Raw genomic sequence first — 144179 nt, 5'->3', positions numbered from 1 at the left:
CATATATTGTGTTGGTATGAATGAAACTCTGAATTGGACCAATTTCCAATTATGCCCTAGACCTTGGAGATATATGGGCAAAACTATAAAATTACACCTAACCCTTAAACTTGATTATGGTAATAAACTAGATGTTGGAATGGACTATCTTTGGCCAATCAATGAGATCCATATTGGGGGTGAAAACCTGGGTTTGTTGGAGCAGTCTGAGAATTCACATGAGTGGGTGATCATAGTGACAGAATCAACCCCTTTGTTGGACAATGTGAATGATCGGGGAATGCACTTTCTCTGATGGAAACCTAAAATTGTCGGCAGTTGATTTCAAACTTGTTGAGATTTGTTTTGCAAAATATATTTATTTAGAGATACACATATATTATGGTTTCACAAAATGTTTGCAAAATATTTTAATTCACGGGATCCATGTGAGTAGAGAGTGCAACACTGTACCTTGCAGCTGAGGGAGATGTCTTCTCTTTTTGGACAGTATTTGACTACTATGGGCTGAGAGGTTAAGTGTAAGACCACATAGGGTTTTTATTTGATGGCTAATCTCACATAAGTCCATAGTCTTTGGGCCATAATAAGGTGGTTGAACCTAGGGACCATTTAGTGTAAATGTTGGGCCTACTAAGAGCCCATACTGATGGGCTCAAGGGTTTACTGTTTTCAGTAGTGAATTCAGCCAAGCCTTGTGGCAGAGGCTGGGCTAAACCCATATGGCTTTCGTGGAGATCAATGCTAAGGTCCCATGCCATACAAAGAAATCCAAACTAGCCATCATTTAAAGGAAAGTGCGCCATATGACTTAATGGGCCTAAAGCCCATTTCAAACTAGGATTAAGTGAATTAGTTAAATGAGGCGAATTATGTTTATAATCTATTAAGATCGACAAGAGGATAAGATATGTCTTATCCACTTAAGAGTCCAGATCCAAATAACAGATTTAGATCAAGAACTCCTTTCTAATTGGATTAGGAAGCTGATCCCAAAGAATGTTATAAATAAGGGGGTGAATTCCTCAGTTTCATTCATTCAACATTCTGTAGTTTTCTCCCTCAGTTCTTGCTGCCCCTTCTATTTGATCTCCATTATTGAAAGTGATTAAGATTAGATCTTGATATTGTTTTTTGATAGAAGAAAACAATATGAATTCGTGCCCACATCCTTGTGTGATTCATGCTGAAGAACCTCTTTGCTGATCCTGCCTCATTATAAGCTGTGTCATATTCAGTGGAGGTGGGTTTTGGTGACCTCTTTGGGCGTGAACACCTACGTTGGGAGCTATTTGCATAGATTCTATATCAGGTATATCCCTCTCCCTCTTTTGGTTTCAGATTTAGTCTGATTTATTTCAAGAACAAAACTTGAAAAATGCAATTTTTCTAAATTAGGAAATACAATTCCCAAATGGGAGAAAAGAAATTTTTTTGAAATTTTGCCAAACCACTCTGCATGGTTCAGCCATCTATATGATGGATGTCTCATCCTTTCAGTGGCACCATTTTCTCAGAAAATGACATTGATGCAAATACTACCCATATTACTCCTTGTTTCACAATGGCAAACTATGCTTGTATGGAAAAGTGCATGGCAATGGGAAAACCTAGCACCATAGCTTCACTATCAGCAAACTTCATTGATCCTAACCTAATCTACTATGCACCTTCCTAGCTCACATGCATAGCCTAAACTCTTCGTTTGGAGGATGAAGGTGATGTATATCACTTCAAACAATAGTTTCAAATGTCAATGTTAAGTTTTACTTTTAATTTATTTTTCCTCTCAAACACCCTAAGTTGTTCCTACTCTCAAAATGAATAGTTGGCCCCTGACAAAGTGGAACATCAAAGCACGACAGATATAGCCAACCAAAATTATAGATAGGTACCCTGTACTTTAGGGATAGTGATAGATAGATACCTAAACTTTCAATTGTAACACTTGAGTACCCTAGACTCTCAAAAATAGACATTTGGATCCATTCACTAGTATTCCGTTAGTTAAACATTACATAATGCCAAAAAAATACCCTTCTCGTGTGTTTTTGAGATCATTATCAGGTAACTGAACGTCTCCCCACAATGACATTCTTGTTGGACAGCAAATAATAGATTCAAATTTCCGACAATAATATTCTTTGTTGATGATTTTACTCCGTATATTGATCTAAAAAATACATAAGAAGGATATTTTTGACATTATATAATGTTTTACTGATGTGATACTAATGAATGGACCCAAGTGTCTATTTTTTAGAGTTCTGGATACTCAAGTGTTGCAATTAAAATTTTCAGGTATGTATCTGTCACTACCCCCTAAATGCAGGATACCCATCTATCTGTAATTTACCCCAAACGTAATTAGGATGAGACATAGTTGAATTTAATTCTTTGATGAACCTTCTAAGCTCTCAACGTGACCAAGAAGTCTCATACTCTTTATTAGGACCATCATATAAGGTAGAGAGAGTAAAGACATAAACTGACCAAGCAAGAATTACAAGACAAAGCTTAGCATACAATATGCTTTGTACTGTACAGTAATAGATACAAAGCCTATAGTCATAGGCTATATAATAGAGTCTAATATTCAAAAATGAAATTTGAACATATGATGAGCACGTGCATATATGCACCATGTGTAAAGGAGTTTGGCTTTGTGCAAGTTACACCAATTCTATGAGGGCTCAGGTGTATCTGGATATATGAGCTTAACTTGAAGCCTGTGTTTGGCTAGGAAGCTACGTAGCTTTCTCAGGCTCACGAGATAACTCAACTCCTTTACAACACCCGACTGCCTGGTAGGCATCACTAATCACAAATCCATCATCAATAGTATATTTTATATTCAGGTAAATCAGATCATCTTAAGGAAAGATCACATACATAAATATTGAAAGCTAATTCTTTATTCGGTTTCCCCGTATGGCTTGTTTCTGTTATAACCCGTTGGCCTATGTTTTAAAAGCCGACCTGGAACCAAAACCATTTTCGTCACTAGTTTTCAGGTCGATAGTCCAACTATCCAGTTTGAATGGATGGCCCATTCCAATTGAAAAATAGAAAAAATAATTAAGATAAAAATCAGTCAAGAACTGTTGAATAGATTGAACGGGCCGATCATTCAATCACCCGGGTCAATAGATTGCCTATGTTTTAAAAACCGACCTGGAATCAGAACCATTCTGGTTACCAGTTTCCAGGTCAACAGTCCAATTATCCAGTTTGAATGGCCATTCCAACTGAAAAATAGAAAGAAATAATTAAAATAAAAAATCAGCCAAGAACTGTTGAACGGGCCGATGATTCAACCACCCGGGTTAATGGATTGCTGACCAAATCAATGGTTTTGTCTAAAGACGAAGGTGAAATAGTACCAGTTGCTTGGACAGTTCAAATGTATATCAACATGATTCTACCCTATTTTTAATCAATACCTATGCATGTACCTAAATCAATAGAATTTACCACCTATATAATAAAAGTCCAAGATGATATATTCAAGTTTAGCTTGAAAGCCAAATAATTCAGATATAATGATTCTTTATCCATCATATCATGGAAAACCAACTCAATATATGATCTTAAATAACATAAATAAGTTAGTTCTAGTAAGGTCCTTAAAATAAGTCACCCTTAACAAAACTAAATATTAACAAGATAAAATAGCAAAGTAGAGAACTAATTCTTAATTGAATTGACCTGAATCACAAGAATTGTATACAAGATAAGATTTATGATTCAAATTTTAGGATTAAAACAAAAAAAAAATGTAAGATTTTTAGAGAAGGATTTGTACACAAGAATCAAAACAAAACCCTTGGGATTCATGATTCAAATTGTGAATGGTATTGTAAATCGTAAGATTTTTACTATAGTATTGTTGCTTACCTATTTTGGCATTTTCATTCTTGTTCCTTCTAGACAGGACACTTTGTATTCAAAATGATTTCAGCCATTTCTTGGGTGCCAAAAGGAGCTTCAAAGTCTGTTCATCAGCTATGGCAGAACCACCTTGATAGTGAAAAACGGTGCTTTAGAGAGAAGGTAGAACTCTTCCATTGTGAATGGATTGGATTCTATATTAGGAAGGGTCTTTTGGTCATTATCGTTTATTGTTGCTAATTGCTATTAGTTAATTTGAAATCTGTGATCTGTATTACATGATTTTATATGCCATCTTACTTCGATACTTATTTGTGTCGGATGCAATGACGAGGAAACTTAAACCAAATAAATCATATATCTCTCTATGTTGATATATAAATTCACTTCAATTATTCTTTGTGATAATTAAAGCAAATTTCAGTCAAGAAGACCAAATCAAGTAACAAGAAAAGAGGAAAAGCATGAATGCATGATTAACGACCCTCCTCTCCAAGAGTTAAAAATGACAGCACCTACTTGTTACAAAAACAAGCAAAAAGATGGCCCTCAAAGTCTCTAGAATGAACATCCATTCAATTACTCCGATCTTCACTTGAGTCTCACTACACTTCCCTTATTTTTTTTATGAAAAACATTCTCTTTCCTTAAGCATCAGCAAATTGCAAGCGGTGTATTCTGTTGTTCATGTAGTGATCCTTATTTTTACTACTTTCCTTTTATGCCACATTCGCTTTTCGGTAAGTTACTTATCTGGGTAAATGCAATTATTCGGGTAAGTTTTTCCTAGGAAACACTTACCCAGGTAAATGTACCGTGCATTTACCCATGTTCTTTAATTTTTCAGATAAATAATGCAATGACCATTTTAACCATAAAAATCCATTATTAAAAGAGGCATTTTTATTCTATTTAAGTGTTGGAATGATCAATTGGTAATTAAAAAAGAGCTGATATTCACAGCATGTTGGAACTGGTGCCCCTTATTTGGCAGTTGTCCTTGAATATCTTGCAGCTGAGGTAGTATCCTTCTCTTTGGCTCAATTTTTATATCTGTATCTTATTCCTTTTGCTTGCTTTCGTTTGTCACTACTATTTCCTTGCCAAAATTTCAACCTTTTATTTAATGCTGTTTTTTCTTTTAACATTTCTTTTCATTCTATCCTTTGGAAATTTGGCTGGATTTTAAAATGTTCGAGCTTGTATTTTCTTGTTTTTTTTTTTTAATTTTTTTATAAACAAGAAACAAAGTAGAAATTTTTGAAGGGAAATGCCATTTTTGTTCATAGTTTCTTCTAACTTTAGAAATTCTCTACCGCTCTCTTAAAATCAAATATAACATGTTTGATATTGTCAATTATCTCGTCAAAATACTAAATACACAAGATGTCTTTAAGTTCAGTGAGGACCAAACTTGCATTTGACTTCATTGCATCAGGACTCACGCTTTTTTTCTCCCTTCCTTTGGATGTTTTCTTGGGGATTCTGATGTTAATATAATTTGGCTTCAAGTAGAGATGCAACTTTTGTAAATCGGGGTTGGGATTTTGTCAAAATGTTAATGAGCACAACCGGAAGCCTGAATACAAAGCAGTGTAATTATTAACTCGGGCCAACCCAACTTGCACCCGTAGCTTCAGATGCTGAAGTTGGCTGGCTGTGACGATTATTGCCGGTGAAACTCTGACGACTGTGGCCGGTGGTATTTATAGGACATTGACAACTGTGCTGCAGAAAACCAACCTGACAAACATTGCTGGAGAAAACTACTCAGAAGAAATAAGTAGTTCCAAACAGTTCACTCTTTTTTTAAATTGAAAAATTCTTAAAATTCATTCCTTTTAGTATGGATTTTAAAAATAAGAAATGGGAGAATTGATGACAAACAGGGCCTAAGCTTGTAATTTGTGAAACTAAACTCCCGATTGATACGTATGCTTATTCTGCCTCGCGAGTAAACAGCATCCTGCCCGTGAATTTGGCATCAACCCACGGGCAGGATTCAGTTTTAACTCCACCCTGGAGGTGGGCTGAACTATAAAAACCCCTAAATTCAAAACCAGGCATATGGCATGTCAATTCCAGATACCGGACTTGAAGCTAGAACCCACCCAGCTGAACAGAGAAAACAGGCCACCGGTTCTCGTCAAATATTGAATAGAACACTTCACCTGCCTTAGCTAACGAAACTCTTCATTATCATCATCTCACTTGTTTTTGTAGCAAAAAAAAAAAAAATGTTTTTTCTTGGGGGTTGACAAACAGTAACACAGACCTCCCAAAATCATTATGCTAAAATTTCGAACTTGGGATCAAGGAATGCCTGCAGATTTAATACACAATCGAGACAACAATAAAAAGGGAATGCACTGCCCCAACATCCATGGCTAAAACAACAGAGAAACGTGTATTTTCTGATCAGTCCTTCCCAAAGTCAGCATTGTAGTGGGCACTTGACTCGAGCTTCTTTGCTTCGTTCAGTTTACGGACTGCCTGAAAAGCAGTAAAAGGTCGAGCACTTGTTAAAACTGACCATTATTTACATGAGATAAAAAGGTCAATAAACTGTTGCATCAAAATAACCAAAAGAGAACCCCAAGCTTCAACAACAAATGGTACTCGTTTAATGAAATAAATGCCAACCTACGCTTACCAAGTGGAACAAAACAAACAAATTTAAAGAATAAGGAATGCGTCATGTGCAGCCCAATGTTTAAAAATTAAAACCAGAACTGGCAAACATACCAGGCAGTAGGCACCACACAATTCACCAAATCCACGGCCTCAAGGGAACAGACTCTTTACTACTTAAGACAATTTTTATGGTATTCGGTTGTAACCATAAAAAAAAAATTACTTTATATTGATTGGAAAACAATGCAATGCCAATATCACCTGTTCAGATTAACAGGGTTGCTATCACCAAATAACAAAGTTACATTATAATGGTAACTAATGCAAGGCCGTTCAGATTAGAATGGCTGTTATCCAGATACTTGTCTGTAACAACATTTGTTGTGACCGAAAGAAAAAAGTAGAAACTGTCAACAGTAGTTGTAACCACTAGATGTATAGTTCCTAGCTGTACATGATGCATACATGGCCTATACATGTAATGATTGATATATAAATGTATTAGCTTTTCTCAAAAATACTACTCAACTCAGAGACCCTTCCCAATTAAATTGGACCGGCTTGTATAATTGCAATAACTGAAAAAAAAAAAAGGATTGACAAAGCTCCCCATTGTTGTGACTGATAATTTTGCTACTTTAATCTCTATATAAATTTTTCTGATAAGAATCTCTATATAGATTTTCATGCCAAAAAATCCATCCATCAGTTGCAATGGCAGAGACATCAAAGGGCTATAGCAAAGTTAATTGCATGCATGCACCTCTCCCCCCCCCCCCCAAAAAAAAAGAAAGAAAAAGTGTACCTTCATAAAATCCTCATGGATGACATAATCACGTTCAGCACGGATTGCTGACATCCCCGCTTCAGTGCAAACATTCCGAAGATCAGCACCATTGAATCCCTGCAATGGGTGAAAACCATAAAGCCTACTGGTAACAGATGCAACATACAAACAAATGAAGAAAATAAAAGATAAATCGTGATATAGGCTTATTAACAAGATAAAGAGCTTACCTCTGCAAGTTTTACCACTGCCTCATAGTCAATTTCTCCATGTTTTGCAATCCCAGCAGCATGAATTTTTAGAATTTCCATTCTTGATTGCTCATTTGGCAATGGGATCTCAATTTTTCTGTCTAGTCGACCTGGACGAAGAAGTGCAGGATCCAGGACATCAGGTCGATTCGTAGCCATAATCATTTTGACCTATCATCAATTGCAATAATCAGGTCTTGTATTCAATAACCAGATCTTGTATTCACTCAGACACTATTAAAATCAATATATATATATATATAGAACCAGTTACTATCACGTAAAAAAACATCCAACACTTCAAAAGAAATGAACATCCACATCCAAAACTGACAGGAAACCTGTGGGTATCACGAAGGATCTCTCTCTCTCTCTCTCTCTCTCTCTCTCTCTCTTTGCTGGAGGAGATGTAACATCGTAGTCAAGTAGAACATTTCTTTCTAGGATAGATAACATGAATTCATGTAATAAATAAAAATAAATGTACAAAGAAATACATATCGACAAAGAAAAAACAGGCTTTCATTTATCAAAAAAAAAAAAAAGAAAAAACAGGCTTTCTCTTCCCCTTTAAGATATAACTATAATACAATTACAACTCAGCCCATAATAACTAATTTCTATATTCACCCCTTGTTTAGACAGCTCACCAGCCAAAGCATTGGCTAGTCTTTGAACCCATTGCACCTGCATTCCTTGATTTAACCACTTGAACATTTTTTATTCCATTCATAAAACTGCATATAGTTTCTTTCTTATTTCTCAGCCACCTCACAACCACCATTGAGCCCCCCCCCCTTATGCCACTAGCTTTCCAATCTTCATGACTCTTGCCTTCTATACTCCTTGAATCATAGTTGTCTATTCTGCCCTTTGAGAGCCCCCTTCCTCTATTGGACCGGAGAACATAGCCTTTCTAATGCCCCCCCCCCGGTGACAGGTGGATATGCCTGAGGGTCAAATCTAGAGGTTGGGGACACATCACCCCTATATGGGTCTGGAGTCCCCCGTAACTTGGAACCCACATCAGATCACATGGTCCATCTGAAAAGAATAAATGAGCCAAAAATCAGCTTCTACAGTAAGCTATAACCCTCTAATGTGACTGCCATAAAATGGACCGGAGAAAAGTTTCTCGACAAAAAAAACAGTTATATAAATCATGCTCAACTCAGATCATTAAAATTCATCAAATTAAACTGGTTTGCAGCACAGCCATGGTTATAACCGGGGCCCATTCAAATGTCAAAACTGATTCTTAAGGCATGGAACAGGTGGCAAGCTACAGGGGTCCCAGACCACATATAGGTCCCATGTCCCCAGGCAGGGCATGGTACGCTCATGTCATTTTTTGTAAAATGGACATCTCACATTCTCTTGTAAAACTACTGATTAGAGTAAGGCTGGCATCAAATAATACCAGAGCATAAACATAAAGAAAATGACTTTTCAAGTAGAAAGTATTTTTCCCTTTCCCTTTTTTTCATGCAAATACAGACTTGCACTGAAAGAGGGAAAGCCTAAGAAACAAGAGGTTTTAAAATAAGTAGGACTAAAACAAAGTATATGACATGTAAATTTAGTAATAATAGGAGTATAAATCAAGATACACTTACGATTGGAGACCAAGAGATGACTTGATGTGACCATTTCTCGTATTTTGGTTCAATAATTCATAACAAGGGAGAGATTGAGAATGATGTCACCCAAAAAAATAGAGCAGGAGGGACAAAACGGAGATGCATTTGGACTTTTATGTGATAGGTGAATACCACTTATGTGATGGATGCATTTGGGCAGTCAAAAAACATGATGTCCAGAAAATGAATGGGCAGAATTGCAAATGCTAAGATGGATGAGTGGTAAAACTAGAAAGGATATGATTAAGAATGAAGTTATCCGTAGGAACCTAGGAGTAGCTCCAATAGGTGATAAAATGAGAGGGCACATGCATAGAAGATCGAGTGACCAACTGTGCCAAGAAACAGCATGCCCGGCCATATATCCCATTCGGTCATACCCTAGAAATCAGAATAGGTAAAAAAACTGCCCAAAATCGGCTGACTGGTTAGTTTAACCAGAAAATGGTGAACCAGCCCGGCTTCTTAAAACTGCTCAGGTCTCAAATGTGTGGAATATTCAAAATGCAAATGGCAAGATTCAAACCCGTGACCTTTTTTCCATGCATATTGTCTTGTAACCATTAATCCACTTCATTATTTGTGTCAAGGCAACTCCCTCACAAAATGAAAGCCCAAACCATAGTGTCAAGGCAACACCTAGATTTTCTGATTTTTTTTCTTCTTTTTCTTCTCATGAATACGCTGATTTTCTATGTCTTAATACAAAGTTAATACTTTTTATGAAGGTTACAAAGAATTACAAGTGAAAGATGGTTGCTGGTTGCAATGGAACCTAGGGAATTACCTTAGGTTTCATGATCATTTTGTGAAACCCAGATAACACCAAATAATTTAATCGCTGATGTCACCAAGCCAATACTAGACCATGCCAAGAAAAAAGTCAAGACACCAATTGCTAGAAACCAGACACCATCAGGCTCAACTATTTCCATGTAAATTGACCAAGTTTTCTTTTCTTAGTGACCAGAAATAATAAAACATAATTTACTGGTAAAGAAAAATGAGATCCCCAACTCTAATGTGTTATAATGAGGGGGCTGGTACAAAGCCAGCCAAGTTACGTGATTTTAAATGTAAATCAGATTTACGAACTCAACCCCAGACCTCGATTCCCCATACGAAATCATTTCTATTTACCCTTGTTCTTGCTGGAGAGTCAGCAAGGCTATTGGCCAATTGTCCATTTGAATTAAATTTGGTTTCCTTAACAAGAACCTAAGGGTCCAAAAACCTTCCATTCTAAACAATAATATGCTTATATCATGCTTTTGTATTTGGTTAAGTTTCATTTTTTGATATTAATGTCTTGCCAAAATTAAATTTCAAACATATACAGATTTTTATGATATGACTTGTTAATGGCATCATTTCAGGCATTTTAAAAGTGTTAATCCCATAGAGTATATTTAGAAGTGTCCATGCAGTATTTGATTTCATATCCAGTACATACTGTGTCCAATACCAGTACACCAGGCATGTATAAGCATCCAAGTATTATAGTTTGAGAGATGTCAGCTGGAAGGAAAATAAGTATTGCCTATAGAAAAATAAATAAATAAAACAAAAAACAAAAGGGTCACTAGTAAGTTATATTAGTAAATATTTTACAGGGAGAAGAGAATATTTTAAAGGGTCAGTAACAAATACTCCCTAATAATTTATATTAGTGAATACTTTTGGGCCTATAGGAGAAGAGAATATTTTACAGGCTGACAGGCAGAACTCTACACAAAGTGGACACGTCAAAGTAATAAATACTCGCTGATAAGTTATGCAATCTTTTATTTTTTATATTACTTTAGTATTTCAAATAAGTTTCATTATAGACCTTGGGTCAACAGGTCAATGGACAACCAGAGTTTCAATACATTTATATCGTCTCCTCATCAACACTGACTATTGATAAGCTGTCTCTTCTCCCTTCCCCCTCACTAGGTTCCTCAAGGAAACATGTTGAACTAGGTTAGGAGGAACTTACCTTCCCAAGCTGATCAAAACCATCAAGCTGATTGAGAAGTTCCATCAATGTTCTCTGTATCTCCCGGTCTGCACTTGTTCCTTCGCTAAACCGCCGCCCACCAATGGCATCAATTTCATCCATAAATATTATGCAAGGCTTGACAAGGAAAAAAATGTATCAGAATGGAACTTCTCACAGTAATAAGTCCAGCACCATACCCCCAAATAGAGTCTGCAGAGCTCAATTTGGCATCTTACTTGGTGATCCCGTGCATATCCAAACATCTCTCTTATCAATCTGGCACTTTCTCCTATGTATTTATCAATTATGGCACTTGATACAACCTAGATTAATTGCACATGGTTGAACACTTCAGTATATTTGATCTTGATATAAATAATAAAACATAGATGGATAACAAAATTCTTGCTCCAATAATGAACAAAAAAGAAAGCCTACCTTCAAGAAATTGGCATCTATGTTACTTGCAATAGCTCTGGCTAGCAATGTTTTGCCAGTTCCAGGAGGTCCATACAGAAGAACACCCTGAAATCATTAAAAATGTGAGCTTTAACAGTCAAAATCTTCCTAATGTAGATAAGGCAGAAAATATGAGAGTGCAATACATAGATTGCTAATAACACAAGATGCAACGGATGCTAAAAATATTTACAAGCTCCACATAAATATTACCTTCGGAGGTTTGATCCCTACTCTAAGAAAGAGTTCAGGATTCATAAGAGGCAACTCAATAGATTCCCTGAGTTCCCGGATTTGATCAGACAACCCACCAACAGCAGAGTAGCTAACATTACCAGGATCTTCATGAAGCATGTTGTAAACAACTGGATCAACCTACAACCAATAACCACATAAAACCGGATACTGGAACAACCAAAGATTTACTTCCGCCTCTGCCTTTCAAGAAAAAAAAAACAAAGGCAGACCATAATGGAATAACATCATCATCAAAAAATTAGTTTCCAGTCACTATTGTTTTTCAAACAAGTTAAGCCAATCACTTACTTCACGCGGAAGAGCTCTCATAATTGTGAGGGTTGTCATGTCAAGTACCACTCTTGTTCCTGCTGTCAGCTTTTCTTTATCTACTTTATTGCGACAGCCAACAACATACCGTGGGCCACTACTCGCTTTAACTATCACTGATGAGGAAAGAACAAACAGTCAATTACATTCTCACCAACTACTTCTAGGGTCATTAGTAATGCATGCCAAGAAACAGAGAAAAGAAAGAATTCTTGAGGTTTATCCCCACTAGAAAGTAGAAACAATGATTATACTTCTTCAAATGACTTTTTCCCTTCTCTTTTCCAAATTAGTCACAATGAGGGTATCATTGTGCTGATGTATAACAAAATAACCAGAACATCCCAGAATGCATGAGATGGAAGAAGCCATACAACAAGGCAACACTAAGTTGTCCACATTACATCACTAAAAAACATAACAAGTTTTACAAATCAGACCCAGGAAAGGTTTCCAAAAACCAATACGATATTCTTTTATTAGTTTCTTAAAAAATACATCTATGTGGGTCTTAAACATAATTGGTTCATAAACTGAAACAAGGGGGAAAGTTTTCTGGTTCAGTGTTTTGGGGTTCACTATTTAGACAACCTTAGCAGGTACAAGAGAGAGAAAAAAAAACATACACCGCTCATTATCAAGAGGCCTTAGAACTTCCCCAATGATCTGTCCAACACTCTGGAGTGACTTCAGATCATCTTCAGTTTTAGCAAACTCCTTCTTTGCAGCTCGCAAATTCTCCCTCACTGCACATTTTCAGTTTCAGCACAGTTATGTATAGTGGCATAATGAGAAAGCATAGAGATGGTCATCAAAACAATTGCATGGGCAATAGTTTACAAAATAATTCCATGTGCATCTTTGTTGCATCTGGTCAAATTATGACAATAAGGATAGTAAGAAATTTTAAATGGCTTATTGGGCATCCTAGAGCACAAGGCTTACCATGTCATTACTTGATCATTGCTAACCTAAACAAATGCTCAAAGATCAAGGGTAAATAGGAAAAAAAATTGCCATGGCAATTCAATAAATGGATACTATCATCATAGCATAGCGTGTCAATTGATCTCCATTTTTTTTATGAATGAATATAATTTATTAATCCAAAAGTAATAAGACAAAACAGGAAACCCAAAAGAGGCACAGGCTGTTACCTCTTCTAATAAAGTATTACAACAAATTAAAACAGAAATAGCCCAAAGTAAAATTACAGAGCAGCCCAGAATAAATGTTCCCTTGAAGCCTCTTGCTTAGCTAACCCATCCACTAAGGTATTTGCTGATCTTCCCACCCAAAGAGGGGTAACAGTCATGTTTCTTTTGAGCCAGTTGACTTTCCTCAATAAATCTATGTGTCGTCACATAGCTGAAGTTGGGTCTATCAACCATCCACAACATTCTTAGAGTCTCCTTCAACTACTAATCGCTGAACTCCTAGTTGTTCTACAATCTGAATACCTTGTACCGCCGCTAAAATCTCAGCTCTATTAGAGTCTCCTATTCCTGCTGGGCCTGAAAACAAGGCTATGATCTCCGTATCTCTCAGCACCCTTCCTATCCTCGATGGCCTGGGTTTCCTTGGTTGCTGCCATCAAAGTTCAGCTTTACCCATCCTTCAGGCGGAGGGATCCACACTGCAAATTCCCTGCCCTTCCTTGTATGGTTATTAGCCACATCTATCCAGTTTCTCCAAATATCATCAAAGGAAAAAGTATGAAAGAAGTCCATTGTTCTCAACCAGTGAATGGCCCTAATCAAGATACAATCCTCAACAGCCTAAATGCTTCTTTCCTTTTCCTTGAACACCCTTGCATTCCTTTATTCCCAGATTGTCCATAAGGTGGCTGCTCTGATACATCTCCACATAATTTTTCCTTTATTTGTAGGCCACATAGAAAAAGAAGGATCGAACAAGTGACTTAAGTCTGTGAACAGATTCCACCTGCACTCAAACAAAGAAAAAGTCCAACTCCAAATAGAACTAGAAAATGAACAAGATCAAGTAAGTGGGAGCAATCCTCACCATTAGCCCTGCAAAGTACACACCAGTTAGGGGACAAACACATGAAATGACTTTTCTTCTACAAGCAAACCAAGGTATTAATCTCTCTAATACACTTCCCAGCAAAAAATAACAATTTTAGGTGGAACAGGTCTCCTCCTTGGTTGGAAAAAACCCGTCTCAGAGAAGAACAAAGGAACTTTAAAAAAAAATGAAGCACAAGAGAAGTAACCTCTTTGATGAGGGGACCACAATATCACATCCACATTAAGAGGGTCCAGAAAGACAATGCCAAGAAGAGACAACTGATCTGAAAACACTGTTAAGTTCATCATCCATCAAGCCTCTCCGAAAATGAAAGTCCCAACTTAAGGTTCAGGGTGAAGTAAGAGAGGGGAGAAAATGAGAGAGAGTTTTTTCCTTGTATAGGGAAATAGAATAAAGAGACAAGAATTGGTCCTTAAGGGCAACAGTATCCGCCCAAGTGTCTTCCCAAAATAAAACAGAATTCCCAGAATTGACATCATACCTGACGAGGTTGAGAAACTAATGGAGAATGCTCTGGATTGCTTTCCAAGGAGATGCCAATGTTGCTTGACGTGATACACCCGCATCCCATCCATTTTCTAGCCTGCCATGTATACTAGCTATCACTTCATGCCACAACCTCTCCCTTTCTCTAGGCCACCTCCACAACCATTTTCCTAAGAGAGCTCTATTCTTGAGAGTTAACCTTCCTAATCCTAGTCCACCTTCCTCTTTACTCCTATAGACTATTTCCCAATTGATTAAATATCATTTTTCCTCCCCTGGCTCCCAAAGAAATGTTCTCATTAACCTCTCCAACTTCTTAGCCTCCCTATTAGGAATCGTCAATTGATCTCCATTAACCCAAATGATTTCATTTTCTAATTTTTTAAATAGCTAATGCAATATGGCATATAAAAATTAAATTAAATTCCACAAAGATATATCTTATCACTTTTCAAGTGAGTCTATAGAGTAACATTTTTCTACCATGTGTCTATATCTATGGCATAGCATAAACGTGGAGTGTTAAAATTACCATTGGCAAAACATGCCACCCCAAGTTAATGGACACTAGTTGTTCTCTTCCAAAGTGCGGCTTACCTGAACATGTGTCAGATCAAATAGAATAAATATCAATCTGCACCAAGGAAAGGTGCTCGCCTCTACAATTTCAGGTTAAAAGAATGTCTTGTATGGATGTATCTTCCTCAGGTACATTTCCAAGAATACTCTTTTCTTTTCCACCAGTCATATACAAATTAATGGAACATCATGATAATTAATTGCACAAAATACAGAACGTTTTTTATGAATATACAAAATTCAGAACTTAAGTCCCAAAATATGCAGCATTCAATATAAAGAAAAAGGTATATACAAAATAGTTAAACAAATCAAAATATATGAAAAACTCCAGAGGGTTGTGGTACACTATTTATTTAATCTCAATGCAGATCCCGTTAAGTTCTTCACTCGAGCTCATGAGTTTGTATTATCAGTTAAACTTTCCTACTAAGTTTTGAGTATTTAGACGCAGGTTTATTCAAACTACTGATGAAACTAACACCTGTAAAAGATCCCTCAAACGTCAAAGCGAAAACCCTAATCTTCCGAGAGAATCCAGGGAATGAAAATAAACTCTTCTTATTAATACACATTACAAGCCCCAATTTCCGAAAATAGGACTACAGATTTGATAATAGAGAAACTTAAACTTAAATACAAATGAACCTTGGAGCGAAAACAGGGAAAAATGAAAGCTAGGGTTTCTGAATCTAATTTGCACGAACCTGTTCTTACTCTGGAATCAAGCTCCTTGTGCTGTAAGAGCTTTTTCCGATACTCAGCCGTGACGGTCCGGCGACGGGCGGCATCTTCGTCCATCTTTTTCAGGTTGAAACCGTCGGAGTTCGATGAATTAGCGAGCTGGTTGCCTTGCGGAGTAGGAAACCAGCTCCACAGGTCTTATATGCACGAAATGATCATGGACCGGACCGTTCGGATGCGGCCCAGCTCCGAATTTTGGGCGTAAGTACTAAGTACGGTGTAAATCGGGCGGGCCAGGCCGGGTTCAATGTACAATCTTAAGAATTGGCCATAAGGCCCAAAACTGAGGTCAAGCCCAAACTGTCCACACTAATTCGAACCGAAATTTGATAATGGTGTAAGCAAGCCGAGCCTACTCGCGAGCTGCTCGGGCTCGGCTCGCTAAATACTCGAACTCCTCACTGTAATCGACTTCGAGTTGAGCTCGACTCAAGTCAAGTACTTGGTCGAATCAAGCTCAAGCTTCATAATAACCTACTCGAGTGGCTTGCGGTCCTAATTGAGTTCATAATAAAATAATATTTTTTTAATATATCTGTATTTATGATATAAATTAACATTAATTTTTTATATTAACTTATTGATAATATAAATAAATACATTTATAATTGATTTTTAAAATTTATTTTTATTTATAATATTTATAATTTTTAATATACTTAAATTTATTTATTTTTAATTATAAATATTAATTTATTTATAATCAGTTCGAGTAAAGCTTCGAGCTTGAGCTCAAATAGCTTGATACTCTGCTCGATTACACCCCTGTTTGATACACTTGGATTGGGTTTGGATTGGTCAATCAGCCAACATAAAAATTTAATGCAAATGTATGCAGATATACATGCATGTATATACATATATATCAAGTTTTAGTATGGCGGGATTGACTAACCTAGCCCAACCCAAGTATATCAAATATTAGTGAGAGTTGCAAATTGGGCTCATGTTGAATAATTCAGGCTTGACCTTGACCTTGGGCTTTAAGGGCAAATTTTTGGGCTGGGCCTAGGTTAAGCTAAAACCTAATCCAGTCTGCCCCAACTTGTCCTCAAATTTGGGCTTGCCCACATAAGGCACTCAAATTCAAAATTAAAATTTATGTTTAAAAGAGTAAATTTATTAAACTACCCTCATGGTTTAGCTAATTGACTATGTGCACCCTTAATAATTGAAAATTTACTAACATTACCCCCATTGTTTTAGAAAAAGGACCAACTCTACCCTTACCGTTAACATCTGTTAATATTTCACCAAAACCCGTATACACGTGAGACCATATGACATTTAAAATTCTTTTAAAACTTAATATCCCTCCCCCGTCCCCTTTCTATGACCGACAACCAAGGTTCAAAGTATCGAAAACACAACGTATATTGGAAAGACAATTTTAAGAAATGTATCGAGGCATACTTTGGATACATATAGATACGGACGAAAAATTAAGATACATATATATGGTAGAAAATTCAAATAAACCCTAAAAATATATATTACTAACTATATTTACAGATTTTATATAATTGTAAATAAGTCATTTAAATGTAAAAAACTATAATTTAATGGTTTATGATGAGGGCGAATTTGGCCCTCTAGTGAAATTGTGACACCTGGCACCTCATGCCAAACAAGTGCAACCTCTTAACAACTGGGCAGCTCAGGCAGTTCAGCATAGCTCAGGGAGCTCGGCATAGCTCTCCCCCAGGCAGCTCGCCACTTGCAGGGTAGCTCGGTACAGAAGAGCAGTTCGGCATATCACAGGAAGATCTCCTACCTGACAGATCCGAAGACCTGTGCCCACGTCTCTCACCAGGCGGCGGCGTGCCTGCCAGACCTGAGAGTTGTCCCTTGCCTGGCAGAACCATACGTTGCAACATCCGCCTGCACCCCCCACCTCAGCTCTCGCAGTAACGGTTGTGGTAGAGAGACTGAGGCGATTATGTCTGACTTAACAGGGGCAGTTACGCCTGATTTGACAGGACACTGCTATATAAGGACTCTGACCCCCAAAGACAAAGGGGGGAGATATTGGAAAAATGAAGGTGATCCCTGCTCTCTAGCTCTCTCATTTCTCTTCAAACTCTCTATAATCAGAATGCTAACTTAGGCATCGGGGAGTCCCCGCCGAGTAAATATCCATGGGTCCTCTGATTCAGTTTTCGCAAGTTCCTCAGCTCCCGCCGCCTACAAAGGGGAGGAAAAGATGGAGTTCTCACAGGTCTCTCAGCTCCTGCCGCCTACAAAGAGGAGGAAAAGATGGAGTTCTCACAGGTCTCTCAGCTCCCGCCGCCTACAAAGGAGAGGGGATCACCACATGCAGAGGGCAGTCGGGTTACGCTATACCAGGGAGCTCCACCATCCTTTGAGTTACAGGCCACCTAGGAGCAGGTCAAATGATGAGTCCACCAAGGTAGTTCTCCTCAGTTCGGCATACCTTCCCCCTAGGCAGTTCGCTATCAAGGAGTTCGGCATAGCTATCCCCACCTCGGCATAGCTCTCCCCCGAGCAGCTCGTCACCAAGGAGCTCCACCATCCTTTCCTAGGAGCAGGTCAAATGACGAGGTACTTAGCCAAAAAAAAATTGATACATCACAAAAAATTGGTACGTGACCAGAACCGGTTACATCAATTGGCTCCATCTGTGGGAACACGCTACAAAAAGCTAAGTTCTCATCCTACAAAAGCTAAGTCCGCTTCTCCTATAAAAGTTAAGTCATCACTTTTTAGAAATTGAAACTCTCGCTTTATAGTTTACATTTTTTATGAACTCAAAGACTACGTAGGGAGCTAGCCGACTAAGCAACTCTACCAACTTTACTTTCAAATCAGATAAAACCTCATCAGTCATTTTCGCAAGGTCCCCCCTACAAAGATGAGCTCTTCGTAGCTTCCGCGGGAGTTGGCGGCCAACAGACTACATAGGCGTCCTTACTGGTCGAGCCTTCCAAGGCTCCCGTGTGAGCTGACGACCTAAAGTTAGTAGTGCTGCCCCCGAAGGTCGAGCTCCTAGTAGATTCTTGTAGGAATGGGTGACCGGCATTACGAACCTGATGCAGCGTAATCATAGCTCTAAGGCACCCACTTGGTCAGCTCGGCACCTTATAGGTAGTTCGGCACCTCGCAACCAGCTTGGCACCTCACAGGTACCTCGGCACCCGGTCAACTTGACACCTCACAGGTAACTCGACACCTGGTCAGCTCGGTACCTCACAAGCAAAGCCTACAGGCCACGTTACTGCTTAAGACCTAGTCGCCTCTTCGGCACGGGCAAAGTCAAGAAAAGTGGACTACGAGTCGCTCCCAAAGCCTACGGGCCACATTATTGTTATACCAAGTCACTTCCTCAGCATGGGCAAAGTCAACAAAAGTGAACTATAAGTTGCCCCCAGATCCTAAGGGCTACACTACTGAACTGGTGGAGACTTCCTCACCTTACAAGCAGCTCACCACTTGCAGGCAGCTCGCCACATACAGGCAACTACCAAAGCCTAAGGAATTGGATCAGCAATTACTAGCTCATCAACTCACAGGCCACAAGAAGAAATCTACTCCCTTCACTAAATTACTCTCAGCTCGGGAGTGGGGGGCAAATGATGAGGGCGGATTTGACCATGCAGTGAAATTGTGACACCTGACACATCATGCCAAACAAGTGCAGCCTCTTGACAACTGGGCAGCTCGGCATAGCTCGCCACAGGCAACTCGGTAGAGCTTGCAACAACTCGCCACAGGCAGCTCGATAGAGTTCAACACAAGCAGCTCGACATAGCTCTCCCCCGGGCAGCTTGCCACTTGTAGGGTAGCTCGGTACAGAAGAGCAGTTCGGCATATCGCAGGAAGATCTCCTGCTTGATAACCGTACCTGATAGATTCAAAGACCTGCGCCCACGTCTCTTGCCAGGCGGCGCCGTGCCTGCCAGACTTGAGAGCTGTCCCTTGCCTGGAAGAGCCGTACTCTGCAACAGCCGCCTGCACTCGCCACCTCTCTGGCAGTAACAGCTGCGGTAGAGAGACTGAGGCGGTTGTGCCTGACTTAACAGAGGCAGTTACGCCTGATTTGACAGGACACCGCTATATAAGGACTCCGACCCCCAAAGACAAAGGCGGAGAGAGAATGGAAAAATGGAGGTAATCCATGCTCTCTTAGCTCTTTCATTTATCTTCAAGTTCTCTACAATCAGAATGCTAAGTTAGGTATCGAAGAGTCCCCGCCGAGTAAATACCCTCGGGTCCTCTGATTTAGTTCTCACAGGTTCCTCAGCTCCCGCTGCCTACAAAGAGGAGGAAGAGATGGAGTTCTCGCAAGTCTCTCAGCTCCCGCTGCCTACAAAGGAGAGGGGATCACCTCATGTAGAGGGCAGTCGGGTTGTGCTATACTAGGGAGCTCCACTATCCTCTGAGTTACAGGCCGCCTAGGAGCAGGTCAAATGATGAGTCCACCAAGGTAGCTCTCCTCAGCTCGACATAGCTCTCCCCCAGGCAGTTCGCTATCAGGGAGCTCAGCATAGCTCTCCCCCAGGCAGTTCGCCATTAGGGAGCTCGGCATAGCTCTCCCCCAAGTAGTTCGCCACCAGGGAACTCCACCATCCTCTCTTAGATGCAAGTCAAATGGCGAGGTACTTATCCAAAAAAAAAATTAATACATCACAAAAAATTGGTAGGTGACCAAAACCGGTTACATCAAGTGTATAGTTACTAGAGTTGTTGACAAGGAAGGCCCGGAATGAGACATCGTTTAGGGAAGAAGGGATAGATTTGCTTACGTGGGTACAGTCAATGGTGAGACATCGAAGAATGGATGGTTGAGGTGTTCGATGTGGAGCTGACGAAATATCAGAACATAGAGGAAGAGATGGATGATGGTGTGGGTCGACTGTGCTTGATCAACGACCTGTTTTTAGGTAGCGGTGTGGATGATAAAGGATATTAATGGGACGGAGATGGATGATGGTTTACGTCAGTCGTCTGATAACCGTCAAAGAGTCAAAGGGATCAGACGGCCAGACTCCCTCCATGGACCTCCAGCTGTAGCCACACCTTAGTGAATGATTGCTCTTATCATTCAGTGGTTGTTGCTCACAACACGTAATTTAGGGGGGGGGGGAGTGTGAGGATTGAAGAAGAACAGAGCCTCCATGTCATTTTAATTGATTGCATCGGTAAACAATGAAATGTTTTTTATTTGTTTATTTGTTATAAGTACTTAATAAATATTGTTGTCTTTATATTTGATGGCATGTATAATGAGCCTCCGCTTTTTCTAGACATTGAAATTTTCGTATTGGCTGATTGTTAGTTTGTTTTTTATATAAAGGATTTTTTTTCATAAAACCGATTTGGAGATGAACTATTTTTGTGTCCGAGTTACGTTGCATCAGTTTTATCATCTGATGTGAATGATGTGTTTTAATGGATTTTAAGTATGGCTGTTTATGGGTCGGGTTGGGTTGGTTTATTAAGGTTTTTTCAATCGACCCGATCTAGTTAGGTTATCTGAATTTTAAATTGAAATTGACGCAGTGTTATGCAAAACCAATATAGTCGGTTTGAGTCGGGTTAGATCGATTTGGGTTGGTTTTGGCTCTAAGTTCAACCATGTTTGACAGAAACTCAACTGCAATATATATGTGGGGACTGTGGCACCATAGTATGTGAGGTAGTGAACGCAGGAAAAAGCCTTGTTTTTTATAAACAAGATATACCTCTAGTCCACAGCTTGGACTTTGGAGAGGAGAAGAAGAGCAAAACCCATATATAATAATAATGCCTATTATAAAAGTATATATGTTATATATCTTTTCAGTAATTAAGTTTTATCTCCAAAACCACTAACCTATCCCTTTGATTATATATTCATTTTGAAGTTTAATTGTCTTAATTGGGATTTGTGTGAATATTGTAGGGAGACTTCACGACAGTTAATTACAATCATTAATCTAGCCAATGTAATAGATTTGAAGAGGGACAATTAGTTATGGGGGCTTAATTAATTTAAACTTCATAAAGGGATAATTAGTTGGTTCAGTTCGGGTCGATTTCGGTTTTCACACAAGAAAACTGAAACCGACCCGAACAATCGGTTTATGATGTTTTACAACTCGAAACTGACTCGTGCTAAAGATAACCCGGTCGACTCAGGTTGGGTTGATCCGGGTTGGTCAGTTTGGTTGGGTTGGGCCTTCTTATGAACAACCCTAATTTTAAGATGAAACACATCTGATTCAATTAAAATCTTAATGTAACTATATATATATATATATTATAGTATTTATAGATTTTAATGTATAAAATATCTATAATTATATTTAAAATAATAAGCAAATGTTTTTATATATTATATTATATACTAAAATATATACAAAATAAATTTTAATATATTATATTTATATTAATTTATTATATATAAATATTTTATATTTGATGCTTATCTCTTTAAATTCTCATGGGCATTTCTTATTACACCCCTTTCAAATATTTAATTAATTTATTTCAAAAACACATTCCTTCAATTATGTCAAAACAGTCAAAACACCCCTTGTGTTGTTTACATATTGTTATGACACCCTTACATTAATATATTTTTAAGAAATGTTTTTCTATACTTATTAACCCCTGCAACAGCTACTATTTGCTTGTTATGATTATATGTATTTTTTTATTTTAATTATTAATAAACATTAATATTAATTGTTATATTATATTAGTTTTTGAAAATTGACATTAACATTTTGTTTTCTTGTTTGTTTTATATTTTAGTTATTCCATCATTTTCTAAACGATTACTAATTGTGTCCCGATATGTCATACTTTATATAAACTAATGGAGGATGATTTGACCCGACCCCTCAAGATGATGATACGTGGACTTGACTCAGCACGAGCAACAACTCAATAGCACAGCTTGACTGCGACTAAGTAACGAGCCCGCCGAACAGCTCGCTGCGTCATAGCTCACTGTAGGGGGAGCTCGTTACAACGCGAGCTTAGCGAGCTCAAGGTTCCCTGAGTTATTGAAAGGGAATACTCCAAGACTATCCCAACTCGTGAGTTAGGGTAACCAGCTCGCTCCAACACTTAGGCAGAAGAGCTGCCCCAAAGACAATTTTGTTAAGGGCCACCTCGAAGTATCACTAGGAGCTTGCTACAAAGTAGCTCGCAACGCTCTCAGGAAGCTTCTATCTGACAAGACCGTTCCCATCAGACTGTGCCACGTCTCTGGACTGACAGCGCAGTCCCTGCCCTTTCGACAATTTGCACCCATGTCTCTTGACAGATGGTGGTGTGCCTATCCCTTCGAGATGTGTCACTCATCCAAGCGGGTAGTACCCTGCAATGGTCACCTGCACAGCCCTGGCAGGTAACGGCTGCAACAGAAGCCCAGTGGCGGTTACACCCGATTTAACAAGAACGCCCATATTTAAGAGCCCCTGGCCGAAGAGGAAGATGTATCTTGAATCAATCCAAAACTTTCACTAGTCTAGCGCTACCTGCACTCTTAGCCTTCGTTGCATTACTTACTGCTCTTTTAAGCGTTCTAACTTAACCGTTGGAGTATTCCCACCGGGTAAGCCCCTGGGAATCCTTCACCGTCTTCTTCTCAGGTATCGTTCGCCGCCAGTTAGGAGCCAAGTTCTAGCCAGCTAGGAGTGCCCGGATTGTGCTGCATCAAAGAGGTTCCCACCTCTATAACCACCGACTATGACCCATCATGATGCACGACTTCGCGATCATTGAGAGATGGTAGTCATGGGGAAGAAATAGAGAGAGGGAGTTGATAGGAGAAGACTTAGAGAGAGAGAGAGAGAGAGAGAGAGAGAGAGAGAGAGGGAATGCATTAGAGAAGGGAGAAATACAAAGAGAGTTGAGAGAGGGACAAAAAAGTGGAAAGAAATTAAGAGCGTAGGATGATGGATTTCTCGACAAGCTTCTCCTCGGAAGAGGTGAAAGAAAAAAGGATGGGAGGGGATGGTGAAGGTGAAGGTTAAGAAGTGTCGGACAGTAACCTTTGAGGGTGTGGAATGGTTGGGAGCATGCAGGGGGCCATTGGCTGACAAACATCAGGATGCAGTGCTAGTCCGCCTATAGTAGTCATGGGGAAGAGATAAGACAGGGGGAGGTAAAGGGAGGACATGACAAAGAGAGAGAGAAGGGATTCATGGGGAAGAGACAGAGGGAGGGGGAGAACCAGAACGAAGAAAGAGGGGGCATAGAAAGATACAAGAGGGAAAAAGTGAAGGTATTCGCATGTTTGGATTAGTGTAACGATGGATTGCTCTCATGTGAGAATCTAATCACATAGATTCCATTTACTGCACGGAGAGATTATCATAATCGTATTAATATATAGATGTGTGGCTCAATAGCGAATTAGTGTTTATTAAAATCAACTAAGATTCAAATCTTGCTATTATTAAAATTTGAAGTTTTTACACTAACAAAACCAAATAATGAGAAGGGATCATTAATTAAAGGAATTAACGAGAGAATTTGAATTAGATGCTAAAATTCAAATTTAAATTTAAATTTGGCTTTGAGTAATTGATTAATTAATGAAAGAGAAATTAAACTTAAATAAACGACACTAATGAGAGATTCAACATTAAATATTGATTAACAAAATTAATGATATATATCAAATAGTTTTTGGGCCTGTATTGGCCGATATAGATCCAAAACATCCCGATATGGGCCCATATCAATCGATACGTGCAAAAAGAAATGAAACAAAAGATTTATACACATTCTATGTATTGGGTTTTGTCGAAACAATACGTATCGGCCAATACGACCCAATACATTGCGATATTTTGAACCTTGATAGCAACATCTTCATTTGGCAAGAGCTCTGGCCATTGTTGCGCATTGCGAGTATAGGTACATGGAGGTCACTAAGAACATCAAAGTATATAAGGTGTCAAGCCTGTTGGAATGGGAAATCCATCGTATGGATGGGTGAACCACGCATGATGGTTGGGCAAATTTTCATTTTCTCTCTCCCATTTGGGAATCGTATTCCCTTTAATTTACAAAACTGCATTTTCAATGTTTATTCTTAAAACAAAAGCGAACCAAATCTGAAACAAAAAAACAAAGGAATGGATATACCTGATGCGAAGTAACAATAACTCCCAACATAGGTGTTCACGCCCAAAGAGAAAACCAAAACCTACCTCCACTGAAAATGATACAATGTATGGTGATGTAGGATCAATAGAATGGTTTTTCAACAAAAAACCCAATTCTTCAACAAGAACCGAATAAGGGCTAATGAGCACGACTTTAATTGTTTTTTCTAGCAAGAAACGATATCAATAACACTTTAAAAATGAGCATTTTAGTCAAAAGAAAGTTTCACAATATTCATATTTTAATAGTTGTGCAAATATAGAATTATAGATGTGTTCAATTTTTTGTATTTTTTTGTGTTAAAGTAATCTAATATATCACACTTAATTTTTGTTAAATATGATAAATATATGATATTATACATGTGCCCAAATTTTTTGACAAAATTTATGTATTTTTATTTTATTATTTATTTATGAAATTAAAGGTTAGCACATTTGACCAAAAAATTTAACTATTAATCTTCGCTAAATAGTAAAATAATTTTATTTTTTGTTAGTTATAAATTACGTGTATCATTTTTTCCATCATCAATAAAATTAATTATTGTTTATTATACCTTTTAATTTGATTAATAAAAATATAAAATGTGCCTATTTTTTCTATATTTATTACTATTTAAAAATTTTTATTACCTAACTATGACTTCATAGGTTGATCAATTGATTTGAATGGTTGAATCGCTTAGCCACCACTTAGATAAAGAATGGTTTTGTTTTGAATAGGTTTATATTGTTAAAAATATTGACATATATCTAATTAGTAATATTTATTAATAAAAAAAATAACTTAGGATTTAATAAGAGTGATTGAGAGTTAATGCTTTGAGCATAGGAGTTAATGAGATGGAATTAAATGAGGTGAAAAATAATAATTGAATTTACATTTTCAACCATTACCATTCGAGATTTGACTAAATACACAAATTTGAGCATTTGAATAGCTATTAAAGCTGGCAATAAAACTATAATCAAGTAACTTTTATACCCTTTGTTAGACAAAGAAATTGAGGATAATTTTAGTCCAGATAAACTTTCACTTTGCATCCACACTTTTATATATAATATAGATATACCTTATGTGGTAGTTAACTTTAATTTGATTGTGGAAGTTTGCTACCGCAAAACTATTGGGTTTTGTTAGAAAATAAACAATTTTTATTTTCTTGTCACTCCTAATAGTGATGGATGTGGTATTGTCTTACACCTAATGATTTGGCCATCATGTTTATACTAGAATCATGATAAAACTACAACATGATATTTATTGTAGATATCTACCATTAATAATTTCAAAACCTATTGAGAAATGATCACTTGGTGTTCTATTAGGATCTAAATCACCATCTTATTTATTAGGAACTACAACCCAACCTTAAGGCTATTTTTGAACATGCATGACCAACCCATAGGGACCTAGCAAGTTTGACCATCCTCAATCAACACTCTCATCTTGAACTTCTCAAATGAGATGAGCAATTTTGATGAGATGAGCACCTTCCTTGAGTAGTTCATCGACTTCATCATTTGAAGGAAGGAGAGATCCACCATATGGATGGAAAAACCATGTTTGATGGTTGGGCGAAACTTCGAAAATTTCTTTCAGCCTTTTGGGAATTACATTAACTAATTTTAGAAAAAAATGCATTTTTATAGGATCGTTTTTACATCGAAATTAGATAAGATTTGAAACCAAAAGGATGGAGATGTATACCTGATATGGGTTCCATAGATGTAGCTCCCAAAGTGGTAGTTCACATCCGAATTGAATCCCCAAAACCAGTTTCCATTAAAACCTTTTTGCAAACACTTTTTTTTTTAAGCATAATATATCATATAAATATATTTTGCAAAACAAATTTCAAATACGGTTGAAATTGCCGACAGTTTTGGTTTCCATGAGAGAAAGTGCAGTCCCAATCATTCACTTTGTTTGACAAAATGGCTGATGCTATTACTATGATCATCCACTAAAGTGAATTATCATACTGCCCTAACATACCCAAGTTTCGATGCACAAATCGTTAAGGCTATTCTTAGTGGTGTTTGGTAAGATTTATCTCTCTCTCTCTCTCTCTCTCTCTCTCTCTCTCTCTTTCTCTCTCTCTTCTTCTTCTTCTTCTTCTTCTTCCACTGTTGATTCGTTTGATCTTCTGCCATTTTAGGACATTAATCCGTGAAGTAGCAACAGATACAGGTGAGAACTTCAAATTTGTGTCATGCTTTAACAATGGAAAAATCTTCTATTTCTTTGACTTTAGATGATCATATTTTTAAACCAACCCTTCTTATTGTATTAGTTTGTGAATGAAATTAGAGTGAATGAGCTACACCCAGTTTCTTGGTAAGAAGATTTCGAAGTAGCATTGATACTTTGTTTTATTAATCTTATTATCTTTCTTATCTATTCGTTCTTATAGCTTGCCATGATCCTATTTTCCTTTAATTTGAAATCTAGTTGCTTGCTACCTATAGTTCTTGAAAGATTGAAACGGATTTAAATACATTTTAATTGAATTTCTTTTGAAGATTATGATATTTAATTATGTTTTAGGTGCAATCATCATAATTATGAAATTGTAATTTATGTATTTGAATTTCAAAGTATTTTATGCTGGCAATTTTAAATAGAAGAAAAGGCCATTTGAATTTCTTTTTCCCTTAAAATAAAAAAGGAAAAGGTGCTATAGAAGGAGGCTTCCTATCCATTTAGCAAGTGAAGGGTGAAGTGGCACATAATGTGTTTATTAAAAAGCTTCATATAAAAAGAAATATAGTTATGTTGTATACTAAAACAAAAACAAGATAAACTGAAGAAGGTGAGCCAAAAAGGTCAAGTGAAAAGAGGGAAGAAGTGAATGACAATAAATATGAACAGATAGATGCCTTTGGAATCCCCCCCAAGCTTTTGTAATATAAAACTTCTCAAGGGCTTTGCTTATAAGTTAAAGATTTAATGTGGAACTAACTATGAATTTTTTGGTATGAAAGCTTCACTTTCACCGGTGCTCCCTCTGTTTCTTTCTCTATAACAATGATGTGCACATATTATCTGTATTGACTTAATCCCCATTAATTGCATGTGTTTGCTAATTGCTAATAGGAGATAGCAAGATTTATAGGACTTGATCATATCCTAGGAGGAAAGAAGAAATTTGGTAGTCAGTCATACGGGGTTTATATTATTCTGTCGTGATATACTTTGCATTCATTAAGACAAAAAATTGGCTAGTGGGTGAGCTGGACTTGAATCGTTTTCTGTGAGTCCAAATGTTCAGTACCTTCTACTGGGCCTAAATGAAGTTTTAGTCTGGTGACCAGTAGTCTCATGCTGTGTGGTAGTAAGTACTTAAGTTGGGGCATTTTTTAGATGTTCTTGACATTGGGAAATGGTTGTAGCATGTGCTAGTTGAATGGGGTGTGGATTTCCAAGGTAGTCTCTTGTGTTTGTTCCACCTGAGGGAGGAAGTTGGTATTATTTTTTGTATATAAATTTCATGAAAACCAAATTGGGGACCAATAAACATAGAATTCATATGAACAACGATACAAGGTTGGACATGGAAGGTATAATATACAATAGTTGTGTATGAGTCACAACTTAAAGAACAAGTGCTTTGTTTCAGAATTCTATTTTTGTGCTATATCTTCTGCCATTATCTTTGCATTTGCAGAAGCTCCTAACAAGCTTCGCCTGGTGAAACCCACACTATAGAGTCCATTCTTGCCTCTCCATCCGTGGGGAAATGGCCTATTTGGATAACCATCTTGAGTGTTAAAGAATTCCCCTTCTTAGAAAGAAGAAACAAAATGATAATTTAGAACTTCACCTTCTTCGAACTTCATGACATAGTTGCAAATAGACTCCCTCTATTAGAATATTCTAAAAAGAGGCATGAAAATGTTCAAAATCCCATGTAGTTTATTTTCCAAATTTCTCTTCATATTAATTGCTCCTTTAATCCCTTCCATCTTTTTTTCTAAAATTGATATACTTCCCAAATTGCCCTTTCTTTAAATGGCTCAAAGGTAATGGTGCAATTTTTTTTGTTGTTGAAACCAGCTACAGTAGTATATCATTTCAGATATTTCGTGCCTGTAATAACAGAGCGGGTATACTTGCAACTTTCAAAACTTTAGAGACAGTGATTGCAATTACCAAAATTTAGAGGACATTTTAGCAACGGTCCAAAACTTAGAGAGGCTTAAGCAGTTTACCCATTTTTACCCACACGCCCGCCCTTGAATCGACATTCCCAGCATGCACCTACCCCGACCGTACATTGAACCTCGAAATTCTGAGACTGGGGGTATCGGTCATTCTCCCTTTTTTTTAAGCTCCTCCCAATAATACCCGCCTTTGTTCCCCAAATATATTCGACCGCCGTCCACTGGCGGCGTATTCTGGCGAGGTAGTTAACATTTCAGAAGTTTTAAACAGGGTTAATGCAAACGTACACAAAGCGAAGATTGAGCATAGCTGTAGAACGGATTCGGAACTCTACGATGGAAAACCAATCAGAAAGCAAGGTTTATGTACATTACAACCACACTGATCCCTGCAAGCAAGCGAGGTGGACTGCGAGGTACTCTCTTCCTGTTCCTGTCGTCTATAAGGGCCTGTTTTGCTCCGAATAGGCTGTGATCCAAACTGAGGCAAATGACTCGGTTTGTCAAACTCATTTTCTATGCTGATATTAATTTTGTTAGTTGTGGCCAAAACCTTGAAAATCCAGTTCGTATATAGTAACTACTCAAATGGGTTTTATAGTGATTCTTCGGGCTTGTAGAACTTGGTTCCAAGTAACACTTGGAATCTAGTTTTGTTCGATTTCTGAGTCGACCTAGTTGTTTTCCGGGTGACTTTTGTAAGAGTCTGTTCCGGGGAACACTTGGAAGCCAGTGGGCGTTTTCTGGAAGACTGAGCTTAATACTGGACTCTGGGGAATACATGGAAATTTACCCTTGATCGACTTATGAGTTGGTCCAGTTACATTTCCGTGACCCGTACCAGTCGAGTTTGTATCCTGAGATAGGACAGCAACATTTTATACAGCATTGCATAAGTGTTTTTTGCGGTTCTCCTTTCCGGTACTATAATTTCATTTTTGTTCTCCTCATCGACGATTGCATTACTATTAAATTTATCAATTTTACCCAAATAATTGATGTTCATACTATTGGCAGGGAGAGTTATCAATTCATGTACCAAAGGCCATGGCAATACGTTAACGATTTCTATTTGAATTTGGTGAAGGGGCACTCATCATTGCGTGGTTTGTTTGGAACTGAGGTGGGTCTCAGTAGATTCGTATTTCCTTTTCATTCTTCTTGCTGGGCATACGTCTTAGAATACTCTGGGTAATGACTGTCTAGCTTCTTGAGTAAATTGTTTACTTTTGATTTAGTAAACGAACAAAGGGCTATTGCTTGGTGCAATGGTACATTCTCGGTCTGACAAGCGTTCAAAGCTGGTTTGAGCCTGACAATGGCCACTTCGTGGGAAAAAAGAAAGCGAAATGTTAGGTTTGTACACAGTCCACCCCTCCAAGACCCCAGATAGCTGGGACCAGCATTGGATAATGGCCCTTTTTACATAGTGAACAAACAGAATACTGTATTTGGTCAATGATGTCAATGCACGCTTTGGTTATTTAGATTGTTTGTATCTTACTCGGGATATGAATGAAATTTCCTTTATAAGAGAAAAAGTGGTATTTTTTGATGGACTTCTGCTTATTATTTACATTTATTGGTTCTTTGCTTTGGTTGTCAATGTCCACAATTCTGAAAATTTGGTGGTTTTACTATTTTCGATGAGTCTATATGTCTTCTTAGAATTGAATACTTGACGAACCAATTGAAAATTTAGTGTTACTGGCGAAGCTAGAATGCAAATCATTATGCATAACTTAATTGGTGTTTTGGAAAAAAAAATATTTTTTTGATCAATAACAACATCTTCATTAAATTAAAAGAAAAGAAGGATTACGGATACAAGAGGGGAGATAAAATATCTTAGCTCCTCAAAAACATAATACAAATGGAATACAAGAGAAAAAATTAAAGACTAGCCCAAAAGACAGACTCCCTATTCATCCCTTGTTTGGCCAGCCCATCAGCAATTGAGTTGACACTCCTCTTCACCGAACTGTGTTGCATCTCAATGTCCCTGCATTACCATAAGAACTGCTTCTTTTCATTGTTATAGGTCCGCAATTCGCTGTCCTCTTTCTTTAGCCAGCTAACCACCACCTTCGAATCACCTTCCAAGATCAAACGACTGATATTTAATTCCTTTGCTCTTCGAATTCCTTCAAGCGCAGCAAGGATCTCAGCGTAAAGAGAGTCGCCTTCTCCAATAGGGCCGGAGAACAAAGCAATAACAATCTCTTCCTCATTCCTAAAGACTCCTCTAATCCCTAAGGGCCCTGGATTCCCTACACTACTGCCATCAAAATTTAACTTTATAACACCCAATGGGGGGGGACCAAGAGGGACAAAGAGTCCTCTTGCACTTAGCAGTGGAAGCACTCTCTTTCCAACTTCTTTGTAAGTCGTCCATAGGAAAGTCTGAAAACAACTCTAAAGATTTTAGCCAATGGACAACCCTTAGAAGGATTAGGTCTAACAATTATTCTTGGGTTCTTTCCTTGCCTGAAAAAATACGCGAGTTTCTTTCTTCCCACAATGACCAGCACACAACTGCCCTAATACTCCTCTACATAGTCTTCCCTCGCTTCTTAGGCCATTGGAAAAAAAGAGGGAGAGAACAAACTTTGTACACTTTTTGGCAGATTCCAAGAACACCCAAAGCGGGAGAACACCCACTCCCACACAAACTTTACAAAAGACCATGAGGTGGTAGCCGGATTCCCCATCAACTTTACAAAGAGCACATCTATTAAGAAGTAGACAATAATTGGGTCTCTTTTGCTGGAGTAGGTCAAATGTGTTTATTCTTTTCAGGAACATTTCCCAATGAAAAAACCAACCTGAGGAGGAATAGGCTTGCTCCATGTTTCCTTAGTCGGAAATGACAACCCAAAGGGACAAAAGGCTGAATTAAGGTTTTAAAGAATGAAGCACAAGAGAAAGTACCAGAGGTAGAAGGGGTCCATAATCTGGTGTCTTCCTTATTAGGATTTAGGAAGACATTCTCAAGGGTGGCTAACAAAGGTAACAAGCTTTCCAAGTCTGTATCTCTAATTGCCCTTTGGAGGCCAAGATTCCACCGAAAACCAGAAGTGGAGTCTGAAGGAACTAAGAAAGAAGAGATAGGTTAATTTTTCAAGTCTGACAGAGCATACAAGGATGGAAACTGGTCCTTCAGAGTTGAGACCCCTACCCAAGGTTGTTCCTAGAATTTTATTTTGTTACCAGAGTTTAGTCCATACTTGATCCAAGGGGAAAAGACTGGAAGTAGATTGTGAATGGATTTCCAAGGAGAAGCAGCTGTAGCCCTTGCCAAGATTCCATGATCCCAGCCATTGTCTTCCAGACCATGTGTACTTGCCACAATCTCAGTCCACAATTTATCCATTTCCAATGTTAACTTCCACAACCATTTCCCTAGCAGAGCCATATTCCTTTTTTTGATATTACCAATCCCAAGACCTCTTAGGTTTTTGCACCTAGTTACCACCTCCCAACTCACCCTATGATCTCTCTTCTCCCCTCCTGGCTCCCACAGAAAATTCCTAATTAATTTTTCCAAGAGATTGGAGACCTTAGAAGGGATCTTAAACACTGACAGATAGTAGATGTGTAGGTTAGCTAGGGTAATGCGAGTGACTCTCCCTCCTAAAGAAAGATAATTTCTCTTCCAAGTTGCCAGTCTCTTCTCAAACCTCCCCACCACTGGATTCCAGAAACTTACATTCTTAGGGTTATCTCCTAAAGGGAGGCCCAAGTATGTTGGGGGCCAGTTTGAGTTTGCACACCCTAACTCACTTGCAAATTCCCTTGGGTCCCTCTCATCCACATTCACTCCCACCACACAACTCTTATCAAAGTTCACCTTGAGGTTAGAAATCTGCTCAAAGAGTTGTATTGCCAACTTTAGATTTTGGATCCAATTAATGTTCCCCGCTTCACAGAACAAGATTGTGTCATTTGCAAATTGTAAGTGTGTTAGAGGAACCTTCTCCCTTCATACTCTCCACCCTCTTATCAGATTCCTCGAGTTTGCTCTATGGAACAATTTCCCAAGTACATCAGCAATCAGGGTGAAAAGGAAAGGGGAGAGAGGATCTCCTTGTCTTAGACCTCTCAAAGTAGGAATCTTCGACCTCGAGTCTGCTATGTGGACAAAATATTTTGTTGTTACAATTACCATAATGTCCAATATTAGTTGATTCTCATAACATTTGTTATTGAGCTCATTGACTCAGAATTATTTATCTTCATAGTTCTTAGTAGCTTTAGTTTGTAAGTCAGTTTTGGGTGTTTTGTCTTGTTAATGAATTATTTAAATAGCATTATGAATTGAGTTTTAATTTAAAGTCTTGATTTTGTCTTTTATCTATCTGACCCCAACTGCTTTTGAAAGAATTCATTACTGTACACATTTCATAGATTTCATACTTCGTAGAACTCTTATTGTAGGTGGGACTTTCCCATTCATTTATTAACAACATCCTACCTTATCTAATAAAAAAGGTAGAAGTGCAAGTGTTTTTCTTTTTTTATTGTATATATACTCTTGTAAGTTTCTGATTCTATTAGCACATCTAGTAGATGCCTTGTCTCTCTCTTGTAAGTTTTGATTCTTTTAGCATTTCTGATAATTCTCCTGCCTCTTATATCTTTCTTTCTAATAAGAAAAGGAAAGAGTTCTACTACAGTCATTAGGCAATGCTGACAAATTAACCAACTAAAGAAATATATTCCCAACCAGCTATTTCACTTTCCTTTAAATACCTTTAAACTGTTAGTTGTGGATTATGGTGTTTGAGAAAAGGAATTTTTGATATTCTTTCTTGATTGTGGGTTACAGGTTTTTTAAACTGCAAACTTGGGTTTCGATGTGCTTTCTTTTTCCTTTCACTCATATGGGTTTTACCTCATTCCTCATTTTCTTCTATGTTGTGCATGATTTGTTTAAATGACTTGTGAGATTTATCATTTGTTATATTTATTCTAGAGGGCTTTGTAAACAGACAAACCCATGTGAGGATCTTGTTCAAAAATCAAAGTCCCTTGAGGAAGGTAAGTTGGAAAATGTTTCCACTGAAGATGGGGCAGGGAGGTGGGCAAGAGTAACTCTTAAAATAGTTCTGTCATATCATGGGGGCTCCTTTGATGGGTGGCAGAAGCAGCCAGACCTGAAAACTGTGCAAGGGTAAGTTTCTTTTACGTGGATAAGAAAGAGTAAGTAGTTTCTATTGTGTGTATTACCCAAAAATAATTTTTAATCAGTAAATTATTAAAGATCTATTAAGAAAAGATTGAGTGGTAAAGTACAATTCAGCTCAACTAAGCCTTGTCTAACTATAGTTGGGATAAAACAGAATGGAATGGTGAAACATGATTTATGTACCCGACCCCATATAGTTGGGATAAGGCTTAAATGATAATGATGATGATGATGCCTTGCCCCACCATATGAGGTTAGCTACACGAATCCTATTCTGCATTTGATCTGTTCAATGCCATATCCATTGTTAAATAATGAGCCCAAAAATCATTTCTCACCGCCACCCATGTCCCTTTTGGTCTGTGCCCAACTCTTCTAGACCCCTCCACTTGTAACAGATCATGTCTTCTTGCTGGTGCTGTAGATGGTCTTTTTTTCATGTGACCAAACCATCTGAATATACTTACCCTCATTTGATTACTTTTTGGGACCACTCATTTTTTTTTCCGACTAAGTTCATTTCTGGTCCCATCATTTCTAGTTTTCTCACTTGTCCATACAACATTTCTGATCCTATCATTTTTTTTGACCAAGTTCATTTCCCTCATTTGATCACTTTTTGGACATGTTGTTTCTTGATTGTTGAACGCTTTGTTCCATACAATATTGCTGGCCGTACGGCTGTTTTTTATAAAATTTTTCTTTTAGCCTAAATGGGATTTTCCCATCACATAGGACTCTGGATGTGCCCATCCATTTTGCTCATTATGCTCTAAATCTATGGGTGACATCCTCTTAATTCTCTCCCTTGTTGTTGAGAGGTGAAGTACAAGCAAGAAATAGATTTTCACCTATACCAATGGAATAGAAAAGAGAGCCAGCTCCTTGGATGCTCATCCTCACCCCAAAGTTTTTCTTAAACTTTTCATGTATGATAATCAATTAACCCGGTCCTTTCCTTTTGCACTCCCCTAGCGAGTGACTTAGCTGGAGAATTATAGATTATCAAATTTGAGTTTATATTGCTCAAATTTGCAAGCATTTGAAACTTATGTGCTTTTTCTGGACATAGTTGAGAATAATCTATTAAATGCTATCAAAGGTGGTCGCATCACTTTATACATTTTGAGGAAGTGGCAAGTGCTTGGATGTTTTTATAGTTTTATTTTATTTGCATACTATTTTTTTCTTAGATAGTTGCATAAGATTTTTTCCTTTTTCCTAAACTATATTCTTATCAAATTGATAACAAGTAAATAGCCTTCATATAACACCTCTTTCCTTCTCCCATTTTCCTTCTTATCTTATTTATTTTGTTGAATGAATGGGTGTTTGAATTAGTTTTCTTGCTTCCTTCTGTTTGTTTTCAAGCTATTTCCCTAAAAAATGGAAAATTAAAAAGAAAAACCTTAAATTGGGTCCTTATTCACTAGTTTCTATGATTTCTTTTACTTTTCCATGCTGAGCTAACTGTTACTGTACAGATTAGTTGAAAGATGTCTTGGGAGATTTGTTGATGAGAAAAAAGCTAAACAGCTTACAGATAAGTCTTTACCGGTTGAAGGATGTGCTGCTGTGGCTGGGCGTACTGACAAAGGGGTGACAGCTCTTCAGCAAGTTTGTTCATTCTGTATGTTCTTTAACTTTTCTTTTATTTCTTTGTTTACTTAAAAAAGGATTTTTGTCTCTGTTTCTTTGTGACAAACTCATTGAACTTGATGATGATTGGCCTCTTGATTTTTTGCTGATAAAAAAGATTATCCTCTTGATTTTGTCTTTTTCTTCTTTGTTCTTATTTTGATTTCCAGAACATTCATGTTACCATGAGTTCAACATCCATCTACTTTCAAGAAAATAGAGAGAAATAGCAATGAACTTTTATATAAGTACAGACTTGGTTCTCTTTGATCTTTTATTTTTGTTTTTATTTTTAAAACTTCGACATTTTTTTTCTCAAATTCCTTTAAAATACTGGCCAACAATAAGCTGCTTTGAACTTGTTCTTGCTATTTAAATTTTGGATAGCAAGGTTGATGATTGTTCTTTTTTCTGAAAGGTAAGCAAGGTTATTGGTATTGAATACAATTTAATGAGTTAATTATAAAAAAATCCTCTAATAATGGTAGACAGAAGATAAATGTTTTGGGGCCTTTTAGGGAATCTGTGATGTAAAAAGCTATATGAATTAGTGAAATTATGAGGGGAGAGAGTGATGCTGGCTCCTATGTTTGGGGATGTTTAAGCATTTTTGTGTACATTGATTCTTTTTATAATCTAAAAATGCCTTTGTTTTCCATAAAAGGTTTCTTTAATATTGTACTTGGATGAATAGTCATCTGTGGAACTGCCCATGCTTACATAATTGGTATGTATTATTCTACTAAGCTCATCTTTATGTGTGTTCCAAACACCAGAAGTAATACGGATTTGAAGTCGCCTTCTCTAAAACCAAAATCCAGATTCCCAACTCTAATATGGAAAGTTCATCTCTTCTCTTGTCATCTTTAGATCTTATCATCCATCCATGATATTCTGATCAATGGCTTCTGTCGTCATCTTCACCACCAATTCTTGTCCTTCATCACATTCTATCATAGTAGACATAGTTTGTTGCAGCTGCAGACTGTTCTCAGCACTGAAAGCACTAAATAAAACAGAAAAGAGAAGTTCCATTTGCTGTACAATTAGCAATAGTTGTGCAGAGCATATGGTAATTTGGCAGATTTGCAGATTCACAACTAATTTTTATGATTTCCCTCCTCTCAAAATCAACCAAACCCAGTCTTAACTTAAAGATTTTAAGCACAAATAAACAGAAAACCTTCCTCTCACCACTTCTAATCTATAAAATGGTCTTGGGTTTTATTGAGTTTGTGAGCTGCTTGTATGGTGGATGTATTTATGGACTGGGCCCAATGGGCTTTCTGTGTTTTAGATATTATATTGTTTCTTTACTTATTCTGTTTAGTTATTGGTCCTCTTTCTTTAGTCATTTTATGTTTATTTTTATCTCTTATTTAGTCTGGGACGGTGGGACAACACCTAATTAGGATGGTAGGGGTAGGGGTGTTTTGGTTAAATTATTGTAATTAGTAATATGTATATAATAAAATATTAGGAGCGGTTGCACAGTTTTTTGCCTCCCAACCAATTTCTCTCTTCTTCCTTTCGTTCTTCTCTTCTCTTTTCTCTTTCTCTTTCTACAAGTTCTAAACCCTATTTCTTACTGTTTTATTGTTTCCTATTGAAGTTTACAGCTAACAACTTTGTATTGTTTTGATCAATAGCTAACAACTTGGTATTAGAGCAATCTTAAACAATTTTCAAGCAGTTTTCATGCAGATTGAAGATCAGCCAGCTGCGTGAGAGGATAGAAGGGTTGATAAAATTATCAGTATTGGTTTTTGGCTTGATACTTGGAGTTTTTTTTAGGGAATATTACTGACCAAGCTATGGTCTTGGAGACTGGCCTAGAAAACAGGAAGAATCAGTGAGAGAAGGTGCTTCCATTGTGTGCATTCTTATCATAGAAGTAATTGACCATATTTGGAGCAGCTAGGAAGTGGTGGTTAGGGATGGATTGGAGATTGATTTCAATATAAAGGGTTTCTGGACTATTCTAAGCAACCGTCCAGCATTGTTTCAGCCTTTTGGTGGTTCTTGGGTTGATAATCTACCTTTCAGAAGAGTCCCAGGGCTGGTTCTTGGGGCTGTTTTCTTTTGGGAAGTGAAGTTAAGGTGCTTAGGGTATTCTTGTGTGTTTGACAAGGCATGGATGTTTTTTGAGATGATCAAAAGGCAGGTAGTTTGTGAAGATTGGATGCTACCCATTCAATCTAATGGAAAGTTTAGTTGATCTCTAGAATAGTGTTTTAAAAGGCGTGGGAGGTGTACGCTTGGAGGCGTACATCCAGGTGAGGCACTTCCAAAATGCCCTGAGGCGTATACTAGAGGCGTTGACACCTTTGAGGCGTACTCCTCTTGTGCTTTTTTCATGAGGCATGCTAGAAGCGTACGCCTCATGCGCCTCATGCACATCTGATAGAAAAAGATGTAAAAAACATAAAAAAAAGGAAAGGAAAGGAAAGGAAAAGAAAGGGAAGGGAAAGGAAAAGAAAGAGAAGAAAAAAAGAGAAAAGGAAAGAAAAGGAAAGGAAAGGGAAAGAAAAGATCAGGGGAAAGAAAGTGGTTTGCCCCCTGCCCCTTCGGTTGGGGGGATTTGCCCCCCAGACCCCCCCTTTCAACTATTGTTATGCATCTTTATTCTTCTTAATATAAAATATTTTTATTAAAAATAAAGAAAAAAATGAGATCCCCCCTTCCTCTTCATTCTCTTTCTAACCCCTCTCCTCTCAATGAGGCTTGTGTTTGAGAGGGTTATGCCTCTTGTGTTTTGAACTACACCAGACACCTCTAGGTAGTGGAACGCCTCGCGTCACGGCTCTGCGTTTTAAAACATTGCTCTAGAATAACAACACCATCACCACTGTAAGGCTGGATGGGTCAAACTATTTACAATGGGCCAAGTTTGTTAAGATTGGAGTTGGAGGTCGTGGTAAATTGGGATATATTACAGGAGATAGTAAAAAACTTGATTCCAAGGATGCTACCCATTGACGATGGGCTTAGGAGAACTATATGGTGATGTTGTGGTTGCTTAATTCAATGCAACAACACATTTGTAAGAGTTACATGTTTTTGAATACAACCAAGGAGATCTGCGATACAATTGGTGCCACTTACTCTCAACCTTTAGATGGATACCTCTAAACCAAGGGTATTAAAAAAAAATGAAATCCTATTATTTTTTTAATATATATACCTTTCATCTTACCTTCTCTCTGAAGTGAATCGTCTTTTTCTTGACCCTTTCTGTTTCTAGAATCAGTGTTCTAAAGTCGTCTTTGCCATATCAGTGATCAATTCGACAATCCGCCTCAATCTATTTTAGAAAGAGAGGGTTATGCCTCTTGTGTTTTGAACTACACCTGACACCTCTAGGTAGTGGAACGCCTCGCGTCACGGCTCCGCGTTTTAAAACATTGCTCTAGAATAACAACACCATCACCACTGTAAGGCTGGATGGGTCAAACTATTTACAATGGGCCAAGTTTGTTAAGATTGGAGTTGGAGGTCGTGGTAAACTGGGATATATTACAGGAGATAGTAAAAAACTTGATTCCAAGGATGCTACCCATTGACGATGGGCTTAGGAGAACTATATGGTGATGTTGTGGTTGCTTAATTCAATGCAACCACACATTTGTAAGAGTTACATGTTTTTGAATACAACCAAGGAGATCTGCGATACAATTGGTGCCACTTACTCTCAACCTTTAGATGGAGCAAGGGCATACCAATTGAAGATTCAAGTGGATAGATAGTTTGAGGCATGGAGATATGCCTCTATTGTTGTATTTTTCCAGTCTTCAGGGATTGTGGTAGGAGATGGATCACTTGGAAATAGTCCTCTACCAAGAAAATCTTATTGGTGGCCCTACACCTTTTAGATTTGAGAACATGTGGCTGGAAGTTTCAATTTTTTTTGCAAAATGTAAAAGATTAGTGGTCAGAAGATGGAATAAGGGCTAGGGAAAAAGTGGTGGGATTCTCCAAAAAGCTAAAAAGATTAAAGGAAAAGGTCAAGGAGTGGAACAAGGAGGAATTTGGAAAACTTGAGGTCATAAAGGAAGAATTAGCAAGGAAAATAGAGGAAGTGGACCAAAAGGAGGCCCGGAAAGAGTGCGGACCGGAGGACAGAGTTGAAAGATGGAATTTAAAAATGCAACTAGAGGAGATCCTGAGGAAGGAAGAAGTTTCTTGGAGGGGGATGGAAATACCGGATTTTTCCACTCCCTAGCAAACGGGAGAAGATGGAAAAACCAAATCTCTAGTATAGAGGTGGAGGGAAGAGTAGAAAGTTCAAAGGAGGAAATTGAAAGGTGCTTTGTGGATAGATCTAAAGCTTTGAGGAAAGCAAATGCAGAATTTGGAGAATTGTAGTGGGACAGAGTGCCAGAATCAGAAGCAACCTTCCTACAAAAGAGCTTTCAGTGTAGAGGAGGTACACGAAGCAATTTTCTTGATGGATAGATCTAAAGCTCTAGGGCTAGATGGATTTTCAATGGCTTTCTATCAGGACTGCTAGGAAATCTTGAAAGATGAATTAATAAAAAAAAATCTTGAAAGATGAATTAATGATTGTATTTGTGGAGTTCTACCAAAAAGGGAAGTTATCACCTGGAGCAAATGCAACTTTTATTGCTTTAGTGCCAAAAAGGGTGGCCAAAACCCCGAAGGATTACATGCCAATAATTCTTGTGGGTAGTGTGTATAAGATCATTGCTAAAGTCCTGGCTGGTAGGTTGAAGACTGTCTTGCCGTATGTTATATCTCAGAACCAAGGAGCTTTTGTAGAAGGGAGACAAATTGTGGATCAAATCTTAGTGGCAAATGAATGTGTGGCAGCTAAGATAAAACAAGGTAGCAAAGGTTTGATCTGTAAATTGGACCTAGAAAAAGCTTATGATATGGTGGATTGGTCCTTCCTGTTGAATCTAATGGAAAAACGGGGTTGGGTGAAAGATGGAGGATGTGGATTAAAGGATGTATTAGCTCGACACATTTTTCTATTCTGATGAATGGGGTGACAAAGGATTTCTTCCAAGATAAAAGAGGACTTGGACATGGTGATCCTTTACCCTTGTTAAAAGACTGGTTAAAGAGTGTTTTTTCTTATGTTTTTATTTCTATTAGTGTCGCAGGGGTGTTATTGTAATTCCCCTTGTCTTTATGTTATGTTCAGTCGCCCTAATATAAATATTAAAAAGCTGGTACTGCCAGCAACTTTTGATGCTCTCAAATTTCTCTCCTCTATTCTCTCTTTCTCTCCTCTATCTTTTCTTCACTTCAGTTCTGGACAAGATGGTATCAGACCAGGACTGTTAGATCTGAAAGAAGAGATCGAGCAAACCTTTTTTCTGTCTTCTCCCTTCACCAGATCTAGATCCAGATTCATATCGGACTGAAGTACTCTCTCTCCCTTTCTCTTTTTCTTTTCTTTTTTTTTTTTTTCTGGTCGTGTGCCAGAACAGAACCTGTAATAGGTTCAGTCTGTCAATGTGAGGTGAACAGTCCCTCCTCTTTCCTTTTTTGTGGAATCGGCTGATCCCTGTAACAAACTGTAGGTTGGTGATGACCTTTATATGCTGCGATAGCAGTCTTCTGGTGAACTTGTAGGTCTGGGGATTACCTATATATGCTGCAACAGCAGCCGCACTTGATTTGTAGGTCAAGAGAGGACCTGTACATACTGCTACAACAGCTGTACAAGATTTAAGGTAGGCTAGTGATGACCTGTGAGTTCGGTAACGGTATGGTAGGCTAGTTATGACCTGTGAGTTCGGTAACAGCAGCTGGTTTTGTTGAAGAACTGAATTCTAAAAGAAGGGAAAGGAGTGCAGTGGTGTCATAACTGACAACAGCTTTGTGAAGTGGTGACTGAAGTACTATAGTTGACCTAGAAGGTAGCTGCCTGGTTCTTTTATTATTCCTGGTGCCCCCCCCCCCCTCCCCCCCAACCTGTCTAGTGTGATTTAAACTAGCTATCATGAATAGTGACATATGTTGGGACTCTCATGGGAAGCCAAAATGGACTCAGGAATTGAGTAAGAAACAAGGTTCAGATCTGCATAAGAGGCTAAGCCAACAAGATCCAAGAAAATTCATTGCAGCAACCATGACCACTCAAGAGACCTAGACTGCTACTACTACAATTCAGACATACACAACTGGTTTTGACTCTAGGGAGGATATCATTAATTCCTTCTGTGATCATTTAGAGCTTTATGGTAGGGCAGTTCGTAGAATGGATGCCCCTCCTCCATCAACTTCATATGAGTCTACATCAGGTAATTCTGCCACAACTCTTCATATATCGTCTCATTCCTCTGACTCTCCTTGGATTATTGATTCTTGAGCGTCAAAACATATGACCGGTAAGTCTACTTACTTTTAGACCTATTATCTTCTCTTTGGAAGAGACAAAGTCAGGCTGGCTGATGGTTCATTCTCTACCATAGCTGGTCAAGGGACTGTTTCTCTTCCCTTTGGTCCTACACTCTCTGATGTTTTACATGTTCCTCAATTCCCTATTAATTTGTTTTCTGTTAGTAGTATAACCAATTCTTTAAATTGTTCAGTAACCTTCTTCCTTTCTCATTGTGTAATCCAGGATTTGGACTCGGGGAAGGTGATTGGTAGAGGGCATATGATGGATGGTGTCTACTTGCTATAGAATATATCTGGTCTTGCAGTCACTGAGTCTAAGAGTCAATCTAGTAAGAGTCAAGCCTATTTATGGCACAATCGTCTTGGCCATTTATCCTTTGATTCTATAAAGATTGTGTTTCCAGAGCTGTTTAAGTCAGTGTCAGAGTTGATATGTCAAACTTGTCAATTGAGTAAACATTGTAGAACACATTTTTCTTCGAAGAATACTAATTCTGAATTTCCTTTCCATATTGTTCACTCTGATGTTTGGGGCTCAGTCACTCTACCATCTGAAAGCAGCAATATGTATTTCATTACCTTTATTGATGATTATTCCCGGTATACATGGGTATACCCCATGAGAACTAGGGGTGAAGTACCAAAAATTATCCAAGACTTCCAAAGAATGATTTTCACCCAATTTCAAACCGAAATCCAGATCTTCCTATTTGATAATGCCAAAGAATACTTCCATAATGACCTTACGGAGTTCTTTGCTTCACATGGATCTCTCCATCATAGCTCTTGTGCTCGAACACCACAACAAAATGGTGTTGCTGAAAGAAAGAATCGCCATTTTCTTGAAGTAGCTCGGGGACTATTGATTCATATGAATGTCCCTAAACGCTTTTGGCTTGAAGCTATCCTTTGTGCTGCCTATCTCATTAACCGTATGCCCTCTCAGTGGTTAGAGTACAAAGCCCTGCATTAGCTTTTGTTTCCCAAGGCTCCTCTTTTGTCTATTCCTCTCTGTGTTTTTGGTTGTTGTTGCTTTGTTCAAAACCTGTCACCCACTCGTGGGAAATTAGATCCTCGTGCTATTCCTTGCATATTCTTGGGATACCCTTCAAATCAGAAGGGGTACCGGTGCTTTGATCCCGTTTCTCGGAAATATCATGTTTCCATGGATGCCACCTTTTCTGAGAGTGAACCTTTCTTTCTGTTTCTCCTCAGGGGGAGTGTAGGCATGAGGACAGACAGGTTCAAAACCCTCCTCTACCTCAGATTCAGCTCCCTCCTCTACTTGATCCTCCTCTCTTTCGTGTTTTCTATCATTGTCATAAAGGCCAACCAAGTTCAAGAGCTATGGAGCATCAAGAAGCTGTACCACCAATGCCATCACATTCTCCAGGGACGGATCCTACACATTCAGGTACCTTAGTTCCCATTGATATTTCTGACTCGATTGCTATTGATACCTCAAGTGTTGATGATCTTAACCTTCCTATTGCTCTCCGGAAGGGTGTTAGATCTTGCACCACCAAGCACCCCATTTCCCACTTTGTTTCCTATGAAAACATTTTTCACCTTCCTTTTGGGCATTCCTCTCTTCCATTGACAGTGTACCTACTCCTAAGAATGTGGTAGAAGCTCTCTCAGTGCCTGAATGGACAGATGCAATGAAGGAAGAAATTAATGCATTACATAAAAATGGTACATGGGAATTGATGGATCTTCCTGAGGGAAAATAACTAGTTGGATGTAAATGGGTATTTACAGTGAAACATGAGGTTGATGGCACAGAGGAAAGGTATAAAGCTCGTCTAGTGGCAAAATGGTTCACTCAAGTGTATGGGGTGGATTATGCAGAAACTTTTGCACCAGTTGGTAAGATGAACTCCATTAGGGTTCTCTTCTCTTTAGCGGTTAATTTCGGTTGGGACCTTCACCAATTGGATATCAAGAATGCATTTCTAAATGGTGATCTAGAAGAAGTGTACATGGTACAACCTCCTGGTTTCCAGGCTCAAGGTAACGAACAAAAGGTTTGCAGGTTAAAAAAGTCTTTATATGGCCTAAAACAGTCACCAAGAGCCTGGTTCAGCAAATTCCAAGTAGCTGTGCAACAAAAGGGCTACAAGCAATGCCAATCTGACCATACATCATTTCTAAGAAGAGAGGAAGGAAAAATTGCAGCCCTAATAGTGTATGTTGATAATATAGTTATCACTAGTGATTGGAAAGATAAAGGGATTTCTTGCTACTCAGTTTGAGGTGAAAGATCTAGGCCCTCTGAAATACTTTCTTGGAATTGAAGTTGCCTGCTCACAAAAGGGTATCTTCATTTCTCAAGGAAAGTATGTCCTAGATCTGTTACAGGATATAGGAAGGTTGGGGGTGAAACCAGTTGATTCCCCTATTGATCATAATCACAAATTAAGTGATTGCCCAGGTGAATCTATCAAAGATGTGAAGCAATTTCAGAGGCTTGTAGGAAGACTATTATATCTCTCCATGAGTCGGCCAAACATTGCTTATGCTGTGGGTGTTCTTAGTCGATTCATGCATGCCCCTAAGACCTCCCACCTTGAAGCAGCCGAAAGAATTCTCAGATACCTTAAGAAATTCCCAGGTGCAGGTTTGTTATTCCAAAAGCATGGACATCTGAAGGTTGAAGTATATACTGTTGCAGATTGGGGAGGATCACTGGATGATAGGAAGTCTACCAGTAGCTATTGTGCCTTTGTGGGAGGAAACCTAGTGACTTGGAGAAGCAAAAAGCAAAATGTGGTGGCTAGATCTAGTGATGAAGTTGAATATAGAGCAATGTCTCATGGAGTGGTTGAAATAATGTGGTTAAAAAATCTATTGAGTGAACTGAGATTTACAGTTGATGGACCTATGACCTTATATTGCGACAACAAGGTAGCCATAAGTATTGCTGCAAACCCAGTACTACACGATAGAATGAAGCACATTGAAGTAGACAAGCATTTTATCAGAGAGAAGGTTGTCAAAGGGGAAGTGTGCACTCCTTATGTCAGGTCCGAAGATCAACTTGCAGACATCTTCACAAAAGGGCTACATCATTTGCGGCACAATGATTTATGTGACAAGTTGGGCATGATTGACATCTATGTCCCAACTTGAGGGGGAGTATTAAAAGACTGGTTAAAGAGTGTTTTTTCTTATGTTTTTATTTCTATTAGTGTTGTAGGGGTATTATTGTAATTCCCCTTGTCTTTATGTTATGTTCAGTCTCCCTAATATAAATATTAAAAAGCTATTGGATGTGGCACAAGGTAAAGAAGATAGGTTGTGGTACAAGGTCATTAAAAGTATTCATGGTGAAGCAATTAATGGCTGGGATGCAAAACTAGCTTCCAATGCAACTCCAAACTCTCCCTGGAAGGCAATCTATGAGGTATTACCAATCTTTCTTCAATTTATCAGATTTGATGTTGGATGTGGCAATAAAGTTTTATTTTGGGAAGACCTTTGGGTCGGGGATGTGTCTCTTATGGTTAAATTCCTAGATCTCTACTCCTTATCAAATCTTAAAAACATGCCAGTTGCGATAGAGAGCATCAGGGTGACAGAGATGGGAAGTTTTACTCAGGCGGGGAAGTGGCGAGTGGAGTTGTCTATTGAGTCAAAGAAATTTCTAGTTGAGCAGGGACAGACAAAGGGCAAATTGTATTTGAAGATCTGGGAAGGTAGTAGGGCAACGATTCTTCTACTAGAGGAAGCTTGCATTTGACTGAAAGGTTTTATTGATGGAGTAGTCAATACAACCAGGGAAGAAGGTTAGAAAAACTCACTGAGATGGGGTGGTAGAAGATATGATGTAGTTCTTAGGAAAAACGAGAGGGACTGGTTCTTAACAGTAACGGAGTACTTTGGCATCAACAAGAAGCAGATGATTTGTGTGTCGGAGGGGCTGAGGGAGCAAGGGTGGAGCTACTTTGCTAGGAACTTTTAGGCTTTCCTAGTGAAGGTTGAGAGGAAGGTTGAAGAACCTAATGGAAGTCCAATGGTTTGTAACTCCACCTCCCCCTGTTTACCAGTGTCGATTAAGAAGCAAACCCCACCCTGTCTAGAGATCATGGTAAACCCGACAACTGTTATTCGGAAGATAGCTCTCGGTGAAGAAGGAGGAAACTGGGAGCACATAATGGTGTTAAAGGCAGAGAAGGTGGTAAGGGACTGGACAAAAGTCCTTAGCGTAGTGGCGGAGAGACTGGGTGTTGATGGTGATGCTGTTCTTTTGCCGTTTTCAGAGAAGAAAGCAATCCTTGACGTGGGTGGTGAGAAGTTGAGTTTCAGCATTGTAAGAACTAAAGATGGGCTGATACAAATTCAAAACTGGGCCCCAATTTGCAATGGAGTTGATCCGGAAGAAGGCAGTTTCTCCATTAAATTGTTAGGGCTTCCCTTCAACCTCTGGAATGAAACGATTCTGGGAAAAATCACAAGTGCTTTAGGTGGTGTTTTGCTGGAACAAAACCAGAGGAACCTGCGAGCTGTGGAGATCAAGATTGCAGGCATACAGCCGGAGAATGTGCATCGCTCGATGGAGATCAAGGAGTAGAGTTCATAAGAAATTTCAAGCAAATGGAGTTTGGAAGACGACAAACCTCAATGAGATCAATACAGGGAGACCCCAAATCTGATGGGTCTCTTTCTTGAAGATTGGAGCGTGCACAAGTGGAGTTTGTGGCAGATCGAAAGGAAAAGTCAGTGTTAGCCAACAACGCAGCTCAAACCGACGGGGGGCAATTCTAATGCCCACAAGGGGATAAGCCTTCTCCAAGTCTTGGGGCTAGGCAAGAAACCGAGATGGTAGTAGATCATGTTAACCCAAAACTGAGCAGGGATACACCTTTGAGAGGTAAACTGTCAGGTAAGAGAAGCAGCCCGTGTGTAAACCAAATGATGGGGAATGTTTCCCTCCAAAATGAGGAGACAGAAAACTCCAATTTCTCTTTATTGGGTTTGGCCTTCACCTGTCCTCCCTTGCATTTCGCTCTAAACTCCCGGTCGGCTTCAGGTAAATCTGTCAACTCTGTAAATTCAGTTTTATCTATTGATGAGGTGCTATATCCTTTGTTCCAGATTCCCTCCTCAGTTCAGAGTCTAAAGCCCATAGTCAGAATACCACAAGGAGTTTTCGGGGGGTGTTGGAAGGGGAGATGAGGGTGGAGGGAACTTGCAGGGATAAAAGAATTTGGGGAATCATTGATAGTATAATGGGAGCATTTGAAATAAATGAATTATGGAGGAAGGCTACAATTGAGACAGAATCGGCTTATAGTGGGGAGGCTGAGGACAGAGTTGAGGAGATGGCTAGGAGTGGAGAGCACAAAGATATTAAAAGGGGGGAGGCTAGTAAGGAGGACTCAATAGCAGAATTTGTTGGCAAGTTAGGGTGTAAATTTAAGAACTCAAATGACCTAAAAGCCTTTTCACAAAAAAAGGAGTGTAAGATTAAAAGAAGAAAACTGAGTGAAGTTGAGAGGTTAAGGTGAGATATTGAGGGGGATAAGAAGTTTGGGGTGAGAGGGGAGAGAAGGAAAGGGATTAAATAAATCTTTGGTGGGTTAGGGCTGAAGCCTTAATCTGAAATGCAAATCCTAAGCTGGAATGTAAGGGGGATGCGAAGTGCGAAGAAGAGAGCATCTATCAAAGAGGTGATTAAGAAGTTTGACCCGGATGTGGTGTTTATTGAAGAATCCAAGAGATCTGATTTTGACAGTAGATAGGTAAGAGGTATGTGGAGGTCAAGGGGGATAAGATGGGCGATTGCTCCGTCATGGGGAGCTTCAGGTGGGATTGTAACTTTGTGGAAAGAAGATGTGGTTGTAGGGGTTGAGGAATTAATAGGAGATCACTCTATATCTGTGAAGTTCAGGCAGGTGGTAGATGGTTTTGAATGGGTCTTAACAAATGTATATTTCCCCAATGACTACAGACAGAGGAAGAAATTGTGGGAAGAGTTGAGTGATATTAGGGACCTCTGGGTTGGACCCTGGTGCGTGGGAGGGGATTTTAATGTGGTGAGGTTCAAAGAGGAAACTAACAGTCCGAGTCAGAGGGTGACTACAAGCATGAGGAATTTCAATCAGTTTGTGGATACCTTTGAGCTTAAAGAAATCCCTCTTCTAAGTCACAATTTCACTTGGTCCAACCTAAAATCTAGGCCGATTTGCTCCAAGATAGATAGATTCTGGTTTTCCACAGATTGGGAAGAGCATTGGGGGAATCTGACTGGTAGGGCACTCCCTAGACTTACCTCAGACCACTAGCCCATAGTGATGTGTAAGGAGGATTTTAGAGGAGATGGACCTACTTCCTTTAGGTTTGAGAACATGTGGCTGGCTCATTCGAGATTCATTGAGAAAATCAGAAACTGGTGGGAGCAATGTAATTTGTCAGTAGAGTGGGAGGGTATGAAATTCCACAAGAAGCTTCAATTTCTAAAATCCAAGATAAAGGAGTGGAACCGGCTAGAGTTTGGAAGATTGGAGGAGAGAAAGAAGACTTTGCTGGAATAGTTAGAGGACGTGGATTTGAAGTAAGTAAGGGGTTCCTTTGGAGAGGAAGATAGAGAGTTGAGATGGAGTGTGAGGGGGCAGATGGAAGACCTTTTGCTCCAGGAGGAAATAAGTTGGAGACAAAAATCTGGGTGCAAATGGTTAAAGGAGGGAGACAAAAACGTGAGATTTTTCCATTCTTTGGCAAATAGTAGAAGAAGGAAGAACTTCATTTCAAAATTGGAAGTTGAAGGTGAGGTCATATCCCACCAAGTAGAAATAGCAAAGGCCTTTGCAAATCATTTTAAATCTATTTTTAAAAGGCCAATAAATGAGAGGGTTTGGTTGGAAGGGCTGGATTGGCCTACTCTAAGTGTAGCGGATATGGAGGGGTTAGAGAAAGTTTTTGATATAGAGGAGATCAAGGAGGTAGTGTTTATGATGGATAGGACAAAAGCTTCAGGCCATGATGGGTTCACAATGGCTTTTTATCAAGATTGTTGGGATATTATTGTTAAGCAGGATATTATGCAGGTCTTTGAGGACTTTCACAGGAGGGGAATAATTAATAGAGGCTTAAACTCCCCTTTTATTGCTTTGATCCCAAAGAAGAAAGAGACTTCACAACCAAAGGATTTTAGACCTATTAGTTTGGTGCATAGTCTGTATAAGATAATTGCAGAAGTGCTGTCTCTAAGTATTAAGAAAATTTTTCCTTCTATTATTGCACCCAGTAGAAATCTTGCTGAATTAAAAAATATGAAATAAAAGGAGTTTCTTGAAGAAAGAAGGAAGAGAGAAGGAGAAGAAGAGAAGAAGAGAAGTTGAAAAGAAAGGAGAGCAATAATCTGGCTGCCCCCTTCACGCATTATTTATATTAAAAATAATAGAGAAGTACAAAGACAACTATGCCCTTATAGGGTGGCAAGACATAAAACAACATATATAAGACAAAAAACATAATAAGATTTGGACTCACATAACTGTTGTGGTCCCCACCTTCTATCTAACAACTAACATAAAACATCTACTCATAAAAAACATCATAAAACTGATTAATCTTCAACACTCCCCCTCAGGTTGGGAGTAAATGCCACACATTCCCAACTTGTGTAGATCATGTTTAAGCTTGTTCTTTGCCACCCCTTTAGTGAGAACATCAGCTATCTGCAATTATGAAGAGACATAAGGCAAATTGACTTCTCTAGTTGTTACCCTCTCTCTTATAAAGTGTCTATTAACTTCAACGTGTTTTGTCCTATCGTGCTGAATTGGATTGTGGGCACTATTGATTGCAGCCTGATTGTCACAGTATAACATCATAGATTCCTTTGCTTTCACCCCAATCTCACTTAAAAGAGATCTAACCCAAAGAAGTTCTGAGACACCATGAGCCATGGATCTATACTTAGCCTCTGCACTTGACCTTGCCACAACCGCTTGCTTCTTTCTCTTCCAAGAGGAGTGAATCGATCACTCTAGGAGGCTTAGAAAAATCCAGGAACCAAACCGCCCTCTTCAGAAAATCAAAAGAAAGCTACCAATTCCTGGCCGCCCAAGATCAGATAAAAAACAAAGAGTCCAACTTTTCTGGGACTCTTCTCCTGTAATCCAATTCTTCTTGATTTTGATGCCGAACAATAGATCACCTTCCTGATGACTAGATCCCACCAAAAAATCTAAGAACCAAGCAATCTATAACAGATCGATAAGCCCTTTATTACTTCATGCAATCGGCTGATCTAGGGCTGCATGAGAATGCTACTAGAAACCCTAGCCACTGCTCTAATACCAAGTAGAAAGCTTGCTGAATTAAAAAATATGAAATAAAGGAGTTTCTTGAAGAAAGAAGGAAGAGAGCAATAATCTGGCTGCCCCCTTCACTTATTATTTATATTAAAAATAATAGAGTAGTACAAAGACAACTATGCCCTTATAGGGCGGCACGACATAAAACAACATATATAAGACACAAAAACATAATAAAATTTGGACTCACATAACTGCTGTGGTCCCCATCTCCTATCTAACAACTAACATAAAACATCTACTCATAAAAAATATCATAAAACTGATTAATCTTCAACACACCCAATCAAGGAGCTTTTGTGAAGGGGAGGCAGATCACTGATCAAGTCTTGATTGCAAATGAGAGTTTGGAAAGTTTCAGGAAGTCCAAGAAGAAGGGTGTGGTTTGCAAAGTAGATTTAGAGAAGGCTATGACCTAGTTGATTGGTCTTTCTTAGTGTAGGTCATGAGGAGCTTTGGGTTTGCAAACAGATGGTGTAGATAGATTTGGGGTTGTGTTAGGAGCTGCTACTATTCAATCTTGGTGAATGGAGCTGTAAGAGATTTCTTTCCTGCCTTGAGAGGAATAAGACAAGGAGACCCACTTTCCCCCTTCCTATTCACTCTGGTTGCAGATGTTTTGGGGAGACGGATTCATAGAGTTGATGCGAGGAACTTAGTAAAAGGATGGAGAATAGGAAGGGAGCAAGTACCACTAACACAATTCGTAGATGACACAATCCTTTTCTGTGAAGGTGGGGACATAAATTGGATAGGGAACCTAAAATTGGCCATACTATTATTTGAGAAGATGTCCAATCTAAAAGTGAACTTTGATAAGAGCTATTTGGCAGGAGTGAATTTGGAGGAGAGAGAAGTAAGTGAATATGTAGGGTTATTAGGGTGTGCAAATTCGGATTGGCCATTGACTTATTTGGGTCTCCCCTTAGGAGATAATCCCATGAAGGACAACTTTTGGAGCCCGGTTATGGAAAGATTTGAGAAAAGGCATGCTTCTTGGAGGAAAAATTATCTCTCTCTAGGCGGGAGAATCACTTTGATTAGGTCTACCATAGCTAACCTTCCTGCTTACTTCTTGTCAGTGTTTAATGATGGTTCGGCTGATATTTTGTTATCCTCTTGTCTGGGTTGAAGTCTTTTTAGTTAATGGGCCTTAGTTACTGGGTCTATTTTTATTGTGTCTTATTTGACTGGGTGTCCCATCACTAATCAGGGGCATCCTGGTCCTTTTATGTAACTTTATGTACTGTTATTATATAAGTGAATAGGGCCGGATGATGAACAGTGCCCATTCGAACATTTCTTCCTTTCTCCTCTTCTTCTTCCTCTTCTTCTTCTTCTTCTTCTTCTTCTTCTCTGCTCACTTGACAGGTTCAGTTCGGCATTCATGGTATCAGAGCACTAAAACTCATATGGTTACAGCAGCTGCCTCGCACCTCTCTCTCTCTCTCACCTTTCTCTCTATCTTGGTATTGCAAAGAAACCCTAGGTCTGGTCGTAGAACCCAACAGAAACTATATCTATGGTTTCCCTTGGTTGTAGGGCCCAAGGGGAGTTAGTCCCAGTAGCTGATGCCCTAAGAGACACACACAACAAGTTGTAGCCATTCGGCTAAGTGAGATCTGTGTAGAACAGATCTGGAAGAGAGGACTGATCTCAGCAGTCCTAGAACAGTTTGTGGGTGAGGGTTCAGCCTGCGATAGCAGTGGTTAGTGCATGGTAGAAGCTACAACAACAAGGTCCAGGCTGCGGCAATAGTGGCTAAACACAGCAGAAGGGTTTCAGTTCGGTACTTCAGCAATTTGGTGCAACAGCAGTAGTTAGACCAGTACAGCAGAGTGGAACTTGGTATTTCAGCCCTGATACGAACCCTCCGGTCTGAGTTTACAGTGCTGCAAGCTCCGTAAGTCTGAAGTGGTTTCATATAACTTGTGTGACAGTTTTTTTGTACTCTTGCAAGTCAGAGAAGATGTCTTCCATTTTCGGGGAAGTGTCTTCTAGAGATGTTAGGGCTAGTGGGAGGTCTCCTAATTTGGAGAACCCAAATTTGCACAGCCTATAGATAACAAATGTGTTGCTAGACGAATACAACTTTAGGGAATGGTCTGTTTCAGCCATGCTCTTTATCACATCCCGGGATCTTACTGGCTACTTGGACGGGCAGAAGAGAGAACCCGAAATAGGGAGTGCTGAATATGCTATTTGGCGATGAGAGAATGCTATAGTCATATCCTGGCTACTTGCTTCAATGATTCCAAGGGTAGCTAGGACCTTTCAACACTTCTCCACAACTGCCAAGATATGGGAAAAAGTGTCTAAGACCTTTGGGCAAAAAAAAAATAATGCCCGAATCTATAGACTGAATCAAGATATTGCTGCCCTGAGGCAAGGAGATATGAGTGTTGCAACATACTTTGCTACATTAGAAGGACTATGGGAAGAGCTGGATCATCACCTCATCATTGACTGGGAGAATGCCAGAGACAAGGAGAAACATGACAAACAAGTTGAAGAGGGTACAACATTCAAATTTTTTGGCTAGCCTAGATCCAATATTTGAGAACATAAGGTCCCAAATTCTGGGAAGAGATGAGATGCCCGACTTACATCATGTCTACTACCTTGTGAGAAATGAAGAGGTGAGAAGAAAAGAGATGCAAGTTGATGCTCAGACTAAACTAGCTGAACAGTCTATATGACATTCAGCCCTAATTTCTACAAATCAAAGGGGGAACAAGTTATCTGACAAGAGACACCTGAAGTGTACTCACTATGGGGGAGAAAGGCATGTGAAAGAGACTTGTTGGGTTCTCTATCATCATCTGAAACCATCTGCATTGGGGAAAGATAAGAAGCACCAGAAGGGCCAATATGCAAGTGGCTGTTCACTGTGAAGCATAGGGAGTATGGGTCCATTGAAAGATACAGGGCTAGACTCGTAACAAAGGGGTTTACTCAAAAGGAAGGAATTGACTACAAAGAAACATTTGCTCCGGTAGCAAAACTCAACACTATCAGAGTTCTACTATCATTAGCTGCAAATTTCTCGTGGGAGCTTCATCAGCTGGATGTGAAGAATGCCTTTTTAAATGGTAATCTACATGAGGAGGTATTCATGGATCCTCCACCAGGTTATGAATTTGGCTGGAAAGTGTGTAGACTGAGAAAAGCACTATATCGCCTTAAACAGTTCCCTCGAGCTTGGTTTGAGAAGCTATGTGGAGGCATGAAGAAATGTGGTTATACTTAAAGCAGGGTAGATCATACCCTATTCATAAGGAAGAGAAATGGGAAACTTACAACTCTTATCGTCTATGTAGATGATATGTTAATTACTGGGGATGATAAGGAAGAGATTAAAAGGCTGAAGGAGGTCCTAGCTGCTGAATTTGAAATCAAAGACCTGGGTCAACTGAGATACTTTCTAGGGATTGAAGTTGCTAGATCCAAAGAGGGCATCTATATATGTCAACGGAAATACATCCTTGACCTTCTACAAGAGATAGACATGTTGGGGTGCAGGCCAACATATATTCCAATAGAACCAAACCATGGTCTACAGGACTCGGTAGGAGAGGACCACTTTGATAAGGAAAGATACCAAAAGCTAGTGGGGAAGTTAATTTACCTGTCCCTCACTCGTCCTGACATTGCTTATGCTGTTCATGTTGTCAGTCAGTTCATGCACAATCCAAAAATTCCTCACATGAAAGCTGTAGAAAGGATTCTTGGGAAAGGGATTCCGTTAAGAAAAAACAATAAAATTGAAGTTGAAGGATATACTGATGCAGATTGGGCTGGTTCTGTGGGTGACAGAAAGTTGACTTCAGGATACTGCACCTTTGTTGGAGGAAACTTAGTTACATGGAGAAGTAAAAAATAGAATGTGGTTGCTAGGTCTAGCGTAGAGGTTGAATATTGGGCTATGGCTCATGGTGTTGCGGAATTGTTGTGGCTTAAGATTCTACTTGGTGAACTGGGAGTGAAGATTGAGTGTCATCTCAAGTTGTACTGTGACAATAAGGCTGCCATCAACATTGCAAATAACCCAGTGCAACATGATAGAACAAAACATATTGAGATAGACCGTCATTTTGTTAGAGAAAGAATAGTCTCAGGAGAACTCTGCATTCCTTACACTCCCTCAGAGATGCAGATTGCAGATGTCTTAACTAAAGGACTAACCACAGTGAAATTCTTGGACTTACTTGGCAAGCTAAACATGATTGACATCCATGCTTAGCTTGAGGGGGAGTGTTGGTTTGGCTGATATTTTGTTATCCTCTAAGTCTGGGTTGGGTATTAAGTCTTTAGTTAATGGGCCTATTTTTATTTAGTGTCTTATTTGACTGGGTGTCCCATCACTAATCAAGGGCATCCTGGTCCTTTTATGTAACTTTATGTATTGTTATTATATAAGTGAACAGGGCCAACTGATGAACAATGTCCATTCGAACATTTCTTCCTTTCTCCTCTTCTTCTTCTCTGCTCACTTGACAGGTTCAGTTCGGCAAACATTTAGGATTCCCGCAAAGGTCTCAAGTAGAGTGGAAAAGTTAATGAGGGATTTCTTGTGGGAACTAGGAGAGGAGAAGAAAGACCATAGGGTGAGTTGGGAGGTGGTAACTAGAAGCAAGCAATTAGGAGGGCTTGGGATTGGGAATATTAGGAAAAGAAATATGACATTGTTGGGAAATGGTTATGGAGGTTTGCAATGGAAAGGGACAAACTTTGGACGAAGATTGTGGCTAGTATACATGGGTTGGAAGACAATGACTGGGATCCAGGAATCTTGGCAAGGACTACAACTGCTTCTCCTTAGAAAGTCATTCATGATTTGCTTTCGGTTTTCTCCCCTTGGATAAGGTATGACCTGAACTCTAGTAATCTTGTAAAATTCTGGGAGCAGCCTTGGGTTGGGGACTCATCTCTGATGGACCAATTTCCTTTCTTATATGCTTTGTCAATTATGAAGAACGAACCCATTTCCTCTTTCTTAGTTCCTTTTGATTCTAATTCCGGTTTTGGATGGAATCTAGGGTTGAGAACAATAAGGGATATGGATTTGGGTTGCCTGTCGTCCCTACTAGCCACCCTTGAAAATGTTTTCCTGGACCTGAGTAAGGATGATTCCAGAATTTGGATCCATCCTCCAATGGTTCCTTCTCCTGTGCGTCGTTTTTTGAGACTTTGGTCCATTCCTCTACTCCCTCAGGCCTTTCCTTACCTATTAATAAGATTTGGAGTAAACCCGTTCCTTCTCGGGTTGGTAGTTTTTGTTGGGAAACTTTTCTGGAAAGAATACACATTTGACTTGCTTCAAAGAAAGAGACCTAATTCTTGTTTACTTCCCAATAGGTGTTTTCTTTGTAAAGTGTAGAGAACACTGATGTGGGCCCCACAACTATGGTCCCACTGTGTTTGTAGGGTAGAAGGTGTTCTACTGCTTCTCCTTCTTCCTCTTCTTTTCTCTTTACCTTTCTTCTTATTTTCAAACCTGAAATCCCTTAGGGTTCAAGACTGATAACAGTTCTGAACTTCTACCTAGTATCAGAGCTAGGGTTTCTCATGTGAGTCTAGTCTAGCCGACCACATGAGAACCATCTAAGGCTGGAAGCTGAGAAAGTAGAGTTCGTTGATTGGTTCTTGGAGATCTTCAGAGGATTAGCAGCTGTTTGAAGAATTGCCACAGTTGCAGCGAGTTGGTGATCAGGAAGAATCAGAGAAGGCTAGGGTTCGGGTAACCTTGGAAGGCAGTGAACAACATCCTATTCCTCATAGCATCCGAAATTACTTATGGGCAAAGACAACCAAGGAGATATGGGATGTGATGAAAGAAACTTACTCCCAACCCCTTAATGTTGCTAGAGCATATGAATTGAAATGTGAGGTGAATACCCTTAAACAAGGAGAGAAACCGATGTCATTCTACTTCTCTACCTTGAAGTCCCTGTGGCATGAAATTGATCACTTAAAGACTCTTGAGTGGGAGAGTCCCAAAGATGCTCAGACTCATAGAAAGCACATCGAGACAAACAGAGTGTTTGAGTTTCTGGCAGGACTAAATTCAGAATATGATATTGTGAGGCAGCAGATTTTGACCAGAGATAGTGTGACCCTCTCTCAGGCATACTCCTTAGTGCACAGTGAAGAGACCAGGAGGAAAGTCATGATGCAACCTCAGCCACTTACACCTGCCTTGGTAGTTGTCAAACCCAAAACAGGGGGTGACTCAGAGAGGGACAGAAAGAAGGAAGATAAAAGGGATGTGGTGTGTGAGCATTGCAAGAAACCTAAACACACAAAAGAAACATGTTGGAAGTTGCATCCACATTTGGTCCCGATAAAGTTGAGAAATAAAAAGGGTAATGCTCATGTGGCTATGACTACTGATTCAACATCCTCATCTGGCACAAGAGGCACACCATTAGAGACCTTAGCTGCAGTTCGGGCTGCTCTAATACAGTTGGAAAAGGAAGTTGGAAGTTCGGCTCAGTCACCGCAGTCATCATCAGCCCCTGCCACATTGGCCTTTGCACACTTAGGTACTTGAGCCTCAGCCTACCATGCCTCCGCTCCAGGTACTACTGAACCCTGTTGGGTAATAGATTCAGGTGCATTTGACCATATGACTAGCTTGCCCTCTTTGTTTGCTACTTATCACTTATCTTTTGGTAGGGATAAAGTATTAATAGCTGATGGCTCTCTTGTCCCTATTTCTGGCAAGGGTGACATCAAGCTGTCGAATACTATCTCCTTGTCTTCTGTCTTGCATGTTCCTAAACTTGATACTAACCTCCTTTTCGTTAGTAGTATTACCAAACATATGAACTGCTCAGTAACTTTCTTCCCTGACCGATGTGTTTTTCAGGACCTGGAGACGAAGAAGGTGATTGGGACTGGCCGTGAGACTAATGGGATCTATCTGCTTGGGGGGAGTTCTCGTCGGGAAGAGTCAGTGGATAAGAAGTTACTTGTTTCTCAGTGGATAAGAAGTTACTTCCACCAAATGATCCTAACCCAGCTTGATGCCAGTATCAAAGTTCTTAGATATGATAACGCAAAGGAATACTTTGCTAAGCCCTTGGCATCGTACCTCCTTAATCATGGGGTTATCCACCAGAGCACTTGCCCTCATACACCTCAGCAGAATGGGGCTGCAGAAAGGAAAAATAGGCACATCTTGGAGGTGGCTAGAAGTATTATGTTTACCTCCAATGTCCTTATTCGCTTCTGAGGTGATGCTATCCTTACGGCGATATATCTTATTAATTGGGTTTCTTCTTGGGTTCTTGATATGAAACCTCCCTTTTCCCTTTATACCCTAATGAGGAGTTGTTTACTATTCCCCTCAAAACTTTTGGTTGTACCTGTTTTGTTCAGCTTCTCGGTCCCCATCACTCCAAGTTCGAACCCAAGGCCTCCAAATGCATCTTTCTTGGTTATGCACAAACTCAAAAGGGTTATTGCTGCTATGATCCTGTCTCAGGGAAGAAGTTTGTATCCATGGATGTCACTTTCTTTGAGGATACACCCTACTATTCTCGGGTCTCTCTTCAGGGGGAGAGTAGTGACCGTGGAGATTTGGGTCCTTTTCTTTAGGGGGAGTGCAGTGAGGGCAGGGTTAATACTTTTGGGGCCGTTCCCTTACCTATTCCAGTGGGTGATGAGAGCTGCAGTAGCAAGGGTGGTCAGGGGGATTGGGAGTTGAGAGTCTATTATAGGCGATGCAGGCAGGTTGATCCCGATCATCAGCAGTCCCGGCCAGTTCCAACCTCTTATGCGGCTCCAAGTCTAGATATTACAGTCCCAGGGCCCACAGTGACTCCTTCCATTGTTGCTACCTCACCCCCTACAGATGACCTTGACCTTTCCATTGCCATCCGTAAAGGAAAACGGCATTGCACCACATCTATAGCCCACTGCATCTCCCAGTTTTTCTCCTATGATCGCATATCTCCCTCCTACAGGTCCTATCTCACTTCCATTGCTAATGTCTCTATTCCAAGAACAGTGCAAGAAGCCCTATCAGTCCCAGAGTGGAGAGGTGCAATGCAAGTTTAAATGGATGCCCTGTTGAAAAATAATACCTGGGACCTAGTTGACTTGCCCAAAGGAAAGAAACTAGTTGGATGCAGATGGGTATTTACTGTGAAGCACAATGCGGATGGTTCCATTGAGAGGTACAAAGCTCGACTAGTTGCAAAAGGGTTCACTCAGACTTATGGTATAGATTACTTGGAGACATTTGCCCCGTTAGCCAAGATGACCACCATTCGGGTTCTATTATCTCTTGCAGCAAGCTTCATTTGGCCTTTGTACCAAATGGATGTTAAAAATGCCTTCCTAAATGGGGACTTGCAGGAAGAGGTTTACATGCAGTTGCTTTTTGGATTCTATGATACAGAGGCTGGTAAGAAGGTCTGCTGGCTCAATAAGGCATTGTATGGTTTGAAGTAGTCACCTAGAGCTTGGTTCGACAGATTCTGACTAGCCCTTGGGAAGTTCGGTTATGTACAGGCCCAGTCAGATCATACACTGTTCATCAAGAGGGTGGAGTCCTCACTGACACTACTTGCAGTATATGTTGATGATATTGTGGTGACAGGAAATGATAGCCATGAGATTGAGTCCCTCAAACAACTCTTTCATCAAGAGTTTGAGGTGAAAGATCTAGGTACATTACAGTATTTTTTGGGTATTGAGGTTGTTAGATCTAAACAGGGGATCTTTGTCTCTCAGAGGAAATATGTTCTAGATCTGTTGGATGAAACTAGAAAGCTGGGTGTCAAACCTGCAGATACACCCATTGAACAGAACCACAGGATTAGTGCAGAGAGTGGGGAGCAGCTTGAAGACAAAGTTGTGTTCCAGCGGTTAGTGGGAAAGCTCCTATATCTATGCCTCACTCGGCCATATATCAGTTATGCAGTTAGTGTTGTCAGTCAGTACATGCATTCTCCTAGAACCACACACCTTCTAGCAGTAGAAAGAATACTAGCATATTTGAAGAGATGCCTAGGTAGAGGCATACTGTTCAAGAACAATGACCACATGAAGGCGGAAGTCTATACGGATGCCGATTGGGCTGGAAGTATTGATGACAAAAGGTTTACCTCTGGATATTGTGCTCTTGTGGGAGGTAACCTGGTCTCTTGGAGGAGTAAGAAACAGAGTGTTGTCTCCCGATCCAGTGTTGAAGCTGAGTACAGGTCGATGGCTAACGGAGTGGCTGAAATTCTTTGGTTGAGATCACTACTTGAGGAGTTGGGTATTGAGTATGAGAAGCCCCTGATGCTGTATTGTGATAATCAAGCGGCTATTAATATAGCACACAACCTGGTGCAGCATGACAGAACTAAACATATTGAAGTTGATTGACACTTTGTACGAGAGAGGGTCTCATCACAAGAAGTGTCTCCCATACATCACCTCCAACATGCAGCTGTCAGATATCCTCACCAAAGCTACACCACGGAAGAAGCTAGAGGCGGATCTATCCAAGTTAGGAATGATAAACATTTATTACCAACTTGAGGGGGAGTGTAGAGAACACTGATGTGGGCCCCACAACTACGGTCCCACTGTGTTCGTAGGGTAGAAGGTGTTCTACTGCTTCTCCTCCTTCTTCCTCCTCTTTTCTCTTTACCTTTCTTCTTATTTTCGAACCTGAAATCCTTTAGGGTTCAAGATTGATAACAGTCCTGAACTTCTACTTAAAGCTAATGGGGAAACGGCTTACAACCTTATGGTTACTTGTCCGGTTACTAAAACTATTTGGGAGTGGGCTTCATCCTTGTTTGGATGCACTTGGAATCCCCCCACGAGTTTGCAAAGTTTGTTTTCTCCTCCGTTCTCAAGATGGCCTAAGAAAAGAGTGAAGATCATGTGGAGAAGCATTAGGGCGGCTGTGTGCTGATCCGTATGGGAAGAGAGGAACTCTAGACTTTTTTCAGACAAGGAAAGATCTATGGAGTTTTTAACTGAATGATACACTTAAGGGTTAGTCACTGGCTGAAATCTTTGGAGCTTTTTTCAGATTTTTCCATGGCTGATCTTTTGAAAAAGTGGAAAGAAATTGCTACATCAGCTCAGTGCGAAAGGACCTCTAGACCTTCTTGGTCCCCCCCTCCTTCAGGATTTATGAAACTGAATTTTGATGGTTGTAGCTTAAGGAATCCTGGGCCTTCTAAGATTGGGGGAGTTTTCAGAAATGAGATTGGGATTATTAATGCTATTTTCTCTGGCTCTATTGGAGAGGGTGGCTCTCTTAGGGCTGAGATTTTAGCAGCTTTGGAAGGAATCAAAAGAGCAAGAGAACTAAACATTCGGTGCTTGGTCATTGAAGGGGACTTGGAGGTGGTAATTAGGTGGTTGAAGGAAGACAACAATGGTTTGTGGAGCTATAGAAATGAAAAGAAAATATTTAAATGGCTGAGTAGGGATATTGAGGTGAAATACGGCTGGGTGAAGAAAGTGCTAATTCCATGGCTGATGGGTTAGCCAAGTAAGGGGTGTTTAAGGATTCTTTGTTTTGGGCTTTTTTTTTTAACTTAGTTTCTTGTTCTTTGTTGTGGGGGAGTTAAGATATTTTACCTCCCCCTTCTTGTACTTAAAGTTTCACAATTTTTATAATCTAATAAAGCATTCTGTTATTGATAAAAAAAAAACAAACCTGTTGCTAGGTTTGGTTTGCTCTCAGACTTTGGTATTTCTTGGGATTTTGGGTTCAGAAGATGGTTGAGGGAAAATAAATGTGAGACTCTAGTGCTTTTAATCTCAACAGTTTAGAGGGTCTACTTAGACCAATCTATAGCTGATAGTAGAGATTGGTCCCCAACTCCTGGTGGTTTATTTTCTTGTGCATCTTTCTTTGGTTTGCTCATTCACTCTGACCCTATGGGGGTGAACTTCTCAGTGAAAGAAATATGGTGTAAACCGATCCCTCCAAAAGTACAAGCTTTTTGTTGGGAAGTGTTCTTAGGGAAGGTAAACACTTGTGCTACAGAAAAGGAGGCCAAATAAATGCCTTTCTCCTCATGTGTGTGTCCTTTGTATGGATTGTGGTGAAACCCTACCCCATTTACTTTTTATCTAGCTCCTTTGTTTTTGGTATTTGGAATGTTGTTTGTTCTCTCTTTGGATGCAGATGGGCTCCCCCACAAGATGTGGTAAGTCTTTCCACTCCCTCCTTTCTGAGACATCAGAAGAAAAGAGGAAAATGCTTATGGAAGGCAGCAAGAGCAGCTACAGTATGGACTATATGGGAGGAAAGAAACCTAAGCATTTTCTCTGAAAAAAGCAAATCAAAGGAGGAAGTTATTGAAGCCATAAAAATCAGAACTGCACATTGGGTGAAGACCATGGAGCTATTAAAAAATTTCTCCACGAATGAGATTTTAAGAAGTTGGACTGAAGTAGCACTAATAGATGCACCCAAAGTAATTGCGAGTGAGGAATGGAAGCCATTGACATTGAACAAACTAAAACCAAATTTTGATGGGAGTTCTTTTGGTAACCCAGGAAGGGCAGGCATAGGGGGTGTGATGAGAGATGATCAGGGTGTGGTGGTGGCACTCTTCTCAGGACCAGTAGGTATTGGTGACTCAATACAGGCTGAATCTCTAGCCCTACTTCAAGGTCTAAAGATGGCTGAGCAGATAGGAATAACAAACTTGGAAATAGGAGACTCACTACTGGTCATTTCTTGGGCTAAAAACATCACATCAGTACCTTGAATGCTCAAATTTATATTTAGAGAAATTGACATACTTACAAGGAGGATCAACTCTCAGTTTGGTTGGTCAAACGGAGTGCAAATGGGATGGCGGATACCCTAGCAAAACAAGGGGCAAGTAGATTTACATTGTACCGGGTAGAACTGTAACTGATTATTTGTGGGTGCAGATTACTTTAATGCTTTTCTGTCATCTATAACTTTTGTAACTGATTGTAACTTTGCTACTTTATTAATAAAATTTTCTTGCTATTAAAAAAAATAGTGCAGTTACTTGTTGAAGAGACCAAGGCCTATGGTAAAGATAGTTGAAAGGAACAGAGTGTTTGAGTTTCTGGCAAGATTAAATCCATAATTTGACATTACTAATTTACTAGACAAACACATACTTGTGCTTAAGAAAATGGATAAAGCTTGATTTTGAGTTTTTTTATCAGAGGACTGGGTGGGCTCAGGGTGTTTTTTCTCATGTGTTTTATGGCAAGGGTTGGATGTTGCTGGATCTGCAGTTTTTTTGGTTGCTTTTGTTACTTCTAATGATTGGTGGAAAGGGTCTCTGCGATATTTGTTGTGATTTTTGTAGTTGTATCTGGGTTTGTTTTGAGGTGTTTTGTATTGTTTGTAGGGTTGTTTTTCTATTTAAAGGGTTAAATTTGTTAGGGCTGGTCTGTCATATTCTGGGTATGTTTTTGCCGGGTGATTTCTTATCACCCTGTTGTATTCTCTTTCGCTTCTTCATTTATAAAGTTAATTTTTTATTTATCTTAAAAAAAAAACTTGACCTTAAGGATGTGACTTTGGCCTAGGCTTACACAATATAGTGAGGAGAGTAGGAGAAGTTTGATGCTTAGGTCCCCTAGGACTGATTCTATAGCTTTGGTCACTAATAAGTAGAGGAATATTGGAGATAAGGGGCAATGGTAAAACTAAAAAGGATGACAAGAAAGATTTGGCATGTGAACATTGCAAGAAGACAAAACATACTAATGGCACCTACTTAAAACTCCACCCTCAATTGATTCTTGCTTGTTTAGGAATAAAAAGAGGAATTCTAGTTAGGGGTGCAACTTGGGCAGGTCCAGCTCGAGCCCAAACCGGCACAACCTGAAATTTTACACGGGTTGGGCTTGGATTTCGGTCCTCTAGCTAGGATTGGGCCCAATAAGTCGAGTTATTTTATTTTTGGGCCAGGCTTGGGCTTAGCCCTTAGGTATCTCGAACCCGGCTCGAGCCTAGCTCAACTATACAAATTCATACAATTCATACATACATATATGTATATATATATATGTAAACTTTGCATACATATTTACATACATAATATTTGTATATATACACATTTGTATACATATTTACCTATATACATAAATATATGTATACATATTTTCATAAATACATATTTATGTTTATGTGTATATATATATACATATATACATATTTTAGAGTGGGTTCATTGACCAACGGGAGCCAAATTGAGTGCATCAAATTACAGTGTGGTGTGTTCTGAAGTGCGTTGTTAAACACTCTGGAACACCAGTTTAAACATTTATAATTTTTTTTCCGATTCTCAAACAACTACTAACACAGTAAAGTGATGAGAACGGGTCGTATCCACAGGGAAGCAAGGGAAAAATAATTACATACTTAGATCCAAGAGAGAAAACACAAGTGGGAGTTGCAGAAATATAAAATTAATTAATTAAAAAAATGGAATTCATTAAAACCAATTTCGAACAATACTTAGAATAACAAGTGCATAAGAAATAAATAAATAACAGAAACAAAATAAAAATGTTTGAGAATCCGATCAGAGGTAGTAGTTTCTGGATCTCTCCTTCCACCCTTGAACTTCTCGAGCTGGGCCTTCCGTCTTACCTGGCCGAATTTCAGATCTATAGAAGAGAATTAAAACACAAATTAAATCTAATAAAAGTAAATTTGCATGAATAAAAAATAAACTGAAATTAAAGAATAGAAAGTAATTCTAAAACTGAAGAAAATATGGTTGGGATTCAAATTTAGAGGTGGCAGTAGTGGTGTTGGTGAACTGCAAGTAGGAACCCCTCCTCTTGCCTAGGCATCCTCTTCTTCTTCTACCCTTGAACTTCTCAAAATCAACCTTCCTTCTTACCTAGGTGAATTGACCAACCCCTTCTACAGGGCCCTTGGGACCCTTTTTATAGAGAAGGGTGGATAAAATTGGATTTACAGAGAAAGAGGGGGGGGGGTGGAAGTTGGGTTTTAGCAAAAATATGGGTGCCCTAGGGTTTAGAATGAAGGGTTAGGATGATTCTAGGGTGATCATAAGGTTGAGAAGAAAAGGAGAAAGCACCCAATATTATGTAAGGCTGAGATTTAATGGCTGAATGGCGAAGATTAGAAGTTAGGTGGCTTCTAGGGTTAGAATGCTAAAAAGATAGTGCCTTAGAATGGATGGTGAAGATTAAAAGGGATGGAAGGTGAGGTTTTAGCAGTTGGGGGTGGCTAGGGTTTGTTTAGAGTGAAAAGAATGGGTTAAGGGTGCCCTAGGTTTTGCTAAGGCGTGGGGAGCATGCTAATACAGTAGGAGGAGCGTCAAACTGAGTTTAACAGCTAGGAGGCGCCCTCCTGCTTTCAGTTTTTCACAAAAGCACTCCCTTTCTCAGCTAGACTTCACACCAGTTTCCCAAAATCTGCATTTCAGCCATGAAAATTTTCCAGTTTTCCCCAGAATTTGCATAGAGACCATTAGACGCCACAACATTGCATTTAACTAGGAAAATGGCACATCTTGACTATTCTAAGGCCGAAAATACCCTTGAATTGATGCCCTTAAGGCATCAAAATGTAGAGTTATCACACCCCCCAACTTAAACATTGCTAGTCCCTTAGCAACGTAGCCTTAAAATTACACTGACCATAGAGATCTTTCCCATCTCAAGATCCTCCTTGACAGAATTAGTCAAGCATCCTGATTCTAGTATTCTCAAACTCTATATAGATCATTATTGGGTTTTAGGGGTAAAACCGTCTTGTTTTGAATATTACAGAAACTTGTCTTAAAAATCTTATTGACCTTTCCATTTGCAGACTGTGTTGGTAAGTTGAGATTAATTCTTAAAATCAAACATGGATTTCTTCCCCTGAACTTGATTTGCACACTTTTTTTTTTATTGCTACCTTCCACCGTTTGATGTGAATCTTGACACTTGCCTTAGGTGAAGAGACCCGGCTACTAAGTGTTAGGTGAGTGTCTTTGGCATTTTCTTTTCCGTTTGATGCGAATTTCGACAGAATTCAATATTCTTTTATCAGTTTCCTCAACTTTTTCTGTTTGGGAATCTCTTTTAATGGATTTTTTTTTAAATTTTCCGTGATTTTAATTCTACATATTTATAGGCTTGGCTTCTCAAAGCTTTTTTTCAATACATTATATATATATATATATTTTAATTTTTCTCTCTCTTTCCTCACCCTCCAACTTAAATGCCATTGTCCCCAATGGCATAACTAGACTGATGTAAAAAGGGATTGGGCCAAAGGGAACAAGTAATAGGTTTTCCTGAGGGGTTCAAGGTATGTCACCTAGCCTTGAATCAAGAAAATAAAAAAACTCTAATCCTAAAAGTAGAAAAACTAAAAATTACATTGGGTTGTCTCCCAACTAGCGCTAAGTTTAACGTCTTTAGCCGGACACAACTGGATCACCCAGACTAAAGGTCTCAACTCCTCTACTCTTAGGTACTCCTATGTATGGTTTAAGCCATTGGCCATTGACCTTGAACATGGTTCCATTCTTAGGATCAACTATTCTAACCGCACCATGCTCGAACACTTTATCAACAACAAACGGCCCATCCCATCTGGATTTTAATTTCCCCAGAAACAACCACAACCTAAAATTAAAGAGCCAAACTTTTTGACCCGGTTCAAATGTTTTTCGAGAGATGTTTTTATCATGAAACACTTTCATTTTGGCTTTATAAATGTGAGAGTTTTCATAGGCTTCATTGCAAAGTTCTTCCAGCTCACTTAATTGTAGATCTTGATGGGGTCCAACTTGGGTTAGATCGAAGTTGAACTTTTTGATGGCCCAATAGGCCCAATGCTCTAAGGAGACATTCCGGTGGGAGTTTTATATTCTGTTCGATAAGCCCAAAGTGCACCATCCAATTTGTTGGGCCACTTTTTTTGGTCTGACCTAACAGATTTTTGCAGAATACTCTTAATTTCCCAATTGGAAACTTCCACTTGTTCATTTGTTTGGGAAGGTAAGGGCTTGCTATCGTATGAGTGATTCCGTATTTACGGAGCAAAGCACGAAATTGTGCATTAGTGTAATGTGATTCCCCGTCACTAATGATTGCTTGTGGGCACCCAAACCTAGAGAAAATGTTCATTTGAATAAATTTCATTACAACTTTGTGGTCATTGGTTCGGGTTGCTACCACCTCAATCCATTTTGACACATAATCAACATCCACTAGGATGTATTCGTTACTAGATGATGGTGGAAATGGTCCCATGAAATCAATACCCCAAACATCGAAGATTTCTACAATTAGAATGGGATTAAGTGGCATCATATCCCTACGGGACATTTTCCCGACAACCTGGCATCTTAGGCAATTTTTACTAAAAGCATGGGCATCCTTAAATAAACTTGGCCAATAAAAGCCACTTTGTAGTACTTTGGCTGTCGTTTTCTTCCCTAAAAAATGCTCCCCACAAGCAAGAGTGTGACAAAAATTAACGATACTTTTGTGTTCAGACTCGAGGGCGCATCTTCGGATTACTTGATCCGAACAGAGAGGAAATAGCTCAAGGTCTTCCCAGAAATAGTATTTGAGCTGTGAAAAGAATCTGCCATTCTCATTCTTGGACCACCCCTCAGGAATTTTACACACTGCAAATAGTTGACAATATGAGCAAACCACGGAGGTGTGCTATGGGAGACCGCCAAGAGGTGTTCATCTGGAAAAGAGTAGTCATGCATAGGTTCACTCTTCTCAATTTGGATTCTGGACAGATGATCAACTACTACATTTTCAGAGCCCTTTTTATCCCAAATCTCAAAGTCAAATTCTTGTAAAAGAAGGATCCATCTGATGAGTCTATGTTTGGTCTCCTTCTTAGACAACAAATGTCTTAAGGCCGATTGATCAGAATAGACAACCACTTTGGTGCTCAATAAGTACGGGTGGAATTTTTCCAGAGCAAACACTACAGCTAACAATTCTTTCTTTGTATGGTATAATTCAGTTGGGCTTCTGAGAGGGTACGACTTGCATAATAGATCACCACAGGACATTTATCCACCCTTTGTCCCAAAACAGCTCCAATGGCGTGGTCGGAGGCATCACACATGATTTCAAAGGGCAAAGACTAGTCGGGAGGTTGCAGAATTGGTCAGTGCCCCTTTCAAGTACTCGAAGGCCTTAAGACATGAGTCATCAAAGCTGAATGGGCATCTTTTGCTAGGAGGATGCACAATGGTTTGGAAATTTGGGAAAAGTCCTTAATATATCGTCGGTAGAAGCCAACATGTCCAAGAAAAGAACGGATTTGCTTAATAGAAGTGGGAGGTGGAAGTTTAGAGATTAGGTCAATTTTTGCTTTATCCACCTCGATACCCCGTTCAGAAACTATGTGGTCTAAAACAATGCCTTCTTTGACCATAAAATGACTCTTCTCCCAACTAAGGACCAAGTTTGTGTCGATACATCGTTGAAGAATTTTTCTTAAGTGTTCGAGACATGATTCTAAGGAATTCCCAAAGACCGAGAAATCATGCATAAATATTTCTAGGAAATCACCCACCATTTCCGAAAAAAATTGCCATCATGCATCCTTGAAAGGTTGCTGGTGCATTACATAATCCAAATGGCTTTCGTCGGAAGGTTAATGTTCCATAAGGGCAGGTAAAAGTTGTTTTCTCTTGGTCTTCGGGGTAAATGGCCACTCGTTTGTACCCAAAATACCCATCTAAGAACCAAAAATGTTTTTGCCTGGCGAGCTTTTCTAGAATTTAGTCAATGAAGGGCAAAGGGAAGTGGTCATTTTTTGTGACTGCGTTGAGTTTCCTAAAGTCGATGCACACTCGCCATCCCATGGTAAGTCGGGTAGGGATTACTTCACCTTGATCATTAGTGACCACGGTGAGTCCAACTTTTTTAGGCACCACTTGCATAGGACTTACCCAACTGCTATCTGAGATTGGGTAGATAATACTCGCATCTAACTACTTAACTACTTGTTTGATCACCTCTCATATTTGGGTTCAACCTTCTTTGCATCTCCTTACTAGGTTTGACACCTTCCTTTGTGGAAATATGGTGCATACAGATGGACAGAGTAATACCCTTCAGATCAGCTACTGACCAACCAATAGCACCCATATACTCCTTTAATACCTCAATCAGTTTCTCTTCCTGTCTAGGGGTTAAGTTTGTGGCTATGATCACCGACAGCGTTTGGTCGGGTCCTAAAAACACATACTTAAGGGAGTCCGGTAAGGGCTTTAGTTCCAGTTGCGGGGGAGATTCCAGAGAAGGCACAGGTGGTTCACCCTTTAGTTTTGGTAGAGGTTCAATAGTAGGCCAAGATTGAAATGGGTGAGGAGACTTCATTAAGGCATTAGCTTCCTCTGTCGGGTCATCTACTATGACCAGATTGGTTTCTCCGGGGTTTCTTTCTATATCTATCATACAACAATTCTTATTCTTTTTTGGGTAGGCAGAAGGACTTCTAGACTCATACAGGTCTTCACACTTTTCCTCCCTTTGAAAAGCTGAGGTTTCTTCAACATTTTCTAATTCTGGGGTATTAAAGGTTGTAGGATCTTGGTATTGGGGAAGACCTAAGGATTCATCTCTGGGGTTTACAACCGGTTGACTAGGCATTGAATCATTTTCCCATTGCAGGTTAGCTTCCCTAAGCTGAATTACTTGGTTCTCTAATTTTAGGATTGACTATTGCTGAGCTAGGATCAGTTGTTGGAGCTACCAAAACCTGTCATCAAATGAATCGGTTTGATAAGGCTGAACCGGTTGGGTTCCAGAGTAATCATTATACTCACAGTGAGCCTGGGCTGCAGACCATTGAGAGTGCAAATCTGGCAGGGTGGTTTCCTGGGCTTGGGCCCAATAGGCAAAATTAGGTTGATTCTTCCACCCGGGATTATATGGATTAAAGGATGGGTTAACATTGGATTGGAGAAAATTGTTAGTTGCGTGTACTTGCTCTGGAATTATTGGTTGACATGGGCCCGTCGCAGGGCATTGACTCACATGATGGGCCGGGCTTGAATAGATGGAACATTTTGAGTAGGATGACAAGGTTGGGGATTGTTGACAATATGCAAGGATTTGGTCAAGTCTTTGGGCCATCCCACTGATCTTGTCCAGTTGTTGAGACACATGATTCCAATCTATTTATGGCTTAGGTTGGAAGTAGTTTCTCATTCCACACACTCCGGCCATTGCAATTTTTTTTCTTTCTTCTTTATTTTTGAAATTTAAAATTTGAATTTATTTCAAATTAGATCTTGAAATTTAAATTCTGAAATTTAAACTCAAATTTGATTTTTTTTTACTTTTTTTAATTCGAAATTTAAATTCAAATTCAGATTTCGAAATTTAAATTCCTAAAATTTAAATTCAAGTTCAAATTTTTAAATTTTTTTTATTTTCTCTTCTTTTTTCTTTTATTATTTTTTTGAAGGCAAACAAATTAACCACAAGACCTAGGGTTTCCTAAACTAGTGGTTCAACCAATGTGAATCCTTTTAGGTTCACTTGGAATTACACCACTTCCTTTGGTTAGCCAGGTAAGAGGTGGGGATGTGGGAGGCTCCCCTTGCTCTCACAAGGACCTAATTAAGTAACCACAAAACCCGCTTTGGCGTAGCCGTTTCACCTCTTTCCTTAGACACCAACCACTGGTTATGGAAAGTAATTACAGACTTTCCTAAAATTCAGCACACTTTTGAACCAAATGTGTGGATTCCCTAAAGGATCTTTCTATCCAAATTTTAAATTAGGGTTAGGGTGAACCGCACGTGAATGGTGGTGATTTTTGAGCTAAGAAAGGGTGATGAAATCCCCACCTTATCTTATTTAGGTTGGATGCCCTTAAATGAATTAACGGAAACACAACACAACAAAATGCAACTAACTACAATGCATGAACAATTATTTCTAAGATGTAATTCAGCAATTAAACATAAAAGAATTAGGCAAACAACTAAGCAAAAGGAACAATTAAAATAATAAAGAGAACACCTAACACATTCACAACTAACAATAATAATTTCAGCAAATAAATAAACCTATATGATGCATGGTCTATAATATCATACCCTAAATAATGGAATGAAAATGCATGAAAAATATTAACCAATTTTTTTTTTGATTTTTTTAATTCAGAATTTAATTTTTTGGAAATTTCAATTTAAATTTAGATTTTAAAATTTAAATTTGATTTTTTAATTTTTTTTAACTTCAAAAATTTAAAATTTAAAATTTGAAATTTGAAATTCAAATTCAAATTTAAATTCAGATTCGAATTAAAATTAAAATTCAAATTCAGATTTAAAATTTAAAATCAAATTCGAAAAGTTCAACAATTTCCTAATTGGCAATTAATTATTCAATTAAACAACTAAAAGAAAGGAAATTAAATAAAGCAACAAATAATAATTGCAAACAGAAAATAAAACAACAATTAATTGTGCTAAACAGAAATAACAACTTTCAAAAATAAATTCTAACAAACTAATTGCCAATCTAAAAATTAAACTGAAAATAAAATCATCAAAAAGAAAATTATGTAAGAAATAGATAAAATAAAAGAAAAAAATACAAACCTTAAAAATATTAAACCATAAATAAAATAAACAAAAGAAAAAATATGCTGAATTTTTTTTATTTATATTTTTTTTCGTTTTTTTAATAAAAGAAAAATACATCTAAAAATTAATACGAAAAGAAAAATATGCTGCAAAAAATAAATAGCATAAAATAAAGGATTTTTTTTTTCTTTTTTCTTTTTTTATTGTTTTTTTTATGTGACATAAAAGAGAAAAAAAGAAATCTAAAAAAATTAAACCGAAAATAAAATAAAACAAAAGAAAATTATGCTACAAGAAATAAAATAAATTGAAATAAATGATTATTTTTTTTGTTTTTTTTTTTAAATCTGAAATAAAAGAAAAACACAAACCTAATAAAGCAAAAAAAATCGAAGAAATTATAATAAAGAAAGAAGAATAGATCTAGAAACAAAATGGAAGCAAAATAATACTATAAAAAAGTAAATCGGATAAAATAATTAATTAAAAATTCAAAAATCACTATACAACTAAAAAAGAGAGGTCAAAAGTAAAAATTAAAAAATCAAATGTAAAATGGAACGACTACACTTGAAACACAATATTCCGTCCTGTAGAATCAATGAAACAAGAATTAAACTGAGATAACAGATAAAGTAATAAAACGAAAAAGAAAAAATAATGAAACAGATCCGAAAAAAGTAAATAAAAAATTTTCTCCATGCTTCCCCGGCAACGGCGCCAAAAACTTCGTGTGTCTGGAAGCACGTCGTTAAACACTCCGGAACACTTGTTTAAACAATTATAATTTTTTTCCAATTCTCAAACAACTACTAACACAGTAAAGTGATGAGAACGGGTCGTATCCATAGGGAAGCAAGGGAAAAATAATTACATTCTTAGATCTCGGAGAGAGAACACAAATGAGAGTTGCAGAAATATAAAATTAATTAATTAAAAAAATGAAATTCATTAAAACCTAATTCGAACAGTATTGAGAATAACAAGTGCATAAAAAATAAATAAATAAAAGAAACAAAATACAAATGTCTGAGAATCTGATCAGAGGTAGCAGTTTTCGGATCTCTCCTTCCATGCTCGAACTTCTCGAGCTAGGCCTTCCGTCTTACCTGTTCGAGTTTCAGATCTATAGAAGAGAATTAAAACGCAAATTAAATTTAATAAAAGTAAATTTGCATGAAGGAAAAATAAAATGAAATTAAAGAGCATAAAGTAATTCTAAAATTGAAGAATATGGTTGGGATTCAAATTCAGAGGTGGCAGTAGTGGTGTTGGTGAACTGCAAGTAGGAACCCCTCTTGCTTGGGCGTCCTCCTCTTCCTCTACCCTTGAACTTCTCAAGATCAACCTTCCTTCTTACCTAGGTAAATTGACCAATCCCTTCTACATGGCCCCTGGGACCCTTTTTATAGAGATTGGTGGATATAATTGGAATTCGAGAGAAAGTGGGGGGTGGAAGTTGGGTTTTAGCAAAAATATGTGTGCCCTAGGGTTTAGAATGAAGGGTTTGGATGGTTCTAGGGTGATTCTAAGGTTGAGAAGAAAAGGAGAAGGCACCCAATATTATGTAAGGCTGAGATTTAATGGATAAAGGCTGAATGGTGAATATTTGAAGTTAGGTGGCTCCTAGGGTTAGAATGCTAAAAAGAGAGTGCCTTAGAATGGATGGTGGAGATTAGAAGGGATGGAAGGTGAGGATTTGGCAGTTAGGGGTGGATATGGTTTGTTTAGAGTGAAAAGAATAGGTTAAAGGATGCCCTAGGGTTTGCTAAGGTGTGGGGAGCATGCTAATACAATAGGAGGGGCGCCAAACTGGGTTTAGCAGCTAGGAAGCGCCCTCCTTCTTTCAGTTTTTCACAAAAACACCCTTTCTTAGTGGACTTCACACCATCTTCCCAAAATCTGTGTTTCAGCCATGAAAACTTTCCAGTTTTCCCCAGAATTTTCACAAAGACTCTTAGAGGCCACAACATTGCATTTAACTGGGAAAAGGGAACATCTTGACTATTCTAAGGCTGAAAATACCCCTGAATTGATGCCCTTAAGGCATCAAAATGCTTAGTTTTCACAGTGCGGACTGGGCTCGGGTTGGGAAGATTGGGCTCGGTCTGGGCTCAGTCCTTAAGCCCAAAATTTAGGGTCGGGCCTGGATTGGCCATAAATTTGGCCCAACTCGCTCGACTTGCACCGCTAATGCTAATGTGGCAGTTGCATATGAATCTACCAATATTCTTGCGAATAAGAACATTATCCCTAGTCGACCATCCATGGAGACTCTTGTAACAACCAAAGCAAAGGTGGACTGATAGGACCCAAGGCAATGCTCCTTTCCAAGTCCTGGCCCCATATCCCTCAGGACAGACAAGCCTCTTCAGCATAGGCCCATGACTCGGCTCGCCTAGGACCTAGTGAGTAGATATACTGATCCATACAAGCCTCCCATTAGATACATTTACACTAGGTGGTCACATCAACCCACTACAGCTAGCACCAACAACGTGGAGGTTGTTTAATCATTATATTAAGTGGTTGTTATGTAACCATCTGCTTAGAATAGAATAATTCGAATCTCTTTATTCTCTCAGTTCTCTTTTTTTCCTCTCCCCACTCGCACCTCTTCCACTTAAACTCTTTTTCAAGAGACTGAGCTCCCTCGAAGAAACTTGAATCGCAGTGCAAAGCTATTATGGAAGGTAAAACCAATACATTAATTAGTTGGAGAGTAGCATAGCAAATGCAGCCACAACTCCAACTAGGACATTTAACACCAACGACACAACCCTTGTCAATACAGGTACCATAACAATTGCAAATAATGTCTCTATGAAAGGTAATGGAAGTAATTCTTGGATTACAAAGGCATCTAATCATATGACTAGTGTCTCATCATTATTCTCATCTTATAGTCTTTCTTTGGCAAGGATCGAAAAATTGCAATATATCATGGTGTATTAGCCAATACATATTGAACTAGCAACCCCTTGATATGCCCTTATTACATGTGTTTTGGGGTCTAACCTGGTCAGGGGGTAGACGGGCCTTAAACCAACATAAAGCACAACACGATATAGGCTGATATGCCCCAATTGGCGTATTGGCCTGTATCAATATTTAGAACCTTGTTCTTTAGTAGGGACAAAGTGTCTATAGTTGATGACTCGTTTGCTCCCATCATCGGTAAATGGGACATTTGATTATCTAATAATATTATTCTGTCCTCTGCCCTTCACTTTCCTAAACTAAGTAGTAATGTTCTACTATTATTAGTCTAACATAGAAATTGAATTGCTCTGTGATCTTTTCCCCTTGATTGATGCATTTTTTAGGATTTGGTATCCAAAAGGATGATTGAGAGTGGCCATGAGATGAATGGAATATACCTTCTCGATGTTGAAGTTGTTTCACAAGGTCATCATGTTGATAGTAGTAGTGTGGAGTCACAATATCAAGATGTGAGCTAGTTCATGTTATGGCATAAGTGTATGGGTCATTTGTCTTTTTCTTCTTTGTAGTCATTGTTGCCTTAGTTATTTAAGTCAATCCAACTGTTAAGTTTGGAATGTGATATATGTAGAGGGTTAATACAAGATGATCTACTCTCACATTTCCTATTTACACTTGTGGCAAATGTATTTAGTAGAATGATTTCTAAAGCAGACAGGGAGGAGCTAATAAGTGGTTAGAGGATAGGCAGGAATAATGCCCCGGTGACCCATCTTCATTTTTTTGATGATATTATCGTTTTTTGTGAGGGGAGAGTTAAGGAGAGTGAGAAATCTCAAGAATCTTATAAAATCTTTTGAGTCTGCCTCTAATCTGACAATTAACGGTTATGTGGTTGGAACCAATTTGGAGGATTGGGAGATAGAGGCTATTGCAAGTTGCTTAGAGTGTTCCATGTTCTCTTGGCCTTTAACCTACCTGGGTCTTCCTCTAGGTACTAACCCAAAAGAGAGTCATTTCTGGTATCCAATTGTGGAAAAGTTTGAAAAGAGGTCGACAACTTGGAGGAAGAGTTGCATTTCATTAGTGGGTAGAGTGACCTTGATTAGGGCTTACCTTGCTAGTCTTTCGATTTATTTTCTCTTGGTGTTTAGGATACCCTCAAGGGAAGCTAAGAAGTTAGAAAAGGTGATGAGGGGTAATTTGGACCTCCAAATTACTTGTAACAACCTGCAAAAGAAGCTTCACAAAGGTTATACATCCTTCCTAAATCATGTGCTATAGTTATGGTGAAACAATATGCCATCCCCTTATTAATTGTGAAGTGGCTAGAAGTTTGTGGTGATACTTTCTTGACACTTGACTCCCTCAAAATCTGTAAGGGAGTTCGTTTGCTCTTGGCAAGGGCTGAAGTTCAAAATGGGCAAGGGAGGAGGGAGGATGATGATTTTAGAGGGCTACTATCCGTGCTGTCATGTGGAGTATTTAGGAAGAAAGAAATAGGAGAGTTTTTTAAGAGAGATACTCTTCCTTGGTGACTCTAAAATATCATGTCCAAGATATTCTTAATAGCTGGACGGTGAACAGTAAAGTCTTCGCTGGATTCAACTTGGGTGACTTGCAAAGAAATTTACTAGAATTATGTTGACTTTCCTGTTGCATTCTCAACCTACTATTACAATCACCTCAAGGTAGGGGAGTGAGTTTTCCTAAACTTTGATGTAAGTTTAAGGAAGACTAATGAGGGTTCATCTGAAGCTAGAATTGGAGGCCTTTTGCTTAGATCTAATGAAGACTTGGTTTGGGTATTTAGTGGCCCTTCCAAGGCAAAAGACACTGCGGAATTTGAGACTCAAGCCCTCCTTGAAGGCCTCATAATTGCCAAGTTACAACAACAGGTTTAGATCTATTGCAGTGGAAGGGGATTAGAGGAATGCCATCAAATGGGCATCTGGACATACCTCAGGCCCCTGGAAGCTCTCTCGCCTTATTGATAGAAATTTGTGAGATTTCCTCTTGGTTGCAGTGTAGTTTCAGATATGCACCCTCTTGAGGTGTCTTTGGAGGATGTGGTGGAATCTTTGGAGGAACTAATAGGCAATTTCTCAATTTCTTTGAAACTTAGGAACTTGGAGGACGGCTCTGTGTGGGTGTTAACAAATGTGTATGGGTTCATTAACTATAGAGAGAGAGAGAGAGAGAGAGAGAGAGAGAGAGAGAAATGAATTCTAGGATGAGTTATATGTGATTAAAGGATTATGGGAGGGTCCTTGGTGCTTGGTGGGGATTTTAATGTAATTAGGTTCATGGAAGAATCAGATAATCCCTAATAGACAATTACAACCAGTATGAGGAAGTTCAATGACTTTGTCACAAGGAACACCCATTACTTGAAGCCATCTTTACTTGGACTAACTTTCAGGAAAACTGAACCTGTTCAAAGCTGGACCAATTTTTCTTTAATGAAGCATGGGATAATCTTTTGAGGGGTTTGGTGACAAAAGCCTTACCTAGAGTCACTTCTGATCACTGCCCTATTATGCCAAGCCATGAACGCTTAGGTGGTGGGCTAGGCCATTTAGATTTGGGAATATGTGGTTGACACACCCGAATTTTGTAAAGAAGGTTGGGGAATGGTGGACTTGCCAGTTTGCTAAGTCCATTTGGGGGTGGGCACTATCTCTTTTTGGGTGTAGTTGGAATCCTCCATCAATTTTGCAAAGCCTTTTTTTCCCCTTCTTTCTTCAGGTGCCGAAGGAAAAGGGGAAGGACCATGTGGAGATGTTTGATGCCTGCAGTTTGTTGGGCCCTACGGGAGGAAAGCAATTCTAGAATCTTTTCTGAAGTAGAAAAAAGCAATGAAGAACTGAGAGACTTGATCCATACAAGGGTAGTACAGTGGCTGAACTCCTCAGAGCTGTTAACAGACTTCACAATGGTTGTATTGTTTGAGGAAGTGGGGTGATATTGCTAACTGCACCCAGACCAAAGCAATCTTGTGTATGTCTTGGACTCCCCCACTGGCTGGCTTTTTAAAACTAAACTTTGATGGGAGCAGTCGGGGGAATCCTAGACAATCAGGGATTGGAGGTGCGTTTAGGGATGAGAGTGGGCTTGTCTCAGCCATGTTCTCCAGCCCAATTGGAGTGGGTGACTCTCTCAGGGCTGAAATCTTTGCAGTTATGGAAGGAGTTCAAAGAGCCAAGAAATGAATATAAGAAAACTCATCATTGAAGGTGATTCAGAGGTGGTGGTAGGGTGTCTGAATAAAGAAAACAACAGATTATGGATGTACAGTAATGAGAGGGGGAAGTTTAGGTGGCTGGTTCAAGAGATGGAAGTTAAGATTAGCTGGGTGAAAAGATCAGCTAACTCTTTTGTGGATGGGTTAGCTAAGCAAGGAGTCGAAAGGGAGTCATTGTTTTGGGCACAAGTGTAATTTTCTCCATTGTGTTCTTGGGAGTGTTAAGCTCCAATTGGAAGATAAGTAAGTTTATCTTCCTCTCTGTAATTACTTTTGTGATTAAGTAATGAAATGTTGCTATTGATCAAAAAAATGGAGTGAGGAATTGAGGGTGTAAAATGGAAAGGAGTTTGGTTCCACAAAAAATTGAAAATGTTGGGGGCCAAAATAAAAGAGTGGAACAAAGATTGGTTTGGGAGAATAGAGGAGCTTATGTCCAATTTACTTTCAAGCGTTGAGGCTTTGGATGAGAAGGAAACTCAAAGAGCAATGAATGAACTGGAGAGGGAGTTAAGATGGAAACTAAAAAAGGAATTGGAAGAAGTTCTCTATAGAGAGGATATTTCTTGGAGGCAAAAGTCGAGGCATAAGTGGATCAAGGAAGGTGATGGGAATACCAAATACTTGCATGCACTAGCCAATGGGAGAGGAGAAACAATTCTGTAACCAAATTAGAAATTGATGGAGAAGTGTTCTCCTCTCAAGAAGAGATAGCAAGGATTTTTGTGGACCACTTCAATTCAAGGTTGAGAGGACCTCTAAACATCAAAGAGAGGCTGGAAGGCTTAGAGTTGTCAAGGCTCGATGAGAGCATTTCAGGTTGGCTAGAAATGAGTTTTGAAGAAGAAGAAATCAAACAAGTGGTATTAAGGAGTATCTAGTTCAGGTTTTCAAGGAATTTGAAGAGAATATGTAATCAGTCTTGGAATAAATGCCACTTTCTTAGCTCTCATTCTTAAAAAGATTGATGCTGAACACCCAAAAGACTATAGGCCCATTAGCTTGGTGACTAGCGTCTATAAAATCTTGGCAAAGGTGCTATCCTTAAGGATGAAAGTGGTTTTACTACCTCTCATTAGTCAAGCTCAAGGAGCCTTTGTACAAGGTAGGCAAATAACCAATCAAATTCTAATAGCAAATGAGTGTGTGGACGATATGAGGTAATTGGGGGGAGGGGGGTCAAGGCTTTGCTTGCAAATTGGACCTTGAGAAGGCGTACAATATGGTGGACTGGAGTTTCCTTTTGGAGATACTTAGGACTTGTGGGTTTGGGGAAAGATGGTGCTTGTAGATGATTGGCTGCTTCACTTCTGTTCATTATTACTTTGTGCTAGTGAATGGAGTGGTAAAGGATTTCCTTCCAACTTGCAGAGGGTTGAGACAAGGTGATCCTCTTTATCCTTTTCTTTTTACTTTGGTGTCAGATGTGTTGAGTAGATAGATATTAAAAGCAGATAGGGAGGGGGTAATAGATGGTTGGAAGATTGGAAGGAACAATGCCTTTGTAACTCATCTCTAGTTTGTAGATGATATTAGCATTTTTTTTTGTGAAGGAAGCGAGCTGAGAAGAGTGTGAAACCTTAAGGACCTAATATTAGGCTTTGAAAGAGTTTCCAATCTAAAGATCAATTTTGAAAAGTGTTGTGTAGTAGGGGTCAATCTGTCTAACAATGAAATTGAGTCTATTGCAAATTGCTTGGGTTGCTCTATTTCTTCTTGGCCCTTGACTTATTTGGGTTTACCTTTGGGTGGGAATCATAGGGAAAGCAGATTTTGGTACCTAGTTGTTGAGAAATTTGAAAGAAAATTGTCAGCTTGGAAAAAGAATTATATCACTATGGGAGGAAGGGTAACCTTGATTAAGGCTATGCTTGCCAATTTAATAATCTACTATCTTTCTATGTTTAGGATCCTTATAGGGAGTCTAGGAAATTAGAAAAATTGATGAGAGTTTTTCTTTGGGAACCAAGGGAAGAGAAAAAGATCACTTAGTTAATTAGGAAACAATTTGTCGGAGTAAAAAGGCAGGGGGTTTGGGATTAGGGAATTTGGTCCTAGAAAATGAAGCTTTATTGGGGAAGTGGCTATGGAGATGGCCTTTGGAAAGATAAAGTTTGTGGCGCAGGGTTGTGGTTAGTATTCATGGCTGTTCCGTCTTTGGTTGGGATGTTGGGGTATCTCATTGAGCTACCTAAACAACACCTTGGAAGGTAATACATGTCGCCCTCCCCAAATTCCTTCATTTTGTAATGTATGACACTTGTTCCAGAAATTTAGTTCTTTTTTGGGAAGACACTTGGGTGGGTAATCAACCTCTAAAAGACCTATTTCCTTCTCTTTATTCTCTTTCCCTTTATAAAAAGAAGGTTGTCTTTCTCCCCCCTCTTGTCTTAGTTCTTTGTCTTTCATTTATCCTTGAACTGGGACTTTGGTTTTTGTAGGGACTTAAGGGAGGATGTGCTTGTTTGTGTTATTGAACTTCTATCCATTTTAGAGAGAATTTGTTTGGACCCCTCTTCTCTTGATAGAAGGGTGTGGATCCCTATCCCAAAAGGTTCCTTCACTTGTGCATCCTTTTTTTTCGAACAATAAAAACAAGATTTGTATTAATGATTTAAAGATAGATATGAGAGGTGCAATATACACACATACATTGAGAGACAAACAAACTTGTCTCTCCCCCGCAATATTCACTTGTGCATCCTTTTTCAAATCCCTTTGTTCTAGTACTTCACTTGAGCCTTTCCCAGTGAAAGAAGTGTGGACAAAGCCTGTGCCCCCCAAAATTGCTGTTTTTTGCTGGGAAGTGTACCTTGGTGAGATTAATACTTTGGAGGACTTACAAAAGAAAAAGCCTTTCATATGTTTATCCCCAATCTGGTGTGTGTTGTGCAAAGCTCATAGTGAGGACTGTTACCACTTATTGGTTTTTTGTTCCTTTGCTGCAGCTCTCTAGGATTGGATGTCTGTTTTGTTTGGATGTAGGTGGAAGCAACCTGCAGATATTAAATTATTATTCTCATTGGCTACCTTTGCTTGGCCAACAAAAGGAGGGAGGAGTATGTGGAGTTGTTTCAGAGCAGCCACCTTATGGACAATTTGGGAAGAAAGAAATGCTAAAATCTTCCAAGATAAGGAGAGGTCCTTTACAGAAGTGAAGGAATGTATCTTAACCAGGCTATTCATTGGCTGAAATCCTTGGCTTCTTTCAAATCCTTTTCATTTGATGATATTTGGAGGAATTGGGCCAGAGTTGCACACACTTAGGTTAGGAAAACTAGAGCTGTAACAGTTTGGGTAACTCCTCCAGAAGGAGTTTTTAAACTAAATTTTGAGTGAAGTAGTCGGGTAACCCAGGACTGTCTAACACTGGAGGAGTATTGAAGAATGAGAATGGCAACATCATATTCTTATTCTCAGGCCCGGTAGGGATAGGGGACTCTACAAGAGTTGTGTTATTGGCTGCAGTACAAGGAATTCAGATTGCTAATCAACTAGGACTGGAGAACTTACTAATTGAAGGGGATTTTAAGGTGATTGTGGGCTGGCTGTCAAATCCAGACTTAGTTGTTTGGAGCTATAGGGATCACATGTAAAAAGTTAAATGTTTAACAAGGCAAATAACGTGTAGATATCAGTGGGTGGGTAGGGAGGCAAATGCTTTGGCTGATTATCTTGCTAAACAGGGGTCTACTAGGGATTGGCTATTTTGGGCTGCCTTGTAATCTTTTTTTCTGATCACTTGTAATGTTTAGGGGAGGCTGCATCTTGTGCCTCTCCAAGGGATCCTTGTACAGTTTTATTACTCTTGATTAATGAAATCATTTTCAATTAAAAAAACAAAAGAATAATGTATGCTTTTGGGGATTGAATTTTTGTATTCTAGGAAGACAAAAGGACTATGTATGTGTATGATTGTGGGGTGGTTAGCCGGGCCTAACTACCATTCTTTGGGATCTTATCTCTCAGATGTAGGAAATTTGAACCTGCGACTCTTTAGGACAGATGAATTCTTTAACAGCCATTAAGTAACACTGCCTTTCTTAACTATAGAAAGCTACAATATTCAAATTAATTTCATCAATAGATAATACATACACATAAATGGATCAGATCATATTAGATTGGATAGGCAAGGATCCACATTTAATCCAATTATTGTATTTGGATAAATAGATAATGCTTGTAGTCCTACAAGCTGATGACCGCTGTTTTCCCTTTTAGGTTTTCATAGAAAGCTCTCCTTTATTTTCTATATTAGATTTACAACTATTTATCTACTAGTCCAGCATCATAGAGGAGTGAAAACCATTTGATTTACTGTCCATTTGCTAGTAAATGGCCTCAAACACCAACATGTCCAGGCTGCCCTTTGTTAGCAAATCTCTCATATATTAATATCTATCTCTACAGTTCATCTGGCATTTATGTTTGTATTGCCATTTGCCAAATTCCTTGATTCTCATTCTTTGGGTGTAACCTGACACGGTATCCTCCATGTGCATGCCATATTCCTCCTATATAAAAGTGAAACATGTGGGGGATCATGAAATGAAATGGAACTGACCTCTCTCTCTCTCTCTCTATCTATCTATCTATCTATGGGTTGGATATGATTATCCCAGTATTTTGTATTTGATTTTATTTAGATACATGGAGAAGAGATGTTAAAGCTGAAGAGGTTGAGGATGAAATCAATAATGCAGAACCAGGAAAACTGAGAGTCATTTCCATTTCCAAGGTGATTCCGCAATCTTTTCTTTGCATTTCTTTTGGTTTTATTTTGAGATTTTAGGGAAAGCAGAAAAAGGTGCTTAAATCGTGCAAATTATACATGTGGTGATTACTTAAAATTGTTCAGCTGAAAATTTGATGTTTAGGAAAACTGCTCTTTGTTTCTGATTCCTGGTGGTGATAAACTGGCATTACTATTTTAAAGTGCTAAGTTTGACTTTTTTTGTCATATCGTTCTTTCCTGATTTTGATGTTTAGGTACTGATGGAGAATTGAGCCTGTTGTAGGTCTCACGTGTATTTCATCCTAACTTCTCGGCTAAATGGAGGCGCTACTTTTATATTTTTCCCTTCCTAGATGAAGAGGAGCATAACAATGAGATGGAGAAGGATACTGAGAATTGTATCTCTGATAAACAATATGGAGAACATAGGAGTAATGGGTGTCTTGAGGATACTGGAGAGGAAAGTGGTGGATGCTCAACCTTTGATTACGAGGGTGAACTTGAAATTGGAGAGAAACCAAGAAACTTCAGCATTAGCAGGGTTAACCAGCTTCTACTTCAACTAGAAGGAAAACTATTATCCTACAAGGTGTTCGCACGGGACACAAAAGCCTCAAGAAGCACGTAAGAACCAACATCTCTGTAGGTGTATATGCAATATGGTCACACAAACCTGCACACATATGATATTCCACTTGCTTTAAAATCTTGTACAATTCCATATAAAACTGCACACCACGTATATATGGTTTCATTCTCCTTCATGTGTGTTGATGTGTAGGTACTCTTACTCTTTTTGCATTTTTGGCATGAAATGTGTCACAACATGAGGAAAAAGGAAGAAAAAGGAGGGAAAAGGTAGAGAAAGAGGTCTTTTACTAGGGATCTGGCCGAGTTTACGATCAACCCAAGCCTGACCCTAAAATTTGGCTTAAGGCCCGAGCCCGAGGTCAAGCCCAACCTTCCCAACCCGAGCCCAGTCTGCACTGTAAACCAACCTGAGGGCTTAGGTTGGGCTTAGGGGAGAAGAGGCTGGTTGGGTTTGGGCTACCTAAGGGCTAGGCACAAGCCTAGCCCCAAAAGTAAAAAATCCTAACTTCTTGGGCCCGAGCCTAGCCTGAGGACCAAAAATCCAAGCCCAACTCGTGTAAAATTTCGGGCAGGGTCGGTTTGGGCTTGAGCTAGTCCCACCCAAGTTGTACCCCTATCTTGCACAAAAGAAAGGAAAAGTAGAGAGAAAAGGGGTTGAGGAAGAAGATTCGAACCTACCTCTTCTCCCCCATCAACCTGAAGATCCTGAACTATTATTCACTGATTTAAAAAATGTAAAGTTACAAAAATGCCCATGTTAAGTGATTCTTAACAAGGGAAATACAAGGCTATACCAAAAGACAAAAATGTCCCTCATGGGCATACATTTCAACGCTCTCCCTCAAGCTGGTGCATATGTATTATAAAGCTCCAACTTGTTACAAATATAATCTATTCTAGTACAACACAAGCTCTTGGTAAACAATCTCACCATTTGTCACCTTTTCTCTTACAAAGTGACAATCAACTTCTATATGCTTGGTCCTCTCATGAAAGATTGGATTGGAAGCAATATGAGTAGCAACCTGATTATCACAAAACAACTTGACAAGTTCCCCTATAGGAATGCCTATCTCTTGGAGTAGATGTTTCAATCACATTAACTCGAGTGGTATGAACAGTGATTTAAAAGGCACGCCTCAGGCATGACTAGGCACACAGGCGAGGCGCATTTTAGGATATCCACCTAACATGGACTTGTTTGGGCTTGCCTCGAGGGGCGTGGCACAAAGGCGACTCATAGAGTTGGGAATGTAATATGTTTTACATCACATTAGCTACTTGAAGTAATGCAATTGAGGAAAATGTTTTATATGTTTGATTTTATTTTTAAATTCTCATTTGAATATGCTTTACATGTTATGTTTATGTATTTTAATTTTAGACAATAGTTTTTTAAAACATTTATTTTAAAATATAAGTTTATATTTTTTTTAGCTTTTTTTTTTTAATTTTTGTGCCTTGCTTCAAAAAGGCGCACTCCTCACCTTGCACCTTGCGCCTTGGGCACAAATTGGCCCCTGTGCCTTTTTTGCACATTGCGCTTTTAAAACACTGGGTATGAGCCATTGCTCTATACTGAGTTTCGACACTACCCCTATGCCTTTTTTACACTTTGCTTTTTAAATTTTCAAGTAATGAGATTGCCATACAAGAAACTATAGTACCCTGTAGTAGATTTCCTATCCATTTAGGAGCTTGCCTGGTTTGTATCGGAATATCCTTTTAAGGTTAGCTTTCCACCATTCTTGTATAGTAATCCTCGGCCCGGAGCACCTTTTAGATATTTTAACTCTTACAACACCTTCCCAGTGAGTGATTGTGGGATTTTGCATAAACTGACCCAGAATTCCAACACTAAAGGCAATATTAGGACAGGTGATTGTGAGATAGATCAAGTTGCCAACTAATCTTCTGTACCTTCAAGGATCATTGAATGGCTCCCCCTAACTATTAATTATTCACATTAGGATCCATAGGGATCTTAACTGGTGTAGCCTATTGGACTTGTCTCATCCAACAAATCCAAGACATTGTGACAAAGGTATTCCCCACTTTGAGCGGGCTACTTCAATACCGAAATACTTCAAGGATCCTAAATCCTTGGTTTGGAAGTGTTGTTGCAAAAACTGTTTTAAATCATTAATCCCACCAACATCATTGCCAATAATGACTATATCATCAACATACACTACCAAAATAATATTCCCAAATGTAGTATCCCTACTAAAAACTGAACGATCAACTCCACACCATAGTTTTCAAGGCGCCAAGGCAAGGCTGGGCAAGGGGGGGGGGCTTGTCGCTTAGTCACCTAGGTGTCGCCTAGGCGATGGATTTTTTCTGTACCATAACCATATTTCCTTAATAACTATTCATAATTTTCAAAAGAAAAGTATAAAGTTCATATTAAAGTATAGAAAATCAACATATTTATGAGAAGGAAAAGAAGAAGGAAAATAAAACTCAAAAAAATATAGGGGCTGAACCCTTATTTTTGTTATAGGAAAAGAAGAAAAGAAAAAGTATTGGTAGTAGTAGTAGTAGAAGAAGTAGAAGAATATATGGAAGAAGAAAATGTGCTGATTAAATAAAATATTACGTTCTTCCTTATTGGTTCAGGTTTTGAAGTCGTTGAGAGTTCAACACAGCATTTAGCAATGTTTGTGTTGATTAAACCCTAATAAATATGAAAATAATAAAAAGAAATTAGAATATAAACTCATAAAATGATTATTTTAGTTTAATAATGTTTATTTTATGATTATAATCTCAAAAAAGAATGAAAAAAAAAGTATTTTATAGTTGTAGAGAAGATGGGCCAAATGGCCCATAGGCTGTTTATCTTTTTTTTTTTATCTTTTATGTTCTTTGCTGTAATGGGCCTTAATCTGAGCTTTATTGTTTCTTATGTTATGTTTTTTAATTTGCTGCCCAACTAGGGGCCTCTCTATAAATTACTAAAGTTTAACTTAATGAAATAGAATTAAGGGAGTAAGAGAGGAGATTATGTTCAAAAATCTCTCTTTGAACCCTAGTTGTCGCCACCTTCTTTCTTTTTCTTCTTTCTTGAAATCTGATTTCTGCTACTTTTGAATTTTTGCAACTTTCTGAACAGTCATTTCTTCTCAAAAGACTGTTTTTCTTTTAGTTATTAGAGCAGACTCGTTTTTCCCTCTTTTCACCTCTTTTTTCCCGTACATAGTGTGTATGGAGAACTAAATCGTATGAATAGTTAAAGAAACCTATTTCAACCCAATTAGTAGTGGTTTCTAGAGAGAAGGGGACTAGTTTTGTCGTCCTCTTGACAGATTCAAGTGTGCTGCCCGAAACCCTAATTTTCTAGAGAAATCTGATTGCGGGCTCCATAGGGAGTTTGACCTAGGCGCTCAGTGACTGAAGGCCTTCTCATCGTTCTTCTTGAAGATCAAATCAAGTGGATTGGCGTTTTTTGAAGTCTACAAGGAGCGGTTGAGTTTTCTCTGTTTTTCCCGACTTCCGAGTGTGACGCAGGTTGTTGGTACAACTGCATAGAGGTTGGCTCACAACACAACTTTTGTTCTGTCTTCATTTGTTGTTATTCAAAGTTGTTAGAAGTCATTTTCGAAGTATTTAAGAAGATGAACCCCTCATAATTTGAAAACAAGCATGTTGCTGAATCCGGACAGGTTCTGGGAGCCTCTGTAGACTCTCTACTAGTTGTGACCACAGTCAAACTAGATGGAACTAATTATCTGGCTTGGTCACAATCAGTAAAAATCCATATCTGTAGTAGAGGCAAATGGGGTTTTATCTCTGGGAGCAAAAAGGTTCCTCCGGAAGATGATCCATCATATGAAAAGTGGATGCAAGAAAATTATACTGTTATTGGATGGCTTGTGAACCCAATGCAACCACAGATTAGTCAACACTATTTGTGGGTGAATTATAAACACATAAAGTGAATATTCTAGTTTAATAAAGTCTATTTTATAATTATAATGTCAAAAAATTAAAAAATAAAAGTATTTTATAACAGTGCACAAAACTGCTTGGCAACTGGGCAAGATGAGCCTCCAAGGGCACCTTGTCGCCTAAGTGTCACCTTGACAACTATGATTGTGTTCAGGGCCCAAACCATGGACAAAAGAAAGCACATTCGAAAACACGAGGGAGAGAAAAAAGGGGATCTTGAAGGGAACATGATAGAAAAGGGCGAATCACTAGTAAAGACAGATGTAGGCATGCGATTGATCAAGAATCATGATGTGAGAATAACATCACTGCAATAGGCTTTAGGAGCGTACAATTGGAGTAATGTACGGACTGTCTCAGTAATGCGTCAATTATTTCGTTCGGCTACACCATTTTGTTGTGGAGTGTGGGAACAAGATAGCTTGTATAATACCGTGAGTGTCAAAATAAGCTTGAAAGGAACTATGAAAGTACTTTTTTGCATTATTAGAATGAAATGATTTAATACAAACATTAAACTAATTGAGAATTTTAGCATGAAAGGAAAGAAAAATAGAGAGCAATTCTTAACGTTCTTTCATTAAATATATCCATATCATTCGTGAATGTTTTTTTTTTTTGATAGGAAATAGTAACTTTTATTAATTATGAGAATTATAGAATTACAACTGCCACCTTCAAAAAGGTGACCCCTCAAAGGATAAGCAAATTATAAGCATGCCCAAAATAAAGTCTCCCTATTGACCCCTTGTTTTGCTAAAATATTCGCGAATGATCATTAATAAAAGTTACAAATTATTGAAATCCATTGTACGGTGACACAACTAGGACCCCAAACATTTGAGTGAACAAGATCAAAAGGACTCATGACTATTATCTTCATAGGGAACAAAAGTAACTCTATGATGCTTACTAAGTTGACACGATTCACGATCCAATTGAGACACTAATGCCAAATAGACTTGTTCATGGGCCGGGTAGCCCAACGGGCCGGGCCGGGCCGACCCCCGGATGGGTTTGTACATAGTTATTAGCCCGCGGGCTTGACCTCGGGCCTGAAAGCCCGCGACCCAATTGTTTTATGGGCCGGGCTCGGGATTTGTCACAAAAGCCCAACCCAACTTTTATATTTATATAGCTTTTAAACCCTAAATTCCTAAACCGTACCCTTCTCATATTTCATTCTATTACTCTGAAAAGAGAGTAAGATTGTTTGTCGTTTGAGTGTTGACGAGTGGAGTGACCAGGTCCTCTCTTCTCTCTCTCGTTATCTTCCTCTCTCTCATAGAAGTCGAACAAGTTTCTCTCTGTTCCTCTCTCTCTCTCTCTGTCTCTCTCTTGGTCTCTCTCTCTATTCTGTAAGTCGGTTCCTCTCTCCCTGTCTCTCTCGGGCTTTGGGCTCAGGCCCGGGCTTCGGGCCCAAGTTGTAGGCCTGTTGGTCGGGCCGGGCTCGGGCTCGGGCCTACAAAAATTCTGTTAATGCAGAGTGAAAGCCCGGCCCGAGCCTGGCCCAGCCCGGCCCATGAACAGGTCTAATGCTAAACTAGAAACTAACTTCTTCAAAATATGAAGTGAAGGATGACCGATGTGGCACTAGTGAGGAGTAAGAGATAAGTGAAGAGCTCTTGGTGGACCATTGACATCTAGGTAGTACAGCCGTCCAACTTCACGACCTCCACCAATCATCTTCCCCATCGTAAGATCCTGAAAGACACAATAGGAATGAAAGAAAGTGACTGAACAGTTTAATGACTTTGTGAGTTTACTACAGACAAGAGACTAAAAGGAAACTGTGGAATGTAAAAGACAATTAAGACTAATATCAGATTCAAGGGAAATATTACCAGTACCATTAATAGGAGAAGTGCCATCAACTAAGGTAACTATTTGGGTAGTGGAAGGAGGAGGCAAAGACTTAAAAAGATTTGAAGATCCAGTCATATGATTTGAAGCTCCAAAATCAATTACCCATGGTGAATGGCTAGAACTGGAAACTAAACAAGCTGTATCTGACTTAGCAAGAGTGGCAATGGACTTGGAAGGCACAGAAGAAGCTTGGTGAAGTCTCTCATATTCCTTACGAGTGATGAAGACCAACTCATTACTCTTACCAACTCTTGTGGCAGGCAACTCAACAGTGAAGTCATTAATTCCAGAATCATCCTCAACTATGACACAATTGGCCCATGAAGATGGTGGACCATGCAAGTCATAACTCATAATAGAAGGCAATAGCATGCACAACCACAATGTGTGCACTCTGTAACTGTACCACAATCACCACTGTTTCTTCCACTTCTTCCTTCCCTACTGCCACCACGGCAACCCCTAAAGCCATGGCTGGCACCTCTAATTGCACTTCTTTCCCTAATACCTCTACCACTGCCACCTCTTGTTGCTACTAAAACTGACTTCTCTGAAGTAGTGGAATGATCATTATGGAGTTGATATGTCATCTGGATACAAGAAAACTCCTTAGATAGGGAAGGGAGATTAACTTCCCAAGATTTGAGCCATTGCAAGTTCAAACTCAGACCTCAATCCTAACGAGAATCTGACATCTAAATACTCCCATTGAGCTTGTTGTACCTTAAGATCAGGGGAAAGGGGTTGGTAAACATTCAACTCATTCCATAGACCTTTTTTGAAGAATAAGATAAATTCATTAAAAAGGAAAAAGAATACAAAAGGAAGGTGATAAGACATCACCCAAGGAAGAAAAAAACCCAAGAGCCCAACTAAGATCTCAAAGATCCCATACTAAGTCCCCTAACGGAGCAAAAGCATCCAGACCCAAGTTCAAACACAAACCAAGAGATTCCCAACGGAGCAAAAGCATCCAGACCCACCTTTTATGGTAGCATAATATTTTTCAACACTTCTTATCACTTTGTTGAAGAGAGATAATCCTGGTAAAGTTGGTAAATCCTTGTTAAATTTTCTTGCTCTGAATACAACTGCTGGGCATACTCCCAAATTTCCTTAGCGGTGTTTAAAAACATAAAATTAACACTAATATTTGTTTTCCATACTGTTCCACAAGGCAGTCATAATCTGAGCACTTTCCTGCACCCATTCGTTGTACCCTTCAGACCCACTAATGGGTTATCTTCCTTAACATATTTCAACTTCCCTCTTGTAATTAAGGAAACCTTCACAGATTTAGACCATGATACATAATTAGTACCATTGAGCTTAACAGTAGTTAACTGGGTGTTCATAAAGTCCGATTGCAATACTACAACAGACTTGGAGTTTCTACTGGAAGCAGCCATAAGTAGAACATGAAGAAATCACAGATGCCTTCAATACTCTCCTAACAAAGGTACTTGGTCCTAAGTATGACTTAACTTATTGGTCCTAACTCCTAAGAAAGTACTTTGCTTAAAAGGTGAAAAGAAAAGATGGTATAAAGTATGAACATACTAGATTGGCTACTTGCCTTGTTTTTGTCCATGAATTTTGAAATACGAGATGTCAAGCCGTATCTAGTGGTTGTTTTCTTCCTAGACATCTAGTTGTTTCGGCTGTCTTGCATCATGGGTGCTTGCTGTTGCCTACCAAAAACACAGAGGAAAGTTTTACTGACCAAAAACAGGAAAGATTGGAAAGTTTTTGCCATAGCACTGGAAAATGGAACCCTAAAACAATGATTTTATGCTACTAAACATAAATCTATGTGCTGATCCAGAATTCATACAGTATGTATTTTAACTACTCAACTTTGTTTTCTATGGACATAATTTTTCTGAGATGAATAAAGATTTATTGTTTTTGATTTTTTAACAAATTTGTCTTTCTATTTTCCAGCGGTCCTCCAACAGAGTGTTTCATCTTCCATGCTCGGGCTGCCGAAGGCCAGTTGCCCTGTTCAGAAAAGGTTTGATGTTGTTCTTTCAAATTAATCATTATTATTGTCGAAGTTGATTTGGGCTGGAGTTCAGATTTGGTTTGGAACCTTATTGAGTTCTGCATTGAGCTTACTAGTTCACTAAGCTCTTGACTTGATTTACATCTGCTTGAGTTCTGCATTGAGCTTGCTAGTTCACTAAGCTCTTGACTTGATTTACATCTGCTTGAGTTTTAATTTTTTCATATCTTGTTATGTATCTAGAGTAATCAATTATGCTGCTTTGACTTTATAGGGCTTAATTTAGTGTTCAAGTGTATGTTAGTAGAAACTTAGATGTTCTTTCAACTGGCTTAGTCCTTTCTAGAAATCCAGTTTGATGAGTTATCTTTATCTTTATTAATTAAACCAAGATTTCTCATGCTAATAGCTATCATTTGCAGGTCCATGGAAAAGGAATAAGAGTCATGTGTGTGGAGCTGGTAGCTAATCGTTTCTTGCGCAAGGTAATTGTGTGCTTTTAATATCAACATTACTAATGTTTATCATCAGTGATATAGAGAGTTTTATTTGGTTGGACATAGTCTTCTTTTTCTCTGCATTCTGTCTTATTTCTATGTGATTTATTCCGATTGCTTTTGCCTTTTGGACCTCCAATAAGAAAGCCTATTCTTTCTTTCGTTTTTCTCTTCTTGTTACCCCAGTACATTCTATTTTCCTTTTTCTACATCTTTTATTTATTTATTTTCTCTTTCTCTTCTTGTTACTTACACTGGTAAGTTTTGTTTTCCTTTTTCTACATATTTTTTTTATTATTTCCTCTTTCACCTTGCAAGTCGTGGACTCAATACCAACTTCAGGAATCAGGAAAGCAATCTTTTTAATTCGTTTTCATGGTCTTGCATTTAAAATTATTTTATTTAGAACAAAACCACGATATTCTAGTTGACTTAGGGAAATTGTTTCTTCTCACTGTTTCTACTTGTTTCAATTAATATCTGCTCTCTTTGCTTCCCTTTTCAAGTGCTTATGAACAGTCCATACTCCCCACCCCCACCCCCGCGCAATCCTTCAATATTGTACTAATACATTATACTTGATCGCTGCTCAGCTGTGCCCAAATATCTCAGTGCCATCCAAACTGTTATCTGATCTATGGATCTGGTTACATTGGATTATCCTTCACCTTCCCATCCCTTTTTATCTCCATCATTTTTTTTATGCTGCCACATGATTTTTCTCTTCTTTAACCATCCAATTACTACTTTGGAATCATCGTCCACAATTAAGTCCAAAGGCCTTGTAAACCCTGCTCCGGTTAAGTTCCTGTAGCCAGTTGGTCCAGACTCAAGAGTACTTAAATATCCTCTGCTGTTGGAGGATTTAGCCAACTATGGCCACCCTCTAGCAATGTCCTTTATTGGTAATGCTCTCAATGGCAGCACTTCTGGACCTAATTCTCGCCTTCTTAAAAATTCTCACATTCCTCTCCTACATTGTCTATAAAGTAGCAGCCGTGCATCTCCATGGAATCCTTCTCCTTTTCTTGGAAATGTGAGTAATGAAGGTGGGAAGTCTTCTCATCAGTAGGAGACCATCTACCCAAAGAGAGAGAAACATCATTCCCAAATATTAGCCACCAAGAGGCAGGAGATTATTGAGTGGTTTAGAATATTCTAGTTACTACTTCATCCACTATTTCAACTTTTTTGGCATTATCATTTTTGCAGATGGTTCGAGTACTAGTAGCAACGAGTATAAGGGAGGCAGCTGCAGGTGCAGAGGATGATTCATTGATAAAGCTGATGGATGCTACATGTAGACGTGCCACAGCTCCCCCAGCACCGCCCGATGGTCTTTGTCTCATTGACGTTGGTTATACTGAATTTGAACCCAAAAATTGCCTCATCATTTAGGGTGAATATATATTATCTTTTTTCTCTGCAATCACTATCTATCAATTGAATTGTCTGCCAAATAGCATACATACTTGAGGTTAGGTCTCCCTACTAGGTCACTGAGTCACTGAGTCAAAGGAAAATGTTCAACAGATTTCCTTCATCATTTTTACCCTAATGTCTACAATTAAGTCTTGTCTGATTTTTTTTTCTTTTCTGTTACTAGTCAATGATTTTTTTTTCTTTTTTTCATATTGCACCGAGGCCTCATCTAAATTGAGAGGAGCATTCACGATGCCAAACATCATTTTTTTCACTTTTTTGTAACAACTAATAACAAATACCAATCAAATATAAGATGCCAAACATCATGACATGGGGTATTTTTGGTGATTACACAGTTTTATTCACCGTTATGATGACCAAAATAATCATTTATTAGATTTCATGTCATGCACCAATTTTGTTGTGGTCTTTTCATTGCATCTGGCAACACTGATGCGCCATCTATCATCTATGATTCTATGCAGTTGAATCGATTTCAGTTGTAAAGAAGGATAGAGATTAGAGAGGTTATTTCAGGAGTTGAAGAAATCCAAGCAGTGCCCAATTTTTCTCCATTTTTTCATGTTACATGGCAATCAAACAGGTAATCTCCCTTTTCCGTGGCTGTTGATATCTGGGGTGGGCAGGCCACAGGTGGACTCTTACTATTTTAATCTCTTTTAGGTGCCCCAGACTATATAAATATAAATTGATCATCTGAAAACAAAGCAAATTCCCTTCATATTTCGATAGGATTATTAATGGCTGAATTTGCTGAATGGAATTATTCAAAAAATGTCTTGTAGTGATTAAACAATAAATTGCCCAATGACATGTTGGGACTTGGGATGACTGCTTTATTTCTAAAAAGCAAATCACTTAATCTAGTCAATTCAGCAGTTATGAATAGGTGCTGGCTATTGCTAGCCAGAACAACCTTTATTGTTTGCTCAGCCACAAACCTGAAGATTGTGTTTGGTTTGATTGAAAAATACAGAATTCATCAAGAATTTCCTTCACTACCCACGGGTATTGAGGTATGGGATTCCAGAGTGGATGTTGATTTTGCAAGCTTTTGAACCATAATAGGCCATGTGGTCCTTATCTTTGCTTATTTCATGGGTTTTCGGTGTGGTCTTCTGTTCTTGGTTCCATGGGGGTAACGCAATTGGGTAGGAGTAATCATTTCCAACATGACCAGGCTCGCCTGGAAATTTTTAGGCTTTTGGCCTTGGTTATGAGACCATAACCCCCACAATTGGCAGCTTGACACCTTTGGTACGGTTGAGCCAGAGGCCTTATCAACTGAGCCAGTTGACACCTTGATAAATCGTAACATGTAAGATGCTTTATTGGGATGGCAATTTTCTCTATCCCTAAGGTACCCGGCTTGGACAAATTTCAATTACTATGTTATCTTTGTGATTAATAGTGTTACTTCAGTGTTAAACCAATTTATATTAATGATTTATTTCTTTCTTTTAAAATCTTTTCCTCAATCATATATGGGCTCCTATGTCTTTTTAAGCCGAAAGAAAATTTTAAATTGAATGAAGTAAAAAAAAAAAGAATTTAGGGATTTGGGTCCTCGATGGGAACCCATTTCCATTGGGGATTGGGGTTGGAGGTTCATTTTTTTCCCAATGAAAATAATTCCCGCCTCGAACCTGCCCCATTGCTATTCCTAATGCTTTGGCACAAAACACATTGTATGGCAGTTTATTATTTCAAATGCATAGGCACTACTAAGTGCCATATGGAATAACTGAGGCTGGATCTGGTCACAATAAAAAACTACTCCAACACATTCCAACATGATCCATGTCAGCACATGCCAACACCTCTATCTGTGATGCGTTCCAAGTAAAATTTAGTAATTTACCGAATTAAATGCGTTTTTTATGTCTTTATAGGTTAAAACCCTATCACATGTATAGTTCTTAGATAGTCAAAATGACAACGCAACAAGACTGTTCCAATCCCTCCCTAATCCTTTGATAGATGCAAGGGTGATTATTTCTAGCCCAGCCTAGTCCGAAAATATTGGGGCTTGGGCCTAGGCTGTGTAGGCAAAGCCATGACCAGCCTGCATCAGGCTCGGAAATTTCAGGGCCACGACTAGCCCAGTGCTTTGAGCCCAGCTCATAACATGCAATATTTATCATATAAATATTCTATGTATTGTATGCATATGTGTTGTTTTATATTATATTATATATTACATATTATAATGGGCACAGAATAATATATTATATATGATATTTTATGTTATATAAAGTATAACATATTTTATAAATATATTATATGTTACATGGTACAAAACATTAAAAATATGTAACATTTTATATTTAATGACATAAGCCTAAAGCCCAGACTGGTGCAATTTGGGCCTAAGCTAGAGACCTTATTATAGGTTCTAAGCCCACATCCTTCGTGGGTTTGTCTGCCAATTGTCTCAGTTGGTGTTCAAAGGTATTCATCACAATAATTTTTATCTATAATAAATAAAAGAGAAAAATTTATTGAGGCTCAGTTTGGAAAGAGTACAAATAGAAATGTAGAGTGCAAAATTTTATATTTTGTATTACTAGTAAGTGCACACGTGTTTTGTACGTGACAATTTTTTGATGACATTGATGATGATGATGATAGTAAATAGTCTATTTTCAATTCCCTTTTTATATTTCTATGTTTATAAAAATTATTCTTAATTGGCATACTAATTTTTTTTTATATACACTATTAAAGATGTGTCTAAATGTTTTCTACAATTTCCTTTTTTATATTTTTCATACTTTTGCATGTTTTCATCTCCTTCAGTTTTATTATTACTATGAAATATGCACATGCTTTGCGTGTAAGAATTTTGAAATTAAATGAGATATTAAATAATATATATTATTTGAAAAAAGTCTATAAATGACTTAAGAACATACGATAATTTTATAATACATATATTATTAATAAATATATGTTATGTTTTTCGTTGATGCATGAATTTACACAGGCTAATATTAAAATATTGAAATGTTATTTGTATTAGATGTCATTCCACTTTTTAGGCTATCTAATTCTTGAGAATGAAAATTAGATTAACTGAACAAAATAACGGTGTGTGATTAACAATCCTCAATCACTTCCAAGACTATTACATTGAATATGCAACAATTTCCCTACTATATAAGTCATCAAAATTTAACTTTACAATATTACTGTCCAAAGATGATGAAAAAAAGAAGAGAAAAAGGTAGTTTAACTACTATAGAAAAGCCTATGAAAAACAACCCAGGCATTTTTGTAGACATGAATATATAAAATATTCACATACTGAAATTTTAATTGTATTAGATGCCAATCCGGTTATAAGGTTATTTGTTTCTTGGAAAAGAATAAACGATTAAGTTGAACAAAATATTGCTGACATTAGGCGCATTCATACATGAGCTTTGTGTAGCACTTCCATGGTTCCACTTGAAGACAACCAGCTTCACCTGATAATATCAAGTGAAGATGCAAGGTCGGCTTAACATGGCTTGAATAACATGAATCAAGCCCTCTAGAAAATCAGTCACTATAACTCTACGTATCATACCATCCCCTTCCTCATCGCTTCCCACAACCTACAATTTTGTTAATACTGTTGTAAAATCTGATGCATTATGCTTTCAAAATCGGTGTTTTAATAGGCATGGGAGGCATACACTTGGAGGCACGCCTCCAGACAAGGCGCTCCCAAAACACCCTAAAGTGTATGCCAGAGGCACTGACACCACTAAGGCATACACCTCTTGCGCCTCATGCACATCTGATATGAAGAGAGAAAAAACAAAAAAAAAAAGAAAGGGAAGGGAAAGAAAAAGAAAGAGAAGAAAAAAAGAGAAAATGAAAGAAAATGAAAGGAAAGGGAAGGAAATAAAAGATAAGGGGAAAGAAAGTGGTTTGCCCCCTGCCCCTTCGGTTGGGGCGCTTCGCCCCTAGACCCCCCCACCCACCCTTTCAACCAATGTTATGCATATTTATTCTTCTTAATATAAAAACTTTTTATTAAAAATAAAGAAAAGTGAGATCCCCCCTTCCTCTTCCTCCTCCTCCTAACCCCCCTCCTCTTAAGCAAGTTTACACCTCCTTGTGTTCGAGAGGCTTACACCTCTTGCGTTCTGAATTACGCCTCACGCCTCTAGGTAGTGGAGTTCCTCTCATCATGCCTCCACGTTTTAAAACATTGTTCAAAACATGGTGAAAGTGTAGGGAACAAAATGAGCAAGAGAAAAATAAGGAATTGAATGGTAAAAACTTGGTGTGTTTCATTTACCTTCTCCAATATTGTATGGCAATCTTGACATTTGGTAGTGGGACTTGGTGAAAATTTTGGCTTCTTTGGTGTGGCACGCTTTAGTTAGAATGGCTGAAAATTCAACCAGAAGAGTTAGAACATAGAAATCAAATACCAAATTGCATCAATCCCTTATGTGTGTCCTAAAAGTGTTAAAAGAAATGGAAGATCATTTTTTTCGAAAACAAAACCATATACATTGGCAAACACCTCCAAAAAAGGATACTCATTTGGGATGTGGACCTAACAGTGTAACTTATAAGATCATGTGAGACATTCTTAGAGGGACATATGGAATTCTAAATTCAAATGTTTGAAAAAATATAATCTGGCGGGTTTGATGGCTGAAGTTCTTATAGGATCCCATTTGTCCAAAACTAAATCAAAGAAGTACAAAAAAATTTACCATGACATTCTTGGGACTTGGAGTTGTTTATAATCTTTTTTTTTTTATCAATAATAGAATGTTTTATTAGATTATAAAAATCAAAGAAGTACAAAAAAATTTAGCATGAGATTCTTGGGACTTGGAGTTGTTTATAATCATATTTTTTTTATCAATAACAGAATGTTTTATTAGATTATAAAAATTGTGAAACTTTGAGTATAAGAGAGGGGGGGGGGGGTAAAATATCTTAACTTCCCCACAATAGAGAACAAGAAGGAAAGCTAAAAGGTGGCCCAAAACAAAAAATCCTTGAGCACCCCTTGTTTGGTTAACCCATCAGCCATGGAATTAGCACTTCTCTTCACCTAGTTCTACTTCACCTCAATATCCCTACTCAGCCATTTAAATTTTTTCTTTTCATTTCTGTAGCTCCACAAACCATTGTTGTCTACCTTCAACTACCTAATTACCACCTCCGAATCTCCTTCAATGATCAAGCACTGAATGTTTAATTTTCTTGCTCTATTGATTCCTTCCAAAGCTGCTAAAATTTCTGCCCTAAGAGATTCACCTTCACCAATAGGGCCAAAGAATATAGCAAAAATAATCCCAGCCTCATTTCTGAAAACTCCCCCAATCCCAGAAGGCACAGGATTCCTTAAACTACAACCATCAAAATTCAGTTTCATGAATCCTGAAGGAGGGGGAACCAAGAAGGTCTAGAGGTCCTTTTGCACTGAGCCGAGGTAGCAACTTCTTTCCACTTTCTCAAAAGATCAGCCATGGAGAATTCTTAAAAAAGATCCAAAGATTTCCGCCAATGACTGACCCTTAAGTGTATCAATTTAGTTAAATTCTCCATAGATCTTTCCTTGTCTGAAAAAAGTCTAGAGTTCATCTCTTCCCATATGGACCAGCAAACAGTTGCTCTAATGCTTCTCCTCATGATCTCCCCTCTTTTCTTAGACCATCTAGAGAATGAGAGAGAGAACAAACTTTGCAAACTCATGGGGGGATTCCAAGTGCATCCAAACAAGGATGAAGCCCATTCCCAAATAGTCTTAGTAACGGGCAAGCAACCATAAGGTGGTTACTTGAATTGGGAATGTTGAGCTCAAAGGAGATTGTTCACTTACAACTTCAAAATCATTTGCTCTAGAAACATTAACAACAACGACATTTTCACATGAATCTGCATCTTAAGAAACCTTTGCATTAGAAAACAATATATATGCATGGGGCATCTGTTCACTTTTCCCAAAGCCACATCCCTTCATCTTTACCACACAAGTAATTACTAATCAAGCACTTCTAATTCTCATCAAATGCTAAAAGCCTCAAAATTTGTCAACCTATTAGGCAGGAAATTGACACCACTAATATGACTAAGAACTTTTTAGGCATTTCCCATAGCTATTCTCTCCAATCAGTTTGATTTCTACTCACACCAGAACTGTATAGTAGTTACATTAACTTCCCAACAATTGAAACTCTTAATAAGAAGTGGGTACCCGCAAACACTATAATTTTGAACTTGATAGTTTTTTATTACATTAAAAATTTTACTTGTTGCAATATCAAAAACAGCAAAGAACATCTCCATCAAGGGAACTATGCACCACTGTAAAAAGTTGGTCACAGGGGGTTTAAGTTGACACTTTAAAGCTAACTTATTGGGCCTTGGAATATAATTGAATAAGAAGCCTTATTGGTGAAAGTTTTTAGGCCATGAAAGCTAACTTACGGTTGCATTTAGCATATCTATCTAGGTTGGAGTAGGTTTTGATGTACGATCATATGTTAGTTTCTCATGCTTAGCTATAGCTTTAAATACTATGGTATCAGGATCAATTGATCAAACACTTCTAAAGTGCTCAAAAGAAAGCTTCTTCTATGGGAAATTTCTAATATTAATATAAAATCAAATTTTTTGACAAATATAATTTATTTAAAAAACAAAAAAGTATTAAAAATTAAAAATTTTGACAACTGCATTCTATTCAGAAAAACGCAAATACATTGTTGGTTTTAGGATTGATGTGGACTCTAGGATCGGACACTTGTCCAATCTAGTGAACCTCCTTACTGTTTAGACCATGCTACCATATTAGAGAGAGAGTATATTTTTTATATCTAAAATGAACTCCTTGTTTTACTCTGGTCCCATGATAGCCAATCCAATTGTTGAAAATCATGTAAGAAACAACACTGATGTCTTATTTTATATATAAAATGGAATGCGCTTTCTATTCAATATTGAAGGAACTCAACAGTTAAAGAAAGCAACCTAAACGACAATGTTTGGATTGGAAAAATGAAAAAAAAAATATCAACTAAGGCCCCGTTTGGCAGTGTTCTCACTTGTTCTTGTTCCTAAGGAAATTCCTGTTCTGGACAAGAATTTTGTTTCTTGCTCCTCAGTAATAACAGGGGCGTTAGCTAATTTGTTCCTTGGGAATGGATTTCTATTCTACAAAAAATAGAAACAACATTTGGATAACAAAAATTTCTTAACATTAGTTTTGCAAATCCATCCATATACTTTGCATTGTTGTAAGTCATTAAGCCTAAAATTAACAAATAACAAGTGTCATGTCTCATCGGTGTCTTAGGAATTTTCATGCCATCATCACCTAAGCGTTGATTATTTGAAGATCAAAACAAAACATACAAGTAATAAAATAAAAACCTAACACGCCATAAAGCAATAACACCTACAAGTAATAATGGCTACAAACAGGTCCCTATTTTGTGCAATGGGTTGTTTTGGCACCTTGACATATCTACCACTAGGAGTGGGCATAATTCAGTTAAAACTGAAAAACTGAACCAAAATTTCGGTTTCGGTTTAATTAGTTTGGTTTAATCAGTTTTTGGTTCAGTTTCGGTTGCTAAAATCGGTTATTTTTTTGGTTTTCAGTTTCGGTTGTCATGGTTCACAAATTGGTTAACCAAAAAAATGATTTATTTTTAAAAGTTATATAATTTTTTTAATATTATTGATAGTTGATACGTAAGTCGATGCATACTTGCATAGCTGTCCAGCCCAATCAATACAAGGAACCTTAAATGTCAAGACTAAAGTTTAACTAAAAAGAGTAAGAGAAAAAAAAAAAAAAAAACCGTTCAGGCCTTCATTTTCTTCTTAAGCACGCCAGTCTCTACTCTATAGAATCTAGTCTATAGAGTTCTTTTCTTCTTGAGCATGTCAGCCTCTACTCTCTAGAGTCTAGTCTATACTCTCTAAACTCTAACCCTCTCATCTTCGTCTTCTTCTTCTCTTCCTCAAACTCCTCCAGCTCCAAGCCTTAAATTCTCAAACTTTCAAAGAATCCAAGTCTCCTAAGTCCTAATCGGCCTAGAGTGAAGATTGAAGACTGCAAATAGATCATGAACGAGAGAGGTTGCGACCGAATGGCTGCAATCAAATGATGGAGATGCAAGGTTGCAACTTGCAACCATCTTTAGAGATTGTCTTCTTCTTTTGTTTTGGTAGGGGTGGATTTCTATTTCGGTTTTTAACCAAAATAACCAAATAAAATTTCAGTTCGGTTTGATTGGTTTCAATCAATTTCGGTTTTAGTTCGGTTTTAGCCTATGATAGATTGGTTGTAAAAATTTCAGTTCGGTTTTGAACCGAACAAACCGAACGCTCACCCCCATCTACCACTACCAAGGGGTATGAATTGGTCTACCCATATTAAATCATTTCCGTGTACTTGTTTATAAAAAAAATTACTCTATTATGAAATATCTAGAATAGTGAGAACAAAAAAAAACATATAGTCGACAAGAGATGCACCACTCTAGTAGGGCATCAATAGAACCCCGTCCATAATTTCTTTCGGTTTTTGCCATAAACAGTTGCTCCGGGCCATTGATTATGAATTTGCATACTTCATAAAACAAAATACATTACATGTAGAGATTATCAAATGCATTCAATAAAGTATTATGTCACATTATACATTTATAACCAAAGATTCATTCTAGTAGTCATAAGGCAATTAAAATTATAAAATCATTGTTTTTTATGTGAGAATTAAGAATTTAAGACCCTAACATGGATTTGTTTGGGCTTACCTCGAGGGGCATGCTTCAAAGATGGCTTGTGGAATCAAGAATGCAATATGTTTTACATCACTTTAGCTACTTGAAGTAATGCAATTGAAGAAAAAAAGAGATTGTGGGTTTTACATGCTTGAAAATTCTTTACATGTTAGATTTTATTTTTAAATTTTTATTTGACTTTACATGTTATGTATTTTAATTTTATATAATAGGTTTTATAAAACATTTATTTTAAAATTTAAGTCTATATTTTTATTAATATTATGTTTAATATTTTTATTTTTATTTTTATAAAACATTTATTTGAAAATGAGATTTTTCTTACTCTTCTTCCTCCTTCCTCCTCATCCCCCTACCCCTCCTATTAAGGACCTCGTTGTGTTTAGGAGGCTTACGCTTCTTACATTCTAAACTACGCCTCATGCCTTTAGGTAGAGGAACGCCTCGCGTCATGCCTCCACATTTTAAAACATTGATTAAAACTAAAAAAAAAAGATTATAATGGTTTTTTGGAGGTGACAAAATAAGTACCCCGAAACAAGATGCATCCAATTCACAAGAAAAGTAAACAAACATACATGGTCCAAAGGATCATTCCTCCAACAAAAGATGCAAATATGAACCTTATACAGACTTATCTCATTAATTAAAAGATCCTAATCTCTCTCCAACTCATACCTATAGCTTAAGTATTGTGCTATTTTGATCAAGGAGATAAGTCTATAAAACATCATTGATAACTAAAAGAATCGATCCACTAGACAAGTCCATAAGTAAATAAAGAACAAATAAATTAGCACAACGGAGCCATTTTTTTGATAAATAACATAGAATTTCATTAAAAATTAAAAGGAATTATACATACAAGAAGAGGGAAGTAAACTATCTTAACTCCCCTGCAACCAGCAAAACAAAATTACAAGATAAGAAATGAGCCCACAATAAAGAATCCCTAGTCACCCCTTGCTTTGCTAGCCCATCCGCAAATGAGTTAGCAGATCTCTTCACCCATTTTTTCTTGAGAAAAGGAAACTTTCATGAAAAGAGGGAAGGATATACAAGATGTGTATGAGAAAGATCAAACAAGAGCAAAACAAAATGAAACAAAAAGCCTTCCCAACCCTTTAAAGGGGGATCTCTATATTGTTGTACAGAAAGTCCCTGCCCAGATTTCGCAAGATCATCTAATACTGACTTCAGATTCCTTGGAATCCACCTGAAGACACAATGGATCTGAGATTGAATCACCTTCCACCACAACCGAAGAGATGTTCAAGGAAATTCACACATCTGAGCCCCATCAGCAAACCTGTACCTCTGCTTCAACAGCTTCAACCTCTCCAATGGGACCACTAGGCCCAAACTTTTTTTTTTTTATCAATAACAGATTCATTCAATTCATTGAAATATCAAACTATTTACAGCAAGGAAGACAAAAACTCTTATCTTCCAAGAACAACTTAAACCCTCCAAAGAGAGAAACAAGGAAACAAAAGAAACAATTAAGTTACAGCTTAGCCCAAAACATTGCTTCCCTTTCTATCCCTTGTTTAGCTAATCCATCAGCCAAAGAGTTAGCTGATCTCTTAACCCACCGCATCCTGATTTCCATCTCCCGCACCAATCACATGAATTTCCTCTTTTTGTTTCTATAATTCCATAAACCGTAGTTGTCTTTAATCAGCCACCCTATCACCACCTCCGAGTCCCCTTCAATTATGAATTTCCTGACATTCAACTCCTTGGCTTTCTGAACTCCTTCCATAACTGCCAAGATCTCAGCTCTAAGGGAATCCCCCACACCAATTGGGCCTGAGAATAGAGCAGAAATGACCCCGTTCTCATCCCTAAAAACACCTCCAATCCCTGATTGTCTCGGGTTCCCCCTACAACTCCCATCAAAATTTAACTTTAAGAAGCCAGTAAATGGGGGAGTCCAAGACACCCTTATTACTAGTCTGATCCGAGTGCAGTTTGCAATCTCACCCCACTTTCTCAGCATGTCTTCCACTGTGTAATATGTAAATAACTCTAGTAATTTCAGCCACTATACTGCCCTTATGTGGATCATAGCCTTCACATCTTCAGCCCCTCTCTCATTTTCTGAGAAGATCATAGAATTTCTTTCTTCCCATAATGTCCAGCATACTGCAGCCCTAAGACATCTCCACATAGTCCTTCCCCTTTTCATGTGCCACCTAAAGAAGGAGAAAAAATGCTCTACAAGTCTGATGGAGGGTTTCACCTACACCCAAAGAGAGAACAGGCTCACTCCCAAATTGACTTGGCAAATTGCCAAGACACTAGTAAGTAAAAACCAGTCTCCCCATCCACTTTGTAAAGAACACATCAATGAGGTGACAAACAATTATTGGGTCTCTTCTTTTGGAGCAAATCCCCAGTGTTGAATCTTTCCAAATAGGCTTCCCAACAAAAACTATTAACCCTAGGAGGAATCAGTTTGCACCAAACCTCACTAACCGGGAAAGGGAAGGTTGCAACTGGCAAAGGACTTTGAAGAAGGAAGCACAAGAAAAAGAGCACGTGGGGGTAGGGGTCCAAATTCTAGAGTCCACCATAGAAGGGTCCAATAAAACATTATCAAGAAATTCAAAGAGGTTCGAAATACAATCAAGGTTTGAGTCCTTCACAACCCTCCTCAAACCTAGGTTCCACACAAACCCCGAACTAGAAGAGGAAGGAGTGATGAAAGAAGAAACTGGCTCATCTTTAAATTCAAATAGAGCATACAAAGAAGAAAATTATTCCTTAAGAGGAAACATTCCCCACCCAAATATGTTCCCAGAATTTTATGGCGTTACTTGAATTCAAATCGTACCTAAGATGAGGGGAGAAGATTGGAAGCAGATCATGAATCACTTTCCAAGGTGAAGTGCTTGTGGTCCTTGCTCTGATTCCAGCATCCCATCCATCTTGCTCCAACCCATGTATGCTTGCCACTATTCTAGCCCATAACTTCTGCCGCTCCAAAGGGAACCTCCATAACCACTTCCCCAAAAGGGCCGAATTCCTAATCCTAATGTTCCCAATCTCCAAACCCCCATAGTTTTTACTTCTGGTCACCACCTTCCAACTAACCCTGTGGTCCCTCTTCTCCTCTCCCGACTCCCAAAGGAAATCCCTCATCAACCTCTACAACTTAATAGAAACATTCCCTGGGATTTTAAACACTGAGAGAGATAAATGGGTAAGTTTGCTAACGTGGCCTTAATCAGTGTTATCCTACCACCCAGAGAGAGATAATTCTTCTTCCAAGATTTGCTGGCCTCTAATCCTTATCTCTTCAAGAATGAAAACTTTTGCTTCAATCTTTACCTCTTTCCCTCCATTTTGCGGCTTCTACAAACCTGTTCTCCATCTCTCCCTCCCTACCTTAGTTGTGATATTAACTTCTCTCTTCACCTCGTTGTTCTTCCTTTCTTATTGAGAGCTTCTTTCCATCTATCACTTATGAACTTTCACCCTCTTACAGGATCCTTGGCTAGTTTTTAATTTTTTCTCTCTGTATTCTTCAAATCATCTTCACCCAATTGGATTTTATCTCCATATCTTTTGCCCACCATTTAAACTTCTTTCTTCATTGTTGTAATCCCACATTGCAGTCTTGTCTTCCTTTAACCATTTTACCACCACCTCTGAGTCCCCTTCAATTATCATTCTCCTAATGTTCAAGTTTATTTCTCTTTGAACTCCCTCCAATGCTACAAGAATCTCAGCCCTAATAGAGTTACCCTCTCCAATTGGGCCAGAGTAAATAGCTGAAATAATCCCTTCCTCATTTCTGTAAACTCCCCCAATACCTGACAAACATGAGTCCCCAAGGCTGCTGCCATCAAAAATCAGTTTTAGGAAGCCCGAGGGGGGAAGTATCCAAGAGGGACTGTGTCCCTTTTAATCTGGGAAGAATTTGCTATCTTTTTCCAATTCCTCAACAGGTTGTCCACAGTGAAGTCCATGAATAAATCCAGAGATTTCTCAATGTTTCTCTCTTTTTCTGGAAAAAAGAAAAATTCTTGAGTTTCTTTCTTCCCATAGTCTCCAACACACTGCAGCCCTCAGACACCTCCACATGATCCTACCTCTTTTCATTGCCCAACTAAAAAAGGAAGGAGAAAACAGGCTTTGTACATTCATAGGAGAGGTTCCAGCTACACCCAAAAGTAATAAAACCCACCCTCATATAGTTTTAGCATAGTGGCAAGATACCAACGGGTGAAAACCCGATTCCCCATCTACCTTGCAAAGAATGCACCTATGCGGGGATAAACAAGTCTTGGGCCTCTTTCTTTGAAGCAGATTACTTGTGTTGATTCTTTCCAGAAAAGTTTCCTAGTGAAAACTCCCAACCTGAGGAGGAATGGGCCTACACCAGACCTCTTTAACAGGGAAGGACAAACCAGGAATAACATGTTGTTGAGTTAAAGTTTTGAACAGAGATGCACAAGAGAAATAGCCCAAAGGTGAGGGGGTCCAAAATCTGCTATCTTCCTTTGAAGGGTCCAAGAAAACATTTTCAAGAAGCATAAAGGAGCCAATTAACACCCCAATAACAGCATGGCATGAATATATACAAACAATTTGCTCATTCCTACACTAAACATATACATTTCTGCAACACTCATCTTTTGGACATGTTGTTTCCTAGCTTCTTGGGTTAGATATTTACCAAAAAAATCATGGTTTAGCAAAGAATAAATAGTGTGATAACTAACCACTTATGGATATTTTTTGAACTTTATTCGTGGCATTTCATAACAGGGATGCACGAGTGAATGACTGTTATGATGTTCAAAACAACACAGTTGTTTAGAAGTCTTGACCTAGAAGAAACCTCAATGATTGGGAGGTAAGATCCATGGCAAAATTACTACAAAAAACTCATAAACGAGCAAAATGTATAGGCCAAAAAGATAGAAGGGTTTGGAAGTCAGAATGTTCAGGCTCTTTCTTGAATCGTTTTTCAAGAAATTAAACTCTCCTCCAGCAAGAGAGGAAAAGCTTACTGGGCTACAGTAATTCATGCTGTATTGTGGGGTGTTTAGGAAGAAAGAAACAGGCGAATCTTTGACAGCAAGAGCAGAACTTCTGAAGACAGATCAGACTGCCCATATCTTCTTTTACTACAACTTGTAGAGTGTAAATGGTGAAATCTTTAAAGGAATTTCCTTAAAGAACTTAAAAAGGAATGTAACATTCTTCCTCTACTCTTATCCTTGCACTTTGACAGTCCCGTCAATTCACCCCTCCAAGAGAGGGATTGATGCTAAACTTTGATGGTAATGCTTTAGGAAACCCAGGGATGGCCGTCATTGGTGGTGTGATCAGAAAGAAGGATGGAAACATTCATTGGGCCTTCAGTGGTCCAATAGGGATAGCAAATTCCACTAAGTCTGAAGTCCTGGCACCCCTCACAGGTATTTGAATTGCTAAAGACTTGGACCTTACAAGCATAGCCATTGAAAGTGACATGAAAACACAATTAAGTGGCTAGGAGAGAAAGATGGGGACCCTTAGAAGCTGGCCCATTATCTGGCTGAGGTCAGAGACCCTTAGGGTGATGTGGATGCAACTCTCACATGGATTCCAAGAGAGTGGAACTCACTTGCAGACAACCTTGCAAAATCAAGGACCTTTAGACATTCTCTTTTTAGTGACTCTACTCTTCCAGTGTGACTGAGTGTGTCTTCCTTTTCTTTGTACATTGTCCACAATATGGTGGCCGGTGTCTCGTCCAAAATTATTACCCTTGGCTAAGCGGTCGTTGAAGCATAACTTTGGGTGTCAAATCCATAGAGAAGTTGATTAAACCAACAAAAGGAGTTATCGCTCAGAGTGAATAACCTAGAAAATTGATTTTCTAAAAATAAAAAAGAAGAGCAAAAACATTTGAATAAAGGTAACGATGATTAAAGTAGTATTGTGATGAACAAGGTTTCGAGATTCACTTGATCGATTTGCTTTAACTAGTCTCAACTTTGATTCTTATTTATCACTCAATTGCAAGTTTCACATCCCAAGCAAACAATCGGAAAATATAACTTTGAAACCAACGATAAGAACAAAAGTATTTGTTCTGAGAGAATTAATTTTCGATGGAGAACATAATGATCTATTCTTACAAGCTACCCAAGAACGACAATATATCAAACTGATAGTATTGCAGTCAAAGATCAACCCATAAAATAAATCTACCCAATCAATTATTTTCTAGCAAATTGCACATAAAAAGAGTATGACTAATCTTATATGGAAATTGAAGAATATAACTTCAGGGTTTATCAAAATAATAGAAGAAATATCTCAAGAACAAAAATAAACATTGAAATCTCTCAAGGAATCAAAGTAAAATAACAAGTAAAACTCATCGATCAAGATCCTCCCTAGCCTTGTTGAAGTTTTAGTCGTGCTTTGACGTCATTCTCCCCTCTTCTCCTTTGTGAAAGAATGAGAAAATAATGCCAAATAACCTCTGAAAATCGTCCCCCTTTTAGGTTAGATTTTTCCTTTTTATTGTACTGCCAAGCTCCTCAATCTGCTCAGCCCGGATCCACGTCTTATCCCCCAATTTTCGCCTAGATAGAGATTGATTTAGAGAAATCTATCAACAGATGAAATGTAACTCTATCTCTTAGTTGTCCTTAGCCTCAAGAATCACCGAATTTTGACATTTGTAAAGAAAGATATGCCCAAAATACTAGACTCTGTTCAGAGTAAAATGAGAAATGAATCAGCACTCATATTTGGACCATGGAACTTGGGTTTGGGTTTCTTGGACCTACCATTCAATTATTAATTACTTCAGCATAAAAATTGCACAAATAATAAAATTGACACTTATAAAATTATTATGGAAAAATATTACTTTTAAACTCTTTATTTTACAAATGTCAATTGTTGAATACACTTTAGATAAACATTTTCATGCTTCCGTCAGCCGGTTCTCATTCAAAGAAAAGGCAACCAGTCTCCAGTCAAAAGTGATCTTTCTGGTAATGTTGAGTGAGGTTAGAGAAATGCCTAACACCTGATAAACATGCAATTTTATTAATTTTTTATGGGACCCCTTACTATAGAGAAGTGAAGTCAATAAACTAATACAACATCCAAGGCTGACATTTCCAACAATACATATATTTGATTATTGTGTTACAAGTTCACCTCTGGCCTAAGTGCCCCCTCAACAAACTTGTCCATGTCACCCCTGCTCTTGTTTATGCATCGGCAATATCATTACTTGATAAGGTATCCACTTGGAAATTGGAATGTCAGATTGGGGACCTGCCTTTTTGCATTCGGGTTTCCTGGTTGGGGCTAAATCAACATCTCTTAACATTTGGAAACCTCTTATAGAAAGAGTGGAGATGAGGTTGGCAAAGTGGAAGGCAAAATATCTCTCATTGCTTGTTGTATTCAGGAATGGTTCTGCCCTCTCTTTGGTTGCAGGTAGATCCCTCCTGTTAGTTTGGAAAGTCTCTTTAACCCATCCTTCTTGAGATGCACCAAAAGAAGAGGCAGAATTTTGTGGAAGTGTGCTAGAGCAGCAATCGTGTGGACTGTTTGGGAGGAAAAGAACTTAAGAATCTTTGAGGATAAAGAAAGAAACAGGGAAGTAATCTTGGAAACTATTACATTTAGAGTTGCTCATTAGGTAAGGACTTTGAATCTATTCTCTGACTTCTCAGATTTCTCAGTGGAGGACTTTTTCCAAAACTGGAGGTCTTGGAGGTTTGGTCTCCCCCAAGCGAAGGTTGGATGAAACTTAACTTCAATGGAAGTAGCTTTGGTAATCCAGGTAATGCAGGAGTTGAAGAATCAAATTTGGAATTTTCTTAAATTTTCTATATTATTGTATATTTGGACAATATGGGTATTTTCGTCATTTTAACTAGCCCTGTGTGGGCCTGCACAATAACATTTTGTTCCTCTAGTTTAGTAGGGCTTGTCTTTCAATTTTCAGTTTATTTGCATCAGTAGATAGAAAGTTATTGTGTTTCTTGATGCACAAGACAATGACTGGTATTTTTGTAATTATAGTGAACAGTATTCCGGACCACACAAGTCACTCTATAAATAGATGTATTCTCTTCCTTTTGAATCTAATGAATGAAGATTTCTTTAGAGCAAGTTTGCTGTATGGAGTGGTTCCTACAAACCCTAGAGTGATTCCAAGACCCCTTGGAGTGATTCCTTGGGATCTCTCTCTCTCTCTCGTGATAGTTTGTTCAAGCCCTACTGCATCACCAGTTCCATCTGGAATTGGAGGAGCAATTAGGAATGGGAGTGGGATCACTTGTGCCTTGTTTTCCAGGCCTATTGAACAGGGTGATTCAGTGAGAGCTGAGCTCTTGGAAGCTATTGTTGGGGTGCAAAAAGCCAAGGAAATGGGGATTACAAGATTGATAATGGAAGGAGATTCAAAAATAGTCATTGGCTGGCTGAAAAAAGAGAGAAGAGGTATTATGGCAATTCAGAAATGAACTCAGGTGGTTCAAGATGCTGTCAAGACATATGCAAGTCCACTTAAGATGTGTTAGGAGGTTTGCTAATGGTTCGGCGGATGGGTTAGCTAAACAAGGAGTGAATAGACATCATTTGTTTTGGGCCTAATGTTAGTTGGGTGTGGGATTCTTTGCTGTATTGGGTGTTATTTCTAAGAACTTGTTGTACTATTCTTTTCTTGAGTTCTAATAAATTTCTTAAAGTAAAGAACTCCAACCACCAATGAAACCAAAATCAGGGAACTGAATTTCTCCACTCACCCCTAGCTGGAAAGACAAATTAGCTAAATGATGAGTAAACAAATTAAGAATTCTCTTAATGAAAAACAAAAGAACAACAATCAAAGGAAGCAGTTAACAACCAAATGCCATGAACAAAAAATTACAATGCAAACAAATTTAGAAGGGCTCTTAGAGACTCTAAGTTGAACTCCATTTCCGATTTGCTTAAGATCCTAGAAGAGGTGGTTTTCGATCCCTCTAGTAGGGATAATAGGATTTGGGTTCCTTCCCCTTCGGGTGTCTTTACTTGCTCTTCCTTTTCCAAAGTGTTAACCAGTCCCAACCAGTTTTAGGGCACCCTTTCTCAGTCCTGGAAATTTGGGGTAGATCAATTCCTCCCAGAGTGGGTGTTTTCTGCTGAGAAGCTTTCTTGGAAAAGTTTAACAGTTGCGACTTACTTCAAAGGAAAAGGCCAAATTGGTGTTTGTCCCCACACTGGTGCATCCTATGCAAGGAGAATGGTGAGAGCTGCTACCACTTAATGGTTTCCTGTCCTTTTGTTTTAGAAATCTGGTGCTTCTGTTCTCTCTTTGGTTGCAGGTGGTCCTCTCCTCCAACTGTGCAGAGCCTGTTTAACACGACACTAGTGAGAGGGTTAAAAAAGAGAGGTAAATTTCTGTGGAGATGTGTAAGAGCAGCAATATGTTGGACAGTGTGGGAGGAAAGAAATCAAAGAATATTCCTTGAAAAAGAAAGAAATAAGGAAGCTATCATTGAAGTAATTTCCATTAGAGTGGCTCATTGGGTTAAGACCTTGCAGTTTTTTGCAGATTAGATAGCAGGAGATATCATTAAGAATTGGAAAGAAATCAAAGAATATTCCTTGAAAAAGAAAGAAATAAGGAAGCTATCATTGAAGTAATTTCCATTAGAGTGGCTCATTGGGTTAAGACCTTGCAGCTTTTTGCAGATTACAAAGCAGGAGATGTCATTAAGAATTGGAAAAAAATGGCTTGGTTAGCTCCCCTGAAATCTACCCCTTCTCCAGTTTGGGTTCCTCCACCCTTGAGCTACACTAAGTTGAACTTTGATGGAAGCAGCGAGGGAAACCCAGGTCCTTAAGGTTTAGGTGGAGCCTTCAGGGGTGAAGAAGGTCAAATTATTGCAATGTATTCGGGGCCTATTGGAAGGTGACTTGAGTCTGATTATTAGGTGGCTGCAGAAGGAAGACTTCAGTTTGTGGAAATACTTAAATGAGAAAAAGAAAATTAAACATTTGACTCAAAATATGGAAGTTCAGTTTCAGTGGACTAAAAGGTGTGCTAATTCCCTGGCAGATTCTTTGACTAAGCAAGGGGTGGGAAGAGCTTGCCTTTTCTGGGCAGCTTTGTAATATGAAGTAACCTTTAGGGAGGGTTAAGAGATCTTACCCTTCCCTCCCATTGTATCCTCCTGTTTAATCTTTCTATTAATAAAAGTTTTCTGTTATCAATCAAAAAATAATAATTCAGAATTAGTCAAATGAAATAGCAACAGGAAAGGCTTAGTACTTACGTTTTGAGTGACAAGACTTTATATTTGTAGATCAACCCTTTGCTTGAAAACCAAGACCCTTGTTATTAACCTCAACCCAACTGCATCCACGAAGCTTATTCACCCCTATTTCCTTCATCAGTGTCCGGACCCTTGTGGCCTCATCCCACTGCTCATTTGAAGCATATATACTGGCAAGAAGCACATAATTCCCAGTATTATCAGGTTCCAACTTGAAGAGCTGCTTGGCAACACTTTCTGCAATTTCAACATTGCCGTATGTTCTACATGCTGCTAGAAGAGAACCCAAAGCTCCTGGATGTGGACCCATTGGCATCCTCTTGACCAATTCATAGGCTTCATCAAGTTGCCCAGCACGTCCAAGCATATCAACAATGCAAGCATAGTGATCAGCACCTGGCTCAATCCTGTAATCTTTTACCATGCTTTCCCAAAATTTTAATCCATCTTCAACGAGCCCTGTATGGCTACAGGCAGTTAATACCCCGATAAATGTGATGTAATCTGGTTCAATGTTATGCATTTGCATTCTACGAAAAACCCCTAGAGCTTTGATTCCATGTCCATGAGAAGCAAGGCCTGTTATGAGCGCACTGTAGGAAAAGACATCAGGACAAAGAATCTCCTCAAATATTCGACAAGCTTCTTTCATGTTTCCACACTTTGCATGCATATCAACTAATGCAGTGAGAACTCTCTCATTTCGCTCAATGCCTATTTGATCCACATAAGATCCAACCCAATTTGCTAGCTCTATGCCTCCTATCTGTGCAGATGCAGAGATTACACCAGTCATTGTTACAGCATCTGGCTTCATCCTTGCCCTTTCCATTCTACAAAAGAGTGCTAGAGCTTCACTGGGCTGTCCATTCTGTGCATACCCCGTAATCATTGCTGTCCAAGAAACCAAATTCCGCTCTGGCATTGCATCAAAGAGAACTCGAGCTGAATTTACCAAACCATTCTTTGTATATCCTACTAGCATTGTTGTCCAAGAAACCACATTCCTTTCAGGCATCTCATCAAAAACTCTCCTTGCTGAATCCAAATCTCCAGCATTAATGTACCCAACAATCATTGCATTCCAGGATATTACATTTCTTTCTGGCATCTGATTGAACACTCTTTCTGCACCTCCCATGTCTTCCCCAAGCTTTGCATGGGCTCCTAAAAGAGCATTGCAAGACACAACATCTCTTTTGGGCATTTCATTGAATGTGCAGTATGAATGATTTAACATGTTGCATTTACCATACATGTCAATCAATGCATTCGAAACTGGAACATATGATAGAAACCCAGTTTTGATAACACGTCCATGGATTTCAACCCCTAGATCAAGTGCTGACAGAGTAGCACAAGAGTTCAGGAGAAATGGATATGTGAAATTATCAGGTTTGAATTGATTTTGGATCATTTGGAGGTAAAGATGGACTGAATGAATGCAAAGTGATGGAACCTTAGAAAAAGCCTTAATGGTGTGATTGAAGAGGGAGAGGCTTGGGTGGGAAACAGAGGAGAAAACACGGTAGATATAGTGAGGCAAAGAGAGACTAGTGTACAGAGAAACAATAGTACAAGCCAAGGAGTTGTTTTGATGGAGACAAGTTCGGATCATGTGAGCATGAATCTGTTTGAGCTGAGAAAGAGAGGTGCATGTCTTTAGCAGAGATGCGGCTCTGTCTACTTTATTGTTTTTGTGGTTCTTGTGGGATCTTTCTTTCATGACACTTTTCTTGTTTGAAAGCAATTAGCGTTTTCTTGAGTTTTCAACCAAAACAGTTTAGACTTTGGAATATGAATGCATGATGGGGTAGAACTGGAATCTAACATACAATGGGACAGGAATAATTAGCATAGATAGAGAGCTGCAATTACAAGTTTAGAGTTTCACTTGTTTAACATGAATGATGTATTTTTTCCTGGTAAGTAATAGTTCTTTTCTGTTCTTTTTTTTTTTAATTCTTTTAACTTCAAAGACAGCTTCTTCAAGAACCAGGATGGTCTTTCCCTCTGTATGCAATTGATATAGCTTCCATCTTCAACCCCGTGAATGAACAAATGGCATTCAAACAATTTGATAAAGTGATGCCATTTTTGCAAGGAGAAGGGGCAATAGAACAATAAAGAGAATAGAGAGTAGAGATTAAATAGTTATGACAATGACCTAGACTGGTCAAACTTTGCCAATGCTAGTGGGTCCAAACTGCCTGAATTTCAAGATGTCCATTGTAACAACATTCTGCTGAAATTGAAAAACGCAACAAAGAACAATTTAGTATTTGATGGATTAAAGTTATTGAAATAAACGAGATATACATAAAAGCTTCTTTATGCCCAAGATAATATGTGATGAAATTGGGTAAGGGCATAACTCTATACTAATAGATAGATATAAACTCTCTCTGAAAAAAAAAATAACATAAGAAAATAAAAAGTGGTCTCTGATTCCCCTTTTGGTATACATTATACGAAACACCAAAAACCTAATCCTATTATATACTGTGAAATAATACAATATGAAATATTGCAAATGCAGTTCACTTCCAATCCTCTATCTCTTAACCTTGATATCAGTTATCTTTTTAAACAGAATTGAGATCACACAAACAAACACAGGACTATGACCCGAATCCTCATATCACTAATAACTCTCAAGTCTAATCTGATCATATTTCCCAACCTAATGTCAGTCAACATAAAACCACTGAAGAAATGCATTATCCCTCTAGAGGGTAAGGACCAAAAGAAAAGCCCCTTGCCTGTCCAAAGCAGTGCCTTAGTCTATCCAAACAACCAAGTACAATATTGATTAAATTTAAGAAATGAAGACATCTCAGCTCAACTAATCTCAGTTTTAATGCCGACTATTTGGGATCTGCTATGTGAATCCTGTCCAGCCATTTAACACATTCATGTACATTATCCACCACCCCCCACCCCATTTTGGTAACCACTTTTCTACTAGTATGTATTGCTAAAAATATCAAAATTTGCAATAATGTCAAAGCGAATTATGCTCCACCATCCTGCATTCTTCATCCATCTCTACCACAGTTAGTAAGTTGGTCCAAATGCATTACACACCCATCAAGTGAAGACTGCTGGAGCTGAAGGAGCCCTGTAACTTCCTCTTGTATTTTACAAGTGAATAACTGTTATGAATATGAGTATTCTAGATATTGAGTTCCATGCTTATGGCCTAATGCTACTTTGGGGATTACCTAATCTGTCTAATCTGTATGGTGTGAGCATAGATGCGGGTCCTTCATAATTACTTGTGGTTTCAGTCCTTCAATAAAGTGTGTTTAAAGTAAAGAACTGTGCCAGTTATCTGGAATTTCTGTTGGACAAAATATTCATTCTGGTTTTACCCAGATAATGAAATTGAATCAAAGAAACTTTCTGTGATGGCACAAGTGTGTCAAGTGAATTTGGAGCATCAAACATAGGTTCAGAAAAGTGTTTGTTTGCAACGAGTTTAAAACTGTCTTATCATTTTCCAGCTCTTACAGTCATTACAGTACTAGTCCCTGGTCATAACATCTGGGCTGTTTTTTTTTTTTTCTGAAGGATAAAAGAGAATTTCAGTGATAGTTGGGTAGTAAAGATAGAATTTGTTTCTGTAATTCCCTTGCTTGCCATCTCCATAGTATTTGATTCAGCAGGAGGTGTATTATCAGGTTAGTGGCAACCATAGTTTCTGTAGTAATGGATTGCATTAATTTCTGTCTTTTCACTGATGCAAGATTTCTACATTTTTACAGACATCCTCAAGAGGATGTGGTTGATAAGCACTTGGCTGCATGGACCAACCTGGATCCTTTTGCACTATTGGCATGCCTTTGATGATCCTACTTAGTTTTTAAGTTGGGCTAGATGCTAAGATGAGCTACCATTTAAGGGGATGTTCACCAATACATGTAATTTTGTTTATGAAAACAGAAACAACTGCTATATCAACAAAATCATATTATTTTTGCTGATCTTACAGTTGTTTTTATTTAAAAAAAAAATCATAAACATTGGAGATTGAAGAACACTCCCTAAACCAATTAGCATATCTGAAATACCTGTTAAATGTGTAGTCAATCATTAATGCTTGTATAGGAAACTTTATGATGGCCTGTTATATCATATTATAATCTTCAAGGAACGGGGGGAAAACACCTCAACAAGAACTTCCTCATCTTCTATAACATGGAACTCGCCGTGAATGTACATGGACACCAAGACTGGTGTAACTACATGTGATAGTAGAGCCATAAACAATGATGGGTTGCTTGGTTACAAGTTTGTTAAAATTCCTTAGTTATGGCAAATATATGTATATATTGCGAAAAGCCAAAGCATGATATATTTCAGCTTCTGCAGCTCCTCGGTCCCCTATTTGCGATGGATTTCCAAATTATTGGTGTTTATCAAGCATTACTGAAGATCAAGGAAGAATTAACTTTTTTTTTTAATTTCAAGTAAAAATACATAAGAAACTTTATGATGGCTTGTTATATCATATTATAATCTTCAAGGAACAGGGGGAAAGCACCTCAACAAGAACTTCCTCATCTTCTATAACATGGAACTCACTGTGAATGTACATGAAGGACACCAAGACTGGTGTAACTACATGTGATAGTAGAGCCATAAACAATGATGGGTTGCTTGGTTACAAGTTTGTTAAAATTCCTTAGTTATGGCAAATATATGTATATATGGTGAAAAGCCAAAGCATGATATATTTCAGCTTCTGCAGCTCCTCGGTCCCCTATTTGCAATGGATTTCCAAATTATTGGTGTTTATCAAACATTACTGAAGATCAAGGAAGAATTAACTTTTTTTTTTAATTTCAAGTAAAAATACATAAGAAACTTTATGATGGCCTGTTATATCATATTATAATCTTCAAGGAACAGGGGGAAAGCACCTCAACAAGAACTTCCTCATCTTCTATAACATGGAACTCACTGTGAATGTACATGAAGGACACCAAGACTGGTGTAACTACATGTGATAGTAGAGCCATAAACAATGATGGGTTGCTTGGTTACAAGTTTGTTAAAATTCCTTAGTTATGGCAAATATATGTATATATGGCGAAAAGCCAAAGCATGATATATTTCAGCTTCTGCAGCTCCTCGGTCCCCTATTTGCGATGAATTTCCAAATTATTGGTGTTTATCAAGCATTACTGAAGATCAAGGAAGAATTAACTTCTTTTTTAATTTCAAGTAAAAATACATAAGCAGTTGCTACAACTGGAAATCAGTGCAATATATTTTAAAACCTCAAGCCCAAACCTAGGAACACTCTGAGAAGACAAAATCTGAACTACAGAAACCTTAAAAGACAGAACATTTGAGGAAACCACTTTACAGAACAGATCATAAAATCATGTTTTTCTCATAATTAATGAAATATTTTGTGTTGCTGATAAGAAAAAAAAAACAGCAGCCCCCTCAACTGGAAAAAAACCATATCTTGGTGTATCTCTTGCCACCAGCCTCAATGCATCAACGACCCCTAGGCCCCAGATTGCTACAACACCCTATCGAAATTTCAACCCTATTTAATATGCAAGAGCAGAGAGATGCAACAAAATTAAAGTTGCTGTTGGTGAGAGAAAATCAAATAGTAGAGTTAAATATGCCTTCGCATAGCAAACAGTGCTATGAAATCGAAGTTGTACTTTGGGGACAGTGACACTTTGCTCCCCCGAACTTTGTTTTGCAACAAAGACCCCTTGGACTTTTGGAATTCAACACTTTGGCCCACTAGCATGCTCTTAACTTCATGGGTATTCCTAAAACCCCAAACTACTCTTATTTTACGAGACCATTTTGCCCTTTAACTTAGTTTTTCTAAAATCCCAACTTTTACATTTTTTCTCAACTTTCTTTCAACAAAATCCATCCTGAGAATGCATAGAGAATGATCAATTTGTTAACACCTTAAAGGGATGGCAACAGGACAGATTTAGGGAGGGTATTATAAATTCTAGACCCTGTTCACCTCCCTAGACTTCCCAACCCATACCCCACCCCAAACCCATAGTGGGTTGGATTTTCAAATTCCGGACTCTTCCTACACAAGAAAATGCAAAGCCCTCCCTACATAGCAAGTTGCAAAACCCTCTCACTTCAGTTCTTTTCTTTTACCTCCGGCTGTTTTCTACCCCAGATTTTCCATGATGCTCCTAGAGACTTTTATTTTCTCAGCCTTTTTTAACTTCCCTCCAGAGATTCTTCTTTTTTCTTGTACTCCTCAAGGAGAGCACATATTAGTTCTCATATCCTCTCTAATTCCTCCTCTTGCTTCATTTTCAAAGATAACTCCTCCTTTTCACAACTCTTAACCATCTTGTCACCTTCCCCATCCTTTTCCTCAGATTTAAGTGGACACTCTCCAAAATATGTAACTTCCTTGGACTTTCCAAAGTTTTCCACCACCTCTTGATGCTCGTACTCCTCAAGAAGAGCACAGATTTGACCCCAAATTCTCTCATTCCTCCTGCTTCTTTTTCCAATGGTAATTCTCCCTCTTCTCCTACGCAACCACTACCCACTTTCTCAGAGATCCCACCAGTGGCCATTCCTTCCAGTTGGGACGATGGGATACCTGTTCTAGGCACAGAACCCACATTAGTACCCAAAACCAAATTGACAAACATGCCTGGACCCATAGTTGTCAAGCACGCCTAGGTGACAAGGCAACCTTGGAGTCTTGCCTCACTTAATCACCAAGCAGTTCTGTATATTGAGTTATAAAATACTTTCAAATTTGTAATTTTTGGAGATTATAATTATCAAATAGACATTATTAAACTAGAATATTCATTTTGTCTGCTTATATACTAATTTCTTTTTATTATTTTCTTATTTGTTAGGGTTTAATCAACACAGACATTGCTAACTGCTGTATTGAACCCTCACATACTTCAAAACCTGAACCAATAAGTAAGGAAGAACTTGAAATTTTGTCTAATCAACACATTTTTTCACTTTTTCCTTTCTTATTTTCTTATAAGGGTTCATCCCCTATATTTTTTGAGTTTTCTTTTCTTTCTTCTTTTTCTTCTCATGAAAATGTTCAATACTTTAACATGAAGTTTATACTTTTCTTATGAAAATTATGGAAGATAAAGGAAATATGGTTATGGAACCTAGGGATAGGACATATGTTTTTCTACTTGAAAAAAAAAATCCATCGCCCATGTTGCCTAGCCTCGCCTTGGCGCCTTCAAAACTATGCCTGGGCAATTGGGTGAGGAGTGAATGGGCAAGGGAACTTAAGTCCCAGTGAACCAGGTTCAACTGACACTATGTTAAACATAGCATCTAAATCCACCTTAAAGTGTTGTCCCCCAACCATTGACTCTATGTCCAATGGCCGGAGTGATATCTGTTCCTATAAGTCACTAGCACGAAAGGATTGCACCTCTGGAAAGGGATCACTTGTTGGGTTAGGTGTACTCTGCAATTCCTCTGTAACTTCTGCTAACTTTACTGCACCTCTTGGTGATGTACAAACTTGGGAGAAATCCTCCTGAACCTCTGCTAAGGAATCAAACGCAACATCCTCTAAGAACAGCATCTCTGTGCTTAAACTATCTTCTTCAAAAATATCCTTCGCCTACCGCAACTCCACATTTCCAAGGCTAAAAGTATCCTCTTCAGAATCAGATGATACTTCCTCCCCGTCAGAATTTCCGGGCTGGGGTGGGCTGAAATGATCACCCCTACCCAGTGGCCTCATCTTGAACCGGCATCTGACCCTTTAAGTTAGCCCCCCTTATGGTTTGACCCGACAGTTCACCCTTCTTTATCCCTTTCTTTTAAAGTGGGGCTCAGACGGGCTGTTTAAACCATTCGAAACCCCTCTTTTGGCACCATCCATAGCCACCTGAGCATAGGTTACAGTAGGCGCCACTCCAATTTCTTGATGCACGCGTCTTTGACTTGCCATACTTGCCAAAACCTTCGAAGAACCTAATGAAGTTTGCTTATCCATTTTTGTGAAATTTCTAACTGACCGTTGGTCCTCTGGTCCCAAACTTCCATGTGGCACCTGTGTTTCAACCCTCTCATCTCCTTCCTTTCTACCCTCCTTCCACATTGCTGCTTCAATGGAGGAAACCAGCCACACCGGAATAAACAAGCTGTCCACATAGAAAGCCACCTTCCTGAGAATCTCCTCTGGTTTAACTCCACTCAATATAAGTGTTCCTGATTGATGATCTCCCCTAAATTCACCACCAAAACAGGCACCACATGGTTCTAAAGATGAAAAGAAAATCCAATCACCCGAACCACCGACCCATCTTCAACGGAAAATTTCCTAGAATTAGAGGAAGGAGTCCACTTAAACACACTAAAAGACCCCACACTTCTTGAAAATCCAAAGCTGCACTTTCTACCACATTATCAATAGGGTTGAACACTGCTTTAATACCATCAAAGGGAGTTAGTATAAAGGTGCTTCTGAGTTTTGAGTCTCAACTTACACTGCAAAAGATCAGCAACTTCTTTCCCAATATTTTTTCCTCGTTAATAGTGACAGTTGGGGTTGGTTGTTCTGTGTACCATAGCAGAGAATTCCTGCCAAGGGCTGTGTACCATAGCAGAGAATTCCTGCCAAGGGGCTTAGAGGGAGTTTCTGCTACTTTGACTTCTTTAACCTCCTGATTTCCTGTCTTCCAATGGTCAAGAATAGCATTAAAATCTGCTGCAACCTGCAACCCTTTGCCACCCTTTACTGTTTTTACCTTTAGGGAAGCAAACCATTTGCTTCTTCCCTTTGGCATTCCTTTTACACTCCGGTACATACCTTCTTCCTGTTAATGTATAATTTTTCTTCCAACTTGGTTTCTTTTCTTTTCTGCAGCCTCAGCCATAAAGTCCTTGAGCCATTCTACCATCTCTGAACCTTCTATCAAAAATGTTGCCATCTTCGTTTCTATTATCTTCAAACTAGGGCGTCCCTTGGTTCCCATCTCCTGAAACAGAAAGTCAGCTTCCACTTTCAGAGATTTTCTCCACTTTGAGATTGCCACAAACTTTACCTCTCTTCCCTTTCCTTTCATTCCACCAACAAGGTCCAAAGTGCTTCAAGCACTAAATTCAAGCATGCAAAACTCTCAAGGTGTTTGTTCATCTCCTAGTTGCATACTTGCATTACTGTTTTTTTCTTTGTTGAACTTCAAAAAAAGGTATAATTAACTCTACTATTTGATTTTCTCTCACGAACTGCCATTTCAATTTTGCTGTATCTCCCTACTCTTGCTTTTAAAATAGGGTTGAAAATTCAATTTGGAGTTGTAGCGATCGAGGGCCTAGGGGTTTTGTCTATGCATCGACACCTGTGGCAAGAGGCAAGAGCAGACAAGATATGGTTTTTTTTCCAGTTGAGGGAGTTACTGTTCATTTGGGTTTTCCAGATTTCATGATATGTTCTGTAAGTGGTTTACTCAAATGTCTTGTCTTTTAGGGTTTCTGTACTTCAGATTTTCCTGGGTTTGGGTATGAGGTTTTAAAATATATTGCACTGATTTTGGATTGTTGCAATTGATATGTATTACTACTTGAAATTCAAAAAAAAAAAAACAGTTAATTCTTCCTTGCTCTTCATCAATGCTTGATAAAGACCAGTAATTTGGAAGCCCATTGAAAATAGGGGACCAAGCAGCTACAGAAGCTGAAATATATCATTCTTTGGCTTTTTGCCAGATATGCATATATTTGCTATAACCAAGGAACTTTAAACCAAACTTGTAATCAATCAACCCAGCTGTGGCACTGGGAAGCAGCTCACTTAGGCTGAATTGGAATTGCCAACCATCATTCAAGTGCAATGAAGGTGATGGAACCTTCGTAAATTATACAAAAAATCGTTTTGTTTATTAGTGACTCCAAACCCGAGGCATTGGCTGAATCAGCCTGGGTAAGACTCGGATGAGAGAGGAAAGGGATCAGACACTCCTCTCCCATTTATAATAGATGGGGCCCACACAAGGGTTCGAAAGAACAGAAGAAGCACAACACAAATGCATGATTCTTAATCAATGTAAAATAAGAATCTAAAGCACCAGCAAGAAGACAAAATAAGATTATCCTTACGCAAGAAAACCCTTTTTACTAACATTTATCTACTTATTTATTTTATTTAGTTGTTGAATTATTATTTATTTTATTATGTTTTTGGTTTTATCACCTTTTTATTATTATTACATATTTTTATTATTTTATTTATTTTTTATATATTATATTTTTATTTTTAGTTTATATTAAAAAACATTTATTATTTACGCATATATGTCATTATTATTATTCCTCTCCCTTTTTACTTTATTTTCATACCCCCTTTTTTCATTTATTATTCTTTCTCTTTTTTATCCTTATTTCTTATTTATTTATTCATTTACTTTGTCTATACACACACACTAATAGATACATAGCCCCTTTAGAAATCATTTATTTCCTGACACAATGACTGCCCGAACATAGTGAAAGGAAACAGATCTCGACAAGCGATGAATTATATTACTTGCCCTCCTCCAGTCCAAGCCGAGTCCTGTTAGATGGACCCTATCCTCACCTATCTATAGCATGGAGCAACTCCCCTCTAACAAGGATGAAGGGAGGAGAGTCCGACAGCAGGTTGGCTACTATGTTGTGCTCGAAGCCAAGCCCTTGGCGACCATCACGGCAAAAATGATCCAAAACGTCTTCTGCAAAAATGTCATCTGCCACTTCGGCATCCCCCACATGCTCATCACTGACAACGGCAAACAGTTCGATGACGCTAGGTTCAGCGAATGGTGCGCAAGCCTCGGCATCAAGCAACAATACACCTCGATAAGCTACCCCCAAACCAATGGCCTATCTGAGGTCACCAACAAAACCATCCTAGAGGGACTAAAGACAATATTGGATAAAGCCAAGGGTCTTTGGGCCGACGAGCTATACAGCGTCCTATGGGCCTACCAAACGACACCTCGAACAGCCATGGGTAAGACCCCGTTCAACTTGATTTACAGAACCAAGGCCGACGTTAGCCCACTACCTAGTGCAAACTAGAATGAACAAACACACTAAAACAGGCAACGTTACTTCGCTGAGGCAAAAGCACTCCGCGACCTAGGTCAGACACCACTAGCTAGGCCTTGGCTACACGTGAATCCATTCACTAAGCCTCCAAGGTATGCTAAGCCAGGAGAGCTAAGGCATTCGCCTCCCTTTCCTTCTCGCAAAGGAAAGGGACCCTAAACCCTCGACGACAGAGCTCGGCATCGGCCTAACTACCTTGGTTGGCTAGGAGAGTTTAGGCATTCGCCTCACTTTCCTTCTCGCTAAGGAAAGGGGCCTCAAACCCTCGATGGCGAAGATCGACCTCAGCCTAATTACCTTAGTAAGAGAGAAGAGTAGGCTAGTTGGACTAGGGCATTCGCCTCCCTTTCCTTCCCGCTAAGGAAAGGGCCTCGAGCCCTCGGCGGCAAAACTCTACCTCGGCCTAACTTCCTTACCTTAAAGTCCTAAGCCAATGGCTAAGTAAAAGACAACAAATTTTTCGCTACTTGTGACCTATTGGAGGGGGGCATTGGCCCCTAGCACAACAAAAAAGAAAATGCAAAGAAAAAGAAAAAGAAAAAAGGCACAAGTTGGACAAAAAATTTTGTTCATTCATTCATTTGTATATCATTTTGAGCTTTACAAAAAAACGGCCTCGATTGGAAAAGGCCAAGCCCCTTACAAAAAATAATAAGCAAGCAAAAGCAAAAAAAGGAGACTTCACGGAAGAGTTCCCAGCCCTGTTTGAGCAGGCTGCTCATCGCCAGCATGTCCCTCGGATGGTTGCACCATCTTAGCTGGCCCCGTCGCCTCAGTCACCAGATCAAGCTGGACTCCCAACTGGCTAACGTCAAAGTCAGGCTGCAGCACCAGCACTTGGGCCTTGGCGTCTTCGATGCCCTCCAAATAGGAGATGACAGCAAACTTGGCCATTTCATCCTGATAAGCCTCAATGGTCTTCCATTCATCCATAGCCCGGGCCAAGGCCTCTTATGCTTTCTTCTCAGCGGCTCGAGCTTCTCCTTGGCCTCCTTTAGTTTCTCCTCAGCCTCACTCAAAGAGGCCTAGGCAGCCTGTAGTTGCTCCCTCTTGGCCAAGACCTCGGCCTCCATCTCCTTTCAACAATCATGCTCCTTACACACTGCGTGCGAAGCCTCAGCTAGCTAACGTTGCAGCGGATCATTCTCCTCCGACAAGGTCCTAAGTTGTTGCAGGAGGACCTCAACCTTGCCACATAGGCCAACGGCAATTAAAGACGTTTGCAAGGAAGAAACGACCGCCAGATAAAGAAAAGTGAAGAAAAAGAATGACTATGGAAGGAAAGAGAGTCTCACCTCAGCCAAGTGATCTAACAGGGTGTCCCGGACACCCTAGATGCTCACCTGGCTCCAGGACTGCTTATCCCCAGTCGGGACCATCCCAGTCACCAGGGCTCGACCGACCCCTGGGGTGCTCAATGTGTCGCCTTCTCGAACGCTCCAATGAGGTAGGAAGATGTGTTGTGCCGGCAGTGGCATGTCGTCGCGATGGTCTGAAGAATGGGGCCCTGACTAGTGCGAGCCCCCGGCAACGCCCTCGGCTGATCGCTCCCTCATCGCCAATCTTTTTCCCCTCAGAGGTTGGATGGCCTCGGCTAGTCTCTTCGGAGTGGGCTCCTTCCTCCTATGGGCCTCAACGAGAGCCTTTGCTCGAGGTATTCCATCACAGCAACAGATTCCTTTGGTGTAGACTTCCTCGACGACCCTCCACCCAAAGTCCTCTTGTTGGACTCGGCCATTTGCATAATCTTGTCTTTAATGCCGCCCTCCATCTCTGCAAAGCACCACAAGGCATGTTAGCATGCAAGTAAAGTAAAAAGAAAAGGTGACGTGTACAACCAACAGGAGGAGTGCCCCTACCAAGACGGGTAGGGTTGAGACCAGCCCACACCAAGCCATCCTCCGCCACCTAGGGCTCAGCATGAATCGTCCCCGACAGCTGAATCCGGGTCATCATGTCAGCGTCGTTGTTATTATATGGTTGTATCCTCTCGGCCATGAGATCCAGCTTCCCCCAATCATACCTGAAAGGCCAACCCTCCAGACAAGATATGAAGAAGTACTTCTTCTTCCAATTGTGGATGGACGACAGGTTGTCCACCACTCTACCCTGTCGGCCCTGAAAGTAGAATAAACTATCCCCGACAAGGCGCTTCCTCAAGGTGAACATGCACCAGAAGATATTCACAGTCCCGTGCACACCTCGAAGGTGAGCCATCACCAACACAACTAGGGGTGATCATGGGTCGGGCCGGGCCGGGACGAGCTTTGCCTTCATAACAACGGGCTTAGGCTAGGCCTGGGCCCGGCCCAACCCGCATTATGGGCCTAAAAATATAAGCCCAGGCATGGGCCCGGGCCCGGGCCGGGCTAGACCAAGTTTCTAGGCCTAATTATTGTATTTCAATTCCAAAATTAAACAATTGTACTTTTATAGTAACCTATAAGAAACTTTAAACTTAATATCAAGATAAAAACTTCTAACATAAAAGAAATTAAATAATTATAGCTTGTAATTTATAAGTTTCAATTGGTCATTAGTATGCTAAAAATGATAATTTTAACAAACAAATTCTTCTATCAACAAAAAATCAACCTAGAACCTATAATATCTATCAAAAAATAACAATCCATTGTCATGTAATATCCACAAAACAACTTTAAACATCTATAAGGGGGCTCCATCTTCCATTCAACTCCTACAAATAAAAAGTGAAATAAAAAGATATTAGCAAACTAAGAAAAAATAGCTCAAATTAATGTAAATAAATAAGTAATAGAATATTGAAAATGGTTTCAATTTTACCCAAAACTTGCTACCACTCTAAACTTCAGATTTATCTTCATCAATGGAGTCTTCATCACTACAAGATTCGTCTTTTGGTGAAAGAGAGAGATTGGGCGTGGCGGTGCTTTTGTGAAATTGGTGAGAGAGAGAGAGAGCTGAGACGATTAGGATTTAGTAATTTCTATATTTCATTAAATATTAAAATAGAATTTGGTAAGGTCTAAGACAATAGGATTAAAATCTTTAATCTCCTACAAATCTCTATTAATCTCTATTTTATATATAAAACATCAATTATCAAAGAATTTTAAATAACATATATACATAAAGATATATATTGTTTATAAATATCCGGGCTAGGCCTAAAAATTAGACCCAAGCCCAACAATAAATTTTGCAGGCCCGGGCCCAAGTCAGGCCTCAACAAAAAGCCTAGGCCCAAGCCCGGATTTTTCGGGTCAGGCTGGGCCTAGCTGAAATGATCACCCCTAAACACAGCTATGATAGTCCTAACGGCATTGAGGGCTAACTGACTGAGGGAAAGGTTGTAACAATTCAAGAGCTTAGAGACGAGAGGAGGGATAGGGTCCCTCCAACATGTGGGAGATCGTAGCACTCGAGACCGGAATCAGAATATGACATGGTTGAAAGAGAAGGACTTTACCTAGCTAGTTGGGTTTGAAGAAGAAGGCCTAGATTGATGGCCAAGGTCTCTGGAAGATCAAACACAAGCGAGCAAATGGTGGGGGGCTGCCTCAACCAACAACCCTATTTAAAGGAAAACGTATAGCTCAAATCACTTCAATCCAACGGCCGCGAAGCCGCCGACCTGACAGCTTAAATCAACACATGCCACGTGGCGTCAACCTCAGGAATGTGAAACGACGCCGAGCGAGTTAGCCGGTTTGCCTGCCAACTCCAGGTCAAAAGTAGCCCAACCCGAGCGACCCGTCACCCATCTCGCATTAAGCCACGACCAACTGACTTGTCACCCATCTCGCGTACAGCCGCGGTCAACCGACACGTTGCCCATCTTGCACACAGCCACGACCAATCAACCTGTCGCCCGCCTCACACACAACCACAACCAGTCAAAGCCAACGCCCATCCCGTGTACGGATCCAAGACGACACCCGTGAGGAACACGGCCGATGAATGCGGATGCCTCACGCCCATACTGGGCATGGCTTCGCACCCTCAACCCTCCATAATTCTCCTAAGAGGTGGAGTCAACAACGAAGCAACTGCCACAGGATGACCAAGTGACACTCTCTTTGGTCAAAGTCGAGGCCTTCACTTGACGCACCATCCAACGCCTTTAAGGGACATCGTGACACTCTCTTCAATCGAAGCCAAGGTCTTCGATTAGCATGCCACTTGACCTCGTCCACTATGGCCTCGAGAGGGGGGGGCAAGTGATTAAGGCACATATGGCAAAGCCTAGGATGGCGCTATGTGGCATCGGCCTGATGCAATCCTAGCCACCCACCGCTAACCACCTCCAACTACTCCAAGGCAAGGTCAAGTATAAATAGGGGTGTCTATCTCAAGGTAATCCATCTCGATCAATCTTGCTCTCCTGCTTACTACCTCTCGAATGATCCCATCTGAGCCCTCATCTCAAACCTGATTTGACCCCTCTCATATGCTTGACTAACTTGACCGCCGGAGTCTCCGCCCTAGGATAACACCCAAGACCTCTGACGTGTACTCTCTTGCTCTCAGGTTGGACACATCGGCCTCAGCCAAAGAAGCGGAGTTACCTTGCCCTCGGCCCCATGCAACAGGATGAAATCCCCATACTGTGACTAACCCCTCATATTTGTTACAGAAGATAAATGCATGCCTGTTAATCAAGTCAGAATCCCTGAACGACACCCGAACAGTAAAGCTTCTTCGCCAAACAATAACAGTAATAGATTGCATGGTTAACACTGAACGACAGAACTGAAACCTGCTGCAATGGGTATCTGAGGTTTTAACTGACCAGAAAAAGAAAAAAGAGAGGCTTACCAGGGATGCGGCAGTCGTTGCAATAGAGGATATCTACTGGAGACACCAGAATGAAGGTCCTCGGTCTTCCAATGGTGAGGACAATGGCCCTCGGTCTTAGTTACAGGCGGAGACACCAGAACGGGGGTGCCGCCCGTGGGATTCGTACGGCGGAGAAGTGTGTCAGAAAGAGAGAGGTGCGGCCAGGAGAAGGGATCTAAACGAGAAAGGATCAATGGAATGGAGTGAGAGCGCCGGAGGTGGAGTTGTAACAGTGGTGTGCTATGGCGTTTGTTCGGTGGAGGAGCAGAAAACAGGGGAAAGGTGAGCGATGCAGAGAGAGCCGGGAAGGCGAAAAGAGGAGAAATAGTAAGGGTTTGGAAAAGAGAGAGGAAGACGGGGAAGAAAACACCACCACTGCCGGAAGTTGCAGCGGCGGCAGTGTATCAGGTTAAACGCAAAACAGATAGAGGCAGCATCAGAATTGGATCCGCTACCGACCTCAGCCACATCCCACCGTTTATTGGTAACATCTCCCATGTATAATAAGATAACAATGTACGGCTTGTCCATGTTTTTAATACACGGTTAGGATATGTGGGTGTTTCCAGGCACTATCGGATGTGAGATGTTGAGCAGGGACAGTTACCCTAAGAATATTTTCATAATTTTGGGTACTTTGAAGAGGTAATTTTGTCATTTCTTGGATTTAAGGAGGGTCAAGAGTAGAGATGGGCTTTGGCGGTCTCATCTGTATGGGTTAATAGGATTGGTCAAAATATAATCTTTTTAATTAAAAGTATAGATTGGGGTATTTTCGGGTTTTGAGTAATTTTAGACTGATTAATGAGGTCAATTTGACCCAGTTACACATGGATCAAGTCCATTTGGAGGGAGAATGGTTTGGTCAATAAGAACCCTTGAAATAGAATCTTTGCCAAATGAATCTTTGCCAACTTGACCCAGTTCACCATTCACCTTCAACATTCACCACTGGTTACCCACACAAGCAGCAGAATAGGGTGATCTTGCTAGCACAACCAACAAGATCACTAATCATGTGGATTTCTATGACAAAAAAATACCAATTGAAGATAATTGAACAAATCAATCATTGTCCTGGTCACTTGAATCCATAGTGATATGGTTAGTGATGTCTTATCATCGTTCAAATAAATATGAAAGGGTAGTTTGGGGATTAAAAATAAACAGTTGAATGAAAATTTTCTTCAAAATTAACTGATGAAACACTGGCGAAGGGGGTTTTTGTCGAAAACTAAAGTAAATAGGGGGCCTTTATAATTTACCTTTTCTTCAAAAAAAAAAACAACTATAAAATTAGTGATATAGAATTAGATGATCAATAATCTCTGAACACTTCCATAAAGAATAAAATATTTCTTTTGACCATGTGTGAAGTAAAGCATTGACAAGGATAGTATTGTTGGGTGTAGGCCAAATAAACAAGGTTACTCTTAATGGGATTGGGGAACATTTCTACAAATCTTTGTAGATAATTGGGGACAATACAGAGGTGCTAGAACCACAAGTCAAGATCACCAAAGAAGGCCTTATCTCGAAACTAAAAATTTGAATTTAAATTCAACCAACAATAAAATAAAGAGAAAATGTCAAGAAAATGATCCTAATTTGGCACATGCCTGAGTAACAAAACATGAAAATAAAATAAAAATTACTTTATCAATATAAGCATCAATGTTCTCTAACCCAGCTCCAAGGCCACTTAGAAAGAAACTAAATGGAAGATATAAAAAGCCAATGCCAAGAAATTCCTGGTTTGGCAAACACTTGACTAATAAAACAAAAAAATAAGAAAGAATCAATATAAGCATCAAATCAACAAAGATAGAAACACACACCTTGGAGTAGGACTTGATTAGATAAAGCTCACCTAAAAACCCATTGTTCTTAGCAAAACCAATTGGTTTTGTATTTGCAAATACAAATTAAAAAGGAAAAAAAACAATAATAAACAAATGAGCAAGAAATTTTTAATCCTTAATAGCAACAAATTTAGCATCTATGTTATTGGATAATAAATACAAGCCTTATAATCCCTAAGACCAAGAGAAAATGCAAAAATACATTTGTAAAAGTATAAAAATTTTGAAAAGAAAATACCTATGAAAGAGCACCAAAAGCATATACTTGTATAGAGACTTGGTTACACGTAGTTGTATTATGATTCATCGTCATCATCACCCTATTTCAAATAAAAGCATAAGGTTATATCAATTAAGAACAAATTTGTTAAAGACCAACCAGACTAAACTGTCTCTATTCTCTTGGTATTCACCATTAGCAAATCTAGAACAAAAGAAAAATACAAAGGTTCCTCCCCCACCAGTGGTATGTTATTTGCCCCCTCTTAATCGAATTGCACTTTGGAGAAGCTTTTAATTGTCAACAAACCTAGAAATTAAAGGAATAAAGTGAGGAATAGAGAAGGTGAGAGGTGAGGGAGATGAAGAGAGTGAGGGTAGTCTTGCCTATGGCCAACATGGCTCGCATCATGGCAATAAAAAGAGTAGACCTTTTAAGAGAAAGAGAGAAGTTTGAGATGGTGATACCAAAAGGAATGGGCTCTCAAAGAAAGGAGTGTGAGATGGGAAAAATAGAGTTATTCATCTCTCTCTCTCTCTTGTTCTAGGTATGGATTGTGTCTCAATACTTGTTGGAAAACAAAACCCTCATTAACAATCCATTGTTTATTAAAATTGAGGCAGATTAAAAAATTAAAAAAAAAAGAAAATTATAAAAGGGGGTTTCAAGTAAGAAGAGCCATGTTGACATAGCATGCTTTGTTTTATTATATATATAATATATTTATATGAAAAAAATATATTACAACTAATATAGTAGGATGCATAAATATCATACAATTTTATTGATAATGCATTAATCAAGTGTCCAAGACACATAACATATGCACATATTGTATTTTAATTGTTATATCAATTATTTTTTGTTTTAATATTTTTTACTTTTTTACATTACCAAAAAATGTAAAAAAAGGGTGATGGATGAGAGAAGATAAAGCCTAGGCTACGAGGATAAAGGAGTATGGTGATAAATGGGTCACCCTGCCTGATCCCTTTAGTCGATTTGAAGTTTTCCCTTTGTGTTACATTCACATTAATGCTGAAATTGACAAAGGAAATGCAACTATAGATAAAAAATGTTCAGTGAATTCTAAATCATTTTTTTTTCTAACATAAACACCATGAAAGGCCACTCTAAGTGATTATAAACTTTAGGAATATCTAACTTTAGAGCCATATAATAACCTAGGCCACACCTATTGTAATCATTGTGGAATCTTGGTGGTTGGTCAATCTTTCGAAAGTCTAGGGAGACAATGTAAGAGAGGAAGGACATGGGAGAAGAAGGGAGAAGAAAGGAGAAGAGGGTTAGGATTGTGTTGTCTCCCTAGGGAAGAATTGCTCTCTCCCTTTTATAGAGAGGAAGTTAAGAAAAAAGTTATTTCCTATTAGGAAAGGAGATGTTTTTCCTTTTGTTTAACTATTAAGGGATCATTATTAATGAATCTTATTCCTCCTAGATTCTCTTAGTATGTGGCCCTAATATTCTAACGAGACGCAGGCAACATCATTGTTTGGCGTGCGTATTCGCATGAATAATTAAGAAATGCACATGTAACCAGTATTTATTCCTGATCTACCGTGATTATGTGGTTCTATAATGGTGTCGGGTTCATAGTAGCTTTACGCGTGTTCGGGTTTATCGAAAATCCGTGTGTGTCCGGGGTTTATTGCAAACCCGCGCATATCTTAACTTCATCGCAGATTCGCGCTAGCCGAAGTTCATCATAACCTGCCCCATGTATGAGTTCATCGTAATTGCAGATATGCGATGACCTCATTGTAAACGTGTGATGGCTTCTAAATTCATCGTAGGCGTTTGTGTAGTGTTGGTTTGACACTTTTTGTACTATAGGAATCTTAGTGGCACTATGTACCTACATTAGCCTCTCTGCTTATCGGTAAGTGGGAGCTTATTTATAAACACTTGCCTTCGTATTTGTTTTTAGATCTTGGGGGTGAATTGGCTTGCATGTGTTGGGTCTGGGAATTTTCCCTATTTTTGTGATTTTGTGTAGGTGAGATGTGTCTTGTGTCTGCGGTGGGAACTCCCTGCACTCCACGATTTAGCCCCTCTGTCTTTTGGTGATTTCCTTCTTGTCAATGGTTAATGCTACGCCTTGTTTGTGTGTTTCAGCCCCCTGACCATTGATATGAAGGAAATTAGCAAAAGACATTGGGAATTATTATGTGTGATGTTCCTTCCTGGCAATAGGCAAGCTAGTGCTGAGTTTCCATATTTCAGCCCCCTATGGCCGTTGATAAGGAAGGGGATAGCAAGAGAGTATATGGGATTGCAATGTATTTTGCCTTTTCCTGGCAATGGCCAAGTTCGTGTGTTCATGTTAATAGTGATCCTATGTTCACTCGGTATTTAGAAGTATTGAAGCTTTGAATGAAAACATTATCGCAACTCTTGTTCTGGCAAGGCAAATCATGCATACTCCTTAGTTTGGAAATTCAGTGCAACTATCAAAATAAGATTTAAAATTGGGTGTTTTGTGAACTTTTATCACTCGAGTGTTATTATGATTGGACTATAAGGGTGTTGGCATATGTACGATTCAAACTTTAGTCGTAGATCGCTAGAAGGAGAAATCGAGTGTCATACCGATTCACAAGATATAACCGTATTAGCCATGCCATTCTAAAATCGAAAACTAACACCATCACACTATAGGTACTTGTCAAAACATATTGGGTGCACTTTCGGGTTTAAAGGCCCAACGCGATTTGTTGAGTAACATGGTGTGGGTATTCAGAGTCTCAAGTTTTACACCAAATTGCATCTATAGGTCACAAATAAAACCCAAGTATTCAAAATTGAATATTTTGTGAACATTCATTGTGAGGGAACATGCCTGTATGTTTCATGGTGATCGATCATTATAACTGGCCTCTAATCACAAATTGTTAGAGAGGAGAGAGAAATTGGCTATTGTTCTGTTTCTCGAATTTTCACAAGGTGCGATAAGGTTGTGAACAATTTTAGTATGTGCATAGAAAGGGTATTTGATCTTTTTTGTAGAAGGATGTAAATTCTTCATCATAAATACGTACCATTGCATAAAAATGTGCTAGTTTCTAAGTGCTTTTATCACAGTGACAGTGGGTTATTGGCCTTAGCATATTATGTTTGGGTTCTAATGCATAGCGTAGAGGAAAATTTTCCATTTAGAGCTCCATATGAGAGAGCCTTCGCAATAATTTTGAAGAGAACTTCGTCACTCGTCCATAATTTTCGATCTTGTACTAAAACTTCATCGCATATTAGTTCATAGGAAAGAGTCTGAATCAAAGTTGTATTAGCGTAAATGTCCAATCGTAATCAAATCATTTAAAGTTGGTTGCTTTGCGCACTCCATGACAAATAAGTACTTTTCGTAAGTATTTCGGAAATTAGTTGCAATCGAGTACTCTATCACAAATCATTTAGAGTCGAGCACTCATTGGAATCTATTGCAATCAAATATTATCACAAGCATAATGAACTTTATCGCATATCGTTAGAGAAAATGAATAGTGTTATTCCAATCATATGAGATACTATCAGGTGCGAAGGAGTTATTCCACATAACATTATGTAAATAATAGATAACTAACGTGTTCATAGAAAGGGAAGTTTAAATCACTTTGCAAGGAAATGCAATTTTGCTACACATGCAAAGATCGATGGTTGTTGTGCCTTAAGAAGGCGAGGCCCTTCATGAACGATCCAGTTGGGGCTCAGTCATAGTTTCATCGCAACTATGTTTGGGAAAGCAACTAGCCCTAAGGATTAATTATGAGCTTTAGAGCTTTGTTGTCTTTGTAGTAATGAATCAAAATATATTTCACTGCAAGACTCATAATACATTGCAAGAGGTGAATGAATGCGTAAAAACTCATTTCAAAATTTGTAACTTAATTCAAAGTCATATTTTTATTGTGAAAAAGAAAAAACATGTTTTAAGACTACACTTCTAAGACACAAGGATAAAATTTCAGAGCTAGATGATAACATATTTCACATACTTTGGAAGAAGAAAGAGAAAATGAAAGAAAAAAAAAGAACAATTCTTTGTTAAAACGTCAAAGCATGCTTTTAAATCATGTGTGGTTTTGGATGGACACTAGGGGTCGAACTTACACATTTAGGGTGTCGGGATTAAATATGCTACTGTTCTAATTAACTACGCTGAAAATTACACCTAAACATCTTAATTATCTAGAATACATATTGTCGTAAAAGAAAGTAAAAAGAACAAATAGTTAACATAGGGAGGATAAGGAAAGACACAACCAACGTCTTAAAAAAAGGAACATTTAATAAGGTACTCACCACCAACACAATGCAAGGGTTACTAATATTGTAATGAAAGTTGAAAATTTCAAGAGCATTTGTTTAATACTGAAATAAAATCTACAATTCAATCACCAATTTAGCAATGGGAGATAAGCAACATGAATAATCCTAGCAATGACAATCATGAGCATAAAGAGAAAGTTGAATATTGGCCACTTAATTTTAATGGGGATTAATAAATCAATAGTTAAACATAAGTGACAAATCATTATTTAAGGAAAAGGGGATAAACTATTATATATTATAGCAGAACAAGAAACAAATATTAAAAAAAAAGAAGAAGAACAGTAACCATTGTAATAACTCAAGAGAAAATTAAGTATTAATATGGACCAAAAAAATATTGATTTCGTAATGTAGAGGACACTATGAGCTGATATTATAAGTTGTCAAGTTGCTTATACATACGTGCAAAGAAGAAAAAAGATTGATGTTGCATACTTAAGGTGGAGAATAGACAATCACCCAATAAAGCTAAGATTTGTAATAGGTAATGAGTGTTGGGACATAGCACGATTGAAAGGTGTTTAACTAATTGAATTTCAAGAATTGGCATATTCCTTTAATCTTTGTATAAGTAATGAAGCAATTGATAGAATAAAGAATAAATCAAGTCTACATGTATAAATAAGCAAGGGTGATCAGATTAAGCAACTTTATAGTTGATCATATCAATGATAATCAAGGGGTGCTATGAGAGTTGGATTTTCATGCATTCCTAGGAGTCTAACTTAGGAGTATGAGAATCGTCAATCTAACACTACAATTGGATATACAAGTTTACGGTTTATGCCTAATTTCAGTAAAAAATAAAGACATTTTCTTTTAAGAGATACACCCTTGTCTGTAGAGTGGGATTTTGGTCCAACTTAGTAGGGTGGTTGATAAGAGGAATTCGGTAGGAGGTCGTTCATTGGGGGAGTGTGAGGTTTACCAGAGGTCGATGTTTTCTTTAAGTGCATGGACAATTGACCTACCCTAACAAAAACAAATTGTTATCTAAGATCCTGAGTGTGTGCATTGTTATTATTATTTATTATAATTATTATTGTTATATGTCTTGCAAGTCTCTTCTTTTGTTCATATTATTATCTATGTTAGAGTTGCACTCCCTAATAAGGTCATTAAAAATATTCAACAAATTATTCACTTATATAACCATGAGTTTTGTATCATTTGGGTATAAGACAAGTTGTGTATGCACATAAGAGACTTGGCCCTTGTAGACAAACCCAAAAGCTGCCATGTGGGGCATAGCAAACTAGAAAGGACTTCCATGTGTCGTACAAGATAACCAAAGAGAATTACAATGTGTGATGCTTACATTAGCTAGGATTACATGTGTCGGCCACTCGGGTGTTGAGTCAAAATTGGCAGATCGGCATGGTTTAGACTACTCTAAATACCATCCCTTATAATATCCCTTTTTTTAGTGTTCAATCCAAGAGAAAACAAGTCAGTTCTCTCGTTTTGGAGTTGAAATGTAATGAGGTAGGCTCAAGGAGATACTACGAAGCTTGGATATTCAAAAGTAAGAAAGGGAAGGCAATAGGAAACTTCAACAAAATCCGGTTCAAGAATGCATAAACAGGAAAAGAAATCACGTATGACACCACACCATCGCAAGAGAATGTGATCACGGATATTGGTGACAAGAGGCAAGATGGGAACGATGAATTTGGTGTCTAGGAACCGATTCTGGATGAGATTTATGTCATAGTTCAGTGGTGATTCAAGTCGGCAAGTGGCTCCTGGCTCTGATATTTCCAAGCTATGGTGATGGTTCCGATGTCTCCTAAAATCTGTAATAATTTGTGTCGTAAGGCAAGATCTCAAATAGGGGTAGAGTTGGTGGTTGGGTTCTAAGAATCGTGGTCACATTTTTGGGGGCCATTTGGGAGGAAAGACCAAGGGATTAGGAGATTCATCATCATCCTAGACTTATTTCAACAAGGATAAAGCCGACAAGAGATTGATAAAACTAGAGTTTTTCCTTTTTACAAAAAAAAAAAAAAAACTACTGCCAGACTAGAGAGGACAAATCAGAATTCATGTTTATATAAAAGGAACCATCTCATATTCAACATGATAGAGATCAATTTAATGTTCCCCTATTTCTTTACATATACACTTATGATTCTTTTCATGAGTTCAACAAAGTAATACCTCTAATCTTGAGATCTATACACACCACACACACACACACACACACACACACACACACATATATATATATGTATGTATGTATGTATGTATGTATGTAGGTAGGTAGGTATATATTCTTTAAGCTATAGACCTTACCAGACTTTTGCTGCGACAAATAACAAGTTTGAGTAGAGGAAACAACGCCTTCAGAGCTCTTCTCTAAGGCATGTTCCCGATGAGACCATGGTTGTCATGAAAATCCCATCTTGATCCTTATTAACCGATCATGTATTGGCCAACCCTAATCTTCATTGATCAATCTTGTCGTAGCCGAACGCCGATCTCAAAAACAAATAAGAAACATTACATATCGGAAATCTGATACTTGGCAATTGTGATATTGGAAGACAAGGGCATAAAGAGAAGGCATCCATAAGAAAGGGAGTTTTTTTTTTTTTTTCAAATTTTGGGATAGCTGCAATGAGATCAAGTCAAGCAGTTATACAGAAAGGTAGGTTGTTTGAGGTTGAGAGGACTTTGGTGCCATTGCTCCCTTCTTAAAGATTGATGGCTCCAACCCATAAATTGGAACAACTCGAATGGATTGTGATGAACGGATCATGAAGAAGATGATATATTATGACATGAACATTAGAAACACCATATCCCCCCCAGAGATCGAAAGCCTAACCAGATATTCTAATGTAATCACTGTGAAATCTTGGCAGTTGGTCAATCTTCCGAAAGTCTGGGGAAGCAATGTAAGAGAGGAAGGACGTCGGATAAGAGAGGAGAAGAGGGAGGAGGAGGGAGAGATAAAGATGAACCTCTTGAGAAACCCTAGGTCATGGTTATGATTGTGTTGTCTCCCTGGGAAAGAATTGCTCTATCCTTTTCATAGAGAGGAAGTAAAGGAAGTTCTTTTTTGTTAGGAAATTGATCTTTTCTATTAGGAAAAGAGATTTTTTTCCTTTTGTTTGACTATTAAGGGATCATTATTAGAGAATCTTATCCCTTTCGGATTCTCTCAGTATGTGACTAGTATTTTGACGTGCCATGGGTGACATCATTGTTCGGCGTGCGTACCCGCATGCGTAATTAAATGATGCACATGTAACTAGCATTTATTCCCGATCTACCGTGATTCCGTGGTTTTGTAATGGTGTCGGGTTCATCATAGCTTTATGCATGTTTGGCTTTATAAAAAATCCGTGTGTGTCCAGGGTTCATTGCAAACCCACGCGTGTCTTAGTTTCATCGTAGATTCACGCTAGCCGAAGTTCATCATGACCTGTCTTGGGTATGAGTTTATCGCAATTGCAGATCTGCAATGAACTATCACAAACGTGCGATGGCTTTTGGATTCATCATCGGCGTCGTGTAGTGTTTGTTTGACACCTTTTATACTCTAAGGGTCTTAGTGACCACTATGTACCTACGCCTATGACAGAGGGCATGAAAACATTCATGGGGCATCATCACATTGTCAAAAAGAGATGGCTTAATTTCACTACAATAATTGATAAAATACATCCATTCATGAGGCTAATGGACCTAGACTAATTCCTGTCTTTAGGGTGTGTACATTTTAGTAACATGACAATATTGGTGTGATTTACACAATCAAACACTATGGTTGTAGAGAACCAACTTTGGACTGATTTGATCACCTAGTCCCAACAATGTGCCAAGACTTTTGGAAGGAAATGCCAAGAAATCCATCAGGACTTGAGACTTTTCAGAGACCAAATCTATTGAGGGAACTAGCATGAATTGCCTTAGTTGTAAGATAATAGCCCCTTTCTTATAAGCTTTCCAAGTCCAATCAACCTTGTACAACATCAACAACGCTTGCTAGCAAGATCATGATTTTTTGACATGAAAATGATAAAAAATCACCTACTCTATATATGCCTTTTTCCTCCATTACCCATCATTGGTTTTAATCCTTAATTCCATAGATATGGTTGGATTGTCTTCGAAATATGGTTGTTTTGTGAAAAAACCTTTGTGTTATGACTACTTTTAAATCCTTGATTTCTTTCCTCTTTGACACCATGTCCATGTCAATTTGAAGCTTCCAAACCACTTCATTGTTAATTAAGTTGAGATGCTAACTTTGAGCCATCCTTAACTTTGGTCTGGCTTCTTGTATAATTCTTTAATGTCTATTGTTGCCAAAATGATGCTTATTATAGTCTCTTAGATTTTGCCTGCATACTCTTAGCTTCTTCCCTAGGCCATAGACATCACTAATGCTTTTGATCTCTTGCCATGATCTACTAATAGTGACTTCACAATCTAAGTGATTGAACCACACCATCACTAATGCTTTTGAACGGCCTATACCCTTTCTATATGGATGGTGGTATGTTCAAAATATCTGGAGCATAATTTGAACCCATAATAGCTTCATCAAACATTGACCCTTTAGGATGCAACATTTTCCATTCAGGGTTGGCTATATAATATAGCGATCTAGGTGTGACTTTCTTAATTTCCCTCATAACATAGATCCTATTGGGAAAATGGCGACTTTGACTTGTTTTGAGTGGATGGCACCCGTGTGGCTTGCAAAGGGTAGCTTTGACTTTTGGTGTGAGGTTGACAATTGATGTTTTAACCGTCACGATTCGATCAAGTGTGATCAAGAGGCACTCAAACAAGTTTTGTAATTTTCCAATGTGGGACAAATTAAAAATTGGTTTTAGTAAGAGAAAAAACTCTTTTCCAAGACATGTGTGTAGGTGTGTTTTTCATGTAATTGATTAGTCAAACCCATTGGATTTAATCTCTAATGAGATTAAAATCCAATTGATCCAACTGATTGCAATCATCCATCATATTTTTGAAGACTAGAGTGCTTCAATCACCAACCAAACAATCACCATAAATTTCATTCATGCTACATATCATGTTGAAATCCCCAACAACCAGCCAAGGGTGAGAGTTCACATTGGCAATCTCCCCAAATGAATTCCACACTAACAGCCTTTGCCTCCTTTTTGGATCACCATGGACAAGTGACCCTCCATGTAGCTCCCAAATGCTTGACATGTATCATCAAATCAAGAGGAAATTTGCTTCAAACTCATCCTTTCGAGAAACAATTAACTCTCTAGAGATGCCTCCAGGTTCAACCGGAATCAACTTTTGTAAATTCTACTTCACTCTACGTGAAAGTGTATTAGAAACTTAAAAATGGATAAATTACTTAAATCTCCCTCATGTTTCCAACAAATACTTAAACCTCCTCTTGATTTTGACCTCTCCAATGCTTTGGGGGAAAACTATATTTCCCCTAAACTATACTTACTATACCTTCTATTATTGTGAAGTTAGGAACCTAAAGAAATTGATGATGTCATGCCCTTAAAGGCATTAAAATACCCAATTTGCCCACTAATAATATTGCATTAAAAAAATTATAGAAATGGAGACAAAAGAAATAATTGTAAAAAATAGAAAGCAAAATAAATGACAAAATAAAGTAATAATGAAATAAAAATAAAACAATATAAAATAATCACAAAAATAATAGAAAATTGCAATGAAAAAAGAAAAATAATAACAAACATAAAAATCATAAAGAAATTATACTAATAACAATCTACAAGTAATAATGAGAAAATAAGAAAATAAAATAAAAATGAAAAACCAAGAACGATTATAGTATTTTTTTATTAATTAATTAATTGTATTTTGTTTTTATTTTTCTATCATCTTCTTCTATTCTCTGTTTCACTTTATTTTCAATTACTAGTGGGGACCCATGCGATACATAGGCTTTGTTAAGTGAAAACTAAACAATGGAAATACATAAGAGTATATAATTGTTTTATATTTTAACTTTTTAATAACCAATCTCATCGAACTTGACTCGGGTTGGTTGGTTTTCAAGTATTTTCGATTGGCTTTGCTTCAGTAATTTTTTAACCCAACCTAGTTAGGTCAGCTTCAATTTGGCCATTTGTAAACTAACCATAATTGAACCAACCCGACCATAGATATATATTATTATTTTACATTTCAAATATAATTTTTTAATGCAGTAGAATGGGAAAATTCCCATATTTCTTAGTCTAAAATATTTTATATCATAAATTTATTTTTTAATAATACCACTACAATTTATTAGATTTAATTTTAATTTTCAAGTTTAAATCTTTTGAACAAACAAACTAACTTGAAAATAGACCCAAACCGGTATAACTCGAGTTGGCATGTTTTCACTAATGGTCAGTTAGTTTCGGATGACAAACTCCCAACCTGACTAAGTTGATTTGGTTGGCGAAACAACCTACAACCGGTCTGAACCAATCCTTGAACACTCATAATTTTAGCAAAATTAATAGTCTAATATCTAATAAATAACAATAGTTTGATCTCCAATAATTATTGAAAATTTATAGAAAAAATACACAATTATTGAAAATAAAATAGATATCTAATAAAAATACAATAATTATAAATTAATAGTAAATATGAAAAAATATTAAATTAGTCAATAAATAGTTCAATCTCAAAGATTAATTTAATCTCTAATAAATATTAATCAAAAAATTAAAAATACATAACTACTAAAAATAAATTTATAAAAAAATACAATAAATTAAATAAATTAAAATTCAAAAGTTAAATAGTAGTTTTTTTAATCTCCAATAATTAGTGACAATTTTCTATTAAACAACAAAACAAAATTAGATTTATAAATAACTATTGATAATATATTTATCAAAAACAAATACATTAAATAATGAATATATGCAATTATTATAAAATTATTACTAATAAATATTATTTTTTTGAAAGTTATTTTCTATACTTATTAATTTATTTTAGAAGTGAAATTTGTTATTTACAATATTATTTAGTTATTTAAATAATATTTTTATTTAAAATTTTAAAATATTAATTATTTATTGAATTTAATTATCCATAAAATTATAATCAGTACTATTATTACATAATTCTTTATTAATTTTGTAAAATATCAAATTATTATTAATATGAATATTATGAAATCTATTATAATCATTTTTCTACTTTTAAGACAATTTTTAAGTTTATTACATAATTTCGTTATTCTAACTATTTAAAATTTATTCATGTTAAATATTTTGTTATTTAAATATTTAAATAATATGTAAAATACTTAATTTTTTTTTATTTTTATTTTATTTATTTTAAAGTTATTACATAATATTAAATTTTTTGTTATACAATTATATATCTATTTTTAATAGGGTTTGCTACAAAAAAAAATTAATAAAGTTTTACAAAATAACACAATCAGATATATTTTAAAACAAACTGCAAAAACAGATGGCAGGACAAAAAGTCAAACTTTTTTTTTATTGAACTGCCCCTTGTTAAAAGCCCACCAGTCAAGGCCATGCCCACTACACCATCTCTCTCTCTCTCTCTCTCTCTCTCTCTCTCTCTCTCTCTCTCTCTCTCTCTTGTTCTAGGAATGGAACATTTCCTCTAAATCTCTGATGGTTGGAGTAATGGTGACAAAAAAATGAGAATGAGTAGTGCTAAAAGAGAAGGTAAAAAATAGAATAGACTAAAAAACTTGAGAAGCATATATAATATGTATAGAGAAGAAAGTTGGAACAAATTTATTAGTTGTGACTTGGAACAAGGAAACTTCGATTGGGTTCATCTAATTTATTAGTTGAGAAGCATATAATAATGTTAGTTGGAGAAAAACTCGATGGAAGTAAGAGTTTACCGGATGTATGTCAACTTGATCACGGTCGCTGGAAAAGGGGAACTTCAAGTGGGGTTCCGATCTAAAGTAGATGCTGCACACAGGGGTATGTTCAGATCATTTTTCTTGAGCGTCGAAAGCGAGACAAATTTGTAATTGAGGCTCAATTTGGAAGCAATACAAATGCAAATATGTACAATGTAAACACATACAAAATACAAGGTTTTGCACTCTACGTATTTGCATTTGTACTCCTTCCAAATTCAACCTGAGAGACTGGTGAGATGATCGACATTCTAATGTGATTCTTAGGGGTGAACATTATTTAGTTAAAATCGAAAAACCAAATCTAAAATTTTGGTTTCGATTTAGATTTTCAGTTAACTGAAAAAATCGAATTCGCCAAACTTTATTATCTATAATATAAATTAACATATTTATACATATATAATATGTATAAAATATATTATATTGTAGGGCTGTTCACAAATAAATTCAAACTGACCAAACCGACCAATCCGGCCCGACCCAACCCGATTTGGTTGGCTTTTCTCACCAAAATATTATATATAATATGTATATTCCAAAATATATATTTCAGCTTTAAATGTATTTCCAATAAATATATTCTCACAGAAATAGTATATATAATATGTATATTTCAGTTTTAAATATATTTTTAGAAAATATATTCTGAAATATTATATATAACATGTATATTTATGATATAAAATATATATATATATATATATATATATATATATATATATATATATATAAATATTTAAAGATGAAATATATATTTTGGAAATGTTTAAACCAAAATTGACCGAAACCGACCTAAACCGACCAAGTTGGTTTTGCTTAATAGAGGGTTGGTTTTGGTTTAATCTTTAGTTAACCCGACCAGGTCAGGTTAGTTGAAAAAAAAGTAGTAAGCCGACCCAACCCGACTCGTGAACAGCCCTATTATATTGTATTATATTATGTATTAAATATATAATTTATTATATACATCGTATAGTATATATTTCTAATATATAATATATATTATGTATTAAAATACACACTATAATTATATTAAAATATATATAGTGTTGAAATTCAGTTTTAACCAAAATTGCAAAAAAACGAACCGAAAATTTCGGTTTCGGTTATTACGGTTTTGGTTTAGTTTTTCATTTAAAAATTTGGTTTGTTCGGTTTGGTTTTTAACCGAATAAACAATTTGCTCACCCCTAGTGATTCTTGTCTGAATCTAAGGGATGGATACTTCAGGCAAGGACTACTACCATCAGTTCTGCTCAACTAAAGAAGGTAGAGAACAAGGGGTCTATGACTGGTTTGGGGAGCCAATGATATTGGAGGAGAGAAGGGTAATGACGGGGAAGCAATGTTTTAAAAACCAACTCGAAGGTTGAACCATTTTTGCCTATAGGTCATGTGTCACCGGTTCGATCGGTCAAGTTGAATGGTTCAGACTATGCCACATTAGTGTATACATGTATTAAATATATATACTTATATACATATATATGTGTAAAAATATATATTTTAGTTAGAAATAGTGTATACGTATATTTTAGATATGTTATATGTTATATTTTAGGCAAAAAAGAGTTTTTTTTCTCAAAAATAGTGGGGTAAGGTGGCTATGGCTCATTGGGGCGCATAGATCTTGAAAAGTTACGCAGAAAAAATCACCCCAATTGGACATCAGAGTACAAAGTTATGGCCTTTGAAAGTTTGCATGTATTGAGTGTGCAACTTGCGACCCATCCACTAGGTCGAATGGGTTAATGGTTGAATTGGTTGAGTCGAATGGTTATTGACCAAGTCAACGATTTTGACCGTTTGACAGGTCTTGATTGAATTAGACCCAGAATCCTGACAGGCAATAGTTCAAACGGTTTGAATGACTAGGTCAATGGCATGTTGAAAACATTGTGGCGAAAGAAAGAAAATGAATGAAAGGAGGGTCAGGAAAGAAAAAGAAAGAGAAGAGGAAGAGGCGGGAAAGGAAATGAAAGAGAAAAAAGGTGAGAGAGAGAGAGAGAGAGAGATTGGATTGGAGAGAAGACGATTACTATGGTGATTGGTTTGGTGCAAAGGTAGAAGAAGGTGAATAGTATTCTCACAATATTTTAGTTGAGGGCAATT

General features: G+C 38.3%; 2 protein-coding genes and 1 pseudogene across 11 annotated transcripts; 1 reads left to right on the top strand and 2 right to left on the bottom strand.

Annotated features, from left to right (window-relative positions):
- Positions 1–6067: 6067 nt before the first annotated feature.
- Positions 6068–16184, bottom strand: LOC148844313 (26S proteasome regulatory subunit 10B homolog A). Its single transcript, XM_088956720.1, has 10 exons — positions 16038–16184; positions 12840–12959; positions 12193–12329; positions 11860–12021; positions 11626–11712; positions 11424–11510; positions 11185–11322; positions 7543–7734; positions 7331–7429; positions 6068–6384 (listed from the first exon to the last, which is right to left on the bottom strand). Exons 1-10 carry the CDS (start codon positions 16129–16131, stop codon positions 6310–6312), a joined length of 1191 nt encoding a protein of 396 aa, XP_088812846.1. The 5' UTR covers positions 16132–16184; the 3' UTR covers positions 6068–6309.
- A 13271-nt stretch (positions 16185–29455) lies between these two features.
- On the top strand, positions 29456–93831 carry LOC148844312 (Pseudouridine synthase family protein). Its single transcript, XM_088958567.1, has 10 exons — positions 29456–29785; positions 30387–30492; positions 34361–34542; positions 36042–36187; positions 82295–82386; positions 82667–83007; positions 90739–90808; positions 91222–91284; positions 92509–92695; positions 93207–93831. The coding sequence occupies exons 1-9, from the start codon at positions 29646–29648 to the stop codon at positions 92692–92694; spliced, it is 1326 nt and encodes a 441-aa protein (XP_088814693.1). The 5' UTR covers positions 29456–29645; the 3' UTR covers position 92695; positions 93207–93831.
- A 13875-nt stretch (positions 93832–107706) lies between these two features.
- On the bottom strand, positions 107707–128446 carry LOC148844311 (putative pentatricopeptide repeat-containing protein At5g37570 pseudogene; annotated as a pseudogene). Of its 9 annotated transcripts, none has more exons than XR_016103404.1 (4): positions 127712–128227; positions 111809–114053; positions 110713–110882; positions 107707–108106 (listed from the first exon to the last, which is right to left on the bottom strand). The product of XR_016103404.1 is annotated as a putative pentatricopeptide repeat-containing protein At5g37570 pseudogene, transcript variant X4 (transcript). The 9 variants fall into 9 exon arrangements; XR_016103406.1 differs by having other exon boundaries at positions 111809–114050; positions 127712–128205; XR_016103400.1 differs by having other exon boundaries at positions 107750–108235.
- Positions 128447–144179: the final 15733 nt, after the last annotated feature.

This window comes from Nelumbo lutea, chromosome 8 (genome assembly GCF_056320005.1).
Source record: "Nelumbo lutea isolate HS-2025 chromosome 8, American lotus-T2T, whole genome shotgun sequence".
Lineage (NCBI taxonomy): Eukaryota > Viridiplantae > Streptophyta > Magnoliopsida > Proteales > Nelumbonaceae > Nelumbo > Nelumbo lutea.
The sequence above is the reverse complement of the archived record's forward strand: the minus strand, read 5'-3'. Positions and strand labels throughout refer to the sequence as shown.

Excerpts from the sequence above, each read along its gene's own strand:
- LOC148844313 (XM_088956720.1), bottom strand. The coding sequence starts at position 16,131 with ATGGACGAAGATGCCGCCCGTCGCCGGACCGTCACGGCTGAGTATCGG. Across the intron at positions 7,735-11,184 it reads GTTTTGATCAGCTTGGGAAG|GTCAAAATGATTATGGCTAC; the intron begins GTAAGTTCCTCC and ends AATTGATGATAG. Across the intron at positions 7,430-7,542 it reads CAGTGGTAAAACTTGCAGAG|GGATTCAATGGTGCTGATCT; the intron begins GTAAGCTCTTTA and ends CACCCATTGCAG.
- LOC148844312 (XM_088958567.1), top strand. The coding sequence starts at position 29,646 with ATGCAAACGTACACAAAGCGAAGATTGAGCATAGCTGTAGAACGGATT. Across the intron at positions 29,786-30,386 it reads CAAGCGAGGTGGACTGCGAG|GGAGAGTTATCAATTCATGT; the intron begins GTACTCTCTTCC and ends TACTATTGGCAG. Across the intron at positions 36,188-82,294 it reads TCAGCAAGTTTGTTCATTCT|ATACATGGAGAAGAGATGTT; the intron begins GTATGTTCTTTA and ends GATTTTATTTAG.